This window comes from Carcharodon carcharias, chromosome 21, assembly GCF_017639515.1.
Source record: "Carcharodon carcharias isolate sCarCar2 chromosome 21, sCarCar2.pri, whole genome shotgun sequence".
Classification (NCBI taxonomy): Eukaryota; Metazoa; Chordata; class Chondrichthyes; order Lamniformes; family Lamnidae; genus Carcharodon; species Carcharodon carcharias.
In genome coordinates, this window is record NC_054487.1 from 55,847,320 (window position 1) to 55,991,498 (window position 144,179).

General features: G+C 42.3%; 1 protein-coding gene across 3 annotated transcripts; it reads right to left on the minus strand.

Annotated features, from left to right (window-relative positions):
- Positions 1–1,278: 1,278 nt before the first annotated feature.
- LOC121293346 (transcription factor EC-like) lies at positions 1,279–110,531 on the minus strand. 3 transcript variants are annotated; one of them, XM_041216315.1, is made up of 8 exons: positions 110,345–110,531; positions 46,546–46,794; positions 35,411–35,509; positions 13,612–13,744; positions 11,020–11,076; positions 10,794–10,869; positions 9,766–9,946; positions 1,279–4,186 (listed from the first exon to the last, which is right to left on the minus strand). In XM_041216315.1, the coding sequence occupies exons 2-8, from the start codon at positions 46,636–46,638 to the stop codon at positions 3,809–3,811; spliced, it is 1,017 nt and encodes a 338-aa protein (XP_041072249.1). In that variant the 5' UTR covers positions 46,639–46,794; positions 110,345–110,531; the 3' UTR covers positions 1,279–3,808. The 3 variants fall into 3 exon arrangements, with proteins under 3 accessions (XP_041072249.1, XP_041072248.1, XP_041072247.1); XM_041216314.1 differs by lacking the exon at positions 110,345–110,531 and adding an exon at positions 48,308–48,411 and having other exon boundaries at positions 9,766–9,913; XM_041216313.1 differs by lacking the exon at positions 110,345–110,531 and adding an exon at positions 48,308–48,411.
- Between the last annotated feature and the right edge of the window lie 33,648 nt (positions 110,532–144,179).

Consider the following 144,179-nt stretch of genomic DNA (forward strand, 5'->3'; position numbering starts at 1 on the left):
ATCAAATGATAGGACTTCTTCCACAGAGGCCTAGTGCAGCTCTCTCTCTTCCTCCCAGATGTGTTGTGCTGGCCAGATAGCAGTTCTTGGGGTATCTGAAAACAAAATCAGAAGGGGGTTTGGAGTAAGGGGAAAAGCAAAGGTTTCATGATCAGACAATCTGCAGCTTGCACTTCATGCCACATAGCAAGATGAGGGAGAGGTGAGAGTTAGAAAGGGGCATAAGGCAGTAAAATACCATCAACCTGAATGCCCTCAAGTGATGCCAGGTGCCAAGGGCTCAGTCACAGCTGGTCCCATAATGCAGAGCACTAGCTCCTCCACATGGCTCAGGGGATGAAGGGGTACCAGGGCACCTCCCCTCCCTCCCATTTCAGTTTTGCTCCCTTCTTTGGCAGGTATCCTAGGCCCACAAGAAAGGGGGCACTGTTTGGGTGATGGTGCCTCCTACAGGTCAATAACTGGGGGATATGGAAGCATTGGGAGGTGGCAGCATTTAGGTGCTTGGGGGCAAGGTGGTGTATCAGAATGCTAGGCACAAATTCCAAGTGTTAGGGACGGGTGTTGGTGAATGAATATGACAATGCAGTGAGAGGTTGCATGTGTGGTGGCTGAGTATGAAATATCACGTGAAGATACACTTTACTACCCATTTAAGGCATTTATATTTCTTGTGGCACTGCTACCAGGCCCTTGGAGATGGACTCCAAGAATTAATCTCCTTTGCCTCCTGCTCCCATTCCCACCCAAGGGTTTGCCTTGAGGGCCTCCTGGTTCCCTGCAAGGAGCAGGATAGGTGGTGGACTGTGGTCTAGAAAATAAGGATGATGTGGCATGCCCATCACCTTCCTGCCACCATGACATTTTACCAGAGATGGCAGGGGGGAAGTTGCAGGATGGTCCTCCTGCCCAGAGGCCCATTGTGCAATTTAAGTGATGAACCATCATGGCTTCCTTGCATGTTTGGTGGCATCCTTTCTAATAAAGCACCCCTGGCAATGGCTACCCCACCCCCCCAACACCCCACAGCACCATGTCCCCTCACCCTCACCTTGCCAGGGCCCACAATTGATGAATCTCAGCTGGGCAGTCCCAGCCATGGCCATCACTCCCTCTGAATGACAGCAGAGGTGAGCATCCCATTTCCTTTTAATGAGGAGCTTACTTTAGTGGTTGTCGTGTAACTTTTTTTTTGTTGCAAGTTTTCAAGCTATATTGAGTAACCTTAAGTGAGGGCATATGATGACATTCGGCTGAATATGAAGGTCACAAGTTTCAATGTTTTATGGTGAGTTTACTGGTTTTAGTAATGTCCAGAAAAAAAAACACTATGTACATAAAAGAATTTAGCACTTGAATCTTTTACATAAGATTAAAAATCTATACAAATTTTACAAAGGGTTATTGCATACAAAAATTGTAAATGACAGTACATTTCAGTAGTTTATAACCTTGAATATAGATGTGCATCTCAATCATTAGTGCTCAAGCACAGAAATCGTTGCACAAGTACTTAGTAACTGCTGTCATTGAGCTGTCAAAATCTTCATCTCTTCCCTCATTTCAAAACTAGCATGTTGTCTGTGCACTGTTGCAAATTGTAAACCCATTTATACAGAACAGGGTAAACATTGTTAAAACATTTTCTCCCATCGAAAATTAGCCTTCAGTGATGATATTAATTTTCTTTCATCTTTCTAAGGCAAAGACTGGCTAAATACTTCCAAGTTCAGATCAGTTTTTCCTTCCCAATTCTATTTTACTGTGTTAAATGATTCAAACACAGCCAAATTTTGCATTACTTCCAAGAAGTTTAGATTGCTTGAAGGACAGCCTTCCAAAACAACATTCTAATTTAAGCTATATGTAGAAAAATGTTACTAAGATATCACAAGTGCTCATGTAACATTATGGCTAATCAATTAAGGGAATTTCTGGACTTTGTATATTCCAGCAGGTACAAAATTTTATTCAAAAATGCTAATGCAATACCAAACCATCACCATCAGTAAAAGGTCACAGGTTTCAGCATTTTATACTGCCTGAATCCCATCCTGCATCAAGTCCTGCTTCCCCATTACCTCTATCGTCGCCATCCTACATTGGTACCTGATTCCCCTAAGCACTAATTTAAAACGCTTATCCTTGTGCTTAAACCCCTTCATGACCTCACCCCTACCTTCCTATGGCACCCCTCTCCAGGTCAACAACTTGATCTGAACTTTCCATTCGACTCTGGGCCTCTTCTGCATTTACACTTGGCAGCAATGACTTCAACCCCGTACACTCTGGAATTCCCTCAATTTCCCCTGCTTTTTCACCTCCCTTTTAAGACCTTTCCTAAAACCCAGCTCTGACCAAGCTTTTTGGCCACCCTCCTTTTCTCCCCCCAATTCTTTGGCTTAGTGTCCCATGTTTTATTTTCTGATTCTTTAAAGCACCTTGAAATAGTTCGCTATATTAAAGATGCAGTATACATGAATACTGTTATTGAAATATGGGAAACTAAGACCTATTGTAATGCCCCTTTTGCCAATTGCAACATATCTTTAATTATGCTGTTCTTGTTCACCGATCAAATGGATCCAACAATTAATACATAGTGGGAAAGACAGCTCTAACGCCAAGGAAGATAGGTTACTTTCTTTTAAAAAGAAAAACAGCTGATGTACATGAAATATTATTTCAAAAGGAAGATCACTAAAGCACATTATGAAACAAAATCAGTGTAAATTCCAAGACCATTACTTCTGTATTTTGCAGCAAGAAGTAATGTAACACATTAGAAACTAAATTTTCTCTTAAAACTCCTTGACATTGTGGGAGCTTTCTTTCAATATTAAAAAAATTATTCAAGAATGTATTAAGTATTTTCTATAATATGCATTTGCTTAATACATTACTAACAAACTAATATACACCTTAATTATACTTTAAACAAAGGCTCTTGCATGTAATACTGCAACATAATTCTCCCATATGTCCAGGAAGAGTCAGTATTACAATAGCTTAAAAAAAGGTTTTTTGCATCACATGGGTGCTTATTTCTCAAAATGAACTCGCCATCTCCCTTTTGCTCAATTGCTGTTTAAAAAACAGAAATGGTAAGTTATGCATGATTCTAGACCACACCCAGTCAGCTGAGCTGAGAATCTCTCTTCCCCTTGAAGCATAAGAATGCAGTTGGACTCAATTATACTTGGCAAGGGGTCTGGGGGAGAAGGGGAGGAAACACAGTCATATCTTAAATTCCTAAAGAATACACATTGCATTCAGAAAAATGCAATTCCAGCTGACTCTTCAATAAACCATCTAGTGTCTGTAACTATTCAAACTGTGCAGGACATAATGCTGTATTTACATAAAATAGACTAATGTGCATTTGTCTGCCTCTCAGTTTTGGCAGATTTGTGTTTCCATATTTCTGTCTTATTTCTCCTCCACAAAAAAAAGGCAAATTGATTTTCGGTATACAGATCAGATTCAAATCTACTTAGGGAAAAGGGATGTTGGAGTTTTGCATTCCCTATTAATTGTGCATATGATTATATACTTCTGAAAATATGCAAGTTTTATTTTGTTCACGTGAGTTCTAGGTCTCAATTTCCCTCAAAGGATTATTAATAGCAGCAGCAAAGGTGAAATAATAATCAAACATGTGGAGAGGATTCTAACCTTCAGAGTAAAGGTCTAACAGCTTGATGTGCAAATGGCTCAAAGGGCATCAAGCAGTAAGCAAATCATCTGTGTTTAATCATTTTTAAGTGAAATGATCATAGTCCCTCACTGCATCACAGAATAACATTTCTCACAATTCCTCATCATCTGTGCTGAAACTACTTCTCCTACTGCTTCCTTTAGATGCATCAGGTGATGTTGCAGATAACAGAGGATCAGCAGCCAATGGTGAAATTGTGTTATCTATTAGAATGTTATCAAGCCTGTTTTCCTGTTTCAAAGCAGCACTGAAGGACAAGTCTGTGAAATGGGACAAAGGATCCAAGAAGCTACAAGGCCCTTCATTGAGTTCACTCAACATCTGAGGCAAGGTTGGCTGCTGTAAGTAATCAGGGCTATTGTCTGCTTGGTAGGACTCATGCTTGACAAGGTGAGTAACCAGCTCTGTTGGACTAAGGGCAGAGGACATCGTGGGCAGCCCATGGACTCGGGCCTGCATTTCCAGTTCCTGAAAATGAGAGAAAGCCATCTTAGATGCATCAAGTCATTTATAAATGCAAAATATAACCATAGCTTACATTAAAATATGGAGAAGGATATAATCCTTGGTTCATACTGAATGTAGGATGTTTCCAGAATGTGGGTGTTGGACAAAGTTACAAGAGTATCAAGCAAAACTCCTACAGCACAAAACCAAATATAACTTTTTTTTGAGGTGTTAGAGGGAAGGGGAAAATTACAACACTTCTTATCCCAATACATGAGGTTCAATTCAATAAATGTCAAAATTGTATTTTAGGGTTTTGAGATCTTTTGTTTGCAATCACATCGGTAGACATTTCCACCAATGTGGTGGGTGGGGTGAGGGGTGGGGGGGGCTTTGGAAAAAAAACTAGCACAAGAACTCTTCAAATCTCAATTGCATATCTGCAAAACTCATTTATTTTGATTAGATTTTTATTAGTTTCATCATTGAAGAGAATATACATTTCAAAAAACCCACTGATGTCCTGCAACACTAAGGCTGGTTTGATGTTTAACTTGATGCCATTCTCATATGAGCAGTTCTAGGGAGTGAATCAATCCTAGGGTAAAAGGGGTTGAAGAAAATAGAATTTTAAAAATGTTAAAATTCCAAGAGAAACTGTTTACTAGCACTGCAGATGCATCAAGTCAGCTTCAGACCTCATTACAGCCTTGGTCCAAACATAGCATGAAAGATCTGATTTCCAGAGGTGAAGCAAGAGTGTCTGTGCTTTTGACTGAGTGTAGCATCAAGATGCCCAAGTAGAATTGAAGGTAATGGGAATCAGGGAAAATTTTTTACTAGCTCGATTCATGTTTAGCACAGGAAAATGGCCACAAGGGTGTGTTAGTGAGAGTGCAGTGGTTAGTTGCATGATGACTCATCAAATAATGAAGCAATTCTATGCCTACATGCAATGAGTCCTTGACAACATTCAGGCTTGAGCTGAAAAATGGCAAGTGTAGAGTTCAGTTGTTCTGTGTTTGATTGCGTAAGTCTGTTTGCTATTGATGCTCATTGTGCTCGATTGGTTGAGATTGGGTGTGGACTCAGAGGGGTGAACAAAGCTTGAGACCAGAATTGTAAGCATGGAACAGACATTTCAAAACTCTGAATAAAATCTGTTACACAGAGGAACTCGTGTCATCTCTGCATAGTTCTGAGATATTGAATATACAACAGCATATAACATTCACATCACCCAAGTGCTAGGCAATAACTATAAGACAGTCTAATCACCTCTCCTTGACATTCAACAACATCTCCATTGTCAAATCATCAACATCCTAGGATGCAAAAAAGCAGAGTGGGGAGAAGACACCATTGTGACTTCCCTTGGCATCAAGGCAGCATTTGACCGAGTGTAGCATCAAGAAGCCCAACAAAACTGGAGTCAATAGGAATCAGAGGGAAAACTCTTCGCTGGCTGGAGTCATGCCAGCACAAAGAAAGATGGTTGTTGGAGGTCAATCATCTCAGTCTCAGGACATCACTGCAGGAATTCCTCAGGATTGTGTCCTAGGCCCAAACATCTTCAGCTGCTTCAATGACTTTTCCTCCATCATAAGATCAGAAGTGGGATGTTCACTGACGATTGCACAATTTTCAGTCCCATTCATAATTCCTCAAATACTGAAGCAGTCAGTGTTCATATGCAGCAAGACTTGAACAACATTCAATTTTGGGTTAAGTGGCATTTAACATTCCCACTACACAAGTGTCAGGCAATGTTCAACTTCAACAACAGAATCCAATCATTTCCACTTGACATTGAATGGCATTACCATTGCTGAATACCCCTCTATCAATATCCTGAAGGTTACCATTGACCAGAAACTGAACCGGAGCAGCTATAAAAATACTTTGACCTACAAGAGCAGGTCAGAGGCTAGGAATTCTGCAATGAATACTTCACCTCATGAATCCCTAAAACCTGTCCATCATCTACAAAACAGCACCATTCAAACCCACAGCCTCTATCAGCTCAAAGGCCAAGGGCAACAGCTGCATGGGCACACCCACCACCTACAAATTCCCCTCCAAGCCACACACCATCCTGACTTGGAACTATATCACTGTTCCTTCACTGTCGCTGGGCCAAAATCCTGGAACTCCTTCCTTACAGCACTGGGGGTGTACCTACAGCACATGCCTCCAGCAGTTCAAGGCAGTGGCTCACCACCACCTTCCCAAGGGCAGTTAGGATGGGCAATAAATGTTGGCCTTGTCAGCACCACCCAGGTTGCTTGAATGAATAAAAACAGTGATGTCTGCTTTTTCAGAAGTTTTTCACATTTTTAGATATCCAATTCAGGCTGTCTTAGTTGGGAGATTTCTTTCATTTTCACAATTAGAAAATCAGGATGCAAAAATGTTACATGAATACTAGCCATCCCAAGAAGTGTTTATAACTTCTAACTTGACCATCTATTTCATTTTAGCCTTTGATCTGGATAAATTCTGGGAGTTGTAATCTGGAGTGATTTGAGTTATGGTTAGCTTGCAGGACATGAACAGTGTAATTGTTGTATTTTGATAGTCAACCTCTTGACTGAGATTCTTTATTCAGTTTAGGCACAAAAGAATCTGGCAATAGGCTCTAGAAGAGGAAAGACTTAAGGGTAAAGCTATATGGAAACAAGTAAGGAATTACATTTTAATGTTTATTGTTTACACAACTATATATTTTCAGCTGGACCAGAAATAAACAAAGTACCAAAAATTGAGAAGTTTAAATTTTGGAAAAATGAGGGAGACTGTATAAACTGAATGGTACTATTTTTTTTAAAAAAGTTGTAGGAACAGAGACACCTGCTGGGTGTATAAATAGAAATCTTTGCAGAAGACAGAACAAGTTTGAAAGCTTTTTCAAAAAAGTTATAGAATCCCAGACTTTATTGGAAGACAAAATTCTTCTTGTCAGCTGGAGAATTCTGTTCAATTCTGGACACCACACTTTAGGAAGTCTATCAAAGTCTTAGAGGGTGAAAAGGTATACCAGGATGGTGCCAGGGATGAGGGATTCAGTTCAGTTACATAACTTCATGACCTGGCATATCCCTCATATTATCATTATCAAGCCACATGATCAACTTTGATTCAGCAAAGGGTGTAGAAGAGCATGCCAGGAGCCGCACCAGGCATTCCTTAAAATGATATGCCAACCAGAGGAGGCTACAACATAGGAATGTGCATGTGTTAAAACAGGAGCAACATATTATAGACAGAGCCAGAATCAAGAGGTCCATTGAAAGTTCTGCAAACTTGTCACATTCAGTCATGAATTGGACAATTAATGGAAGGCAAAAAGGCAAGGTTGAAGCACCATCAGTCCCCTTCAGCCAGAAATGCCAACTGAACGATCCATTTTGTCCTGCTACTGAAGTCTTCGGCCAATTTGTTTCACTCAATTTAGTTGTTTCTTTATCAAGTGTACTGCCTATAGCAAAGCCTATAGCCCCTGACAACATTCAGGCTGTAGTATTGGAAACCTGTGCTCCAGAAATAGCCACTCCCCTAGCCAAGTTGTTCCAGTACAGCTGCTACAACTTGGCATCTATCAGAAAATGTGGAAAATTGACTCGAATTGGCAGTCAAACCACAGGACAAAACTAATTCCTCCTTACCCAGTTAGTACACTTTAAGTGATGGAAAAAAAGTGTTGCTCGCAATGCTAACAAGCAGCACTCCAACCTACCCATGTATTCAGTTTGGATTCTTCCTGGATCACATTGCTCCAGACCTCAATGCAGCCTTGGTTCAAACATGATCAAAAGAGCTGAATTCCAAGGGCAAGGTGACTGCCCTTGACTTTAAGGCAGGATTTTACTGAGCATGGCATCAAGAAGCCCTAATAAAAGGCCCAATCTTCAATTGCTTCAATGACCTACCCCTCATCATAAGGTCAGAAGTCATTATGTTTGAAAATATTTGCTCTTGAGTGCAGTGTTCAATTCCATTTATAACCCCTTAGCTAATGAAGCAGTCTATGCCCACATGCAGGCTGAGCGGGTACGGGCGGCAATTAGCTGCGTGCTGCCATTTTATGTGGGCAGGCCAATTAAGGCCTGCCCAGTGTGACACACACCTGGAAGCGCTGAACACTCCCTGTGCAGGCAGGTGGAGGAGAGTGTTGGGGCCTGCGCTCTTTCGCGCATCTGTGTGAAAGAGCACAGAAATCTCCGAGGCACGGAGCTGCCTCAGGGAGGTAAAGGAAGTCATAAAAATAAAAAAAAATTATTCAGATATGTCCCCTCATGTGACATGAGGTGGGACATGTTTATGAATTTGCATGAAACATTTTAAATTAATAAACCCTTCATGAAAACTTATCCAGCCTATGGAAGTGGTTCCATGAAAAATGCAAAGGCCACCTGTGCTCTTCACCTGCCCACCATCCTTAAGGTTGGACGGGCAGGGCAGCCCTGACAAGTGCCTCAATTAGTTGATTAATGGCCTAAATAGGCCTTTGACAGTTTGCCGGGCGCACAGCCAACTTGGTTGTGCGCCAGCCAAACTGAAGATCAGAATGACACGCGGTGATGTCAGGACGCACGCCTGACGTCCCCGCACGTCATTTTATGCATCAGCGTGCGGGGCGAACAGAAGATTGAGTCCCTGGACAACATCCAGAATTGGATTGATAAATAGCAAATAATATGCCTGGTGCGTTTGTGGCACAAAATGGCCAGCTCCAGAAAGAGTTCAAACCTCTTTCTCCCCTCCACCCCCAACCTTGATGTTCAACAGCACAATCCTAGATCTGCTGGGTGTGGATGAGGGAGATATTAGCAGGAGCTTGCCATTGACCAGAAACTTAACTGGACTAGCCACATGTAGTGCAGCTACAAGAGCCAATCAGAAGCTGGGTATTCTGAGAGTGCCCCACCTGATTCACCAAATCCTTTCTACCATCTACAAAAAGATAGAAATGAAGACTATAGTAGAATACCCTCAATTTGCCTAGATGTGTGTTGATCCAGCAAAACGCAACAATCCTGACATCTTCCAGGTCAAAACAGCCAACTTGATCAACACCCCATCCACCGCCTTAAAATATTCACTTCCTCCATGACAGGTGCAATGCAGCTGTAGTGTTCACCATCTATAAGATGCACTGCAGCAACTGGCCAAACTTTCAACAGGACCTCCAAAACCGCAATTATCACCACCTAGAAGGCCAAAGGCAACATATGTATAGGAACACCATCACCTGCAAGTTCCCCTTCAAGTCATATACCATTTTGACTTGCAAATATCACACCATTCCTTTACTGCCACTGGGTCAAAGTCCTGGAGCACCCAGTCAGCACTGCAGGAACACCTTCACCACATGGACTGCAGCTCTCAAGAAGGCAGCTGATGAAGAGCAATAAGGCTGGGCAGCAAATGCCATTCTTGCCATTGACTCCCACATCCTTCACGCAAATAAAGTAAGTGAAGAAAAAGCAACTCTTGCCTTCACCAAGGGTAGAGGTGTAGATTTTCACTGGCAGCACTCTTCTTTCCAAGTAATTGCATAGCACAACTAACACACTTTGGCCTTCAGCCTCCTTACCAACCTGAATCCGCAGCAGTAGTCTCCGGTTAGCTTGTTCCAGCTTCTTTTGCCTGTTTTCTAATTCTCGGACACGGTGTTGTTCTTTCTGGAGCCACTTGATATATTCCACAGATGCTTTCAAAATGGTACCTTTGTTCCAACGTACATCACTGCAGAGTAAAAGGTCATCTTTTAATAAAAGTCTGCCTCAGCAGAATTTTATCAAAAAAAGGAAAAATTTATTCAAATTAATATTAAAAGCTATGAAATTGAACAGTTACTTTAAAGCAAAATTACAATGTAAAAAGGGTTGGATTCTTGGTTAAAGTTTGTGTACTGGGGAGATAATGGGATACTATCTAATTTAAAATTTACATCTAATCAAGTGTTCACAGATCAATGAAAAACTTTCCTAACAACTGGTCTTAACATCAACCTCAGACGCTCTCTTATCTAATTTCAGACTGGATGCTAATTCGTAAGGATTAGGAAGACAGTCCATCAAATTCATTAACAGATTGGAGATCAGTATCCTATCCAATCTAGTTTCAAACTTATTATTTCACATGGTAAAGAAAGTATTTGAATGTACTACCAAACATTTGCCTCACTACTTTTGTACCCAATTTTAATTACCTGGGTTATTTAAACTCAATAATTCACATGAATTCCCATCATTTACCATTACATCAATCCTATTCTTAATACCAGCATTAATAGTTTCCAGAAAGAGAATCTGGAGTCTTACACATAACAGGTAATTTCAATAGGCTGATACAGTTTAGCTATTAGTTTATAATTAAACATCAGGTTTTAAAAACATTTAAATCCAGAAGGATAATTTATTTAAAGCAATTACAAAGCCAGGCTACAGAGCACTATTTGAGATGAGGCCATAACGCTGAAGATATTCTAAAGCATAGTTTTAGGTTATTTTTCACTGCACAAGTAATTGATCCAGTTTTCTGCAGGAATGCTACTGAAACCCAAGTGTTAGGAGTTTTAAAACAGAAAAACTTTGTAAACGCATCAATACACTTCTATACTTACGGATCATTTGACTTTGGGATTAAGGTGCCAAGCTCTTTGATACGATAATTGATGTTGAATCTTCGTCTTCGTTCAACTGTTAAGTTACAAAGTGTTAAATTAGTCACATAAGGTGATTAAATTGCATGTGCTGTAGGTAAATACAATTAAACCTAAAAATAGCTTGATGGAATAAACACTTAACACAAGGACAATTGACCATACTCAATTATCTTTCCATACTTACTCAAATTGTGATTATCTTTCTTTTGTCTTTCTTTAACAAGTGCACGTGTTTCAGCATCTGTAGCAGTTAATAAGGATTTGGTTAGTTTCGAATAACCATGAGTTCAATTTCCATTTTAAATGAAACACAATCATATGCATTGATAGACCTCTGCCTGTCATTCTAACAGCCTTCAATCGTCATTTAGAAACATATCCCAGTAAACCATCTTTGCAAGCAATTTCCAAATAAGTCCCCATCCCTGAATTATTTAATTTATTTCACTAGAACTTCTAAATGAAATTAGATTTTTTTTTAATACAAGCCCCCACCCACAAGAATATCCAGAGAAAAGTACTAGTATTTATCACCACAGCAACCAATCTTAATCCAGTTAACCAGCAAAATCTACCCTCAAGTGCACAATTGTGAATTTTCATAATAAGCCAGTGTTCTAAATAAATCACAATCTGAAAGACTGTTATATTGATTTAAATATTGAAGGGAGGCGTTCACCCAGCTTCCTAAATTCATTAGGCTTTAACAGAGCATGATATTAATTAAAATGTCAGACAGAGGGTCTTATTCTTGGTTACGGAAAGTGGTTATAAAACCAGCTGAAACCATCTTTTCATGTTGAATTGGTGGAATGTGATAGAAGTCTTTTGTTCTTTAATAGATTAAACTTTCTTGCTTTCTCCACTGTTTCTTTTGAGAGCCAGCAAAAAAGGGAATCTAAAATGGACAGGATTCCCTCTGCCTGTAATTTGAGTAATAGAATTGCACAAACTTATGGTACAAGCCAGAAAAAAAATCTATCCTTTTTTATAGCACAAATATTGGAGTGCTCATTTTTAGAAAAGGAAATAGAAATGACATAGGTCCATTGTACAGGACACAGAATAAAGAGATGCAATAAACTCATGATAAAGTTGGTGTAAAACTCTTCAATGACTGAAAAGTGTAGGAAGGAAAGGAACAATGGGAGGCAAAAAAGATCCTTAGCTTTGGAGGTGCTGAGGCAAAAATGCGAGCACAAGACTATAGCAAACTTACTTACAATGCTGTCAGACACTATGAATGAGGAAGGATTTGATGTTCTATTTGTAGCTGAAAAATTGAAGTTCAAAGAAGCAAAAATCATTGTGATACTGAAAATGGAGACAAGACAGACAGAGAAAAAGAGCACAGAACATTAGAAACTAGGGGCCAGAGAAGGGTTATCTATTAGAGGTCAAGCTTTTGTTTTCATTATATCCAGAAGTATGAGTATTGTGAGAAATTCCCAGTTGTGGAATGATATACAAGCCATCAGGTGCTTTTATACCACAACTGTCATCAATGCAAAAGCATTGTCTGCTTTCCATCAACACAAGTTCTGGTGGAAATTCTGACCTAATTCTGGACAGTGTATGGAAGCCCCTGAAGATTGTAGTCTGACATCCAAGTTCACAGCTGCATCAAACCAGATGTAAAAAGACCTGGAGATACAAGTGGGGAGGGGCACTGTCCCTTGGTAATACCTAATAATTTTTATGTTTACCTGCAGTTAATGAATTTTTTTTTAAAAGAGCATTAGGAATCTAACATATATAAATGTTGAGAAGGGAAGCTCCGCATCCATGCATATGGAGAACTCTATTAACAGAGGTAATCACCAGGTAACTCAAACAGGACAAGACTCGGCTGAAAGCTAAACAGTAGCTATTGGACTCTGATAAATGCATCGTTTAAAGGGCTTGAACTTCAGAGAATTTAGAGTTGTTGGGGGAAAGAAGAGATTGTCATGAAAGATGCTTCTTGGAGTCAACTTTCCCAAAGGTAAAGGAATTCCATTTCTAATCATTGGAAATAGAGAGGATATTAATGTCAGTAAAAGGGTGAAGCTACATGTTTAAAAATGTAGCAGCTAGAGACAGGAAACTGTGTCTTTAAAGAAAACTTTGCAATGTCCTATTCAAAAGCATGAATGGAGGGATGGATCTCTGCCCGTAAACTAATTATTTAAAGATAATATATACTTTAAATATGCAGAAAGTAGACCAATTATCATGATGGTGCTATTGCCCTAAAGCCCAGCATTAAGGCTGTTAAAAAAGACTTTCATATCTCATGTATTGAGATCCTAACTCAAAATGAGAAATAATTGGAGTGTCCTTTACAGATATGATCTCATTGTGTCAAATGGATTTACTACCTTTTGAAGAATCAATCAAAAAATAACCCTCATGTTCATTGTTGCTGGCAACCAGAAAGCATGTTAGCTGCTCATAACAAGAATTGATTCAGTCTGTATAGATATTATAGATAGGACACTACTTTTGAAAATAGTGCAGCTAATTTATTTCCCTCAGATATACTAGCACAATTGGGTCTACTGACACCTAATACTGAGAGCCATGTGTTTCCTACCAAAGCAAATATTTAGAATACACTTTCAGAAACAGAAAAAAGACTTCATTTAATTTAATCTAATCAGATTGCTATAAAAATTATCCTTTGTCCCATTATAGGTTTTCTAGAAGGACCCTTAAACAATCTGAAAGTCAGAAGACTTTACCACTGTGATCTCACAAGGATTTCCAATGTACTATTGATTAATACACCACTTACTTCCAGGTTGAGTAGCTGTAATTTCCCTTTTCACTGGAAGGTTAACAGAGCAAGAAGTACCAGTGAGTCCAATAGTAGTAGTCATTCCCTGATCTCCACCAAAAACATCTAGAATATTGTTGGACAATGGCATCTGGTAAAGCAACAGAAAAGGAACTCAAAACTTCCAAAATAGAGTGTCAATGAGTAGCCATCTGATAGTATATGTGCTACATTTATGTATTATTGCTAGGAAAACACACAAGATTTTCTTGAGTGTGAGAACACTAGAATCCTGAAAACCAGTAAATATAAACTTATCATGCTGAAAGCAATTACCTCAATTACCACCTATTAATAGTTTTTGACAGCTTTATTTAAAAAAAAATCACCTGCACCTTACTTTAATTGAAAACAATCAGCTTAATACAGGTCACAGCTGGAACCAACTATTTAAAATCCATGTATTTTCTGCCTGCAATTCATGAAGTAAGCATTTCTTATGCATTAATCAATCAATTAACCATTATGAAGGATCTATGGCAATTATTCCACATAGAAAGAATGAGTTGTGCTTACATGGCAGAACCACTCAGCAGGCAAAATGAATACTAAAGAACATATCGGAAAAGAATAGTTCCTTCCCGCTAACCATTCAAATGCACATATAAATGTGTATTTCAATTAAATATTAAAAAAAATTATGGCACAGAAGGAAACCATTTGAAAAAGAGTTATTCAGTCTAACCTCACCTTCCAGCTTTGGTATGTAGTCCTGTAGGTTACTACACTGCAGTAGATACCTCCTCACATCTAGTTTATTGTTGTACCTAAAGTTTTGATTTTATTCATTGCCAAATTATAACACTAATCTTGAGTAGATTTACAATTTAAACAGCTATAGTTAGTTTGTTATAATTGCTGGAACTGAGTTTAAAAAGTTGACAGAGAACATTTGCAAACATATACATTAAGGTCTGGAATAAGCAATTATTTAATGCTTGACTCCATGAAATGGTGTTCTTAGCTTAATCTGTAATGAGTAGACAAAGTCAATATTTATGCTGTTATGTGATGTCAGGCAAGTTGCTATATGCAGCTGCTAGATATTTGTAAGATGCTCTGTGTATCCAACATTGTCCCTTCTGATAAATTTTGTTCACTTTTTGTTTGTGTTGCTTGTATTCAGTTGCACTGAATGTTCACAGTTTTGTCATGAACCATTTCTCTCTTAAACAGGTTAAGAGTGAGTGGAAGTCCGTAAGCAGGTCACGCACTAATACAAACCATCTGTTGGTGAAATGAATGACAGCACTTATGTTCATTTGCTGAACATTGTTGGAAGTAAATAGTTAAAAACCAATATCAGCTATGTACTATGAACGATGATGCATTTTGGAATACAACAACTTATGACTTTAAAGATGCTAAATGAATAAAAGATCCCAAGATGCTTCAAAGTTCAAGGAAGGCCATCCAATGGTACAGTTCCCTCTTTCCCCAGTAGTGGTGCCAGTATCCCATGAATCAAAAGCCATTTCTCCCACACCAATCTCTGAACCACACTTTCAACTCTCTGATCTTATATACCCTATGCCAATTTGTTTGTGGGTCTGGTAGCAATCCAGAAATTATTACCTTTGTGATTCTGCTTTTTAATTTAGTTCCTAGCTCTTCATACTGCTGCAGCAGAACCTCTTTTGTATTCCTACCTATGTAGGTTAGAACCCATCTGGACTTCTCCTACCCCAAGGTCCTCTCCAGCCCTGAGAAGATGTCCTTAACCCTGGTGCCAGGTAGAAAAAAATAGCCTTCATGCTTCATGCTCTTGGCTGCAGAGAACAGTGCCTTTCCTCCTAAATATAGTGTCCCCTACTGCAACTACATTCCTTTTTGCTCCCCTGACTTGGATGGCCCTTGCACCCAGGGTATCATGGTCAGTTTGCTCATCCTCCCTGTAGTCCTTCTCTCATCCACGCAATTTGAAAGAACCTGGAACCTGTCGGACAATTACAAGGGCTGAGGCTCCTCCTTTGCCAACTTTTGGATCCCCATACTTGCCTCTCTTATCCCTGACCATGAATGAAATCTAGGGGTGTTGCTGCCTTCTGGAATAAAGTGTCCAGATAACTTTCCCCCACCCTAATTTATCACAGTGTCCGAAGCTCAGACTCCAGCTCATCAACTCTGAACCAAAGCTCCTCGAGCTGCTGACACTTACTACAGATGTGCTTTCTGTGGATCACACAGACATCCACCATCTCCCCAATGCTACAGTTGCAACATATCACCTGCCCTGTCATTTTGATCTTGTTTGTATTTAACTAATTAAGTTTAAGTTTAGAATATCACTTGATGATTATTCATAGTTCTATTATATATATGTATGTGGAAAATTTGTTCAAAACTTGTTGTAGCAATTTGCCCAGCCATTTGGCTGATTTATGTTGTGCAGAACCAGTCATAGATATGATGGGGGTAGAGGTACATCACTTTTATGTGCCTTGGGCAACCCATACATACGCAGACACAGTGAGCCATGAGGACAAATCCTATTATATATCACCCAGCAGCTTGTTGCACTTAACATGTAACACGGTGAAGGATTCCTTCACATTTGCGAAGACCATACATGACTTGCATATCAATAGCAATGCCATGTCCATGTGCTCATTTGACATTGCTAGCCTCTTCACCAATGTACCACTCAAGGAAGTCATAGACATTTGCACTGCAGCACTATATCATGGCAATCTAGATCCACCGCCCTTGTGTGAATCAGCATTTATTGAACTTATGAACTCAGCAACTTGTGCAGTTTAGTTCAGTTTTAATGACACCATGTATGCCCAAATAGATAGTGTTGCCATGGAACCCGCTCTAGGCATAGCTCTTGCAAATATCTTTGTTGGGTTCCACGAGAAACGCATCTTTGATGGAATCACACCTAACCTGCTACCCTTTGCATATTTCCAATATGTAGATGATATATTTGCTATATTTGAATCTGCAGCTGCATGTAAGAATTTCCTTATACACCTTAATGGGCTTCATCCTGTGCTCAAATTCACTTTTGAAATGAAGCAGTCAAATGAACTCCCTTGCTTTGATGTGCTAGTTGAGAAATCTGCCGGGAGTTCTCTACTCCCATCAATGCAAGCCTACTTTCACTGGTCAATACATGTGTTGGGTTTCATACCGTTCCATGCGCTATACAATTGGCCTTATTGACACCCTGAACCATTTGCTGACCTTGAAAGCTTGATGCTGAAATAGGGTGCAACAAAGCCATTCTGCGAGATAATGACTACCCTGATCAGATCATATCACGCTGTATATCACACAAACTCATGAATGGGCCTAAGGTTGCCACTTTCAGTCCTGAAAATTGCACAGTCTCCTTCAGATTACTCTGGAAGGGTAAGGTCTCTCAAAAATTTGAGCAACAGGAAAAGCTAGCCATTTCATGCTGCTATTGAGCAGTAGCAGCACGAGTAGTATTCCCCACTAACAGGATGCTGCCATCAAGCCAAAAAGACGTTCTGCCTATCAGACAAATGAGTAATGTGGTATATGAATTTCAGTGCCAGTGTGATGCTAGGTGTGTAGGCCGTACATCCCAAAGACGGGCGGATTGTATCTAACAGCATGTCCCAGCCGCTGTTCACAACGGGCAAGGTACAGGCCGTACCCAACCAACCCGTGTTGGCAAAACTCAAAACACAGTGTTGAACATTGGATGTGAGTCCACGATTAGACAACATTTGCTAAACAATCCTGAGTGTTCTGCAAGTTATACTGATAACCAATTTAAGATTACCAGTCAGGCCTGCAGTGTGGTGGCTACATATGTTAATACAATGGGCACTTTTCTTTGCAGACAGAAAGAACATGCACACACTTTATGCCTGTTTCATCTGAACAAAACAGGTGACAGCCATACTCTGGTTCATCCCCCCAGGGCAATGCCTTGGCCAATCAGAGTCAACCTGCCTGGCTTGAATTTAAACAAAACTTGGCAGTTAATTGGCAGTCATCAGTTAACTGGTGCATTTTCCCTGGCAATGTCTCTACCAATCAGAGTCCACTTGCCAACCAATCAGCACTCTCTTCTCATCAATAAACTGTCACTCCCTTTACAACTGGTAATCTTGCAAATGTTCTGGTGAATACAAGATGAAAAACTTTGACATATCTCTTTCTTTCAGCGATACTTATTCATTTTGGTTGGTCATAAGTCAGGGCCTCATGAGTCGACGGGGATTTTTAACCTCTTGAAGGATGCTTTGAGGATCCCTAAAGTGTTTTGTTGCAGCCCTTGGAGTCTTCTGCCAAGGTCAAGTTTGGAGTAGAGTAGTTGCTTTGGGAATCTGGTGTCAAGCATACAAATGCCATGTCCTGCCTAGTGGAGCTGGTTTTGAGTGATTCGCACCTTGATGCTGGATTGTTGGCTTGGGGAAGGGTGCTCCTGCTGTACCGCCTTTCCTGCCACCAGGCTTGGAGGATCTGGCAAAGGTAGCACTGGTCATAATTCTCCTTCGGTGCTTTGCAGTGCCTCCTGCAAGTTGTCCAAGTCTCCAAAACATGTAGGAGTGTAGGGATCACTTCTGCACAGTAAACCATGACCTTAGTTTTGGGTTTGAGATCCTAGTCATCAAATATTCTTTTCCTCAGTCAGCTGAAAGCTGAGCTGGCACATTGGAGGTGATGATGAAATACATCGTCTGTGCCTGCCTTCCTCATGAGGAGGCTCCAAAGATATGGAAAATGGCTCCCATTTTCCAGGACCTCGCCGTTGATCTTAATCATTGGGGGATATGATTTTGGGAGTTGGTTGGAAGAGGGCCGTCATATTCTGGGTGTTTAGTGAAAAGCCCATAGCCTCCAGAGAAGGAGTCAACAATGATCTGGAACTCAGTTTCTGAATGAGCGCACACACAAATGTTATCTGAATACTGAAGCTCTATGACTGAGGTTGGAGTAGTTTTTGGTTTGGATTGAAGGTGGTGTCGGTTGAACAGTTTCCTGTCCATTCTGTAGATTATCTCCATGCCTGTGGGGGGTTTGCTAGAGGAGAGGTGCAGACTTGCAGGGAGGAAAATGGAGAAGGGTTGTTACAGTCACGCAGCCTTGTTTGACCCCGGGTAGATAGTGATCAGGAAAGGAAACCCTAACTTTTCTCTCCTGTGTAGCATCTGAGTTAAGGTCAGCTGATTCTGTACAAACCATGAACAAAGCTGGGAGTTTCCAGGTATCTATGGATGAGTACAATGCTATGCACTGCAAATGCTTTCAAGATTTTCATTTATGCCATAGGCAAATTATGTCATCACCATGACTTTTCCTACAAGATATAAATAGGACTTGGAGGAATTTTGAGGAGGTAACAAGCAGGATAGATAAGTGAGAACCAATGGATGTAGCATATTTGGATTTCCAAAAGGCATTCGACAAGGTACTGCGCATAAAGCTACTTAATAAGATAAGAGCCCACGGGTGTTGCGGATAGTATGTTAGCATGGATAGAGGATTGGCTAACTGATAGAAGACAGAGAGTTGGGATAAGAGGAGCATTTTCAGGATGGCAACCTTTAACTAGTGGAGTGCCAAGGGGATCAGTGCTGGAGCTACAATTATTTACAACATATTATGACTTGGATGAGGGAAGTGAATGTACTACCGCCAAGTTTGTGGATGGCACAAAAATAGGTGGGAAAGCAAGTGTTGAGGATGACACAAAGAGTCTACAGGGGAATGTAGACAGGTTAAGTGAGTGGGCAAAAACTTGGCAGATGGAATATAATGTGGGAAAATGTGAGGTTATTCACATTGACAGGAAGAATAGAGGAGCTGAATATTATTTAAATGGAGAAGGACTGCAGAAAGCTGCAGCAGAGGGATTTGGGGGTCCTCATAAGTGAATCTCAAAAATCTAGCTAACAAGTTCAGCAGGTAATAGAGAAGGCAAATGGAATGTTGGCCTTTATTTCAAAGGCAATGGAATATAAAAATAGGGCAGTCTTACTAAACCATACAAGGCACTAATTAGACCACACCTAGAATACTTTGGACAGTTTTGGTCACCTTATTTAGGGAAAGATATACTGACATTGGAGGCTGTCCAGAGAATGTTCACTAGGTTGATCCTGGGTATAGAGGGATTTTCTTGAGGAGAGCTTGAGTCGGTTGGGCCTGCACTCATTGGAGTTTAGAAGAATGAGAGGCGACCTTATTGAAATATATAAGATTCTTAGGAGACTTGACAGGGTAGATGTTGAGAGGTTGTTTCCTCTTGTGGGAGATTCTAGGACCAGAGGGCATAATTTCAGAGTAAGGGGTCACCCACTGAAGACAGAGATGAGGAGGAATTTCTTCTCTCAGAGGGTAGTCAATCTTTGTGGAATTCTTTACCACAAATGGCTGTAGAGGCTGAATCGTTAATTATATCCAAGACTGAGATAGACAGATTTTTGATCAGTAAGGGAATCAAGGGTTATGGGGAAAATGTAGGAAAGTGGAATTGAGGATTATCAGATCAGCCATGATCTCATTGAATGGCAGAGCAGACTTAATGGGCTGAATGGCCTGCTTCTGCTCCAACATCTTATGGTCTTAATGGACACAATGTTTCGCCATCTTCTCTTCATGTACAAACCAAAGACTGATTCGTATTTCTTTTTTAACTTTTACTTTTGGACTCAACTTCTCATTTCTAATCTGTGTGTATGTGTGTTGCTTTTTTATTATTTTTTTCTCGGAGTTTTAGTAACTAATAAACTTCCTCTTTGTCTCAAGAAGGCCTGGTTAAATTGGCTCCTTCCAAAACATTTGCACTAGGAAAAGGTAAACATGAGGGAAGGGATCCCTTTTAAATTAAATCTTGTTGCGACCAACTGAGAGGGTTGAATAAAGAAGGGGAGCCAGTTCATTCCTCCTCACCCAGGAGCATAACAAAATTGGGGTCCCATTCGGGAAGTTAACTTTTTGGGTTATCTTGTCTGGAATCATAACAAATTGGGGGGCCTCACCCGGGAACTGGTCGTAATGATATACTAAATGAATCATCAAATGAGGCCATATGGCTTAAGCTTAGGAATAAAAAGGGAGCAGCCACAATACCAGGAGTGTACTATAGACCCCAAAGAGTGAGAGGGAAATAGAAGAGCAAATATGTAGGCAGATTTTTGAATGCAAAAACAATAGGGCAATAATAGTTGGGGACGTCAACTACCCTAATATCAACTGGAGTACCAACCGTGTAATAGGCACAGAGGGCCCAAAATTCTTAGAGAACTTTTTTCAGGCAGCACATAACCAGCCCAATGAGAGGCAGTGGAATTCTAGATTTAGTATTAGGAAATGAAGCTGCGTAAGTGAAAGAAGTAGCTGTGGGTGACCATTTTGGAGATAGTGATCATAATAGTTAGATTTAATATAATTATGGAAAAGGATAGAGATAGAGCAGGAGTAAAAGTTCTAAATTGGGGAAAGATAAATTTTGTGAAGATGAGAAGTGGCCTGGTTACAGCTACTTGAGGGGAAATCAGTAACAGATCAGTGGGAGGCATTTAAAAGCGAGATTCTACAGGCACAGTCTATACATGTCCCCACAAAGAAAAAGGGTGGTACTGCCAAATCTAGAGCCCCCTGGTTATATAGAAGTATACAAGGTAAGATAAAGCAGAAAAAGAAAACTTATGATAGTCACAAAATCTTAATACTGTAGAAAGAGTAAAGAAGTGTAGAAAGTACAGAGGTGAAGTAAAAAAGGTAATTAGGAGAGCAAAAAGAAAATATGAAAAAATATTGGCAGATAAAATCAAAGAAAACCAAAAGACATTTACCAGTACATTAAGTGCAAGAGAATAACTAAGGAAAGGGTAGGGCCTATCAGAAATGTACATGGTAGCTTGTGCTCTGATGCAGAAGATGTGGGCAGTATTCTTCACTAAGGAGAAGGATGATGCAGAGATTCTAGTTAAGGAAGAGTGTGAAATATTAGATACAATAAGCATAGTGAGAGAGAATATACTGGAGGGACTGACATCCTTGAAGGTGGATAAATAACCAGGGCCAGATGGATTATCTCCCAGGTTGTTAAAGGAAGCCCAGGAGGAAATAGTGAAAGCTCTGAGAATCATTTGTCTAATCCTCACTAGATATAGGCAAGGTACCAGAGGATTGGAGGTCTGCAAACATTGTACCACTATTTAAAAAGGGTGTGAGGGAAAGACCAATTAACTATAGGCCAGTCAGTCTGACTTCTGTGGTGGGGAAATTATTAGAATTAATTCTGAGAGACAGGATAAACTGTCACTTAGAAAAGAACAGATTAATCAGGGATAGTCAGTATGGTATTGTTAGGGAAAGTTTGTGCCTTACTAATGTAATTGAATTTTGTGAGGAAGTAACCAAGAGGATTAATGAGGGTAATGATGTTGTCTGCATGTATTTCAATAAGGCATTTGAAAAGGTCCCACATGGCAGACTGATCAGGAAAGTGAGATCCCATGGGATACAAGGGAAGATGGCGAGTTGGATTCAAAATTGGCTCAGTGACAGGAAACAAAGGCTAATGGTCGATGGATGTTTTTGCAAATGGAAAACGGTTTCCAGTGGCATTACGCAGGGCTCAGTGTTGGGTCCCTTGCTGTTTGATGTACATATTAATGATTTGGACTTAAATATGGGTGGCATGAATGGGAAATTTGCAGATGGCACAAAAATTGGCCATGTAGTTGATAGTGAAAATGAGAGCTATTGTCTCCAGAATGGTTTGGTTGAGTGGATGGAAAAGTGGCAAATGGAATTCAATCCGGAGAAGTGTGGGCTAATGCATTTGGGGAGGGCAACCAAATCTAGGGAATACACAATAAATGGGAGGACATTGGGAGGGGTAGAGGAAATGAGAGGCCTTGGAGTACTTGTTCACAGGTCCCTGAAGGTGGCAGGACAGATGGATAAGGTGTAAAGAACACATATGGAATGCTTTCTTTTATTGGATGAGATATAGAATACAAAAGCAGGGATGTAATGATAGAACTGTATAAAACACTAATTAGGCCAAAGCTGGAATTTTGTGTACAGTTCTGGTCGCCACATTACAGGAAGGGCATACTTACTCCGGAAAGACTACAGAGGAGATTTACAGGAATGGTGCCAGGACTTGAAAATTGCAGCTATGAAGAAAGATTGGATAGGCTGGGGTTGTTTTCCTTGAAACTCAGGAGGCTGAAGGGTGACCTGATTGAGGTGTACAAGATTGAGTGATGGGTGTTTGGAATTCGCTGCCTGGTTTGGTGGTGGAGGCAGAAACCCTTAACTCATTTAAAAGGTACCTGGATCTGCACCTAAAGTGCTGTAACCTTGCAAGGCTATGGACTGGGTGCTAGAAGGTGGGATTAAAATGGGCAGCTAGTTTTTAAATTTTTTTTACATTTTGGCCGGCAGACACAATGTGCTGAATGGCCTCTCTCTGTGCGGTAACTTTTCTATAGTTATGCTGGCTGGCTGAACAATAAATATTGGCCAGCAGTGGGGAGAACTCCCCAGCTCTTCTTTGAGCAGTGACATGGGATGCTTTTAAATATGCGCTTTCTCTCATGTACTTTGATTTATGCAGCTTCTAATGTTTATCTTTAACTTGTGAAACCTCTCTAGAAATGCTGCAATGCCTGTCCATTATTTCCACATTGAGTAATTGAGGAGATTGTTTTGCCATTTCCAGTAAGCATGGCTGGCATTATACAGGGAATTTGCTGAGAAAGAAACATTGGTTTAAAGTGTAAAACCCCACTCAACATTAAACTCTGCACTTAACCCCATGTAAACTAATCAAATCACAAAAAATAATGGATGACTTTAGAACCTATACCAAATTCAATTTGTAGCAATACAGCAGGCTGACTAATGCAGTTTCGGAAGATAGTCTCCCCTATAAACAATGTCACATTACAGTATTAGAGACAGCTATCCTACGTGGGAAAAATAATGTTAAATTTTAGCTAATACTTTAAGAAATCTGCACAGAAGGCAACATATTGCAGTGACACATTTAAATATGAGTGCTTATTTTTGAAAGATTAATTAATCGCTCTTGCTGTCAATCCTTTTTACTTTGGGCAGGATTTTCCCTTCGTCGAGCGGGCACAGCAGGTAGGCCCGTTAACGGCTGCAAAACGGACCGCCGCCCGCGATCAGGCTCTGACCGCCATTTCATGCTGGCTGACCAATTAACAGCCAGCCAGCGCTAAACGCGTGCCGAGAGCCTCGGTGCTGCTGGGGTGGGGGTAGGGGAGGAGCACGAGCACTGAAGTCTGCGCATGCACGGGGGAGTACGCACTGAAAGCTCCCTGAAGGCACAGAACTGCCTCAGGGAGCTGAGGAATTTTAAAATGAAAAGTAAATATTTCACAAATGTTACTAACATGTCCCCACTTGTGACTCAGTCACATGCAGAGGGACATGTTAAAAATTAAGTTAAAATATTTTTTTCTATTTACTGTTGGAAACCCTGTCCCGTCCGTGGATGAGGTTTCGTCAAAAATGCAAAGGCTGCCTGGCCTATTCGCCCACCCACCAACCGTAAGGTTGGACTGGCAGTGAAAAACATATTTTAATTAATTGATTAAGAGCCTTAATAGGCCTCTTAATTGTTGATGGGCATGCAGCCAACTCTCGCACGCGCCCACCGACCGAAATATCGCACGATGACATCGGGATACTCGCCCAATGTCATCGCACACTATTTTACTCCCAATCAGGTCGGGTGCGTGCCTGCTCAAGGGACGAAGAATTCTGCCCTTTGTCTTTAGAGAATGCTCAAATTTGGATTGCTTTGTAAAATATCAAAAAAGAATGAGAATTCAAACAATTATAACCACTTAGTCATTTTATGTTATAGTCAGTGAAAAAAATCATTGCAAAGCTGTTAATAATTACATCACAAAAGGCCTGACACTGTGTTCTCCCATTTGTACTTGGTTACTTTATAATCCATTGATGATAACCTTTGAAGTTGAAAGGTCTCACAGGAGACAAAAACATCTAAACTGCATTTGAAACACTGCAAGGTGCTTACATATTGACTCAAAATATCACATTGTTATTGTTGCGATACCCTGCACTTCATTACCCTTAATATTATAGAAATTCTCTTCCCTGAAGACCTATTAAAAAAGCAATAATATTCTTCATGCATGCCTCATCTTAGACCCATTTTCAATATAGCTTTTGAAAATAGCATACGATAGTAAATCTATTGCAGTAGGCTTAGGAAAAATAATCAGTAAATTCTTACTACTGAATAGTAAAGGAGAATTATGGAAGGCTGCACAGTTCCAAGAATGTTCCAAGTTTGAACTGTTATTTGAATAAGCAAAGCCATTGCAAGTTTGCTACTCTTTTACTTCTGATGCGGAAATGCTGAAGCTGCTACCCTTGTAGGCCTCTATATTCAGTACAGAACTGTGCTACTGAGGTAATGTATTCCATTACAGTTATCTCAGATAAGATATTTTAATTTTGCAATTATTCCTCAATAAAATGTCTCCAAAATCTACTGACTATTATAAATATAGTCCAAACAATAATAAGCAAACCTATTTCTTACCAGTTTTATTTTCTGTGACTCTATAAACTCCACAATAGTAATTGCTTTGTTTTTCTCCTTCATTTTGACTTTCCTTCTTTCTTGGAGCTGCGATGTGAGCAGGAGTTAGAGCACATGTGCTAAACATCATTTCACATAAACAAGTGAACTCTGACTCCTTGGACTTTAACACTAGTCTGATATAGAATTTATTAAGAGCAAAATTTTCTCCTGCAGGCTGTTCAGCTCTTTGATGTTATGTCGAGCAGTGCAATTGTTAATGTTTGCTGACTTACAAGAAGCTATTTAAACAGAAGTTAAACAGCAGGATGAAAAATCAACAAAGCTGTGTTTCACCATCTGATATTTGAAAGGAATAACCTGTTGGATATCAGAGATTTTACTTTTCAGCACTTGCCATGAATAATAAAAAGTTGTCTTTATCTTTAATTTTCTTGTTGCTTCTGGAAATATTCTTTACAAGTTACATTCAGCATAGTGGGTACCAGCAGTAATTTTGGTTGTAATACTCATAATGCCTAGAAACAATGCATCAACACCTTGCAATCTTGAATAGCAGGAGGTGATTGCAAAGTGCTTGCACGTTAGCTAATAACTATTTGAGTACCATGCTTCATGGATAAGCACCAAAATAATGGTAACATTTGCCTATCCTAATGAGAATATTCAAGTTCAGATCACTTTTAACACTTTGCTTTTGTCATTCATTGCTACTAACAAAGTAATAATTGTTTCACAATCTCTGGAATTATGTTTTATTTGATAAGCGATAGATTAATTGCACAATTTAAAACCATCAATCTGTTCAATATGAAAAACATAATGGTGAAAATTGGTACTTGTGCCCATTTTTCGGGCATAAAATGAGTGCACAATATGACTGAGGTTATGATTATACTGAAACATTAGTTCTGTATATTGGGGAACCTTGCACATGGGATACAGGGTAATTTGATAAGGTGGATTCAAAATTGGCTTAGTTGTAGGAGACAGAGGGTGATGACAGAAGGATACTTCAGTGACTGGAAGCCAGTGTCCAGTGGCGTACCACAGGGATCTGTGCTGAGTCCCCTATTATCCGTCATTTATATAAACGAGATAGCTGGCTATCTGGGGGGGTAGGATTAGTAAGTTTGTGGATGACACAAAGATTAGCCGGGTGGTTAACAGTGAGATTGAGTGTCTTGGGCTACTGGAAGATATAGACGGGACGGTCAAATGGGCAGATAAGTGGCAGATGGAATTTAAACCTGAAAAGTGTGAGGTGATACACTTTGGAAGAAGTAATTTGACAAGGAAGTATTCAATGAACAGCATGACACCAGGAATTTCTGAGGAACAAAGGGACCTTGGTGTGTGTGTTCATAGATCTCTGAAGGTGGAGGGGCATGTTAGTGGTGTGGTGAAAAAAACATATGGGACTCTTGCCTTTTATCAATCGAAGCATAGATTACAAAAGTAGGGAGGTCATGTTGGAGTTGTATAGAACCTTGGTGAGGCCACAGCTAGAGTATTGTGTGCAGTTCTGGTTGCCATGTTAAAGGAAGGGTGTGATTGCACTGGAGGGGGTGCAGAGGAGATTCATCAGGATGTTGCCTGAGATGAAACATTTAAGTTATGAAGAGAGGTTGGATAGACTTGGGTTGTTTTCGTTGGAGCAGAGAAGACTGAGGGACAACCTGATCGAGGCGTACAAGATTATGAGGGGCATGGACAGGGCAGATAGGGAGCAGCTGTTCCCCTTAGTTGAAGGGTCAGTCACTAGGGGATATAAGTTCAAGGTGAGGGGCAGGAGGTTTAGGGGGGATGTGAGGAAAAATCGTTTTTTACCCAGAGGGTGGTGACTGTCTGAAATGTACTGCCTAGGAGGGTGGTGGAGGCGGGTTGCCTCACATCCTTTAAAAGTACCTGGATGAGAACTTGGCACGTTATAACATTCAAGGCTATGGGCCAAGTGCTGGTAACTGGGATTAGGTAGGTCAGGTGTTTCTCACGTGTCGGTGCAGACTCGATGGGCCGAAGGAACTCTTTTGCACTCTGTTATTCTGTGATCCTGTTTCTCTCTCCACAGAGGCTGCTAAGTATTTCCAGCATTTTCAGTTTTTATCTATTGTTATACAGATAGATTTACTCCTGGCAACAGATTCCATATACTAAATTAAATGGAAGGAAGACTAATGGATCTGCTTTCACTCTGCTCATACTTTTCCAGTGTCCCTGTTCCTCAATGTGGCACAAGTTTCCTTCCTATTCTCTCTGCACTCTGAGAGAAATAACATTTATTCCTGAGGATTTATTTGTTTTGAACTATTCCAGCCATAGACAGGCTTCCATTTCATTTCTATCAAAGGCATTAATTTGCTTAAATGGTCTATTTGGGGAAAGCATTTTATTCAATCAAGGATGTCCCAATCAAGGAGGGAGGGATGATTTCTGAGGCTGAAGGGCCAATAGAAGACCATGTAGTGATGACACTTTGGGAGCCCCACCATTTGAGTTGGGAGCTGTTGATGCCTGCAGAAAGAGAGAGAGAATGCATCACAGTGGATGTGCCCTCTGTGGACCAGTTTTTTAAACATTGATTTCTAAACTGCCACAGCAATTGTCCATGAGACAACCCCTTCATTAGACAGCCAGCAGCCACAGCTGTGGCCCGACAGCCATGGTGGATGTGGGATGGGTCACTCACAGAGTGAAGCACTGCCCTCCCCCCACCCCTGTCTCTCACCTGTAGGCCATCTCCTCTCATTGGCTGTGTTTTGACTGCCATGAGGCCTGCTAGTCAACTGAAAACTCCACTTGGCGCATGAGAGAGGCCTTTAACAGATCCCTCAATTATCTCAATTGGCTACCCACTGCTTACGGAGGAAGACATAGCTGTTCTGCCCTCAATCCAACTTTTTGGAAAATGGCTCTAGAGTGGGATGGTGCCAGCAAGCTCTCATGCCAGCTGGTGGTGCGAAATTCTGGGCCTACCCGCCTCCAGTTCCCATCCCCATCAGCCTCCATATGCAGTTGTGCTTTCTCTCTTGTTTCCTTTTTACCCCACTGATAACCCTGAGTTTTCTGCCAGTGAGCTCTTCCCTATTTTTCTGTATGGGTTTTGTAGAGCTCTTCTTTCAATTCTTTTTTCACCTTAATTTTGTTTGTTCATCCATTTGTAGGCAAATTCATTTAATCTGTGTTTGTTGGTTTTAAGAATGTTATCCAGAATATTCAGAATTATTTCTCTCCAGCCCTCTGTGGTTAAAGGTGTTTTTAGGCATACACCAGACACATGTACATTTGATTACTAAACATGAGAGGAAAATTGAGCCTAGGAAATTAATAAACTCCTAATTTAAAATTACAGTACCACTCCTGACACAGCAGACTTCTTTTTAATATTCTTTCATGGGATGTGGGCATTGACTGCCCACCCCTAATTGCCCTTCAGAAGGTGGTGGTGAGCCACCAACTTGAAATGCTGAAGACCGTGTGGTGTAGGTACACCCACAGTGCTGTTAGGGAGGGAGGTGAAAGAATGGTGATATAGTTCCAAGCAAGGATGGTATGTGGCTTGGAGGGCAATCCGCTTGGTGGTGTTACCATACATCTGCTGCCCTTGCCCTTCGAGGTGGTAGAAGTCATGGGTTTGGAAGCTGCTATTGAAGGAGCCTTGGTGAATTGCTGCAGCACATCTAATGGATGTTTCACACTGCTGTTACTTTGCATCAGTGGTGAGGGGAATGAATGTTTAAGGTGGTGGATGGGGTGCCAGTTAAGTGGGCTGCTTTGTCGACGATGGTGACAAACCTCTTGAGGGTGTTGGAGCTGCACTCATCCAGGCAAGTGGAGAGTATTCCATCACACTCCTGACTTGTACCTTGTAGATGGAGGACAGTTTTGGGGAGTCAGGAGGTGAATTTATCGCCACAGGATTCCCAGCCTCTGACCTGCTCTTGTAGCCATAGTATTTATATGTCTGGTCCAGTTCAGTTTCTGGTCAATGGTAACCCCAGGAGTTGATAGTAGGGGATTTAGCAATGGTAATGCCATTGATTGTTAATGGGGGATGGTTAGATCCTTTCTTGTTGGAGTTGGTCATTGCCTGGCACTTGTGTGGTGCAAATGTTACTTGCTACTTATCAGCCCAAGTCTGAATATAGCGCAGTTCTTGCTGCATACTGCTTCGTTATCTGAGGAGTGGCGAATTGTGCTGAACATTGTGCAATCATCAGCGAACATCCCCACTTCTGAGATTATGATAGAGGGAAATTATTGATGAAGTAGCTGAAAATAATTGGGTCTAGAGATGATCCGGAGGAACTACTGCATCAATGACCTGAGACTGAGATGATTGACCTCCAATAGCCACAAACATCTTCCTTTGTGCTAGGTATGACTCCAACCAGTGGAGAATTTCCCCCCCCCTGATTTCCATTGACTCTAGTTTTGCTAGGGCTTCTTGATGTCACACTCAGTCAAGTACTGCCTTGATATTAAGGACAGTCATTCTCACCTCACTGCTGGAGTTCAGCTCTTTTATCCATGTTTGGACCATGGCTGTAATGAGATCAGGAGTTGAGTGGCCCTGGCAGAACACAAACTGAGCATCAGTGAGCAGGTTATTGCTAAGTAAGTGCTGCTTGATACGAATATACATGTGAATTAGGAGCAGGAGGAGGCCACTCAGCCCCTAGAGCCTGATCTGCGATTTCATAAGATTGTGGCTGATCTGATTGTAACCTCAACTTCATATTCCCAACTACCCCTGACACCCTTTCACCTCTTGTTTATCAAGAATCTATCTAACTCTGCCTTAAAAAATATTCAAAGACTGCTTCCGCCTCCTTTTGAGGAAAAGAGTTCCAAAGACTCACTCTCCTCAGAGAAAATTTCTCCTCACCTCTGTCTTAAACAGGCAACCCTGTATTTTTAAACAGTGACCCCTAGTTCTAGAATCTCCCGCAAGAGGAAACACTCTTTTCACATCCACCCTCTCAAGACCCCTCAGGATCGTATACATTTCAATCAAGTCACCTCTTACTCTTCTAAACTCCAGTGGATACAATCAGAGCGTGTCCAACCTTTCATCATAAGGCAACCCTCCCATTCCAGTTATTAGTTTAGTAAACCTTCTTTGAACTGTTTCAAAATTTTTTTTATTTATTCATGGGATGTGGGCTACACTGGCTAAGCCAGTATTTATTGCCCATCAGAGGGCATTTAAGAGTAAACCCCATGCTGTGGGTCTGGAGTCACATGTAGGCAAGACCAGGTAAGGACAGCAGATTTCCTTCCCTAAAGGGTATTAGTGAACCAGATGGGTTTTTACAACAATCACCAGCAGTTTCATGGTCATCAGCAGACTTTAAATTCCAGCTATTTATTGAATTCAAATGGGATTCAAACCCTGGGTCGCTGGAACACTAGTCAGTGACAATACTACTATTCCACAGTCTCCCCCTAAATACATTTTTCCCTTAAATAAGGAGACAATGGCACTGTCGACAACCCCTTCCATCAATTAATGATAGAGAGTAGACTGGTCGGGCAATAATTGGCTTGGTTGCATTTGTCCTGTTTTTAGTTGAGAGAACATACCTGGGAAATTTTCTACTTTGCCAGGTAGATGCCAGTGTTGTAGCTGTACTGGAAAAAGTGGGGCTTGGGACACGGCTAGTTCTGGAGCAAAAGTCTTCAATACTATTACTGGAATATTGTCAGGACCCATTGCCCTTGCAGTAACCAGTACTTTCAGCCATTTCTTGATATCACATGGAGTGAATCAATTGGCTGAAGACTGGTATCTGATGCTAGGCACCTCAGGAGGAGACTGAGATGGATTATCCACTTCGCACTTCTGACTGAAGATTGTTGCAAATGCCTCAGCCTTGTCTTTTGCACTGATGTGCTGGGCTCCCCCATCATTGAGGATGGAGATATTTGTGGAGCCACCTCCTCCAGTGAGTCGTTTCATTGTCCACCATCATTTATGACTGGATGTGGCAGGATGGTTGAGCTTAGATCTGATCCGTTGGTTGTGGGAGCGCATAGCTCTGTCAATCGCATGCTGCTTCCGCTGTTTGGCATACAAATAGTCATGTGTTGCAGCTTCACCAGGCTGACACCTCATTTTTAGGTATGTATGTTGCTCTCCTGGCCTGCCCTCCTGTACTCTTCCTTGAATCAGGATTGATGCCCCACCTTGATGGTTATGGTGAAGTGGGGGATATGCCAAGCCATGAGGTTACAGATTAAGGTTGAATACAATTCTGCTGCTACTAATGACCATGGATGCCCAGTTTTGAGTCGCTAGGTCTGTTCCAAATTTAACACAGTGGCAGTGCCACACAACATGATGGAGGGTATGCTCAATGTGAAGACGAGGCTTCATCTTCACAAGGACTGTGGGGTGATTACTCCAACAGATATTGCCATGGAAAGATGCATCTGCAACAGGTAGGTTGGCGAGGACTAGGTCAAGTTTTCTTTCCCCCCTATTGTTGGTTCCCTTACTACCTGTCACAGACCCAGCATAGCAGTTAGGTCCTTTAGGAATCGGCCAGCTTAGTCAGGGGTGGTGCCACCGGGCCACTGTTAGTGATGGACATTGAAGTCCCCCACCCAAAGTATATTCTGCTCCTTTGCCACCCTCACTGCTTCCTCTAAGTGGTGTTCAACGTGGAAGAATTCTGATTCTGATCAGCTGAGGGAGGGCAGTCGGTGGAAATCGTTCTGTTGTGATATAAAGGCACCAACTACTCATAAGGAATTCTGTAAACGCATTATGGGTTCATTTATTTTGACTAGCCAAATGGGAACATATATGCATGAATATAAAGATTAAAGACTGCAGAGCTGAGAGTACTTGAAAAGCAGAAGTGAGATTAAACTGAATCACATGACACATTTCTCCCCTAGTGATGCCATGCTCCTATCCCTTAAAGACATATTACAATCAGCAGGAGGTTTCCTTGCCCATGTTTGAGCTGATGCCATGAGACTTCATGGGATTTAGAATCAATGTTGAGGACTCCCAAGGCAATCCCCTCCCAACTGTATATCACTCAGCCGCTATCTTTGGTGGGTCACTACTGTGGTGGGACAGCGTATACCCAGGGGATGGTGATGGTGGTGTCTGGGTTGTTATCTGTAAGGTATGATTCCTTGAGTATGACCATGTCAGGCTGTTGCTGGACTAGTGTGTGAGACAGTTCCCCCAATTTTGGCACAAGGGTCCAGATGTTAAATCAATAAAAACAGAAAATGCTGGAAGAACTCAGCAGGTCTGGCAGCATCTGTGGAGAGAGAAACAGCGTTAATGTTTTCAGTTCATATGACTCTTCTTCAGGGCTCCAGATGTTAGTCAGGAGAACTTTGCTTGATCGACGGGGCTGGGTATGCCATTGTCATTTCCTCTACGGTGGCGTAGTGGTACTGTCATCTAGAGACCCAGGGTATTGCTCGGGGAACCTGGATTCGAATCCCACCACGGCAGATTGTGGAATTTGAATTCAATTTAAAAATCTGGAATTAAAAGTCTAATGATGACCATGAAATCATTGTCGATTGTCGTAAAAACCCGATCTGGTTCACTAATGCCCTTTAGGGAAGGAAATCTACCGTCCTTCCCTGGTCTGGCCTATATGTGACTCCAGACCCACAGTAATGTAGTTGACTCTTAACTGCCCTCTGAAATGGCCTAGCAAGCCACTCAGTTGTATCAAACCGCTAAAAAGTCAATAAAAAGGAATGGCACTGGACAGACCACCTGGCATCGACCTAGGACAATGGTAAACTCAGCCCTGTTGACCCTGCAAAGCCTCCTCGCTAACAGGTGTTGGCTTGTGCCAAAATTGGGAGACCTGTCTCATAGGTTGGTCAAGCTACAGCCTGATATTGTCATCCTCATGGAATCATACCTTATAGATAATGTCCCAGACACCACCATCACTATTCCTGGGTATGTCCAGTCCCACCAGCAGGACAGACTCAGCAGAGGTGGTGGCACTGTGGGAAACAGTCAGGAGGGAGTTGCCCTGGGAGTCCTCAACATTGACTCTGGCCCCCATGAAGTCTCATGGCATCAGGTCAAACATGGCAAGGAAACCTCCTGCTGATTACCATGTACCGCACCCCGCCACCCAACCCCTCAGCTGATGAATCAATGCTCCTCCATATTGAACACCACTTGGAGGAAGCACTGAGGGTGGCAAGGGTGAAGAATGTACTCTGAGGGGGGAACTTCAATGTCCATCACCAAGAGTGGCTCAGTAGCACCCCACAGACCAAGCTGGCTGAGTCCTAATGGACATAGCTGCTAGACTGGGTCTGTGGCAGGTGGTGAGGAAACCAACAAGAGGGATAAACATACTTGACCTCATCCTCACCAACCTGCCTGCTGCCATGACAGTATTGGTAGAAGTGACTACTGCACAGTCATTGTGAAGACAAAGTCCCGTCTTCAGGTTGAAGATACCCTCCATCGTGTTGCGTGGCACTACCACTGTGCTAAATGGGATAGATTTTGGACAGATCTAGCAACTTAAGACTGGCATCCATAAGGTGCTGCGGGCTATCAGCAACAGCAGAATTGTACTCAACCATAACCTGTATCCTCCCCCAATCTACCATTACCACCAAGCTGAAGGATCATCCCTGGTTCAATGAAGAGTGCAGGAGGGGATGCCAGGGGCAGCACCAGGCATACCTAAAATGAGTTGGCAACCTGGTGAAGCTACAACACAGGACTACTTGTGTGCCAAATGGCACAAGCAGCAAGTAATAGACAGAGCTAAGTGATTCCAAAACCAATCTATTGAGTAAGAACTAACTCCAATGAATATAGGCCTAGCCCGTTCAACCTTTCTTCATAAGTCATCACCTTCATACCAGTGAACCTTCCCTGAACTGCTTCTAAAGCAATTATATCTTTTTTAAATAAGGAGACCAAAATTGCACACAGTAATGGTCACATAACCCATTGATTCTTTATGCTGCAGAACACTCATGAACAATAGACTGTGGCAACAGTCTCATGAGCAGTCAGAATTCTTCAACACCTACAGCTGAGGTAGAGTAAAAATTAATAGTGACAAAAAAAAATAAAATGCCTGTCTGGACTCATCAAATTAGAGGAAAAACATGCTATTCAGGCCAAGTGATATTTTTCTTGAATTTATATCATACTTTAACATTTTCACTATAAAATCTCCTATGTGGCTTTAGCAGCACTGTTAGGTTGAAATCTGTAACCTGAACTTTTGAATAAAAGGTGATGTTGATAACATGCAAACAGCATGTTTAATTCAACTCTCTCCTTTCCCTGCTCCCCGTGGAACATCAAGCGTAGGCCTGCCCACCACATAGAAATGGAATCAAGTACTCAATTTGCATTAAGGTGGACAAGGGTTAGGTGGCATGGACAGCTCTGCAAACACTTCTTATGACATTACAGAAGAAGTTGAATCCTCCTCTCAAAATAACATTAACATTAAAATTACAGTTGCCTTTTTGCTGTGTTTTTTTAAAAACTTCGTCTGCACATTTAGAAACAGGCACAGTGCCATTGTGATTTTAGTCTTCTCCAACAGAAGATTACAATAATATAACATGATATGGTTTTGGTGCATTTAGAGTATTCTGCAACAAAATATGCAAATGCTTGAAAATAAAGCAAAATACTGTGAATGCTGGAAATCTGAAATAACAAAGTGCTGGAAAAACTCGGCAGGATGGCAGCATCTGTGGAGAGAGAAACAGAGTTAACGTTTCAAGTCCATATGACCCTTCTTCAGAGTTAAAGAGAAGTAGAAATGTGATGAATATTATACTGTTATAAAGGGGGTGGAGCAGTTGGAGCAAAATAGAAGGTCATGGATAGGTGGGAGCTAAGGAGAGATTGACAAAAGTGTATAATATATTGCATAAACATGCTTTATTCTGAACATTGAACAATAAATTCAAGACCTATGTAAGTGGAATTGCTTTTCCACCTGTTCATAATTCCTTGAACCATTTTCTAGTTTACCGGTTGTCATGAAAGAAATGCCACAGCAAATGGCTAGGATTAAATATTTTCTCTCATTTTAAGTAATATAGAAGAAAGAACAAAACATTTGGAGTAGACCAAAGTTGGATCTTTAGCCCTCCCCACCCTGCTCTCCAATGCCCTTAAATCTACTGGTTGCTAAAGATGTCTCTCTTTCCTCTATCAGTACTTACTGTGTTATGGATGAGGGGAGGTGGCTCCAAACAACCGAGAGAATCTTCGTTGAAGCAACTTGATTCCAAACTGATTATATCATCGATAACATCATCCATCTAAAAACAATATGTGGTTTGCAGGTGAAAATGACATCTTCAGAATAAAGTGCCCTCAATTTTATTTTTAATGACAATCAAAAGGGATTGGGCTAAGCACTGCAATACAGCACAAACCCTGAGCAAAGTCATTGTATTTCCCATGTCTTCATTCATAGTGATAAACAAGTGCAGACAAGAAACCCATGTTGGCATGACTGTTATGTGTTATACATGTATATGGCTTTCATTTGAAAACATAGCTTTTAGAACAGGGAACAAAACACAGAGATAAAAACAAAAAAACTGCGGATGCTGGAAATCCAAAACAAAAACAAAAACAGAATTACCTGGAAAAACTCAGCAGGTCTGGCAGCATCGGCGGAGAAGAAAAGAGTTGACGTTTTGAGTCCTCATGACCCTTCGACAGAACTTGAGTTCGAGTCCAAGAAAGAGTTGAAATATAAGCTGGTTTAAGGTGTGTGTGTGGGGGGTGGAGAGAGAGAGAGAGGTGGAGGGGGTTGGTGTGGTTGTAGGGACAAACAAGCAGTGATAGAAGCAGATCATCAAAAGATGTCAACAACAATAGTACAAAAGAACACATAGGTGTTAAAGTTGGTGATATTATCTAAATGAATGTGCTAATTAAGAATGGATGGTAGGGCACTCAAGGTATAGCTCTAGTGGGGTGTTTTTTTTATATAAAAATAATGGAAATAGGTGGGAAAAGGAAAATCTTTATAATTTATTGGAAAAAAAAGGAAGGGGGAAACAGAAAGGGGGTGGGGATGGGGGAGGGAGCTCACGACCTAAAGTTGTTGAATTCAATATTCAGTCCTGAAGGCTGTAAAGTGCCTAATCGGAAGATGAGGTGTTGTTCCTCCAGTTTGCGTTGGGCTTCACTGGAACAATGCAGCAAGCCACACAAAACACAGCTCTCTCAAGCCCTATCCCATCCATGGTTGTGTGTGGTTTTGGGTATTAACTCAAAACAATTGCATAGTTGATCTGTTTTGATTTTTGTATTTCTGACATGGCTGCAACAAAAATCAATGAGAAATAAAAAAATATTGCTCTGTGGTCGCTGAGGCATTGCCATTGAATGACTGGGTAGCCTTGGTTTCCACATTACTATCAAGTAACTTTATAGGGATGCTATGTCAATGTTCAGCCTATTGAGTTGCACGTTGATCACAGCTGTCTTGCTATCGACTAATGGCAAGTTATCTGTCAGGCCCGTGCACATTGTCCTAATGTCCCAGCTTGCCAACTGAAGACTTGGCATCTTCATTCTTTTTGTTTGTTTGCCTGGTGCGATGGAAGCTGTCCACTTATTAAGCAGAGACTATAAACTCCAAGCACCCATTGAAGATGATGGACCAAGGCAGGTCAGCACCATACTAATCGAAAGCTGTCCGAATTGAGGTGGGTGGTGGGTGATGGCTGAGCAGTGGGACACAATGGTCTTCCCACTGTTGGAGATGGCCTGTAGGATCTGTTCTCTACACCAATCGAGTGGGGTTTATCACTCACAACTGCTGTCTCCCCTGTTGCACTAACACTGTGATACTGGAGTCTTCTCTCTGGGGCACAAGCCTGGGAAAAATTTATGAAGACCCTGACATCAGGGCCCCCTCACCCCCTTGACCTCCCCAGTTGCGTCCAAAGGAACGCAAGACAAAATGTTTAGCATTGGCTTGGTTGCAGGAGTTGCTGGAAAGATTATCTATTTATATATCAGTCCACCTTTGGGCTCCGCTTCAGAGTTTTTCATCAGGGGGGTTTACTCCCTTAACCTTCAACTCTCCCGATGTATCTAAAATGTACTGGAGCTATTTGCATATAGCTGGGAGTTTGGTTCATATGTGCCAGGGTGTGTCCACATGCCAGTGGGCCTGCAATCTACATGTCTGGGGGCCAATCTTTCTCTGAGTTCCTCTGAAGCTCTAGCCTAGGACTGTGAGAAGCTCAGCAAAGCTATTGACTCGCTTGCCGTGGGAAATGTTCCAGATACAATGCAATGCCGCCTGGACTCATCAAGTGTGGGAAACCAGCACTCTTGCAGTATCTGCTGGAGGGAGGAGATAGTGTGCCAGGATATGCGTAATGCAATGATTGTGACCTGGACAAGAACAAGGGCAACTGCAGTGATTGCAACAATTATTGAGGTACCCCCCCCCCCACCCTGCTGAGCATCATAGGAAATGTATTTGCCTTGTTGCCTTTGGCAGATGGCAGGTTTTGATTGAATGCATCAATCTTGAATCCCAGTGAAAGATCTAAAGTTCTCAGTCCAGTACCTGCAAGGGACATGCCATGAACAAAACAGACCACTATATTTTACCTTCACTGATCTCACCAAGTGAGTAGAGACATTCTATTTAAGCTGCTGGAGAAAATTGGCTGGCTGCCAAAGCTGCTCAATGTGATCCATGACACGTGATGGGTAAGATAAGCTATAACAAAGCACTATCAGAACCCTTTGAGATCCACAGTGGGGTTAATCAGGGTTGTGTTCTGGCACCAACACTCATTGGCATATTCTTCTCTCTGTTGTTCCAGGTCATCTACAGAGGGTGTCTACTTACATATCAGAACAAAAGGAGAGCTACTTGATGCTGAAATCAACACATACATTGCAAAAGCTATAGCTGTTATGTCCAAGCTCAGTAAGAGAGTGTGGAAAAACAGCAACCTGACCGTGAACACCGAACAGCTGACCTCATTACAACTTTGGTTCAATCATGGACAATAGAGCTAAACTCCCAAGGTGAGGTGAGGGTGACTGCCCTTGACATCAAGGCCACATTTGACTGAGTGTGGTATCAAGGAGCTCGAGCAAAACTGGAATCAATGGGAATCAGGGGAAAAACTCACCACTGGTTGGAGTCCTACCTAGCACAAACATGGTTGTGGTTGTTGGAGGTCCATCAACTCAACTCCAGTACATCGTTGCAGAAGTTCCTCAAGGCCATGTCCTCAGCCCAACCATCTTCAGCTGCTTCATAAATGACCTTCCTTCCATCATAAGGTCTGAAGTGGAGATTTTTGCTGATGATTGCACAATGTTCAGCACCATTCGCGACTCCTCAGATAGTGAAGCAGTCCATGTCCAAATGCAAAAAAGACATGGACGATAACCAGGTTCAGGCTGACAAATGGCAAGTAACATTCATGCCACACAAGTGCCAGGCAATGATCATCTCCAACAAAAGAGTATCTAACCATTGCCCCTTGATGTTCAATGGCATTACCATCACCTAATCCCCCACTCTTAACATCCTGGGTGTTACCATTGACTATAAACTGAACTGAACTAGCCATATAAATTTTGTGGCTACAAGAACAGGTCAGAGGCTAGGAATCCTGCAATGAGTAGCTCACCTCCCAACTCCCCAAAGGCTGTCCACTGTCTACAAGGCACAAGTGCGATAGAATACTCCCCACTTGCCTGGGTGAGTGCAGCTCCCACAACACTCAAGAAGCTTGACACCATCCATGACATAGCAGCTCACTTGATTGGCACCACATCCAAAAACATTCACTCACTTCACCGCCCATGCACAGCAGCAGTGTGTACCATCTACAAGATGCACTGCAGGAATTCACCAAGGCTCCTTAGGCAGTACCTTCCAAACCCACAACCACCACCATCTAGAAGAAGGGCAGCAGACACATCGGAACACCACCACCTGGAAGTTCCCCTCCAAGTCACTCATCATCCTGAATTCACTGTCACTGGGTGAAAATCCTGGAGCTCCCTTCCTAACAGCACTGTAGGTGTACCCACACCACATGGACTGCAGTAGTTCAAGAAAGCAGCTCACCACCACATTTTCAAGGGCAACCAGGGATGGGCAATAATTGCTGGCCCAGCCAGCGAAGCCCACATCCCATGAATGAATAAAAGAAATGTGAGTCTACCAAGCCTATCCCCTCAGCACACTCCTAGTACAGCAGTGAGCCTTGGACAACATATACTAGACAGGGGAAAAGGCTGAACAGTTTCCATTTTTGCTGTCTCCAATGTATCCTCAGCATCTCTTGGTAGGACATGGTCACCAACTCAGAGGCTCTGGAACATGCTAATTCCATCAGCATACAATTATTGTTCAATCAACAATGTCTATGCTGGCTCATACAGATTCATCAGATGGATAATGCCAAATACTCAAAAAACTTCTGTACAGTGAATTGGCCGCTGGGTCACAACCACCTGGATGTCCATACCTCCATTACATGGACATCTACAAGCCAGATATGAAGATAACAGGTATTAACACTGACCTCTGGACACCTACTGTTTGCTTGGATGGGCTTGGAAGAGGTAAGCAGAAATGAAAAGCTCAGCTGGCTGAGAACGGCCCAGAGAAAAGAGGCCAGTGAATTATACACCTTCTCAGGCCACTGCCTCAGCAAATGCAGCAGAAACTACCATGCCAGTGTGGGGCTCCTGATCCATACCAGGTGTTGCTTAACACAGTTGGCCATCACAGCGCAAACCTTCATTTTACAAGACAGGAGGCTTGTTACAGCGCCGAATGTCTGCACCAACTCTCCTTATGAGCATTATGACTTAGTACCATCTTCCTGCCCTTTCCCTGTATCCTTGCACATAATTTCTAGTTAAGTAATTATCTAATGCCCTCGTGAATGCCTCGATTGAACCTGCCTCCACTACACTTCCAGGCAGTGCATTCCAGACTTGAAACAATCTCTGTGTGAAAATGTTTTTTCTCACATCACATTTTCTTCTTTTGCAAATCTGTGCCCTCTTCTTCTCAAAGCTTTTATGAGCGGAAACAGTTTCTCCCTATCTACTCTATCCATTCCCCTCATGATTTTGAACACCTCTATCAAATCTCCTCTTAGCCTTCTCTGAAGTTTCTCATCCCTGGAACGATTCTTGTAAACCTCTTCTGCACTCTCTCCAATGCATTAACATCCTTCCTAGTGTGGCACCCAAAATTGTAAACGTTACTTCACCTGAGGTCTAACTAGTGCTAACTAGTGTTTTACATAAGCTCAGCATAACCTCCTTGCTCTTGTACTCCATGTCCCTGTTAATAAAGCTCAGGATACTGTATTCTTCATTAACTGCTCTCTCCACCTGTCCTGCTACTTTCAATGATCTATGCATATATACACCCAAGTCCCTCTGGTCCTGCACTCCATTAAGAATTGTACCACTTATTTTATGTTGTCTCTCCATGTTCTTCTTACCAAAATGCATTGCCTCACACTTCTCCACATTCAACTTAAACTGCCATCTATCTGCCCACTCTACTGACTTGCCTATGTCCTTTTGAAGTTCTACACTGTCCTCCTCACAGTTTACAATGGTTCCAAGATTTGTAATATCTGCAACCAACTAACCTGTCATTTTATTTTATCCACCAAACAGCTTCATGAGTGCAGATAAGTTACAGAATTCTGCATGCTGTTGTTTAGCAGGGATTGTTATTTTCAATGAGTGGCATACAGTATATGTTGTGTAAATGGAGCACCAGTACACACTTCATGCATGTCAACGGGAGGCTGTATAGCATTGCATGGGACACATATTGGCCAGAATTTTGCTTTTGGCGAGCGGGACACAGTGGTGGTGGGTGGGGGTGGTTGGGAAACCAATCATCACCTGCGTTCGGGCCCGGAAGGCAATTTCATGCTGGCGAGGCAATTAAGGCCCACTCAGAGTGAAATGCAAGTGGCAGCGCTGAGCGCTGAGCACTGCCTGTGCTGCGGAATGCAGAGAGAGGAGTGTGAGCCAGGTGAGCATGACCTTCGCGCATGCGCATAAGTGCGTGCTACATAATCTCCCTGAGGCAGCTCTCTGCCTCAGGGAGATGAACTGATTTCAGATTAAAAAATTAAAGATCTTATAAATCTTATGAAACATGTCCCCTCATGTGACTCTGTCACATGAGCGGGGACATGTTTTTAATTCAAGTGTAAAATTTTTGTGATTTTTATTTGCTTTAGGAAACCTCATCCCGCCTGTGGATGTAGCCGGCAGTGTGCCTGCCGTACAAGATATCACGGGACTGCGTGATGAAGTCAGGATGCTCACCCGACATCATCACGTGTCATTTTACACTCAGCTGGGTCATGCGTGCACGCACCCGCCGAGTGTAATTTTCTGCCCATTGTGTATACACACAGGATGTTGTCACTTACACAGAAACCAAATCTATCTTTCGGTGCTTTACAAATGAACATCAGTGTTGTAATGTGCCTTTAAGGGATAGCAGCGTGCCATCACCAGATGGGAAGTGTGTCAAGTGATACAGCCTCAGTTTCACTTTGGCCTGTGAGCAGAACAACACACAGCACTGCTACTAACGTTTTCAAGCTTTCTATCCATGTATATCTGTTCTCATGTGCCTAGTCTTAATGAATTAACCCACAACGTCTTTACACAATCCCTACTGAATGATTGTATAATTTATAGAATTATAAAAACATGACATGGTGTTCAGCGGTGGTCAAGCAGTGTGACAGCAAGATTAAGTACAGGTATGACATGGTGAACAGCTGAACAGCCATATATCATACTATATATGGCATAAGAAGACCTTTGACATTTTGGTTTGTGTCAGGGAGGGTTGAAAACGCAGTGGGTGCCTGCGAAGAAAAGCTTTGAAGACACAACACTGAGTTAGGCTCCAATAAAGAGCTAGTAAGCAGACAGGTCCCTCATGGTGAGATTGCAGCACAAAGCCTGTCAGTCAGTGAATGGGACAGTGCATCGAGAGGACCAGCACCAGGTTAGCTCAGCTGGGAAAGGCGAGTGACCAGGGTGTGGGTCGGATTAATAATGAATGAGCGAGAGTCAAACAAACAAAGCCATCATAAAATCGAGCCAGTGAACATTGCAATTATAATGGGCAGACTTTCAGAAAAGCGTGCAAAAGTGGCACTCATCCCAGGTACTATTGGAGAGGGAAGGTCAAAGGGATATTGTCAAAATGTCCACAAAATTCGCCAGTTTGAATAGGGATGCAACTGACCTACTGTCCGAATTCAAGATGTTTAAGCAGCATACAAAGCTATGGTTTCTTGATTTGGTGTGTTAGAACCATACAAGGAAGCTTAGCAATTTGAACGAAGGTCTGCACATGCTGAAAATGTCAGAATTAACTGCAGAAAAGCTATCGGGTCCCCAAAAGATATGGACTACATTGAATACCAGTTCAGAATCAGGTTAAATTTTCTGTATTCATCAACTAGAGTTCTTGTCATTTTGACAACAGCCTACAGAATCCATTGACCACTTTGAGGGCAGATGCAGAGAAAAGGGTACATACTGTGAATTTTCAAACACAGAACTTGCAGTTGAGTTGGTGATCACATCCACTCCCATGGAAGCATTACAGAAATATCTGCTAGGTAAGTCCAAAATGTATACCATTGAAGAGCTACTCAATGATCAACATAAGTACAAAGCAATCCTTGCAGGTTGACTAAGTTAACAGGTCCTAAATACCACCCCAATTGTTGATGAACTTAAGTAGAACATCCAAACCTAGCAAAACATGTGGAAGGTGTGGCCTTCTGCATCCACCAAGAAAATTCCCAGCTCTCCAGTAATTCTGCAAAGCATGTGGCAGAAATAGCCATTGGCAGCAGCAGTGCACTCGATCAATGGCTGATGCAGTTACAGAAAGCGGTGCACTGATCCAAACAAGCTGTACATAACGGGTACCTTCAAGCACTAAGAAGATCTGACATCCCGTCAGAAACATATACATGAGATGATTGACAAACCAGAAAATGACAATGATGTACACGAAGAGACTAAGGGTGGTGAACACCAGTTTTCACACTGTCAATCTCGTGGAAAACAAAGACACCATCATGCAACCTGAGGTGTTTGCCAAGATTCAAATTATCTGCTCTACGAAAGTTTGCAACTTTTTGTTATTGGCTAAAATTGACACAGGGGCAAGTACCAACATACTACCCCTGAAAATTCTAAAAGACATATATCCACAAAGGTAAAAGGCCAAAAGTGAAATTCGCAGTGTACAACAGTTCATTAATTCCACATGCAGGATCCAAAGTCCTGGAGTGCAAGGACAAACAATCGTCCTGGATGTCACAGATGTTCTACATCGTGGTGACTAAAGGCCCAACAATTGCGGGTTTACCCACATGCCGTGACCTTGCACTAGTGACAATCCATGGATTAAGTCATATATCACAAGGCAGATCAACCTCAGAAAAAAATCCTTTCACTTCAGTTCACGATCTAACATCGAAATACCCAGAATGTTTTGACAAAAGGCTGCAACATTACCTTTGCAGGAGAACGCAAATTTGCACAACACAAATTCCAGCAGTTACAAGAAGAAATGGTGGAAGATTCCACACTACAGAAACCATGGAAGACCATCAGTGAAGGACGGCCGGATTCCATTCAGCATGTTCACGACCGTGTGAGACCAATTTGGCCTTGCCAAGATAAGCTAGGCACCTCCCAGAGAGTCACTTTTAAAGGGAGTCCTGGGTCTGAGTGAATTGGGAGTTCAGCATTTTGGTGCTTCCACACAATGTAATACAAAATGCAGGTTTTTACCTATAATTCTCCATATTGTGACTGTACCATCAAAAGAAGCGGCAATAAGAAATTCTGCACTTCCTAACAGAGAGCTAGGACATGGGATGCTTCAGCCTGGCCATTCTCCTGTGCTGCCTCTTACCCAAAGCTCATGTGTACTTTGCCATAGTCTCACAGTAAGACAGTGGCCTGCCTTCTCAGCTGGAATATTGTGCATGACACTAACTCCAAAGAAGACATTTTAAAATTACATTTAAAAATGTACTTATAAATTGTTGTAAGTCGAGCAATAATTGAACATAACTTAAAAACAGATCTGATGTATTGATGATATAACAGGAAACTATTGGTGTAGCAGAATGAAAATTCAACAAGCTATGCCATGGGTAAGGTATTCTCAAATGGAGAGAGCACACCACCTCACAAGTCGCTGAACACTGGCACTCGTGGACAACTTGGAGAAAGTCTCCAAACTGTCCTCTGAACCATAAGAAGTTTTTTTTCATTCATAGGATGTAGGCATCATTGGCTAGGCCAGCATTTATTATCCATCCCTAATTGCCCTTGTTCTAAGGGCATTTAAGAGTCAGCCACATTGCTGTGGCTCTGGAGTCACATGTAGGCCAGACCAGGTAAGGACAGCAGATTTCCTCCCCTAAAGGACACTAATGAACAGATGGGTTTTTTACAACAATCAACAATGGTTTCATGGTCATCATTAGACTTTTAATTCCAGATTTTTATTGAATTCAAATTCAATGGTGGGATTTGAACCCCCAAAGCATTACCCTGGGTTTCTGGATTACTAGCCATGATAATGCATGATAAAACAGTGAAGAAATAAATTTAATTGAAAAAAATTAAGAATTTGTTTTAATAAATTCTATACTTCAGCAAAGCTTGTTTTGTCCTTCACCAGTGGCACAGAGGACTTATTTTTTAATTAAAATCAAAATAATGCAATTGTAACAAACTTTTACGTCTGCATTTAGAAGGTAAAATACCAGCTAACTTGAAGTAGTTAAAATAAAATGACTGACTCTTCAAAAGGAAATCATAAATTCCCAAGCATTTAACTTTGGTAAATTGCACTAGCCCTCCTTTCCTCAACTTGCTAACTTGGATGTGTTTCGTCCTCTCCAGTGTTACAGTGGCTTGGCAGCCTGCGTATGTTGGAAACCATATCTTAACCTAATTTAATTACAACTTAAAAGCACATTTGCAAATACATTCCACATTTTTTTTCTTTACATTTGAAATGGGAATATAATGGAAAGGGTTATGTTTGTCATAATAATTCAGGTAAGATATGTGCCGTGCAACTTTCACTTTGCCTCTTCCTCGAAGTGAAAAGAATCCAATGCTATGCATAGACATTTCTTACAATCAATGCAACAATGTCTTTCTGCAAATTATTTAGCTCCAATGACTATGTGAAGATTCTGTTCCCCTGTGGAAAAGCTGCAATCCGAAAAATGCAGAGCTAAGTAACACAATTATATACTTTAGATGGATTGACATGATTGTATTTTTCAACAAACAAAAAAATTTGACCATTTGTAAATGAAGACCATGCTACTTAAAAAGTTGGCTTCTCAGAATATATACAAACTAAATTATTACCATAACGGGTTCATTGATAACACTTTTAAAACAAATTCATATGCATCGGGGGAAAATAAACAAAGCATCACTAAGACAACCTCTGTAATATTGCCTGACCTCACCCCCGTCACGGTTCATCAGCTGCACTTACCTCATCCATGCCTTTGTCACCACGAGACTCGACTATTCCAACACACTCCTGGCTGGTCTTCCAAGTTCTATTCTCCGAAAATTGAGTTCATCCAAAATTTTGCTGCTTGTGTCTTAACTTGCAGCAAGTCCTGCTCCCCTATCAACCCTGTGCTTGCTGACCTACATTGGCTCCCAGTCAAGCAATGTCTTGATCTTAAAATGATCATCTTTGTTTTCAAATCCTTCCATGGCCCCTCCCCTCCCTATCACTATAATCTCCTCCAACCCACGGCCCTCCGATATATCTGCACTCCCTATAATTCTGGCCTCTTGCAAACTCCCCAATTTTAATTGCTCTACCATTGGCAGCCGTGCCTTCAGTTCTCTAGGCCTCAAGCACTGGAATACGCTCCCTATACCTCTCCACCTCTATATCTCACTTTCCTTCTCTAAGATTCTCCTTAAAACCTATCTCTTTGCTCAAGTTTTCAATCATCTGCCCTAATATCTCCTTATGTGGCTCTGTTTTTTAATGTTCCTGTGAAGTGCCTTGTGACTCTTCATTACATTAAAAGGGTTATAAATAAACGTTGTTGCCATTCAGATCAGTGATGAAGTAGTTTATTACATGACCCAGAATTGGCACATTAGAAATACATACAAAAGCAATCAGAAGTTGAACAAAGATTGTAGAAACACATATGTACTGTAGCTAATCAATTGCAAGAAAGAGAAGCAAAAATACGAAAAGAAAGATTACCTCATTTTCGTGATTTGGTCCTAGAGATAGCAGTGTGATTGGACTTTCAGGCGTATTACTTTCATTGCCAGGGAGAATGTGGGCATTTCTCATAATAGGAGTTGCTCTAACAGATTCTCCTGGGTGCGAGTGAGAAATGGAGAGTGCCTGATTGGAAAGCTTGGTGCCCAGTGCGAGGTACTGTTTCACCTGTTGCCTCTGTGTCTGGTGAAGATGGTACTTTGTTGGGTTTTCCAGGTGTGTTTGAACCTGTTGAAAATAATGTGAAAATCTTGGTCCTTAATGCCTTATTGTAAAAGTGATAACCGGTAGTTATAGAACACATGTATTTTCACTGTGCATGGCAAAAAAAGGTACATTTCTGATCTAGGTTATTGCACCTAACAGAAACAGCAAACTTTCAACTACTCCAAAGTCTTTATTTTTGATGTTGCTGTGCCTGTGCAATTATAGAGAGCCATTATTAGTCTTTGGAATTCACTTCCACAGAGAACAGTGGAGATTGAATCATTTGATATATTCAAGGCTGAGTTAGACAGATTTCTGATCAACAAAGGTGTTAAGGGTTATGTGGGAGAGGCAGGAAAGTGGCGTTAAGGACACAATTGGATCAGCCATGGTCTTATTGAATGGTAGAACAGGTTCAATGGGCTGAATGGCCTACTCCCCCATTTCTTAAGATTTTATGACCTTATAAAACTGAAATAGTAGAGAAAGGAAAATGGTAATATCAATCATTTGATTGCAGTTATGTTACAAGAATCATAAATTCTGCTTTTGCTTTGTTCTATAAGAAGTTTCAAGCTGCATTTAGTACACAACAAAACAAAGATTTCCATGACCTTGCATGTGTCAGAAAATATTATCATCCGAATGATCCCTCATGACATTTATTAACTTTGTGGTGCATAAAGAGATTCATGCAAGATGCCTTTTAAAAAATGACTCAATAAGCTTAATTTTATCTGAAGGTTTTAACTTTTACTCGTTAAACTGACAATAAGCTAGTCAGTTATTGCTTTCGTAATCTTATATAATTTTATACCAAGGTTCTCTAGAGTCCAAACTAACCATACTTTTCTGAAAGGTTATTCTCTTCACAACCCTGCAGAAAGAGATTGAAACAGAATAATATTTTTTAAATCCCCCTTAATAAGATAAAGGATTTCCATGTACACTATGTGTAACAAAAATCTAAACCTGTTCAAAAAGCACAGGGTTTGTTGCACAGCACCAGAGGAAATCTTCCACCCCAGTGTAACTAGACGTTGTCTACATATTTCAGAATCTGTGACACAAGTTAAATTTTTGAGATTGTTGATCTCTTTGTAGAATTTATTATAAAGGATATTTAAACTTCTGACATTTTTGAAGTAATAAAATCTATTGAATCCATTAATCTAGCTACCTTTAAATATGGCAAAGATATCGCCTCTAATTTCGCAAAGAAATAATGTCCTGAAACTTTGAGTAATTTAACTCTTAACAAAATACTTTAATAATAACTGAATTCAGTTATAACTAAATTAAATTGAGGTCAACTGTAATTGCACTTAGTCTTATTATATACAAACACACACACAAAATAAACAAACAAAACATCTTCAGGTTCTCCTCAGAAGTCGATTGTGCCATTGGGAACATAGAGGGACATGTGTGCTTCAGTCAGCGCAATAAAGTACTAAATATTTGAATTTCTCAGTTTACTGCTACAAGCAACCACAAAGGCTAAACTGTTCATCATAAAGAATCTGATTCTCACCTTGCAATATGCATATTCTGATATGTGTGGCATTGTGGATCACAGAAGAGTATGTAATTCACTTTGTGAAGACTACAATTCCACGGTCGTTTCCAGAATTATCTTTCTGCAACCAATCTTCAGAAGAGTGCTACTGCCGGAGCCAAGCAGAAGACTTTATAAACTGACAATGAATGCTAAAAGATCTAATTGGTGCAGATAGGACCATTCTTCCATTACACAGTGTGTCAATTACTTCGGAGAGCTACTGATTTGGAATGACATCACTTTCCCCCAATTTGATCAGAACAGAAATTCTGCATAGTCTTGTTATTGAGAATTCCACAGACCAGTACTACTCTGCCTGTTATTAAGTGGCAACTATTTATTCAACTGTCTTCTGCCATATTTTCCTCCAGGGTCTCTATGGATAATACACTGTTTGTTCTTCCTCTTCCAAAACATGCTGCAGTCATTTTTATTGCTTTTTTTTTCTATAGCTCATTGTGTTGCTCGTATTTACATACAGAAGGGCAGACTTTCATTAGTACTGTTTCTGAAATGATAAGGGCACAATCCCACTGTAAGCAAAAATATCGCATTATGCTTTTTCAATTTGCTCATTAGATTTGAAGAGAGGGTTGCTTTCACCTTGTTAAAAAGCCCCAGGAGGCACAGTTTGTATTCTTGCTACAAAACTACATCAGAACTGAAGTGTTATTTTTAAACTATATACAGATTTTTTTTTACAGGACTATTAATGGATGCCCTTCTGGATTTATGAGATTAAATGAATAATGATTTTCTTCTTTTACTTTCAGAACCAGGCAAAGCCTTTGTATCAAAATATAAAAATTTCGCATTTCAAGGTAATTTTTATGATGTCCAATGAAGAATACTATACAAATGTATTTTCTATGATTTAACAATTTTATTATGTTCAGCAATACAAGTCACAATCTCATGTTTATCATACAAGAATAAAGTACACATATTTCAAAAATTATAAAAACAAGTTCTGAAGAACAATGGCATTTGCAGAACTGCTAAGGTACGGCCTCAAAAGGTCTGGTTTGAATCAAAAGGGTTAAATTAAACTTGCTTTTAAATACCTATCAATTCTGATTTTCCTGATTAAACTCCAAGAACATGAAATCTGTGGTCAGTTCTTCTCTTCATAACAGAGAAATGATATAGAAGCACTGGAAAAAGTGCAAAGGAGATTAATAAGGCTGTTACCGGAACACAGAGGATACAATTGTCAAGAAAAGGCTGCACAGGCTGGGGGTCTTTTCTCCAGAAAAGAGGAGAGTAAGAGGTGACTTGATAGAAGTCTTTAAAATTACCAAGGGGGTTGACAGGGTAGATGTAGATAAGACGTTTTCACTTGTAGTGGAAACCAATCTAGGGATCATAAATATAAGATAGTCATTAATAAACCTAGTCAGAAATTCAAGAGAAACTTCTATGATTCTTGAAACATAGAAACTCAGGGAGTGGTAAGAATCTAGAAATCACTACTACATGGGAGAGGTTGAGGTGAATAGTGTAGATGCATTTAAGAGAATGCAAGATAAATACATGTGGGAGAAAGGAATGGAAGCATATGTTGGTGGAAATAATGTTGGAGGAGGGTCATGTGAGCCTTAAACACTAGCATAGACCTGTTGAACCAAATGACATGTTTCTGTGATGTAATTCCATGTAAAAATCAATAAAAAGTGACCCTACATTTACAAGAATTTACCATTGTGAAAAGCTGAATTATTTGTTTATTCTCATGGTTTATTCTCAAGATACTTGCTTTGGTTAGACTGCAAACCTAGAATAAGTACTGTACTGTTTAATGAAGACCAAAGTGTGATATCCTGCTCTTTGTCATCTCTATGCTACCACTCAGTAATATCAGCTGGTCAATTTCCACATATATACCGATGACACCCAACTATACCTCACCAACTCCTTCAATTCCAAAGCAGTTTCTATATGCGCCAATCACATGTCTGACCTTTAGAGATAGATGATTTGAATTTAATCTTAGTAAAATTGAAAGTTGGAATGAAGGCTTGTCGGTAATGCCATCAACCTCCCACAGTATCACTACAGACTAAGCCCAAAGGTTTGTAACCTCAGAGTACTACAGTACTTGATCCTGAGTTGATTTTTTCTCACCTGCACTGATTCCATTCTCAGTGCTGGCTTCATCCATCTTCATGTCAGCTGCCTTTGTCTTTACCTCTCTTCACTGCAGAGAAAACCTATGCCTTTATAAAATTGGAGAATGATACAGAACAGAAGGAGGCCATTCCCTTCAACATACCTTTGTTGGCTCTTTCAAGGAACTATCCAGTTAGCCCAATTCCCCTGCTCTTCGCACCCCCCCCCCCCCCCCCCACCCCCCACCCCCCCAACCTCCCATAGCTCTTCAGGTTTTCCCTTCCCCTTCAATTATTTATCCAATTTCTTTTTGAAAGTTACTTTTGAATCTTTTCGCACACCCTTTCAGGAAGTGCATTCCAGATCACAACAATTCACCCATTAGGACAAATGCACCTCATAGAAGTACTCAATGGAGAACGATTGTAGAATTTAAAGAATATATGTATTGTAAATGCATGGACAGCATTCAGTAGGCCCGTGGAAAGACAAATCTTTGGTGAGGGAGGGCTGAAAGATGAAAGCATTATTTGATTGGAGGAAATACACCAAACATTCTTGGGGCTGCAATGTCTGGATGTTCACATTGTAAACCAAAGTCGAGCAACAGCAGAAGTTTCCATGACCAGACATAGCTGTTGACAACAAAGGCTGGGATTTTATGAGGCTTCAGGTAGTGGGCTGGGAGGTGGGAGACTCCAAAAAACTGGGTGGCTTAACAGATCTGGTGTGCCCAATGCTTTCCTGTGCATTTTACCAGCAGCAGGCGAGGTGGCAGACCACCCTTCTGCCCAGAGGCCAATTGAAGCCCTTACATAGTGAAGTTTTTTAATTCATTCATGGGATGTGGGCATTGCTGGCTAGGCCAGCATTTATTGCCCATCCCTAATTGTCCTTGAGAAGGTGGTGGTGAGCTGCCTTCCTCAACCTCTGCAGTCCATGTGGTGTAGGTACACCCACAGTGCTGTTCAGGAGGGAGTTCCAGGATTTTGACCCAGCAACAGTGAAGGGACAGGGATATATTTCCAAGTCGGGATGATGAGTGCTTGGAGGGGAACTTCCAGGTGGTGATGTTCCAACGTGTCTGCTGCTCTTGTCCTTCTAGATGTAGTGGTTGTGGGTTTGGAAGGTGCTGCCAAAGGAGGCTTGGTGAGTCCCTGCAGCGCGTCTGGTACTAGTACTGTGCATCAGTGGTGGAGGAAGTGAATGTTTGTTCAAGGGGGTGTCAATCAAGCGAGCTGCTTTGTTCTTGCTGGTGTCAAGCTTCTTGAGCATTGTTGGAGCTGAACTCATCCAGGCATGTGGAGAGTATTCCATTACACTGCTGACTTGTGCCTTGTAGATGGTGGACAGACTTTGGAGAGTCAGGAGTTACTCGCTGCAGTATTCTTAGCCTCTGACCTCCTCTTCTAGTCATAGTATTTATATGGCTAGTCCATTTCAGTTTTGATCAGTGGTAACCCCCCAGGATGTTTATAGTGGGGGATTCAGCAATGGTAATGCCATTGAATGTCAAGGGGCAATGGTTATATTCTCACTTGTTGGAGATGGTCAATGCCTGGCACTGGTGTGGCACAAATGTTACTTGCCACTTATCAGCCCAAGCCTGGATATTGTCAAGGTTTTTCTGCATTTTGACATGGACTTTTCAGTATCTGAAGAATCGTGAATGGTGCTGAACATTGTGCAATCATCAGTGAACATCCCCACTTCTGACTTTATGATCTCAATAGTACCTCAGGTGATCACAATGATCTCATTGTATTTGGACTTGGCTATGATGTGATGTTTCTCCTTGCAAGGAGTAACCCAGGTCTTCCATTTTCTCGGAACTGTCAAAGAGTTCAGGGATCATGGGCTGTTACAGACTGAAAACCTCAGTGCTGTTCCTATGATAATGGTACTACCATGTAAGATTGCATTATGTAGTGGTGCAAAAGAAATGTAGTGCAGGTCCTGGAAATCTGAAATAAAAACAGAAAATGCTGTCTTTGGAGGAGGGATAGCCCTGATAGTAAAGGGATGACATAAGGATATTAGTGAGAAAGGATCTGGCCTCAGATCTTTAAGTAGAATCATGAAGTGGAATCAGAATGGGTAGACATTAGGAATAGTAAGAGTAAGAAAGTGGTTTACAGGCCCCCTAACAGTACTTATATCATTGGACAGAACATTAAACAAAAATTATTGCAGTTTGTAACAAAGGCATTATAATAATTGTGGGAGACTTTAATCTTCATATAAACTCAGACAATCAAATTGGCAGGAGGGTTCTAGGATATGAGTTTGTAGAATGTTTTCATGACACTTTCCTGGGGCAATACATTATGGAACTGACTAGGGATAAAGTTATCTTAGATCTAGTACTGTCTAATGAGGCAGGATTAATTAATAATTCCATAGTGAAAGGTCTACAGGGAAATAGTGATCATAATATTATTGAATGTTATGTTAAGTTTAAAAGTGACATACTGCAATCACAAACAATCTTAAACTTAAACAAAGCTGATTAGATAGGTATGAGGGGAGAACTGGCTAAGGTTGATTGGGTAAAAACATTATAAAATATGGCAGTAATTAAACAGTAGGAAACACTTAATGAAACAATTCAAAATGTTCAACAAAAGTGCCTTCCATTGAAAAACAAAAATTTAGCATGAAAGACCCATCATGGCTCACTCAGGAAGTTAAGGATAATATTAGATTAAAAGAAGAGGCGTATAATATTGCAAAGAGCAGCAGCAAGTCTGAGGATTGGGATTGTTTTAGAAACACTCGCAAATCCCACCAAAATACTGATTAAAAGGGGAAAAATAGAATATGTGAATAAACAAGGCAGAAATATAAGAACAGGTTGTAAGAGCTTTTATCAGTATATAAAATGGAAGAGAGCTGCTAAAGTAAGCATTGGTCCCTGAGAAACGGAGACAGGAAAAATTATCATGGGAAATAAGGAAATGGCAGAGGCATTGAACAAATAATTTTGTCTGTCTTTACAGTAGGCTCAAGTTGAATACGAGGAAAAGACAGTAACCTAAAAAGAGTGAGAAAATTAAGGCGATTAACATCAGCAGAGAAAAAGTGTTATAGAAACTTAAGGAGCTAAAATCCAACAAATCCCCAGGGCCTGATGACCTACACCCTAGGGTTCTAAAAGAGATAGCTGCAGAGATAGTGGATGTGCTAGCTATGATTTTCAAAAATTCCTTAGATTCGGGAATGGTCCCATCAGATCAGAAGTTGATGAATGCAACACTGCTTTTCAAGATAGGGACTAGAGAGAAAACATAGAACTACAGGCCAGTTAGCCTAACATCAGTCATTGGGAAACTGCTGGAATCTGTTATTAAGGAAGCCTTAACAATGTATTTAGACAAGTATAGTACGATTAGAACAAGTCAACATAATTTATAAAAGAAAAATCCTATTTGACAAAATTTATTAGAGTTTTTTGAAGATATATTTAGGAGAGTAAATAAAAGGGAACCAGTATATATAGTAAACCTGGATCTCCAAAAGGCATTCAGTAAGGTGCCTTACAAAATATTGATGGGCCAGATAACAGCTCATGGGGTTGGGAGTAATATATTAGCATGTCTAGGGGATTGGTGAATAGACAAGAAGCAGAGAGTGGGCGTAAAAGGGCATTTTCAAGTTGCCAGGTTGCAACTTGTGAAGTGCCACAAGGATCAGTGTTGAGTCCTCAGCTATTTGCAACTTATATTAATGACTTAGATGCAGAGACAGAGAGTAATATATTATGACACTGTAGTAATTATAGTTCTGATAAACGTAGGACTGCAGCTTTAAGAATAATCCTGTGTTGTAAGATCACATGATCTGTGTAAACCAATGGTTAGCAACACGAGGAACCTCTAGGAGAGAGTTCTTCTTTAGTTATATAGTTAAGTGCACTCTTGTAGCTCCTGCTGTTGTTTTGTAAATAAGATTCAATGTTTCTGCAAAGTAAAGTTGCCTGGAAAGTCAACTCTATAACAAACTGGCAATGAGGATGGGATCAGAGCCAGTGCTGTTCTTCGCCCAGTGATTGTGAGTATCTAAGATAATTAAAAAGAAAGGAAGATGTACTCATCCAAGATGCCACAATTTGGCAGAATTGGTCCCTATGAAGCAGCCACAGATGACTGGCAAGACGCCTTGCATTCTATTTTCAAGCCAGTGAAAGCATGGGGGAGGAAAATAAGAGAGCAATTCTCCTGAGTATTTGTGGGAGCAAAACCTACAAATTATTTCAAATCTTGACAGCCCCCAGTGTCCCAGATTCGAAGACCTTCAGTGAATTAGTAGACCTCATTAAGCAACATTTTTAACCCAAGCCCTCCGTCATAATGCTGAGAATCAGCTTCAATTCACAGAATAGAGCCCTGGGAGAAACCATTGCTACCTACATGGTGGAATTAAAACAACTAATGGAATATTGTGATTTCAGTGAAACCCTGAATGATATGCTCAGGGATCATTTGGTCTGTGGCGTGCAAGAGGATGCTATTCAGTAAAAATTGCTGACTGAAGTAGATCTTGATTTTAAGAAAGCGTTAGAAATAGTGCTTGCGATGGAAATGCTGTAAGGGATGCACAAGCGATTCAAGGTGTGCAAAATGGTGCTGTTTTTCTAGTTGGGTGGGAATGGTCAGCCAAAAGTGGCGCGAAAAGCTGGGGCTCTGCCGCAAAGCGGGAAACAGCCCCCGCTAAGCAAAAATTTACAGGAAACAGCTTAGAGCAAATTCGAAAATTATTTTTTATTGACATAGAAACAATTATGCTCCTAATGTTTGGCAATTTAAAAAGGTGGAATGTTATTTTTGTCACAAAAGTGGACACAAATTGAAACATTGCAAAGCGAGATTGAAACAGGCTACCAGGCAACAGACGAAGTCCAATGAAGGATATGGTGTGGAAGAGCCAGAAACAACCAATTCTGACATTTTTTCCTTATTAACCTGAAAGTTGAGAAGACAGAGCCAATTACTGTCACATTGCAAGTGAATGGTCTGCCTTTAAAAATGGAAGTAGGCACTGGTGCTTCTACCATTGTAGTAAGAGAAAACACTTACAGATATTTAAATAAAGGTGTGCCACAATTAAATTTGGAACTTGAAAATGTACACAGGTGAAGAAATCCAGGTACAAGATATCACTAGAGTATTTGTTTATTATAGACACCAAACAGCACAACTACCAGCGATGGTGTTAGAAGGTGAAGGACCAAGCCTTCTAGGTTGTGATTGGTTGAAAGAGATTAAATTAAACTGGTCTGAAATCTTCCAGTTGCAGAAGCAACTCCTTGCTTCTTGAAAGCAAGACTGGTGCCATACACCCTGAGACAGAAGATTGATGCTGAGTTGAACCGGCTAGAGAGGCTGGGCATTATAAAAGTCATTCCATTCTCAGAATGGGCAGCACCCATAGTTCCTGTCCTAAAACTGGATCAGACTGCCCTGATCTGTGGGAACTATAAATTAATGGTCAACAAAGCAGCCAAACTGGAAGGTACCCTATTCCCAAGACTGAAGACCTCTATGCCAAACTACCAGGAGGGACAACGTATACAAAGCTTGACATGAGTCATGCATATCAGCAACTGGAGCTGGATAATGCATCCCGAGAAGTCATAACCATAAACACCCATAAAGGGTTATATCAGTACACAAGCCTGCCCTTCGGTGTTCCCTCGGTCTGTCCCATTTTCCAGAGGACGATAGAGAACTTGCTACAAGGACTACCTCAAGTTGTGATCTACCTGGACAATGTACTGATAATTGGATTCAAGGAAAAGGAACACTTGGCTAATCTGAAGGAGGTCCTGAAATTATCTTTAGAAGCAGGAATGTGCCTAAAGAAGGAAAAATGCACTTTTCAGGCAAATAAAGCCATTTATTTGGGCCACCGGGTAGATGGCCAAGGGTTACACCCTGTTGAAGAGAAGGTTTAAGCAATCAGAGAGGCACCTGCACCTAAGAAAGTCTCTGAACTTAAATAATTTTTAGGGATGGTAAATTATTATGGCTGATTTCTACCTATTCTATCAACAATTCTAGCCCCTCTACACACACTGCTAAAGAAAAACCAGTGTTGAGTTTGGAAGTCACCCCAAAAGAAGCTCTCATGAAAGTAAAACAGCGCTTGCACTCTTAAGATTTGATAGTGCATTATGACCCAACAAAATAATTGGTTCTAACCTGCGATGCATACCCCTTTGGAGTGGAGGCGCTACTATCTCACAGGGTGGGTGGCGGTACAGACAGGCCGATAGGCTATGTATCCAGGACACTTACCACAGCTGAGAAAGGATATTCTCAGATCGAAAAGGAAGGTCTGTTGATTATTTTTCATGTAAAAAAAATTCCACCAATACATGCATGGGTGATATTTCACGATAGTATCAGATCACAAACCAGTTTTGGATCTGTCTAGCGAGGAAAAGGCTATCCCTCACATAGCTTCTGCATGCATTCAAAGATGGGTCCTAGCTTTGGTGGTATATGAATACTTTCTGCATAGTCCAGGGATTCATACAGCAAATGCCAATGCCCTAAGTCACCTTCCTTTGCAAGAGAATAATGACCATGTCCCAATTCCCCAAGTGTTCGTATTAGTGATAATTTCCTGGATGCCTCACCAGTCTGTGCCAGGCAGATAAGAAACTGGATGAATTGTGATCCAGTCCTGTCTCGAGTGAAAGACCAAGTGTTACATGGATGGTCCCAGGAACCAGTCTCTGATGAATTAAAGCCATTTTTCAACCAAAGACACAAAACAAGCTATCAAGATGGTATTCTATTATGTGGTGCATGAATAATAGTTCCTTCACAAGGAAGGGAACCACTTTTAGTAGAGCTACACAGTGTCCATCCAGGAATCTCATGAATGAAGACAATAGTGTGAATTTACCTTTGGTGGCCAGGAATTGACAGTGATATTGAAAAGGTGGTAAAACACTGTTATGTGCAAGGTCAACAGCTACAAAAGTTGCCACTGGCAGCCCCATTACACCCATGGGAGTGGCCTGGTAGACCCAGGGCGAGATTGCGCTTAGATTACGTCAGTCCTTTTCATTGACCCAAGTTTCTACTGATTATAGATGCTCATTCCAAGTAGTGAGACATTTATGAGGTTAAGTTACCAGCTGCAATAGCAAAACTACACCAAAGCTTTACTATTTATGGATTGCCAGAAGTAATCACCTCAGATAATGGTACTGCATTTACAAGCACTGAATTTCAAAGGTTAGTCAGCATCAATGGTATCAATCATGTGAAGATTGCATCATACCATCCATCAACTAATGGACTGGTGGACAAAGCAGTACAAACATTTAAGGCTTGAATGAAAAAATTAACAGATGAATCAATAGAATTTAAACATGCTCATTTCCCATTTCACTACAGAACAACCCCCCCACACTTTGACAGTTGCAACACCTGCAGAATTAGGTGCCATCTTCGAACAAGACTAAGCCTGATACTTCCCAATTTGGAGGGAAAGGTGGAGAAAAGTCAAGGAAACCAAAAAGCGACTAATGATTTGCATAGTTGTGAGAGACTATTTACTGTTGGAGAAGCAGTAAGGAATTTCGGTGGAGGACTGAAGTGGCTACCGGGTAAAATAATTTCTGTGACCAGATCATTGTCGTGGAGGCCCGGATCACCCGTAAGCACATGGATCATTTACAAAGAAGAGAGATATCCCAACAAAATAATGTTCCACCTGTAACCATTGCTGAACCTGTGGCTCCTGTTGAAGTTGCTAACCAAGGATAGACATGCCCAATGTCTCTGTCGGAGTGGAAGACACTGAACTGCCTGTGCCTAATGAGATACCTGAGGGTAATGTGGTTCCAGAGAATCTGATTTCTGTCAAAGAATCGGATGTCATGGAGCTACAACATTCCACACGGATCAGAAAACTCCCTGAAAGACTGAACTTGTAATTTCATGACCTGTGTAAATATTGTAATGTCCTGAGATAAATATCATTGTAAATTCAAAATGTACAGAAAAGTAAAAAGGGGAGGAATGTAGTAATTATAGTTCTGATAAATGTAGGACTGTAGCTTTAAGAATAATCCTGTATTATAAGATCACATGACCTATGTAAACCAATGGTTAGCAGCATAGAGAACCTCTAGGATAGAGTTCTTCTTTAGTTATGGTGATAGATGCATACATGTAGCTGCTGCTGCTGTCTTACAAATAAAGTTCAATGTTTCCAACAAGAAAAGTTGCCTGGAAAATCAACTCTATAACAAACATAAAGCTAGGGAGAAAGATAAACTATCGGGGGGGACACAGAGGGGCTGCAAAGAGATATAGACATGTTAAGTGAGTGGGCAAAAAAATAGCAGATTTGAGTACAATGTGGGAAGTGTGAAGTTATTGACTAAGGTCATAAAAGTGGAAAAACAGGATATTTTTTAAAGGTTGCCTATTTTGTAAGTGTTGATGTTTAAAGAGACTTGGGTGTGTTCATACAAAGGACACAAAGTTAACATGCAGGTACAGCAAGCAATTAGGAAGGCAAATGACATGTTGGCCTTTATTGCAAGGGGATTGCAGTACAGCAATAAAGAAGTCTTGCTACAGTTATACAGGGTGAGATCACACCTGGAATACTGTGTGCAGTTTTGGTCTCCATAATTAAGGAAGAATATGCTTGCATTGCAGGCGGTACAATGACCGTTCACCAGATTGGTCCCTGGGAGGAGGAGATTAACCTGTGATGAGAGGCTGAGTAAATTGGTCCTATATTCTCTGAAGTTTAGAAGATTGGGAGGTGATCTCATTGAAACGTACATGTTTCTAAGGGCTCTTGATAGGGTAGACGCTGAGAGATTGTTTCCGCTGGTTGGGGAATCTAAAAGATGGGGCCACAGTGTCAGGATAAGGGGCCAATCATTTAGGACTGAGATGAGGAGAAATTACTTCACTCAAAGTGTTGTGGATCTTTGGCATTCTCTACCTCTGATAATTGTGGATATTCCTTTGTTAAATACATTTAATGCTGGGTTAGACAGATTTTTAGTCTCTCAGGGAGTCAAGGGATATAGGGTGGTTGGGAAAGTGGTGTTGAAGCCCAAGAGCAGCAATGATCATATTGAATGATGGAGCAGGCTTGACAGGTCTACTCCTGCTCCTATTTCTTGTGCTGCTGTTGGTGTTGCTGCTCCTCTCACTACTCATTAGAAATCCTAAGTGGGGTTGCATAAGCTGCTCCCATGCTGCAATGAAGATTGACGGCAGGGAAGATCAGATTAAGGTGAATGAAGTACAAGAAAGGTGAACTGACTTTCAAAAAGTTAGAAATCACCTGTAAGCATAAATGCACACTCTCAGAAGAAGACCTGTGAGTACAGGCCTTTCAGTTAGGCAGAAAAGCAGGTCTGTACTTTCTCCCTTTAAAGGGTTTCCAGCCTGTTACTTTCAAAAAACCCTCAATGCCTGCTGCATTCTCACCTTGCTGATCCCAGCAGGTTTCACATAACTCAAGAAACCCACTTGCTGGCTGTTAAAGGATTAAAGTCTCCGTTAATTACTTTTTCACATATTTAATGGACAGACCTGAAAGTTCCACAGGATTTCCTGCATGTCTTCAAACACAGCGTGGAAGTGAATAGGACTATGTCCGGTTTCTGGACATAAGCATTTTTTGGGACTTAGCATCCCCACCTCTCACCCCCTTGCCGCTTGTCCCCAAACCCATCTCCACTGCCAATCAAAATTCTGCCCCATAAATAGAGAAAATTGATAAATGCACGCTGCTAAAAATCTACACCTCAAAAACTGTCCAAAACTGTCCAACTCTTCAAGGAGCACTCCAAAGCAAGCTCAGCCCTTTTCTCTGTCATGCACCCTTATTGTAAGCATGGCATATGGGGGGGTGGAATCTTGCCCAAACTTGTAAAATACAGTGTGAAACCTAATTTCTATTACTTAGCTTGCACAATAGGCAATTTATTTACCTGCATTGTCTCTTTGTTCCAGTCAGAGTTAAACACATTCCAAATTAGTCAGCAACTAGTGTATCAGCCATGGTTCAGTTGGTCGCACTCTTGCCTCAGAGTCAAAAGATTGTGGATTCAAGCCCCTCTCCTGGACTTGAGCACATAAATCCAAGCTGAGGGCTTGCTGCACTGTCAGAGTTGTCACTTTTCAGATGACATGTTAAACCAAGGCTCCTTCTGCCCTCTCACATAAAGGATCACATGACATTATTGCAAAGAAGAGTGGGGGAGTTAACCCTGCCATCCCAGCCAATAATTATTCCTCAATCAATATCACAAAAAGAAATGATCTTGTCATTATTATATTGGTGGAAACTTGCTGTGTGTAAATTGACTGCCGCCCTTCCTATAGCAACTGCACTTCAAAAGTACTTCATTGGCTGTAAAGCATTTTGGAATGTCCTAATGTTGTGAAATGCACTATGTAAATGCAACTCTATCTTTCTCACAATTAAATAATGTCTTTAATATTAGAAAACATTCCAAGGTCAGTCACAGGAGAATAATCCAACTAAATTGACACCAAGTAATAGTAATGGATATTAGGTGTTACCAGAATCATGGCCAAACAGAAATGTTCTAAGGTGGGGTGTAAAAGAGAAGGAAGAGGTAGAGAAATGCAAAGTTCTTAGAGGGTTGTAAACCTGGAGGATATCACAGAGATAAGGAGGGACAAGATTATAAAGGGATTTAAACACAAGGCTGCAAATTATAAAACCCAGGCATTGGTGAACTGGGAGCCAATATAGGTCAGCAAGTATAGAGGGGATGGATGACAAACATGTTATGGCTTAGGGTACCAGCGACAGAGTTTTGGATGAGTTTAAAGCTTATGGAGGGTGAAAGATGGGAGGTCAGCCAGGAAAGCATTGGAATAGTCAAGCCTAGAGATAACAAAAACAGACTTCAGCTTCAGATAAGCTGAGGCAAGGATGGAGACAGGTGACGTAATGGAGATGGAAGGCCTTTGTGACAGAAAAAATATAGGTCACACAAGGTCAGAACCAATTTTTTGATACTTGCTCATCATGAAGACAGCCTTTTAAATTGAAGCTTCAGAATTTTATGCATAACATGCTTCCTGTTTACAGCTTGAGAGAAAAAAAATTTATTACAATAGTCCCAGTTGTATGATGTCATACAGTTTGGTTGATATGTCCTTTCACTTGCTTTAGTTCACCACTTAAAGATTTACACTTCTAATGCAATACTTTATAAGTAAAAATTAAGGATACAAAACAATGACAATATTAGATGCGAAAACATTATTTTGATGACCAATTGCATGCTGGCAAGCTATGTTTTAAAATTGTCCCTTCAATCCAATATTGTAGACGTCAGCATATAATCACTCCAAAAACAGGGGTTGACTTAAACACTGGGCAGAATTTCGCCCTTGGCAGCAGGCTTGGCTGAGGCAGGCCTTTAGGTTAATTTAGGTTAATTGATTTAACAGGCCTTTTAATTGTCGGCAGGTGCGCTGCCGACTCCGGTGCGCACCTACCGACCGAACTATTGCGCAACTGCATGTAGACGTCGGCAAGCTCGGCTGACATCAACACGCGTCATTTCACCGAGCGAAAACTTCTGCCCACTGAGTATTAAAGTGAACCACCGAAGTGGTGTGGATGGTCGCCATCTTTGTCATTCATCACACAGGATTTGCTCTATGTAGGCAATCTACGCCTCTTCACAACACAGTCCACATCGCCTGCTTGAGCCTTTGCGTGCAGTTATAAGGTACCAATCAGTAAAACATTCATTTATGGGGTGAAAATTGAGGCTGACTACTCATGCGAGTATAGCATGTCATGTGTAAACAAAGTTGGGGGAGCGGTCAGCTTCTACGCCGAGTATATGTAAAAGTATGACCTTTGGGCCTAAAAAATGGGACCATATCCTACACCAGGTCAACTTATACGCCGCGGCAGATGGTACATTACACAGTTTATGGAGTACAGAACTTTTAGATTGCTTGGATTGTACGATGAACTCCAGTTCAGATTGAAAGTCACAAACCTTTTCCTGTTGGACAAGTAAAATGCACTCCTAATTGATCAACCCCCTTCTCAATGCTGGGTCTCTCGATTGGACACAGATTGCTTTTGAACGAGGGTCTCCCTAGTAGAAAGGGTTTGTTAGGCAGTCTCTCCACATGGTGAGTCACCCGCCTTCCACTGGTTGAATACCAGTGGAAGAAGGATGAGGCCCTTAAGGGACCATTAAATGGCTACTTAAGGGCCTCAATTGGTCTCTGGGTGGGATGGTTGCCTGCAAGCTTTCCCCAGACTTAATTGGGGGGAGGTGGGAAGGTGGTGGGGTTTCTACCTATCAGTCTCCTGCACAATCACTCAGCCCCCAACCTCCAAACTCGCCTCGGGAGGCATTAAATTCTGCCCCACATTTCAAGGTTTTGACCTTTCATCATGAGTATTTCCAGCATTTTCTGTTTTTATTGCAAGTTTTGTAGTTGCCTATATCAAGGATTGGCCCTGCTTACTAATTATTCCAAGTGGTTTAGGAAAAGCCAAAGGTAAACATCTGCCTACCTCTTGGTCAAGAGTTGTATATAGTCTGGGAAGGTCAAAATTACTAAATACCAATGGAAAGGATATAGAGAGCTTCGTATCATCTCTTATTAAAGCAAAAAGCTACATGTGCTGTAACATTGAATGTTTTATGATTTCAATACTACCTCAGAAAAATTGATGTGGTGACAGCTTGTCAGTAGCCAAGCAGTCTCTTTTCACTTCATGTAAATATCCCTGTATTCTAACCTTTAGGAATCTGTTAGGGCAACAGGAAAACTTTACCTGCTCCAAAATATTCACTTGAACTTTCCTGTATACATACATACAACCTTCAATATGAGATAGAGTCCAAATTTATATTTCAAATTATAAATGATTATGTTATGCTGGTCACAGTAAATTCCATTCATTAACAGATGCTGCCTGATCTGCTGAGTATTTCCAGCATTTTCTGTTTTTATTTCAGATTTCCAGCATCTGCAGCATTTTGCTTTTGTACAAAACTTGCGCCTTTCAGTTGTGCAGGGTGGAAGGGGGAGTGGGGTGGGGAGAGGATCAACAATCTAGTAGACCATTGAAGATGAAAGTAAACTTAAAACAAAATGTCATTGAAGAATCGACTTTGATTAGTGGTAAGGAAGATCCAAACATCCTTAATATTAGCCCTTCAAAATCTATGACACAAAATATTAACTGAAACTAGAGAAACTAATTTTATCTTCTGGCCCATGACCCAACTTCACTGGCATTGTAAACCCCAAGCTGTGCTATAAATGCAAACAAGTTTCCCTGAGTAATCTTGAGACCATTGGTAGCACGGGGAATTGTGGGGAATAAGGGAACGTCTGAGGTCTGGGAGACTTGGAGCAGGACCATGACATTAAATACTTCTAGGTTTTAAAGGGAACACACAGAGGTTGCTCACAGCTACTGAATAACTTGGTGTTTTATGGAGAAAGTCATGTGCTGCTGTTCTTTGAGAAAGCAGTGCCAGACAGGACAACTCAACTTACCACCATTCTATTGGATTGGTGAGCACTTGGGTGAGTGGGAAGCTGATCTAATTCCCCAAAAGCCCTGAAAAACAATAGTATGCATTATAGATGCCATGGACTGGAAGCTGGTATGCAGGATAATGTCGACTCTCTCCCCAATTGCTACCTGAGTTGAAATCTGTACTTCCAATGAGATGGAGGCACTGACTAGTCCCTGGTTGCAACTTTGATGGGTGTCTGCTGCAGGTTCCAATGAAGCTGCCATTCACTCCATTTGGATACCTGAATGAAAGGAAAAAGCTTCACTGATATCACTACAAACACAACAACAACAATTTATATTTATATAGTATCTTTAACATAATAAAACATGCCAAGGTGCTTCACAGAGGGTTATAAAGCAAAATTGACACAAAACCATATAAGGTAACTGAAGGCTGAAACAAAGAGTCACATCTGTCAATTGTTACACATCCTTAGAGACAGGCCTCAGAGCTAACACAAAATGGGCAATGTTCCTCAAACATTTTTATTTTCAGGCAAGTTCCCATGTGTTCTGAGTCTAAATTCTCTGAAGCTAAAGATAGCCTTTTCCTCAGTTTCCAGTGGGAAGATGGCACATCCTCATCCATTTCAAACTCCCCCTCTTTCTTGGTGCTCTCTGAATCATCCAGTATCACATCCTCATGACCGCCAATCCATTTTCCGTGGGGGAAATTATCTGAGCTGTATAAGAATGAATAAGTTATGCAGGGGCAGAGTTTGGAGAAGTTGAGCAGAGGAACATGAAGCAGCTGGTCTGTACAGGAACTCTTGGGTGGGTTAGACCTCTCTGTCTCAATCATCATCCTCTTTGTTCTCCATTCCATCATCATAGTCCTAGTTCATAAAAGGCTGGTTCCATCTCTATTGTTTTTTATCATCATCATCATTGTCATCTTGCTTCTCTTGTTCTCTCTATTCTTCTGGTACATCTTCAAGGTAGGAGGTTAGGGGCTAAGAACGGATGAGCATTACTCTCTGCCCCCACCCTGGGGTTAAGGGGACAGAGAAAGTTTGTGTTGATGTGGATCACAGGGATGCCAGTGACAACAGTGTAGATGTAGTGACATGGTTCCAACCTCAACATCTCGCACGACAAAAGTAGAGTGCTCTCCAATGGCTTGATTCTTGTGAACATTGCAAGGCAATTTCTCCTGCAAGAAGACTGAGGTACTAAGGAAAGGAATAGTAGTTGAAAAACATGTACCAAATAACAGAGGAGAGTTGGAAAAAAATGTGGCATACCTGTCTGTTAAAAAGGAAAGAGGCTTTTAGAGTTGTGTATGTAATTGTTGTTAAGGGTTATGGATAGCCTTACTACAAAATGCAGTTACAATCACAGTACATTATGAAGGGTTAGTTAAGCAAGTGTCCCTTGTAGCGACTTAAGCGTGTACTGATGCCTAGAGTGCCTAAGAAAGTAAAGGGATATTGTCCACTGCATTACTTTCCTAGTCTAGTGAGGTCATTGAACTTTGTCTGCAATCCTGATGGAATGCCTCCACCCTCCATGTGGCATGAGTGACATTTCTGACAGGGTTGTTGCTACAGGGACCCAGCAGTCTGTCTCCTGGTCATAATTTTCCTGAGGATGTCTTGCAAGTCAAAATCTATGAAATTATGCCATCTTCCTCTGTGTCAGTGTGCTATGCTTTGCTTCTTCCTTTGACCACTTGTGCCAGCTGCTCTTGCAACAACTATTCTAGAAAAATCTCAAGTTAACTACACAATACATGCAGAAGGGAGCCTGCCCACAGCCTGTAATCTAATCTTACAATTGCAATCTAATTCCCCCACAATCCAACAAATAACAGTCTTATGTATTCCAATGGCCATACGAACGGCCTAATTCAGGAGACCCTAGTCTGACTATTTCTCAGTCTTCTATTAGCTTAAAAACAACACAATTCATTATGTGGAAATTCAGTATTTATGTGGCCACTACAAAATACTGCAGATGCTGGAAATCTGAAATAAAAATAGAAAATGCTGGAAATACTCAGCAGGTCAGGCAGCATCTGTTAATGGATGGAATTTAATGCAGTTGGCAGGAAGCCTGCTGCCAGGATCCCAGCTGCCCTGGGGACATTTATTACTGCACTTCCTACTGTGGGACGGATATTCCACCCCTGAGAGCTGCCAGCCAATCAGAAACAAGACGCTCGACAGTAGCATTATAAAACAAAATTTAACATCAAGTCACATAAGGCTATGTAGTAAAATATTAGGCCCCTTTCTTCCTGTTGCGTATTCAATGTTTTGAACTTGACTCTAGTAGGTATGATCAAGAAGTTTGCAGATGATGCAAAAATTGGCCATGTGGCTGATAATGAAGAAGGAAGCTGTAGACTGCTGGGAGATATCAATGGGCTAGTCAGATGGGTGGTACAGTGGAAATGGAGTTTAACGCAGAGAAGTATGAGGTAAGGCATTCAGAAGATAAACAAGGCAAGGGAATACACAATAACTGGCAAGATATCGAGAAGTGTAGATGAAAAGAGGGACCTTTGAGTGCATGTCCACAGATCCCTGAAGGTAGCTGGACATGTAGGGAAGGTGGCAGCATCTGTGCAGAGATCCAAATTTAACATTTCAGGTCAATGACCTGACCTGCTGAATATTTCCCAGCATTTTCTGTTTTTATGTCAGATTTCCAGCATCTGTAGTATTTTGCTTTTGTATTGGTCAAGAAGACATACAGGATACTTGCCTTTAGTAGCCAAGGCATAAAGTATAAGTGCTGGGAGGTTATGTTGAAACTGTATAAAACATTACCGAGGCCACAGCTGGAGTATTGCCTGCAGTTCTGGTCACTGCACTGTAGGAAAGATGTAATTGCACTCGAGAGGGTGCCAAGGAAATTACAAGGATATTGCGCGGGCTACAGAATTTTAGTTATGAGGAAGGATTGGGAAGGCTAGGGTTATATTCTTTGGAACAGAGGAAGATAGGAAGGCTCTATTCCAATTAATTGAGGGGTCCACAACCAAGGGCATAGACATAGGGTAAGAATGGGATGTGTAGAGAGGAATCAAGGGGAAATATATTCATCCAGAGAGTGGTGGGGATCTGGAACTCACTGCCTGAGACTGAAACCCTCATTATAATTTAAAAGTGTTCAGATATGCACTTAAGTAATGTATCTAACAAGGCTGCAGTCCAAAAGCTTGAAAGTGGAATTAGGCTGGATGGCTACTAGTCAGCAGCATGGACACAGTGGGCCAAATGGCCTCCTTCTGTGCTTTAGATTTCTATGATATCTATGAAGATGCTCTTAGGCCAAAAGTTTGGTCAAGGATGTAGGTTTTAAGGAGTATCTTAGAAGAAAAAAAGAAAAGTATAAGAGTTGGAGAGGTTTAAACAAGAGAATTTCATAGTTTAGGGCCTAGGCAACTGAAGGTACGACCACCAATGATGAAGTGATTAAAGTCAGGAATGCTCAAGAGACCAGAATTAGATGAGTGCCGATATCTCGGAGGGCTGCGGGGCTGCAGGACATGACAAAAATGAGGGTGGGTTGGATGATGGGTATGGGAGAGGCCTTGGGGCAGAATTTTGCCTTTGGCATGTGGAATCGGCGGGGACGGGCGGGGGCAGTCTGGATGCTGATCATTGCCCACGATTGGGCCCAGAAGGCAATTTCATGCTGGCAAGCCAATTAAGGCCTGCCCAGCGTGAAATGCGAGCGGCAGTGCTCAGCACTGCCTGTGCCAGCGAGGTGGTAGTGCGAGCTGGGCAAGCACAACCTTCCTGCATGCGCGCAAGTGCCCACAACATAATCTCCCTGAGGCAGCTCTCTGCCTCAGGGAGATGAAGATATATGAAAAAATATAAGTAAAAAAATTAAAATATTATGAAACATGTCCCCTCATTGACTCTGTCACATGAGCAGGGACATGTTATTAATGAAAAAATCAAGGTTTTATTTGATTTTTATTTGCTTTTGGAAACCTCACCCTGCCTGTGGATGAGGTTTCCAAAAAGGTGCAAGGGCTGCAAAGGTTGGACAAGCAGTGAAAAATTTCTTTTAATTACCTTTTTAATGACCTTAATAGGCCTTTTAGTTGTCAGCGGGTACACTGCCGACTCCGGCACGCGCCCAACAACCGAAATGTCGTGCGAGTGCGCAGTGACGCCAGGATGCACGCCCAATGTCATCGCACATCATTTTACACTCAGTTGGGTTGGGCACACGCCCACCCACCAAGCTAAAAATTTTACCCATTCTTTAAGTTGAGAATTTACACTTAAGCTTGAGTTATTCCTTTGGAATAGGGCTCCAGCGACAAACAATCCTCATTCCAGCAGGCAATAATATCTACATAGTTTTGTAAGAGTAAGTACTGGACCCCTGCTTTTCCCGATCTGTATTAATGATTTGACTTGGGTGTGCAGGGCACAATTTCAAAATTTGCAGATGACACAAAACTTGCATGTATTGTGAACAGTAAGGACAGTGATAAATTTGAAGGGGACATAGACATGCCATAGGATGGGTGGATAAGTGGCAGATGAATTTAATGCAGCAAGTGTGAAGTGATTCATTTTGGTAGGAAGAACAAGGTGAGGCAATATAAATAAAGGGTACAATTCTACAGGGGGTGCAGAAGCAGAGGGAGCTGGGGTTTATGTGCATGAATCATTGAAGGTGGCAGGCAGGCTGAGAAAGCAGTTAATAAAACAAATGGTATCCAGAGCTTTATAAGTGGGGGCATAGGATAAAAATGCAAGGAAGTTATGATAAACCTGTTTAAGACAAATATTCTGCCTCAGCTGAAGTACTGTGTCCAGCTCTGAGCACCACACTTTAGGGGGGATGTGAAGGCATTGGAGAGAGTGCAGAAAAGATTCACAAGAATGATTCCAGGAATGAGGAACTTCAGTTACTTGGATAGATTGGAGAAGCTGGGGCTGTTCTCATTGGAGAAAAAAGGATTAAAAGGAGATTTGATAGAGGTGTTCAAAATGATGAAGGTGAAGGGTCTGATAGCTTGAAACTGGGCCAGCATTTACTACCCACCCCTAATTGCCCTTGTTCGGAGGGCATTTCAGAGTCAACCACATTATTGTGGATCTGGAGTCACATATAGGCCAGATCAGGTATGGGCAGCAGATTTCCTTTCCTAAAGGACACTAGCAAACTAGGTGGGTTTACAACAATTGATTCAGGGTCATCATTAAATTTTAAATTCTAAATTCCAAATTCCACCAAAATCTGCCACGGTGGCATATGAACCCAGGTCCTCAGTGCATTATTCTGGGTCTCTAGATTACCAGGCCAGTGACAATACCACTATGCCACCACCTCCCCCTGATTGCCTAAAGAATCCATGGCAATATGAGAAAAAAACATTTTTATTCAGTGAATGGTTAGGTTCTGGAATGCATTTCCTGAGAATGTGATGGAAGCAGATTAAATTGTGTCTTTCGGAAGAGAATTGGACAATTATCTGAAAAGAAAAAAATTGCAGGGCTATGGAGAAAATGTGGGAGTAGGTCTAGGTGAGTTGCTATTGCAGAGAGCTGGTATGGGCACAATGGGCCAAATGGCTGCCTTCGGTGCTTTAGCCATTCTATAAGTATCTGTGAACTTCTTTAGACAACTGTCTTCTTGTCAAGTAAAGATTACACTGATGGGTTTCACAGCTGATATAGAAGGGTCTATTCATTGCCAGATTTCCCCAACTTTTGATCTAAAAACTAATCTCTTGACATTTGCCTATAATTACCATGCTAAAATTCATAGTCTAAAAAGGGATTTGTTGCTAAACGATAAATAGCCCAAATGTTTAATGCCACAGAACGTTATTATAAACTGCATAACTTATCGATTTTAGCAACTAAAAATAGCAGGTCAAATATATAAATTAACATCTGTGGTGCTCTGGCTGATCCAACATACCCCGAGCTCAAAATGAAGCAAATATTCAAAGCTGCCAAAGATCAGCAAGTTTATAAAATGCATGAACACATCTGTATAAAAATAGCATTGTGGCGGATAATAGACATTAGATTATTTATTTTTTAAAAATGCCATGTACTCAAAAGGTCGTTGGTTAATAATATACAGATAGTAGACAGTTGTTGACATTTGAATGTGTAACTTTTATTCTAGGAGCTCAAATGCAGCCCTTGTATTTACCCACGCACAGCTATCATAAGCTGGTGTTAAGTTCATTCAATGTGGAAATTGTAAATGTTACACTGAGCATTGAGCGTTCGTTAAGATCAAACCCAAATCTTTTCATGAATTAAAATTAATATTGCACTGGCAACCATTACTGAATGCACTATTCATCATTTGTGTGGATCGACTGAGCTGTGCGTACAACCCAAGTGCAAAGTTCTTACTTTCAGCTTATTGGCAGCGAGGCTGAGAACAGTGCAGGCTAATGACCCTACATTAGTGAAGTGAGCAACATGAGTGAGCACCACTTACATCAAGGAATGATAAAAATATAACACATGTCCCACAAGGAAACAAAAATTGGGGGTGCGGAATGCATGGTAAGCCTTTTGTTTTTTGGGGGGCAAGAAGAAAGTGTCCATCATTTTGATCAGAAGGATATTACATCAAATGGTACAGTGATTGTATTACAAACTTTGAAAGAAGACTGGATTTGACAGTCCTGAACCTGGTCATCTTTAGACCTTATCAATTCCTTTATGATCTGCTGCTCTATCATTAGCTGTAGAGTCATGCTAGTTCAGTGGCCAGGCTCATCTGTTTGTTTGTCGAACATGAAAAAATTACATGTGTTTAACTATTTTCGCAGACCATTCAGCATAGTGTAAGAATAACTTTGCAAGAGAATCATTTGCTGCATAATATTTTCTGCACTTTATAGTAAAGGCACCACGGGCTTTGAAAAGTTCTGCACCATTACCAATCACTTACCGTAGCTTTAAAAGGTCACTGTTAAAATGCATAGTGCAAATTTCCTTACAAAAGAGCTGTTGACATAGCATGTTAGTATTCCAGTATAAGTGAAAAGAAGTGCATTTACAACCATAATTACCACACTGAATGAATTGATGGGCTAAAATGGGGCACAATTTTCCCTCGTCAAAGCCTAAAGTTATGTTTTTTGTAAAGGAGAAAATATGTCCGAGTTTAAAGATATAGGGGTGAGACTGAAATTCAAAGTCAGCAGGTACACAAAACAGTCTGTAGTGGATCAGCCACCCTTTATGCACCCTGTCCAATTTTCCATTCTGTTGAGTTTTATGTCTTCTCCAAATAAACATTGCTGTTTTCTTCGCATATTGCCTTCTTAGTGGATTATTAGAAAGAAATCTTCCAATCCACAAATTGGAAAGTTTTGCAGCTGTTGTGTTAAAATGACAAATTTGCAAAGTTCATGTTTGGATGGACATGCTACTTTCCTGTGTGCTTTTTTTTTTACACAGACCTTAACGCTTAGCACATTAAATGTTTATTAGTAAACTTTGCTGTATGAAGGTTCAATCTTAATTTCCCAATTCAAATTTGAGTTATTGCCATACATATGAGGAGATTTTCCTCTTCACTGTAGCTGGGAGAACAATATTTTCCAAGCACAAAGAGGAAGAATACAGCAAGGTGGAGTTATAAAAGATGTCCTCTCCCACAGTTCTGCCCCGGATTTTCTCTGCAGCCATCAGTTGGCCTGAACCTGTAGGAGGGGCTGACCCACCAATCTCATGTTAATAAGACAGGAGAGGGCATACCTGGCCATTTGCCTCATCTAGCTATGCTTAGAACTGCTGGATGCTCTAGGGTAAAAAAAAACACCTGATGTAATTCAGTATAGAAGCTTGCCTTGGGATGGTTATAAGACCAGAAGATCTGCCAAGGTCATGAAGCAAGCCAAAGACTGAAGGCAGAAGGAAAGAATTTGATCTATCTAGAATATATTTTCAGCTCTCAAGCTGGCAGAAGATCAGAGTGTCAACAGCCACAGGTAGTTCTGAGATCCTGTGGCTTGAACTAATTTCCATCCTGATTCTCCAATGCAGGCTCCAGCTACAGGCAGATCTGGACATGGAGTGTGCCTGAAATGCCCTGCAGTAGGAAATGTGTATGCTCCCATTGAGAAATCTCTCCTCTAATGATATTTTTTATCCTATCTTATGAACTGTTACTACTGCTTGAAATATAGGTGTGTAATAGCACCCTCTTATGGCCATTTGAGTTTGTATGTACATCATTTAAAACTAGAATAAACTAATTCAGCTTGGTATTGGAACTCTAAGTGTATACACCAGTGTTTTTCTCCTGCCAAGCTATCAGTCTGGCAATGGGTGGCAATTGGTAAAGGTTATGTTATATGGGGAGCCAGAGTGGTAATTCCTGAAAGGTACAGATCGCAGTTGCTATGAAATCTTCATGATTAAGCTCAATTTAGGGATGAGCTTGACAAACAGTCTAGTGAAGAGCTGTCTTTTTGGTCAGGATTAGATAAGGACATAAAAGACACAGTGAAACAGTATTGGGTATGTCAAGCAGTAGAAAAGAAGCCACCATCAGTACCTTTGCAACCATGGAAATGGACAGCTAGAGTATGGCAGAGGTTACACACAGATTTTGCAGAACTTGAAGCGCAATGGCTATTCATTGTGATAGATAGTCCTTCAAAGTGGGTTGAGGGGTTTCCAATGAATCAAACAATAACTAGCAAAATTCTAGATATCTTGTATATTTTGTTTGCTGCTTATGGGTCCCCAGAGGAAATTGTGTCTGTCAACAGAACTCAGTTTTGTTTAGAAGAATTTTCAAATTTCATGAGAATGATTGGGTAAAACACAGTAGAGTTCCACCATACCATCCTGCTTCAAATGGAGCAACAGAGCGCACAGTAAAAATTGTTAGATATGCTCTTGTTAAACAAATGATAGATACAAATTGGAAGAAACATCAGTTGTCATTGAGTCAAAACTGACAATTTTTTGTTTATTTATCATAACACACCTCACACTACTACCAGAAGAATGCTAGCTGAATTGTTTCTTAGAAGAATGTCTAGAATGAGGATTTCATTGTTGAAGCCACATTTAACATAGTTTGTAGAAGAGAAACAATCCAGGCAGAAGGAAAATCATGACAAGGGTTAGTGTGAGAGAAAAAGCCTCTTCCAGTTAAACCAGAAAGTTAAGTGAAAGGTCATCATCATAAGCGGTTGAAATGGCTACCAAGAAGAGCCGTGAAAATATGTGGTCCTTGCACATATTTGGTCAAGATGTTTGATAGTGTAAAGGTTAGGTTTGTACACATAGATCATGTTTTACCTTCTGAGGTTCTTGAAGAAGGAGGGGGTTGGGAAGAATCAAATGAGTTTGATGAATTGGATAGTTGGTATAGAAGTAGAGTACCAATAGTTATTCTAACTCAAGTGGTGCCTGAAACCAGTTCAGATCTAAATCAGAGTCAGATAGACATGCCTGATGAAATGGAAAATTCAATAGAAAGTCGAGGGCAAAATCAGTCTTTGTTGGAGAGAACGTTTGCTCAGACTCAGGCCAAGACGAATCAAGGTCCTTCCCCAAATTCTGTAAGTTTGGGTCATGAAATACAGTATCCTCTTAGGAATAGGAAATCAGTGACTAAATTGAATTTGTAAATAAATGAAAAACAAGAAATGTGTAGAAGTTGTATGGAATTTTAACATTCTGCTGAATTTTCCCCTCAGTGAGTTGGGGGCTGTCTGCCCGCCAACCTGTCAATGGCCAATTAAGGCCATTGACAGGCTAATTAACCTGCCCGTCCAAGCTTAAGGCTGGCCAGCAGACCTGGAACCCCAATGGGCTCCAGGTTATTCATGAAACTTCATCCACTGGTGGGATGAAGTTTCATGTCTGTTTTTAAAAAATTTAATAACTTTGTGTGTTTCTTATTAACATGTCCCATCTCATGCAACATTGTCACATGAGGGGGACATGTTAATAATTTTAATATTTCTCTTTTTTCACTTTTCTTACCTGTCAGTAAACTCCCTGAGACAGCACTTTGCCTCAGGGAGCAGTGCGCTCTTTCACGCACATGCACGAAAGAGCGCATTTTGACAGTTGGGGATTCCCTCCCCCCCCCCTACGCACAGGAAGCGCATAGCGCTGCCTGTCGGGCAGGCCGTTGGGAGGGCCTTAATTGGCCTGCCCACTCAAAGTGGCGGTGGGCCCCCTTTCGGCAGTGGGGGTAAAAATTCTGCCCATTGTGTAATTTTTTCAGTAAGGAGGAATGAGTGTAATAGCACCTTCTAGTGGCCATTTGTGTATGTATGTATATAAACCGAAATCAGATAAATCAGTTTAATTGGATATGCATCAGCGTTTTTGTCCTGCCAAGATATCACAAGATGTAATGAAGAAAAATGTGCATTAGCATTTACTGTGAATATAACCATGTGTTTATTCACTGTTATTCATTTATAGTAATGAGGCAAACTTGAACACTGACCTATAGTTTCTCAACTGTGCTAAATAGGGAACTTCTCAAAACATGTTCATTATCCGAGATGAATATAAATTAAATTACATGGAGAATCATTTAAACAGATTCAAAACCCAGAGTTTATCAAAAGTATGATTAAAGAGCATTTCATCTGCTCAAGCTTATTGCATACACATTCCCTAATCGCTGTAATATCTATCATAGGCCTCCATCCATGATTCCTAGCTCGGCTGAAGCCTGGCCCATGATTGTGAAGGGCTAGCTTTCTAATTCATTAAATAGGCCTTACTACAATTTAAAGAAAAAAATTAATTGTTTTTCAAAAAACACAGTATTTAGCTGTGCTTATTGTTGTATATTTTATATCTCAGAGCTATGCAGAGATGACATACGTTTCTATGATTGTAACAGGTTTTATTCACAGCTTAAAAATGTCTGCTCCATGCTCGTACCTCTAGCTTCTAGCAAATTCTACTTTTATGAGTCCACATCCAGGCTTAGCTAATCAAGCACAGTGAGTATCAATAGTAATAATTAAACACAGAATAATTGAATTTATTAGAATGGGCAAAAGATCAGAGTAGACTTTCACTGGGGGATGGAAGAGAAGGGGTGGGGTGGATGACCTAGAGTAGGGAGAATAGCAGAATGTATTGACTTGGTGACAAGTTACAAGTTTTAACCTTTTTTTCTCCCAAATCAGAGTCCAATCATCTTGACTGTGGATCTGCAGGGATAATTTACTATTAATGTGAGATGAAGTGTTAAATCAAAAATGAAATTAAAACAAGTCCTTAAACACACAGAAATTTAGATAATACATACATATGTCTTTCTTATATCTTGGTTGGTAAAATTCAATGTATAATATAGCCAAGCAGACCTGGAAGAATGTATATTTAATTTGGAGTCTGTGCTGAGATAGCCAGGACAGGATTCACCCTATGAGCTTCTCAACCCCACATCAGTCTCAAATGGGGATCAGAAGCCCGCACTGTGTGGGGAAACAGTATTGTGATTTTCTCCAGAGCAGACAATCAGAGGCCAGTCTCAACAACCAAGTAATAACAGTAGGTGGGCTCTTGAAGCTAGAGGGCCAATCAGAGGGCTTCCAGTTTAGAAGCAGCAGAAGCAGAGTGCAATGCCAAGTAAGTGAGAAAGAGGGCACATCAAAATGGAGGTGCCCTCTCTCTAACTTTGTTAAACTTAAAGTAAAAAATACCTTTTGTCACAATTCTGGGGAGAGCTGCTTTACAGGATGGTCTGTGGCTGCTGTAGCACCCAGGTAAACAGAGAAAGCCTCTAACCTTAAGATAAAAACAAAAAAACTGCGGATGCTGGAAATCCAAAAAAAAAACAAAAACAGAATTACCTGGAAAAACTCAGCAGGTCTGGCAGCATAGGTGGAGAAGAAAAGAGTTGACGTTTCGAGTCCTCATGACCCTTCGACAGAACTTGAGTTCGAGTCCAAGAAAGAGTTGAAATATAAGCTGGTTTAAGGTGTGTGTGTGGGGGGCGGAGAGAGAGAGAGAGTGGGAGGTGGAGTGGGGGTGTGGTTGTAGGGACAAACAAGCAGTGATAGAAGCAGATCATCAAAAGATTTCAACAACAATAATACAAAAGAACACATAGGTGTTAAAGTTAAAGTTGGTGATATTACCTAAACGAATGTGCTAATTAAGAATGGATGGTAGGGCACTCAAGGTACAGCTCTAGTGGGGGTGGGGAGAGCATAAAAGATGTAAAATAAATAAATAAATAAATAAATATTTTTTTTTTCTCTTTTTATAATGGAAATAGGTGGGAAAAGGAAAATCTATATAATTTATTGGAAAAAAAAGAGAAAAGGAAGGGGGAAACAGAAAGGGGGTGGGGATGGGGGAGGGAGCTCACGACCTAAAGTTGTTGAATTCAGTATTCAGTCCGGATGGCTGTAAAGTGCCTAGTCGGAAGATGAGGTGTTGTTCCTCCAGTTTGCATTGGGCTTCACTGGAACAATGCATCAAGCCAAGGACAGACATGTGGGCAAGAGAGCAGGGTGGAGTGTTAAAATGGCAAGCGACAGGGAGGTTTGGGTCATTCTTGCGGACAGACCGCAGGTGTTCTGCAAAGCGGTCGCCCAGTTTACGTTTGGTCTCTCCAATGTAGAGGAAACCACATTGGGAGCAATGAATGCAGTAGACTAAGTTGGGGGAAATGCAAGTGAAATGCTACTTCACTTGAAAGGAGTGTTTGGGTCCTTGGACGGTGAGGAGAGAGGAAGTGAAGGGGCAGGTATTGCATCTTTTGCGTGGGCATGGGGTGGTGCCATAGGAGGGGGTTGAGGGGTAGGGGGTGATGGAGGAGTGGACCAGGGTGTCCCGGAGGGAGCGATCCCTATGGAATGCCGATAGGGGGAGTGAAGGGAAGATGTGTTTGGTGGTGGCATCATGCTGGAGTTGGAGGAAATGGCGGAGGATGATCCTTTGAATGAGGAGGCTGGTGGGGTGATAAGTGAGGACAAGGGGGACCCTATCATGTTTCTGGGAGGGAGGAGAAGGCGTGAGGGCGGATGCGCGGGAGATGGGCTGGACACGGTTGAGGGCCCTGTCAACGACCGTGGGTGGAAAACCTCGGTTAAGGAAGAAGGAGGACATGTCAGAGGAACTGTTTTTGAAGGTAGCATCATCGGAACAGATGCGATGGAGGCGAAGGAACTGAGAGAATGGGATGGAGTCCTTACAGGAAGCGAGGCGTGAGGAGCTGTAGTCGAGATAGCTGTGGGAGTCGGTGGGTTTGTAATGGATATTGGTGGACAGTCTATCACCAGAGATTGAGACAGAGAGGTCAAGGAAGGGAAGGGAAGTGTCAGAGATGGACCACGTGAAAATGATGGAGGGGTGGAGATTGGAAGCAAAATTAATGAATTTTTCCAAGTCCCGACGAGAGCATGAAGCGGCATCGAAGTAATCATCGATGTACCGGAGAAAGAGTTGTGGAAGGGGGCCGGAGTAGGACTGGAACAAGGAATGTTCCACATACCCCATAAAGAGACAGGCATAGCTGGGGCCCATGAGGGTACCCATAGCCACACCTTTTATTTGGAGGAAGTGAGAGGAGTTGAAGGAGAAATTGTTCAGCGTGAGAACAAGTTCAGCCAGACGGAGGAGAGTAGTGGTGGATGGGGATTGTTCGGGCCTCTGTTCGAGGAAGAAGCTAAGGGCCCTCAGACCATCCTGGTGGGGGATGGAGGTGTAGAGGGATTGGACGTCCATGGTGAAGAGGAAGCGGTTGGGGCCAGGGAACTGGAAATTGTTGATGTGACGTAAGGTGTCAGAGGAATCACGGATGTAGGTGGGAAGGGACTGGACAAGGGGAGAGAGAAGGGAATCAAGATAACGAGAAATGAGTTCTGTGGGGCAGGAGCAAGCTGAGACGATTGGTCTACCGGGGCAGTTCTGTTTGTGGATTTTGGGTAGGAGATAGAAGCGGGCCGTCCGAGGTTTGGCGACTATCAGGTTGGAAGCTGTGGGTGGGAGATCCCCAGAGGAGATGAGGTCAGTGACAGTCCTGGAAACAATGGCTTGATGTTCAGTGGTGGGGTCATGGTCCAGGGAGAGGTAGGAGGAAGTGTCTGCAAGTTGACGCTCAGCGTCCGTGAGGTAGAGGTCAGTGCGCCAGACAACAACAGCACCTAACCTTACCTGGACTGCTGACTCCCCTGGTCTGCCACTGAGAGGCCACCTCCAGGCAGCTCAACTGACCCCTGCTGCCTGTGGTTACCTGGATGCTGACTGGAAAATCTTAATCCGCCTCCTTTAATTGGCCTTAAGAGGTCCTTAATGAGCCAGATCAGCTACCCACCTTGTGCAGGCAGGTAGTAAAAATGCTTCACTGTCTATTCGTGTTTCACCATCAGTACTGTCTACTCCTATATTCCCTTTTTTCTAAACAACCCTAACATCTTGACCCATCAAAAATACTTAGCTTCTTGATGACTCAAAGACAAATTGTAAGGAATAAATGTTAAGTACAAGAAGGCTACTTTTCAGCATAGTATAAGCACTGCTTTATTTTGGAAACAGAGATTTTAAATATCCTGGGATCCATAACAGTATTTGTTGCTTTGAGAAGACCAGAAGAATCATAAGATGCCGGTTAATTTTTACTTTGGCCTTTTGGTTTTTACTTTTTTGATTACTTATTTACTCAGAGTAAAATATCAAAGTGATATCAAAGCAATATCAAAAACAGTAAATACTTCATTCAGTGTTTGGCACAAAATATTTTTTTTTATTTTGAGCTTCATTCATTAAATGCTAATAGAACAATGAGGGACTTTATTAGATATTATCCTTCCCAAAAAATGTCATTTTACACATACAGAATACTAAAATTAGATTGACCTCATGAGTAGCTTTGCACAATACAAAACTTTCATATCTCATTATTACTACAAGAAAGCTGGCCGGGACACAGACGTGACCATTTCATTTGCAATTCTACACTTCAATTTAAAATACCTGTTACTTTTGTTCCTATCCTGTGGTTTAGTTTCCAGTCAACATGTTCAGGATCTGAAGAATGTAGTCATATATCTTCCATGATCTCATTCGATAAGGCGTTTTTAATTCCTTGTTTTTTTTTTGCTGTTAGAATAATCATCAAGTTCTAAGCCGTATCTTACTGCCTTGGTTTAAAGAATAAGATGTTCCTCATTAATTCAACATGAGGTAGACCAGGACGTTATGCAATAGTGTAAAGTGACCTCTAGCAAAATGGCAGGCCCCTTTTTCTCCCAATGTTTATTTCTATCAAAGTCAGTGTAAAGAAAGATTGCGTGAGTGTGCAGTTGAGTTGCTGTTTTACATTATCACACAAGATTAAAATCTACCCCAACATGTTTCTCAAGCACCATGCTTTCAGCTGCACAAGATCAGTGAAGTGCAAAAGTGCTGCACCCTGCAAAGTTAATCATGCAGCTGATCTACTTATAGTATTCTGCACTGCTGAGAGGATATTTAGCAGAAAAGATATTTTTAATGACTAAAATGACGTTACAGTGAATCTTCTTAGTAGTAGCCTTTTCTTTTTTCAGAATATTGAATTGAAATTCGAATGAGTCATGCGGTGATGCATTTGGTCAGGACAAACAAGGCACAGGAATACATGATGAATGGTAGGACACTGGGAAGTGCCATGGATCAGAGGGACCTTGATTACATGTCCACCGGTCCCTTAACGTAGTGGGACAGGTAGATAAGGTAGTTAAGAAGGCGTATGAGATACTTGCCTTTATTAACTGAGGCATAGAATATAAGAGCAGGGAGGTTATGCTGGAACTGTATAAAATGCTGGTTAGGCCACAGCTACAATATTGCGTGCTGTTCTTGAATCTGCATCATAGGAAGGTTGTGATTGCACCAGAAAGAGTGCAGAGGAGATTTACCAGGATGTTGCCTGGGCTGGAGAGTTTTAGTTATGAGGAGAGATTGGATAGACTGGGATTGGTTTCCCTGGAACAGAGGAGATAGAGGGGGGACACGATTGAGGTGTATAAAATTATGAAGGGCCTAGCTAGGGTAGACAGGAAGGAACTTTTCCCCTTGGTGGAGGAATCAATAACCAGGAGGCATAGATTTAAGGTAAGGGGCAGGAGGTTTAGAGGGGATGTGAGGAAGAATTTTTTCACCCAGAGGGTGGTGGGAATCTGGAACTCTGCCTCAAAGGGTGGTAGAGGCAGAAACCCTCATAACATTTAAGAAGTATGCAATTGAGATGCCATGGCATACAAAGCTATGGCCCTAGAGCTGTAAAATGGGATTAGAATAGTTAGGTACTTGTTTGACCAGTGCAGACTCAATGGGCTGAAGGGCCTTTTTCTGTGCTGTAGACCTCTATGACTGTATGAGTCTAACCAGCAACTAGACAATAAGATTAGACAAGTTTTAATTACATGTGAAGACTAAAAACAAGTTCTCAGAGATGTATTGAACAGAATTCTCTTTATGACTGGAATGCAAACATTTTCTTACTCGAGACCCGAAACGCAGACCCTGATTAGTGACCTAGTCATTTAGACAAGTGTTATTAATTAAAGGTTTGGGTTGTGTGTCTAACTCAAGTAATTCAATTTTTTGCATATTTTGCAAAGTATGAAAAAAATGTCCATGAGATAGCTCTAGACTATTTATGGAATCCTAAGAAAACTGAATATTTATTTGATAGTCTTGTAAATTGCAATGGCTATTTGTAGTTCTCTATCTTACTGTTCCCTCCAAATCAGCCCCTCAAAATAGGCTTAGATAGAATCTTCATCCTATTCTAAACAGTTTTTCTAGCATAAAGTGTGACACATATACACAATAATTGTATAACACAACCAAGAGGCAGGTCATTCATTTTTGCTGTACAAATTCTTACAAGTCACACGAGAGCTATTTAAAGCTAGGTTGCTTTCCTTATTACCGCATAGAACAGCGTGGAGAGAATTGTGAATGCAACAGTGAGACTCGGGGGTCACCTCCAGGTTTCCAGATGCCTTTCCTGAGGCTCTCATGGAGGAAGTCAGCACAAGGAGGGAAGTACTGTTCCTCAGCATATATAACAGCATACCCATAGGAGGCTCTCCAGCAGGCTTACACAGAAGTGGATGACAGCATTAGAACCAGCAACATCATCCTAGGGCCAGGATGTAATGTAGAAAGAACTTCAATAACTGAACAAGAGCAGCAAATATGCGTGCAGCTCTTTTTCTCTCTCAACACCTCTTTCACCCTACCTCCCATCATTGTCAACCATTTGCTCCTCTCTATCACTTCCTTTAGTATACAATCACATGGGCACATTGAACACCTTCCATTTTTATTGCAAATACACTAAACTTTTCTTTTGCTCACTTCACACCACACACTAACAGCTTTCTTCTCCTACCTCCTAACATTTGCACACCCAGCATCCCTTTCACACTTTACTTTCCACATGGTTGGGCTTATATTCATCACTTCCCCAGTTACATTCCATGGTCCTTCTTCTTCAGCTCTCAACACATAGGGCAGCACTCACCACCCTCCCACCCCCCCCACCACCCTGCTCCCCGACCCCGTTGGGAGGGAAGTGCCGGAATGGACATGGGTGGGCGGGTTCGTGATCGGCCACCCCAGTCGGGGGCAGGCCGCCATTTTACGTGGGTGGGCCAATTAAGGCCCGCCCAGCGTGATGTCCGCTCGGAAATGCTGCGCGCCCCCTTTGCAGGCAGATGGGGGATTCCCTAAGCCGGGAGTGCACTCTTTCACACATGCGTGTGAAAGAGCGTACAGATGCCCCTGAGGCAAAGTGCTGCCTCAGGGAGATCAGCTCAAGTGTGAAAAGGCAGAAAAAAGTGTTCCTGACATGTCTCCTCATGTGACACTGTCACATGAGCAGGGACATGTCAATTACTTTTATTGAAAAATTTTACACACATTTTAAATCCCTCATGAAACCTCATCCCACCCATGGATGAGGTTTCATGTTTTTTCTGAAGGCCGCCTGGGCTCCCGGCCTGCCCGCCAACATTAAGGTTAGACGGGCTGGTCCATCAAATGGGTTAATTACATTTTTAAAGGCCTTAAGTGGCATAATGCAAGGCAGAGGTGAAAGATGAGGGGAGGACATAATAGGCTGCACCCAAATGGAGCAGGAAGCACTGAGATTAGTGGCAGGAAAAGCCATGCGCTAAAAAACCCAATTCCACCCAGAGTGGCTCTTACTCAGTCTCACACAGAGATGCATACTACTGGGCTCAATTTCTCCAATCAGGAAGCCTTCCATCATTGCCCCTGTAATCTACCCCTAACTGTTTCTTGGTCTTCCATTTGGTTGACTGTGTTGGAGCTGAAGTGGAGGCGGTGGTTGAGACAGGGAAATTATCTGGGTTTGCAGGGTCTGCCTCACTGCTGTCATTTACATGTAGCAAGATGGTCAAGATCAATCTACCTGATGGAGTGGAGATAAAAGATTTTTGGAAGTGCTATGAAAGTTGGAGATGCCTCCTTGGCTCATTTCCTCCAGCTATATTGTCCAATTTCAGTTGGAATGGGAAAGCAAATTCCAGTCATTGGAATGCAAAGCAAAAAAAAAAGTATTGATCATGTTCATGTTGAATAGAAGACAAAGAAAGGGCCATAATATAATTTTATATGGTTTAAATATTAAGGTAATATTTGCATGATGTCCTTTAACAGCATTGGTTAATATATTTCAGAATCAAGATACAGCCAATTCAACTAATACTGGTAGTTCGTAATGGAGTATATTGGGAAAATTACATCTTCCTTTATTATTGCTACTTTCCAGATTCTATTGGGACCAAAGCAGTAACGTTCAGACTGACATGAAAAGCATTAATCCAAGTGTATTCATTCTACTGCCTCCAACAAAGGAAATTGCATAAGAGCATCCCAATGCAAAGATATTACTACATCTTTGGCGCATTAACAATCCACGGAGTCTACTACTTCAGTAGTTCCTACCTGATGACAGCATCATGAAGGTCCTATTGCCACGGATACAAATATAGATAGACATGAGTGGGCAAAAATTTGACGAAGGCGCATGATGTGGGAAAATGCCAGGTTGTCCAATTTGGCAGGAACAATAGAGAAGCAGAAGACTATTTAAATCAAGAGACTGCACCACAAGGAAAGGTAACAAGTTCTGTCTTGTTCTTGTGGACAAATCCACAATGATGTGGAACCAGATGAATTACAGTAAGACCAAATTATGATTGTTTATCCCCCAAGATGTGGTGAGGGAACTGGAAAGGCATGCCCACCGCATGAATGAAATTCTGAAAGAGAATAAAAATATCTCTGTGGAAGCTGCAGAAAATGATGCTTGTACAACGTATGGTTCTTGTTTCGTGGAAAAGACCCATGAAAACCTGAAAAGGATTGTGGAAGGGAGATTGCCTTCTTGGTCGCTGATAAACACCTCAGGGTTATGTCCACTTATCAACTTACCACTGATATCTGTAAAATCAGCAGACTCATACAGGTATGCCCTGGTGAAACATGTGCCATCTGGGGAAGAGCAGCATGGGCATGCTAGGGTTGGTTCTGTATTCTCCTGTCCTAAATAAAGGGGTGAAACCTAATCCTCTTTTCAGAGTCAAAAGACATTAGAGATAGCAAGTAGGGTCGTGTGTTACGTTATGACCAACATGCTAGTTACGTGGCACAGGTGGACAGGATCACTTGGGTAAACCCAGATTTGTCTGCGTGCGCTGCAAGACAGGATTCTTTTGTTTGGCCAAACGATGTAACTGAAAAAGCAGCACCAATCTGTAGGTTCACTTAGAATCAGGAAGGGCCCAACTGCATGGTCATGGTGACCCAGGGAACAGAGTTCCCTACTGTAATGACTTGATGGGTGGACAGGTTTCAAACAGGAACTGAGAGCTTTTCCGATGCTACATGCTTGAACCAGGTCCTCAACAAAAAAGCTCCGTCCCACTGATTACCTGCGCTTAAGGCTCATTGGTCGGAGCCTCCAAGAATATTCACGTGACCCCTGATAGGCAGTAGGAGAGGCTATTATACCTTCAATTACTACATATCCTACCCATTTAATTTTTTCACACTTCCTACTTACAGGGAACTTTTGAATAATCCATAACATTTACATATATAAAACTCAGGCAATTCAAGAACAAGACTCTGAAGTGGTTTCCTCATTCGGTTAGAGCGGCGTAGCTCCACCACTTGAGGTTCTTCCAATGGATCGACATGATCGGGAACTGCAGCACCAGAAACAATATTAGGAAGTGACAGTTCAGGGTTGGGCAACTCTACAGAGACATCCGGCATGTCTATTCTAGGTTCGCTCTGTTACCTCAGTGATTGATGATTCAACATTAATCACAGGCAGAATGATTGGTTGTTGGAATGTCTCTCTATTCCTAAGATGATCCATATGTTTTTGAACAATTCGGTCTTCCACTTTCACCTGGGAGTTTCTGAGATAATTGTACCAGGAACCCAACAAGGTCCATTTCCAAAATTCTGCACGAAAACTATATCTCCTACACTGAATCTTTGAGCTTTGCTATGAATATCATGATCCAATTTTTGATTGCTCTGATTCTTCTCTACCTTCCCCTCTAAGTTTGGAAACACCAGACTTAACCTTGTATACAGGTAGCATTTCATTAATATTTCAGATGGTGTTGAACCCGTAGTTGAATCAGGTGTTGTACGATAATTGAGAAGAAAGCGGAAAGTCAAGTTCCTAGAGTACCTTCTGATAACCTCTTTGTTCCAGATTTGAAAGTTTGCACAGCTCTTTCAGCTAAACCATTTGAAGAGGGTTGATACATTGCTGTTTTAATATGTCTGATTCCATTTATACTTGTGAATCTCTGAAACTTTGTACTGGTAAAGACTGTACTGCATCAGAAACAATGACTTCCAGTAGGCTAAGTATACTAAAACATTGACGCAGCTTTTCAATAGTTGTGCTCAATGTCAGTGATCTGACTTCATACACATCCATCCACTTAAAATGCATATCTACAATCAATAAAAACATGGTACCTAAGAGTGGTCCTACATAATGAGTATGTGGTCTAACCCAGGGTCGACCAGGCCACTCCCATGGATGCAGTGGAGCTGAAACAGGCAACTTCTGTTGTTGCTGACAATGGAGACAGTGCTTGACCATGCTTTCAATATCACTGCCTATGTCTAGCCACCAGGCATAGCGTCGCACAAGCATTTTCATCTTTGATATGCCTGGATGCGCACTGTGAAGCTCTGTCAAGAGTGGTTCTCGTCCTTGCAAAGCGATGACAACTTTTGATCCCCATAATAAGATTCTATCTTGACAACTTAACTCTGTTTCTCGGACATGGAATGGTCTCATTTCTTCAGACACTGGTGAATTTGACCATCCTTGCAATACAAGGTCTTGGACTTCGGACAATATTGGATCTTTGATCATCCGATTTCTAATTTGCTTCACACACACAAGCGAAGAATCCAAGAAATTCAGCACAACTTCTTGCGACACTGGAACATGTACAATGCTATCAGGTAATAGGATAAGACTGAGTGCATTTGCAAGGGAAATATACAAGCCAGGATGGTGCATAAAGGTATAGCCCATATGCAGGTAATATCAAAGCCCAATGTTGAATTCTTGCTTATGCTATTGGAAGAATGGCCTTATCCTCACTGAATAAACCCATTAATGGTTTATGGTCCAACACAATGGTGAAATGTTGTCCTTGCAGCTAATGGTTGGAATGTCTACTCTCCAGATATCACCAATAAACCTTCCTTTTGTAGTTAAGAATAACCCTTCTCAGCTGTGGAGAGGGTTTTGAGACATAGCCAACTGGCCTTTCTAATCCATCCTCAATTCTTCGTGATAACACAGCTTTCACACCATGAGGAGACACATTACATATTAATACCAATTCTTTTAATGGGTCCTAGTGTATCAATACACATGATGAATGTAATAGCTTCTTCCTGTTGTGAGTTCCATGACCAACGATGATTCTTTTTAAGCAAGTGTAACGGTGCTAACACTGTTTACAAGTTTGGCAAGCAGCAGCTATAATAGTTGATTATGCCCACAAAACTTGACTTTGGTTACACTGGACAGAGAGGGCACCTCTTTGATTGCCCTGACTTTCTCTTCTACTGGATGCAAACCCATGGCATCCACCCTGAGACCAAGGTAAGTAGCTTCTGGTGCTTGAAATGTACATTTCTCTTTCTTTAATCGTACACTGGCTTCCAAGAATCTTCTTAGCACCTCTTTCAGGTTGACCAAATGTTCGGTTTCAGTTGACTCTGTGATCAGAGCATCATCTAGGTATACTACTACTTGGGGAAGTCCTTGCAAAAGACTCTCCCTTGTCCTTTGGAAGATTGCACATGCAGATGATACTCCAAAGGGTAGGCGCATATATTGATACAAACCCTTGTGCATGTTGATGGTTACAAACTCTCTAGACATGCTATTCAGTTCTAACTGTTGGTAAGCATGGCTCATGTCCAGTTTTGTATAGGATTTGCCTCCAGCTAGCTTTACATATAAGTCATCTCAGGAAAGTATATTTATCTAGTTTGGCTGCCTTCTTCATGGTCAATTTATAGTCCTCATAAATGCATATAGTTTGGTCAGGCTTCACCACTGGGACTATGGGCGCTGCCCATTCCGAAAATTGGACTGATTGGATGATGACTAGCTTTTCTAACCAGCACAGCTCTGAATCCACCTTCTCCTTTAAGGCATGAGGCACAGGTCTGGCCTTAAAGAAATAGGGTGTCGCCTGAGAATCAACATATATTTTTGCTCGCTGGCCTTTTAACTTCCCTAATTCATCGCGAAATACATTGTCATAGTTCCTTAGCAGTTCAGGAACTCCTCCTGTTCTCAAGTGAAATATTTTAGACCAGTTGAGCTTGTTTTTTTTGGTGTAACTAGGCACCACCCACAAGACTAGGTCCTTCACCTGACACTATGATCACTGGAAGCTGGGCTGTATGTTGCCTATAGGACATAGGTTTCTTTGGCAATACCTTTTACCTGTATGGATTCGCCAGTGTGTATGTCTTCAATTGAGCCATTGTTCGCTCCAGATTCATTGGCTGGGTACCTTCATTTAGGTACTTAAATGTGTGCTCTCCCACCACTGTGGTTGAGGCTCCCATCCCTACCTACATTATTAGTGGCTTCCCATTCACTTAGATTATGACAGTGATAGGTTCGATTTTTACCACAGTGATGCTGTACAGGGAATAGATGTCGGTACTGTCAGTTTCAAGTTCCGTTGTATTATTCAATTCAATCATATTGGTTTGCTGCCTTGTGGGATGTTTCAGTTTTGCCCTGCATTATTTTATTACATGACCTTTCTTATGGCAGTAATGGAATTCTGCCTCCTTAAATCTGCAGGTGTCTGGTACATGATCACCTCCACACCTATAACGGATTAACTTTGAAGTCACTGCTAAAATGTTTCTACCAGGCCTTTTTGATTTTCTAACAGTGGACATTGCCTCTTGCTTTGCTGCTGTGTCTCTGGTTTTCGCACCAAGCCCGACGGTAGGTTCCCGCTCCACATGAAGAACAGCACCATGTTGTATGTAAAAACAAAAAAAACTGCGGATGCTGAAATCCAAAACAAAAACAGAATTACCTGGAAACACTCAGCAGGTCTGGCAGCATTGGCAGAGAAGAAAAGAGTTGACGTTTCGAGTCCTCATGACCCTTCAACAGAACTAGGTGAATCCCTTCCTTGGATTCACCTAGTTCTGTTGAAGGGTCATGAGGACTCAAAACGTCAACTCTTTTCTTCTCCGCCAAAGCTGCCAGACCTGCTGAGTTTTTCCAGGTAATTCTGTTTTTGTTTTACCATGTTGTATGTGTTGCAAAGCCTTCGAGTTTCTCACAGCACTTTCCATGGCTAGTGCTATTTCCAGGGCGTGCTTCAAATCAATGATGACTTCTACGAGTAAACAGCACTGAATGGTGTCATTGTGAACTCCACAAACTAATTAGTCCCACAGCATCTCGTTGAGTGTGTCTCCGATGTCACAGGGGACAATATATAGGTTGTGATGGACTCTCTCAGAGCCCTTAGTCTGGAATTAAACTTAAACCTCTGTGTAGCAATTATGGTTTTTTAAGTTGTAATGTACTTTTAAGAATAATACTTGTTAAGGAAAATGACATGATCTGTAGCAACCAATAGGAGAGTAGCGTGGGCTACCTTTTCAGTCAGTGCAGAGATAGAGTTGGAGTTGAAAGCACACATGTAGTTGCTGCCGAGTATATTGTAAATAAACTTAAAGTTTCCAACCAAGCAGTGTCTGCTGGTCAACTCTATCATTATTAGTACAATTTGGCCACCCTACAACAAACTGGCAATGAGGATAAAATAGAATTGAACTGAAGAAATTAAGTTAGAAAGAAATTGGCACTGTACCTCGCCCAGTAATTGTAAGTAGCAAGCTCCATTAGAGCTCTCAAAATGCCACTATTTGGGAGAATTGATCCTTTTGAACCTGCCACAGATGATTGGTCTCAATACACAGAACGCCTCGCATTCTTTTTTTCGAGTGAATGAGATTACAGGGGAAGAGAAGCGGCGACCCGATAATCTTGAGTATTTGTGGGAGCAAAACCTCGAGCTTGATTCGAAGTTTGGTGGCACACATTGCCCTAGATTCTAAAAATGTTGATGCATTTGTGGACTTCACGAAGGTCACTTTCAACTCAAGCCCTCAGTTACAGTGCAGATGTTCAGGTTTAATTCACGAAATTAAGCCCCAGGCGAGACAATTGCATGCCACGTGGAAAATTTGAAGCAGCTAACAGAACACTGTGAGCTCGATGCAACTCTGAACAACATGCTCAGAGATCGTTTAGTGTGTGGTGTGAATAAGGACACTATTCAGAAAAGATTATTGTCAAAAGTGAATCCAGATTTCAAGAAGGCGCTAGAGATGGCGCTTGCCATGGAAAGCGCAGTAAAAGATTCAAAAGCAATACATGTGCAAAATGGTGCCATCCTCCACATCAGGCCAACCTCAGCCAAAAGTGACAAGAAAAAGCAAGACTCTGCCAAGAGGCAGGAAACAGCCCCCACTAGCTGAAGAATAAAGAAAAATAACTTAGTAGCGAAATCAAAGAATAATTTTAATAGTTGTGGAAACAATCAGTCTTTCAGTGATTGGCAGTTTTTTAAAAATCAAATGCCAGTATTGTCACAGAAATGGACATATGATGAGGCAACACAAGGAAAGATTCAAGCAAGCTTGTAGACAAAAGAAGTCCAATGAAATATACAATGTAGAAGAGCCTGAAACAACAAATTCAGACATTTGCTCGCTGTTTAATCTGAAAATTGGAAAGACAGAATCAACATTTGGCACAGTGAAAGTAAATAGCAAACCTGTTAGAATGGAAGTGGACACCGAAGTTTCTTTTTACTATGTATTATCTTTATACTTGTGTCAAAATGTAACCAGTTGTGAGATGGACCAACGTCCCAAGCTCAGAGCCGGGTGGTAAGGTTATAGAGTGCGGACGACATTGGATGAAAATTTTTGACTGAAGGAATCAATGCTGAGGCTTATATGGGTTTTTTTTTAAATAATGACTGGACAAGGATGTACACATAAACAGACACAGACGTGTCAGGACATGTCACTGAGGCAGTGGGTAAACACCAGACACCCTGATTATAGAAACTGACCCAGACAATGGTCCCTTGGGTATGTGTGAATGACTTTTTTCCTGCCTTACTAAGATTCAGAACTCATAAACATTGCTGGTAGGTACCTGGAGACACCCCCTGCTGAAAGCAGGAAATGCCATGTGCAGGTTGTCTTTGCACATGGGATTGATAATCCAATCAGATGACTCAATGTAAGACATTACTTTATATGCCAAGCGGCCAGGGTCAGAAAGAGGTATAAAGCCACAGCTCCGAAGGACATTGGGGCTGCAACCAAGAAGTGTGATTCGGTCAGTCACAGAAAGTTGTGTGGAGGAATTCATTCAGCAGACCGACAACCCAGGCATGAGCTCCTGCAAGCCGATCTTACTAAGCAACTGGTGTTGTAAGTATATACTATTGCTTAGTGGGTTAATAAAGATTTTCCACGTATAGTGGAAATTATATCCATAGTTTGTTTTGTGTCGTTGATGCCAAGTACGGGGTGAGGACCTTAGAGGGTAGTGAGACTCCCTAGTTAAGAGTCTTACAAAGCATAATATAGGAAAATGTCAGGTTGTCCAATTTGGCAGGAAGAATAGATAAGCAGACGACTATTTCAATAGATAGATTGTGGAATGCTGCAGAACAGAGAGATTTGGGTGTCCCTGTACATGAATTACAAAAAGTTAGTATACAAGTATAGCAAGTAATTAGGAAGGCAAATGAAATGTTGGCCTTTATTGCAAGGGGATGAAGTATAAAAGTAGGGAAGTGTTGTTACAATTGTACCACAACATTGGTGAGACCGTATCTAAAGTACTGTGTACAGTTCTGGTCTCCTTACTTAAGATGGGATATACTTGCATTGGAAGCAGCTCAGAAAAGGTTCACTAGATTGGTTCCTGGGATGAAGGGGTTGCCTTATAAGGAAAGGCTGAACAGGTTTGGGCCTATACTTATTGGAATTTAGGAAAATGAGACATGACCTTATTGAAACATGTAAGATTGTGAGGGGGCTTGGACAGGGCAGATTCTGATAGGATGTTTCCTCTTATGGAGGAACCTCAAACTAGGGGGCACAGTTTAAAGTAAAGGGTCTCCCATTTAAGACAGAGATGAGAAATTTCTTCTCTCAGAGGGTTGTTAGTGTTTGACATTCTCTTCCACAGAGAACAGTGGAGGCTGGGTCATCGAATATATTCAAGGCAGAGTTACTTAGATTTTTGATCGACAAGGGAGTAATTGGTTATGGGGTCAGCCAAGAAAGTGGAGTTAAAGTCACAATCAGGTCAGCCATGATTTTACTGAATGGCGGACTAGGTTTAATCCGTCCAATAGCATACTCCTGCCCTTATTTCTTATGAACAGTCAATATTCACCAAAACAATTTCAAAGTTTCTCCTTCAGACTTGCGTGGTCCCTTATGAATGAGTGGCAGTACTAAGGTAAAAGAATAATTTGCAATGGCCTCTCTTCCTGCACACATTCCATTAACTCTAGTGTCCCCCAAGGAGCTATCCTTTCGCCCTTCCTATTTCACATCTAAATGCTGCCCCTCGGCAATATTATGCAAAGCCACAGTGTTGGTTTTCATATGCACACTGATGACACCCAGCTCTACGTCACCACCACCTCCCTCAACTCCTCCACCATTGTTATTAGACAGCTTACTCGGCATCTAGTACTGTACGAGCAGAAATTTCCTCCCATTAAGTATTGTGAAGACTGAAATCATTGCTTTCAGCCCCCATTCCAAACTCTGTTCTCTAACTGCTGACTCCATTGCTCTCCATAGCAACAGTCTAAGATTACACCAGTCTGTTTGCAACTTTAATGTCACATTTGACCTGAGTTGAGCTTCCGACCTCATTCGTACCTTCACAAAAACCACTTACACTCAACTTCATCCCTGACTCAGCTCATTTACTGCTAAAACCCTCATTCCAACCTTCAATACCTCTAAACTTGACTATTCCAACACACTTGGCTGGTCTTCCACATCCTACGCTCCATAAACTTGATGTGATTCAAAACTCTGCTACCTGTGACTTAACTTGCAGCATGTCCCGTTCCCTCTATCAGCCCTGTGCTCACGGTCCACAATGGCAATGTCTTGATTTTAAAATTCTCCTTCTTAACCCTCCATGGCCTTGCCCCTCCAACCCCATAATCCTCCAAGATATCTGCGTTCTGGCCTCTTGTGCATTCCCAATTTTAATTGCTCCACCACTGGTGGCCATGCCTTCAGTTCTCTAGGCCCAAGCTCTGGAATTCCCTCCCTGCTTCTCTAGCTCACTTTCCTCCTTTAAAACACACCTCTTTGACCAAGCTTTTGGTCATTTGACTTATGAGTTGCTCAGTGGCATACTTTGTTTTATAATGTTCCCTGAAGCGCCTTGGGACATTTCATTATGTTAAAGGCACTATATAAATATAAGTTGTTGTTGTAAATTAATACAAATTAGGATTAAATATTTTCACTTCGAGGAAATAAGTCTGTTACTACATTGATCAAAACACTGGATTTTATTTGTCAAATCTAAATAAATTAGTTTTACTTTGTACCATATTTTTAAAGAAATTTATTGTGAATGTAACATACACTCTCACTCGCTTTTCCAGAACCACTTTATCCAATTCAGTGTCACAGGGAGTCAGAGCCTATCCCAACAGGCAATGGGCACTTGGCAAGGCACACCTAGGACAGGACACGCACACTCACCATAGCCAATCCACCTAACCAGCACATCTTTGGACAGTAGGAGTAAACCAGATCACCCAGCAGAAACCCACACAGACGTAGGGAGAACTTGCAAACTGCAAGCAGACAGACACCCGAAGTCAGGATCAAACCCAGGAGCCTGGAGCTGTGAGGCAGCAGTGCTAACCACTGCGCCAGCATGCTGCCCTTGTAACCTATGCTGCCATATCTGAAATATGATTTCATATAATCTTCACTGGTTTTGAGTTTGTCTCCACTATGCAGTTTAACACAATGTCAAAAGATGATTTAGCATCAAGAATTGAATTGATATTTATCACATTAACTTTTATTTTAAATGAACCATATGAATTGCATGCTTTATTAATCATTAGTTCCATTCCCAATATCAGTGACTAAATACTATGAAACTACACTTTTTTCTAAAAATAATTAAAACACTGTTAAGTATCTTCAGCCCTGCTTATGTATACTAGAAAGCTAAAAATGACTCATCAAAAGCATTGCCAAATTAATTTGATCATTACATTTTTAACCTTTTTTTTACTGCCTCAACCTATTTAATCAGGTTTTTTTCCTTCAGTAAATTTTAACCTGCACCCGGTCAAAGTGGAAATATCCTAACTGCAGCTCCTGCAAAAGGCAGAGCTCTCACTTTTTATAGCTCAATATGTCTTCATAAGTGAAACAGAATCCACAGATAAAGTCACTGGTAAATGTGCTACCTCCTGGCACTAATTGGATTTCTGTCAGAGTTATCAGCTCTACAACATAGCATTGACTCATGCTCACTGATGCATCGGGGAATGCAGCATGTACAACTCAATAATAAGACTCAACGGGTTTAATAAAGAACTGAATGCAGATCTTAGGATATTTCAGTCTAAAGTCCAGTTGCAAAGGAGAAGCAACATGCCTTTTCTTTCCCTTTCAACAGCACTTGAATTCCAGAAAAGGATGAGAAAGAAATGACACAGCACTTTCGAGTAAAAGGACTTCCTATGTGAAGTGTCAATGCACAACCATATCAAGAAGCAGCTGCGTTGCTTGCTTAAATCTATGGTATGATGCACGAACCACATTTTGATCTCACTGACCCCCTCTTGTCATCACCACTTCCTCTGAAAACAGGAGCTGAAAGCTCATGTATGCACAGATCCCCTTTTTCCCTGCGTTAAGCTTATCTTAGGTTACACCAACTTCCTCTCATCCATATTTTAGATTGTGCACACAAAATGGTCATTCTTCTGTTTTCATTTCAATATGAGCCAAACAAGTGGCTGGAAACTGTAATGTGGAGATTTATAAAGAGTATATATACATTTTAGGCTTTAAACAATTAAGTTTAGCTTTAAGTAGTGGAAGTTCTCCAGTATAAATCTCTACCTAATATATTCAAAGTCTTGCATTTTGCATCTAGTGTACATCCTCTATACCTGACACCTAGCTTATATGACGCTTTCCTATCACCTGGCACTCCAAGGCTGGAGGGGGAGGATATTGAGTGTAGTGACACGCAATGATTCAACCAGCTGCTCTATCCAGAATCATATTAAGCTTGAGTGTTGCTGCAGCTGCTCCCAAGCAGCCAAGTGGTGGGTACTGAACCACATACCTGACTTGAGCCTTGTGGATGCTGAAGATGATTTGAGTGGTGAGGAGCTGAGCCATTCATTGCAGTTTAACCAGACTATTGTCTGCTGTTGTAGCCACATTGACAACAAGGCTTGTCTAGTTAAGCTGCTGTTTAATGATGACTCTTCACATAGGGTGGTGCTTTTAAAATTCAGGAAGAGACGTCATTGTCTGCCACTTCAATGTTATCTGCGATTTGGCAGCTCAGGCCTAACGGTGTAATTGTCCCAGATTTGCACCAAGTGCCGTAGCGGGTTGGGAAAATGACGTTTAACCCACCGGTCGCAATGGTGGCTTGTCCCACCGTATCCCTAAACCCGCCACATTAGATATGCAATCATGGGAAACACGCCGTTTCCATGGTGGGCGGGCTCTCATTCAGCCAACGCGAAATCACCTCACCGCTTTTTCACGCTGGGCACCATATGTAAAGTGCAGCCGCGCGTGCACCTCTCAATGCTTCCAGCCCAGCACTGCCACATGGAAGACAGGATGGCCCCAAAAGGCAAAAAGACAGCAGACACCGGTTTAGTGAAGCAACCCTCAAGCACCTTTTGGATGCCGTGGAGGCATCTCTGTGTGTTCTCAGCACTTTTAAGGTGAGGCTGGTCCCCATCTCTTCAGCATCTGTGAACAGTGATGCTGTGCTCCTGAAGGGGTCAGGTGCTGAAGGCGGACAAAGGATCAGGTGCTTCAAAAGTTTCATGGCTGTGCCTCCATGATATGACCCTAATCACAGAGCACAAGTGAACTGCCCATACAGGAATCAGGCATTCTCAGAGGCTATGTAAAGATATATGGAGAGTCCTCACTGCATGTTGTCATCATCCTCCTGCAATCGACCCACTATTAGGGCCTCCACTGTATCTCCATGACAGGAGCATTTTCACAGAAGGTATGTGCACTCCCATAAGCCAGACTGGAGTCAAACATTCATAGATGCAATGTGAAAAGATTATGGTGTCTCCTCACTGCATGTCATCATCATCCTCCACAAATCTAGCAGCTATGAGGGCCTCTCAAGCAAGCCTACCTCATCTGGCCAGTGCGATGGCTTCATTGCCATCATCATCACTTTCGAGGACCTCATCACCCTCGTTCACCATTGACATCCTCCTCTTCAGAGGAGACCTCCAGCTCCTGCATCTCCTCCTCAGCCAGTTCCTCTCCCCGTTGCAGCGCCAGGTTGTAAAGGGTGCAGTAGATGACAACGATGCGTGATACCCTCTGTGAACTATATTACAGGGCTCCACCAGACCGGTCCAGGCACCGGAACCTCATTTTCAGCATCCCGATGGTTTGCTCCACCAAGTTGCGAGTTGCAGCATGAGCCTCATTATACCTTCTCGCTGCTGCAGTCTGAGGCCACCATATAGGTGTCATCAGCCATGTCCTCTGTGGGCAGCCCTTGTCCCTTAGGAGCCAACCTTGCAGCCTCTGTGGGCCCTGGAAGATTTCAGGGATTTGTGCCCGACTGAGAATGTAAAAGTCGTGGACACACCCTAGAAACCACGCGCAGACCTGCAGGATGTGTTTGTGGTGGTCACACACCAGCTGCACATTCAGCAAGTGGAAGCCCTTGCGGTTGACATAGTTGACCACGTGTTACGATGAGTGCCACGTGAGTGCCGTCGATGGCACGCTCCACCTGTGGGAAGCCAGAGATCTGGGCAAATCCAATCGCTCTTGCATCCTGGCTGTCTTGGTCCTGGGTGAAATGCACCAAGTTGTGTGCCCTTGGAAAGATGGCATTTCTGACCTCATGGATGCATTTGTGGGTAGAGCTCTTGCCCCCACCCCCAAGTCTCCTCAACCGCAGGGCAGTCTTTGCCTCCCCCCCCCCAACCCTCCCACCTTCCCTCGACCTTGAAGTCCAATAGGCGAACCTCGCGAGTACTGCGCAACATTACTGTGCACTCATTTCCGAGCTCCACTCAAAATGCAGACTGCCAAGTGCACGCCTTATATATGCTGTTGTGAAAAACATCGGTGTGCAATCACACCAACATGGGCGGACGATCCAGTGGTTGGTGGGTTGTTGGGGGGGGAGGGGGGGGTGTGGTGTCGGTGTATGATTCCGGCGGGCTGGCCTTATAATGATATGCAGATGTATTACAATGAGATTCCCGATGTCCAATGGCAGGAAATGCAGTCCGCCATCGACAGGCTGAGCGGATGATCGCAACCTAGTTTCACAACATCGTGAAACCGATTTCTGGCCTTCTCACTATATTGTCCGCTCATGCCATCGAACACACCCGATGCCAGAGGCCACCGAACATTCCACCCTAAATGTTGTCCAGGTCCAGCGATGGGCTGAGATGATCTGTTTTATTTTCAGAGAGGTCCTGACTTTGTGAAGAACCTACTCCTGGCTTTTGAAGCACCTGAAGATGAATGAGCTGAGGAAATTGCAGTGATATCCTAGGCTGTGATGATTGGCCCGTGAAATGGAAATGGCTTTTGTTTCTTGAATGCCTTCATTACTTTCTTTATTTAAATATCTTGGACTTTCCCAAATTCCCTAAAAAGGGGAAAGAGGTAGAGAATTGGATTGACACCTTTGCCCAGGAAGAACATATAAAATGTATTCAAGTTCTCAAGATGCAACAGTATCAGTCAGTTGTCTGGACAAATGGCACGTTTTTCTCTCGCTTTAGCAACACTTTTTAAGATTTGTTCATGAGATGTATGCATCACTGGCTAAGCCAGCATTTATTGCCCATCCCTAATTACCCTTGAGAAGGTAATGGTGAGCTGCCATCCTGCATCTGTTCAGTTATTTCTCCAAAGCTTGAAGAAGTTAGAAGAGAAAATTAAACAGCATTATTCATAGAAAGTATATGCTGAATGGATTTTTTGTGTGTAGCTGACCCCAGGTTTGTGTAAGCCATCCACCGCACTCCCTTTTTACATTCCAAATATAGCCTAATGTGTCAGAGTGGGTGTAGCCTGGGGAATCATAAAATCATAGAATAGTTACAGTACAGAAGGAGGCCATTCAGCCCATCATATTTGTGCTAATTCTCTGCAAGAGCAATGCTCCAAGTGGCACTCCCCCCAGCTTTCCTCATAACTCTGCAAATTTTTCCTCTTCAGATAATGATCTAAGCACCTTTTGAAAGCCACAACTGAATCTGCCTCCACTACACTCTCAGGCCATGAATTGCAGATCCTTATGACTCACTGTGTAAAGAAGTTTCTCCTAATTTTGTCATTGCTACTTTTGCCAATCACCTTAAATTGGTGCCCTCTGGTTCCCTTCAACCAAATGGGAACAGTTTCTGCCTATCAAATCTGTCCAAACTGGACTACTCCCTGGCTAGAAATGTCCTCAGATCAGTCTGGCATTCCGAGCAGTATGTGGGCATCTGTCAAAAGATCACAGAGCTGAAAGCTTAACTCTGTTTTCTCTCTCCATAGACTTTGCCTGACCTGCTGTGTATTTCCCACATTCTCTGTTTTATTTATTTCAGATTTTCACCATCCGTTGGATTTTGCTTTTGTGTTATTGTAGCACGTTGGTATGCTATGTGAGAAGTAATATATCAGCTTTCGAGACTATAGTTTCAGGACTGGGACTTGCTTGGACACTCATAGGCCTAGCATCATTTTGAGATTTATTAAGGAGATTAATGACCTATTCCAGTCCATTGGTACTGGCAATCCCACATTCAGTTTTCCATCACATAACCTGCCCCTTTTTCTAGAGGGTCACAAATACATGACTATACTGGTGCAAGCCAAATAGTAACATTTAAATTGGAGAACCTTCCAGGATCCTAAACACTCTTGCAATAAGTGCATCCAGGCGCTCACACCAAGATGTCAGCCTGATTGGCACACATATGTGTGAGAAATCTGCTAATTCAACACCTTTTTTTAAACTTTGGATTTGAATTCCAGTTTAATGGTTCTTACAAGGCAGCAAATGGGCGGCACTGGGTCAGCTGTCCATTTACACTTCTGATTGGAAAGCTTCAAAGATGCATTTTTTCGGAAAGATGGGCATGGATTTGGGAAGCACAAAATGATCAAGGACTTCAGAAATGAAGGGAAGGTGGGAGAAGACATGATAGCTTGCAAAGACAGAAGGAGTCAAGGGTGGGCTCTTTAACACTGGCTAATGACAACAGATTAGAAATGAAGAGAAACAACCATTTTTAGTATTGCCTCGCGTGAGGGTCAGAAAGAGAAGTTGGTTGGTCAGCAGTTTAGTGGGAGAAGCAGGATGTGCACCTCATCGAAGATGAAGTCAAATGGGAAAGAGAAAAATGAAGGAAATATATGAATTCAGGGCTGGGCAGGGGAAAACCTTGGGGAAAGCTTGGCTTGGTGGGTGAAGGGAAGGGTGTGGCAGAGCCAGCTGAACAGATTGTCTCATTCTTAGCGGCAAAGAAGTCCATGAGCTTCACATGCATACTGTTGGACAAGAGGGGAGGGAGTTTAAGGGGATGGTTGGTATTGGAGAAAAAAAATAGCCAGTAGTCACCTTTACATTCTTAGTTAATCATGGAGTAGCGAGCAGTTTTGAAGGAGGTAAACAAGGACGGCAGTGCATGATGTAGTGCAGCCATATCTACTGATGACCAGTTAAACCAGTTGCATGGTTTATTCATTCACGTCTGCACCATTGAAGTTAAGGGAGCAGGTCGAATTTTAATGGTCGGCTAAGCTTCTTTGAGGGAAACAGGAAGGGGAGGGAAACAGGTTGACAGAATAAGGCCTAGTACCACCTGCTTGCATGGAGTCAGTGAGAATGTGGGAAATGTAGTTGAAAGGTTAATGGTGAATTTAGTGACGGATCAAGAGGAATGTGGAAATACAGGGGTTCAGTGGATAGTTTCAAGGGGAAGAGATAGGGATAATGACTGGAGTGAGTAGGAATAATGCTAAAGAGAGGGGATAATAAGAAAGCAGTTTTTTTCTGATAGCTGGGTGGTGAAGTATAGAAATGGGTTCTCATGTTTATCATTTTTAAGCTTTTATTTACAAAGACACATGTGCATCTTCAAACACAACAGCCACAGCTTCAGTCTGGTCCTACATATAGGAGCATAAGTACATCCCCAGTTAATGCCCACCACCTGAATACAATTAAATACTCAATTAGTGCAAAGTACCAAGAAGAGAAGGTACTGATAAAATGTAGATGTATGAGGGGCAATGGAGTTTAAGTGATATGGAAAGGGGTAGGAATAGAATAGCTGAGGATCAAGTATTTCTCATAAGCCCCACTATAAAACGTAATGCCTTTCACACCATCCCACACAACTCACCACTTCCCATCAAGAAGGAAAGACAAGGGAAAAATCAGGAAGAAAAATAGAAAATGACACTTATGGAAGACGCACAGAGACAAACAGCAACACAAATACAACAGATACCATCAAGAAAGCCTCCAACTTAGAGTGTCCAATGCCATGAGAGATCCATGAGTAGATGGTAATGAAAGTTCAAGTTATAATCTTTCAGTTACGATAGATGGCTGGGTAGATATTGGATCTGATTGCACCTGTTTTATAGCCATAAAATGAATGTAACTTAAGGGCAATTTCAGGGACCAATTTCTCACATCCTCAAGATGACTGCAGAACGTCTGACCCAATATCATGTTGAACGACCTTTCAGTCGTACGAGGTGGCTACCCAAAACGGGAATTAGAAATCTTACATATGTAAATAAGGAGCCTAATTAATACGTGGTTTAGACCCTCTCTACTAAGCTCGACATCACAGAAACATCAAAGATGGGCCTACTTCTTATGCAGTCACTGAACAGCAAAAGGTAAGTTTAAAAAGGAAATCATTTCTGTGGAATCAGGAGGAGTAGGAGTTCTTACCCCAACTCCACACTATCCCATTCTGCACTTGCCCCTTCCCAGGATTTGCCTTCTGGCCACTGTTTGTGATGCAAGTGGTTTAACATTAATTTCTTTAAAGGGACTGACTGTTTGTGGAGGTGTCACAAGCACCAGAACCTCACCCGATTAATGTTATTGAGGTTGAAATGCATCACAACCTTTGTGCTCGAGTCTGTTGCCATCAAGTTTATACCCATCATTCTCTAACTTACAGTCCAATCCAATTTCTTCATACCATCCTGCAAATGTTTCCTAAGTTCTATTTTTAAAACCATAATTGTTCATTGCTATGAACTAATTCTTCACGGTTTATGTATTCTAAATACTCTCACTGTCCTTTGAATTTTTACTCATTATAGAACAGTACTTGAAACTCAGTGATAAGATTTAATAATATTCAATGGGAGTTCTGTAGACTTCATTTTCAATGGTTTGCATTTACATAATAGCCCATTGGCTGGAGATACCACTGCTACTGTTTTTAGTTCAATACTGTACTTTAATGCTGCTGCAACCTCCTTCTTAGTTGACCTTCAGTGTAACCCTTTCAAAAATCTAATTTACTCAACATCCTAAGAAAGATAATGTTTCCCTTTTAGCAAGTTCTATTAATTTTAATCCAATTTTATAATTGGGAAATTGCCTGCAAAAAATTTTGCCCTTGCATTGAAAGCTGTGCTGTTGCACACCAATTTTATGTATGTTATATTTGTATATTGCACCTGCCAAGAACATGCTTTTGCTGGCATTTGTTAACCTAATGTAATTCTATTGTTAGTTACTTTTATTAAAAGTGACATGAGTCTTTAAGGAAGATGGTGAAATAACAATCTGGATCACCCCTTGGTAGTCACCCTAAGTATTTGCTCCTAGCTGTAGAAGCTTCCATTTGAGCTTTTATAAAAATAACTCAAGGACAACAACTTACATTTATTTAGCACCTTTAATACAATGCAATGTTCCAAGATACTTCACTGGAGCATTGTACACCAAAACTTAATGCCAAAACGCATCAGGTAATACCAGGGCACATCACCAAAAGCTTGGTTAAAGAGCTAGGTTTTTTTTAAAGGAAGAAAGCAAGGAAGATAGGCCTTGGCAGCCAAAGGTGCAGCCACCAATGGTGAAGTGGTTAAAATCAGGGATGTTCAAGAAGCCAGAATTAGAGGAGTCCAGTTATCTCGCAGGGTTGAGTGGCTGAAGGAGATTACACAGATAGGGACAGGTGAGGCCATGGAAGGATTGGAAGATAAAGATGAAATTTTTAAACCAAGATGCTGCTTAACTGGTAGCAAATGTAAGCCAGCAAGCACAGGGATGATGGTGAATGGGACTTGGTGTGAATAAAGACATGGGCAGCAGAATCTTGGATGACTCAAGTTTACGGAAGGTAGGCTGTGGGAGGCCAACCTGGGATGCATTGAAATAGTCAAGTTGAGAGGTAACAAAAGCAGGAGTGAGGATTTCAGCAGCAGATGAGATGAGGCAGAGACTCTGTTGAGGAATCTATCTGTAATCAAGTTCATTTTGTCCATTATTTCAATTAAGAATTACTTTTTATCAGATTTGAAGTGTATTCAAGTGAATTTTCCTGATTAAGACACTTCCAGCCTAACGAGGAATGAGGCATTGCTGGAGCTGGTTCTAAGGAAACAGGTGGGTCATATAAATCAAGTATCAGTAAGGGAATGTTTAAGGAACAGTGATCATAAGGTATGGATTAGCTATGGATAAGGATAATGAGCAATTTAGAGTCAAAAATACTTAATTGAAGAAGGACTAATTTCAATGGGATGAGAAGAGATCTGGTCCAGGTAAATTAAACCAAAGTTTGGCTCCAGGCTTGAGGGACTTCAGTTACAAGGATAAGGAGCTGGACTTGTCTTCCTTAAAGAAAGGAAAGTTAAGAGTAGATTTGATGGAGGTGTTCAAAATCATAAAGGGTCAAGACAGATTAGGTAGAGAGGAACTATTCCTATTGGTGGAACAGTCAAGAATCAGGGGACACCGATTTAACATGATCGGCAATTGTGAAATGAGAAAAAACCTTTCTAAACAGTGAGTGGTCAAGGTCTGAAATACACTGCCTGAGAGTGTGGGAAGGCAGATTCAATCATGGCTTTCAGAAGAAAATTGGATAAGAACCTGAAGGGAAAAAAGTTGCCACGGCAATGGGAAAAAGGCGGGAAAAACTGAGTTGCTCTTGGTGAGACCCGACATGGAGATGATATTCTTTCTGTGTAATAACCATTTTCGGACTCCATAGTGAAATGTTAACCTGTTTCTCTACACAAATGCTGCCTGACCTGCTGAGTATTTCCAGCATTTTCTGCTTTAATTCAGATGTCCAACATACATAGTATATTGCTTTTGTATTTCCATTAGGAGTTTACAATTTACAAGCTGGAAATTCTTAATGGAAATAGTTCGTAAAGCTAGGTATTTCCTTTCATAAGTCTGACAAGGAAACACATTTATTCACACCATACATTTGCCATCTGTCTATCAATAGTTAAATGTCACAAAAGAATAATTTTCAGAATTTCTGATGGAATAAAATATCAAGTACAGTCAAGTTAGCATACTGTAAACCCAAGGATATATTTCCCAAACATAGTTATGGGCCAACATGTTATTTTCAACTACTCGAGTATACAATAAACATGCAAGTCAAAGAAAAAATCTATTCATTTATTAAGTGTCCACTTTCTCACATTCAAGTATTCCAACATTTTCAATTAATTGCTCCCATTGTAAATTCACAAGAAATACTTTGCTGTTTCTGTTAGTATGGTAAGAATTTCATCCAGAAATACAAACCTGTGTGAGGCCTCCAATGGCTTGAGTGATAATGTGATCCATATTCTGTCTCATCTATTGCATTACGTTTGGTATCTTAATTATACTACTGTGCTGGAGAGAAAGCTCCCAGGAGGATTGCGTGGCACAATAAACAAGAAATTCTGGTGGACCATAAGATATGATTCCTGCACTTGAATGATGAAGTCTGAGACACCAGATTGGACCTTGGGCTTCATTTCCCTATAGCTGGCGAGGTACTTGTTACTCTCCACAAAGCAAAGTTTATTTGAAGATTGGACATCGCAGTGGCCCTCAGGCAAATATAGGAGCTTGGGTGGGGGCAGGGGTCGGGTTGGGAGTGGGGGTGTGGGGCCAGTTGAGCAACTGTGTCAGAAGGCTAATGTAAATGAGGCCAAGGCCTCAAACTTGCAGTCACTTCTTCACTTTGAGTGTGGCAACTGGTCGGTAACCCAAAATTCAGAAGCATGGGCATATTTTTTGTATTGACAAAAGTTCTGACTTCATAATGATAAAATGAGACATAAATAATTCAGGGGCCACCGTTTGGTGGGAGGGTATTTTTGAGATCTGTGTTTTAGACATCCATGTTTCTGCTGTTACAAAGAATTCTAGCAGACTGGGAATACTTCCAATCTAAATTATGCTGGTTGCTCACAATCCATGTTGTTATTTGAACAGAATGAAGTTTAAAGTATGAAACAGAAGTTTATCCAATGTGCTTAAGTTGACTCTTTTGAAACTGTTGAGAACAGTTGTTTGGTTTGTGCTACTCAAAGCTGTAGGTTAAAGTAAGCCGTCCTGATTTTGAATTCCTACTTACTGTTACTTCATAATAGCTGTTGCTTGGAGGTTACAGAAATCCATTACTTGTGCTAATTTAGCATGGATTGTAATTAGAAAGGGAACTGCTTCATAAGACTTCATTCTGTAAATATGAACAACCTGAAGACTAAAGCTCATCATTTCTGAAGGATTTTTAATCCTTTGCTTTGCCCTTTAGCAAATGTCAGGAAAGGCAGGATATTTAGTAACAGTTAGAAATTTAATGGTCAATTTAGACTACAGCTGTAGCATCAATGTGAAGTGCTTTCTGGACTCAAACTTACTGCCAGAATCAAGTCAACCCACTCTGTAAATACACTGTAAAAGTAAACCACTGTGTAAGTACCGTGCCGAAACTATAAACTTAATTTAAAGGCATTCTTCCTAGTAGTTTAAAGTTCATTTGATAAATGTTGTAGTTAAAAAGCGAAAGATTAAAAATTGTCAAATGTGATACTGACTGGGTAACTCAAATGTTTCAGTTGTGTCTTAGTTATGATAATCATCAGGAGTTGGGGACATTTGCTGTATTCACTGCCGACTGAGACTGATTATATCATGTCTCAAATGTAATTTTTTTTAAAAATCAGTTATTTGTGCAAAATGAGAATCAAGAATTAGGAAATATGCCCTTGAATTACATGTACAGGATGTCACTAAAATGAAAGAACAGTGCATATTCGTTTTCACCTTGAATGTAATAGAACAAACAAGTCACTTCAGAGGTGCTTTATGAAACAAATATGACACCAAGCTAGACAGGAGATATTAGGTGAGATGTACAAAAGCTTGTTCAAAAAAGTAGGTTTTAAGGAACGCCTTAAAGGAGAATAGGGAGGAAATTCCAGATCTTAGGGTGCATGCAGTTGAAGACATGTACGTCACCAATGGTGGAGAGATGAAAATCAGGCATGCTTAAAAGGCCAGAATTATGTGAGGGTTGTGGGGCCGGAGTAGATTACAGACATGGGGTTGGGGGTGGTGAGGCCAAGGAGGGATTGGAAAATAAGGAAGAGAATTTTAAAATCAAGACATTGCTTAACCAGGAGCCCCTGTAGGTCAGTGAGCATAGGGATGAGAGGTAAATGCATCTTGCTGTGAGTTTAGACATAGGCAGCAGAGTTTTGGATAACGTCAAGCTTATGGAGGGTAGGATGTGGAAGGTCAGCCAGGAGTGCATTGGAATAGTCGAGTCTAGAGGTAACAAAAGCATGAATTAATGTTTCAGCAGCAGATGAGCTGAGACAGGGATGATGTTACGGAGGCGGACTTAGTGATGGCACTGATATGAGGTCGGAAGCTCATCACAGAGAAAGTTATGATGTCAGGGTTGAGAACAATCCAGTTTAGTTGCAGGAAGATGGATAGAGTTGGTAACTAGGGAATGGAGTTTGGAGCGGGGACCCAAAAAAATGGCTTAGTTCTTCCCAATTTTTAATTAGACAATATTTCTGCCCATACAGTACTGCAAGAGCAGGAAGAGAAGCCATTGCAAGTGATTCTCTGGCTATGATTAGGTAGGTAAGAACCAGGCAATGTGGTTCCATCCAGCTGGACCACAGTGGAGAGGTGTTAGGGAGGATTATGTGGTCAACCGTGTCAAAAGTTGCAGACAGATGAGGAAGGATAAGAACGGATAGTTTACCTCTGTCATAGTTACATAAAATGTCATTTGTGATTTTGATAAGAGCCATTTTGGCCTTGGGGCAGGGGCAGAGACCTGATTGGAGATATTCAAACATAGAGTTTCAGGAAAGATGGGTGTAACTTTGGCAAGTAACAAGTTCAAACTCTTTGGAGTAGAAAGAGCAGTTGGAGAAGGGATAGTAGTTTGCAAGCACATTGGGTCAAGGGGTGTTTTTTTGAGGAGAGGGTGTGATGGCAGATTTAAAGGAGATTGGGGCAACATCTCAACAATAAAAGGAAACACCATCTTTGAAAGCAGTAACATTAGGGTTGATATTAAACCCTTCACATGATGGCATAAAGAGTTGTGAGTGGGGGAGGGGTTTAAAATGAAAAACTACTTGTCAATCAAACCAGATGCTACATAGGAAGTGAAAGAAAAAAATGAAACTGAGGCAAGACCTCCATGTGACTGCAATTTCCAGGCTTCCCCCTGAAGACTGGCTTCTCTGCTATCTCCCCACCATTTGTGGATGTGTGGGGGGCCATTATCCTCTGTTAAGCAAAGCACTTGAATAAACTTTCATGAATTCATTTTTATAAGCCATTTTTAAAAGCAAAGAAAATAATAGGAGAAAAATTCAGATGTGAGGGTTACATCTTTGCCATGATTCCAATGGGGATAAGGAAGCTCCAGTTTACGATGAACCTCGGATTAATTGGGTTTCTTTCCCTTCCCTTTCCCCACTAAATTGTTCTTGCAGGATGTGGGCGAGGCACCAAAGGCATACTCCACATTATATTGCGGGCCAATTTGGAGGCATATGTGGAGTATTCCCAGACTACGCCCTATGAATTCCACACAGATTTTTTAAAAATTCATTTATGAGATGTGGGCATCGCTGGCTAGGCCAGCATTTATTGCTCATCCCTAATTGCCATTAAAAAGGTGGTGGTTAGCTACCTTCTTGAACCGCTGCAGTCCCTGTGGTGTAGGTACACCCACAGTGCTGTTAGGGAGTGAGTTCCAGGATTTTGACCCAGTGACAATGAAGGAACGATGATTATATTTCCAAGTCAGGATGGTGAGTGGCTTGGAGGGGAACTTCCATGTGATGGTGTTCCCAACTATCTGCTGCCCTTGTCCTTCTAGATGGTAGTGGTCGTAGGTTTGGAAGGTGCTGCCTAAGGAGCCTTGGTGAGTTTCTGCAGTGCATCTTATAGTTGGTACACACTGCTAACACTGTTCGTCAGTGGTGGAGGGAGTGAATGTTTGTGGAAGGGGTGCCAGTCAAGCTGGCTGCCTTGTCCTGGACAGTGTCAAGCTTCTTGAGTGTTGTTGGAGCTGCACTCATCCAGGCAAGTGGAGAGTATTCCATCACACTCCTGACATGTGCCTTGTAGACATGCAGACTATGGGGAGTCAGGGGGTGAGTTACTTGCCGCAGGATTCCTAGTCTCTGACCTGCTTTTGTAGTCACATTATTTATATAGCTAGCCCAGTTCAGTTTCTGATCAATGGTAACCCCCAGGATGTTGATAATGGAGGATTCAGCAATGTAATTCCATGAATGTCAAGGGGCGATGGTTGGATTCTCTCTTGTTGGAAATTGTGTGTGTCTGTGTGTGTGTGTGTGTGTCTGTGTGTGTGTGTCTGTGTGTGCGTATTGCCCAATAAACAAATTGGGACTGAAGTCTGCTGAGAATGTCCTGGCAGCTTATAGAACAGTAATCAATTCAAGAAGAATAAGTAATGTTGAAGAGATGACCGGAATGACTTGCTAGAAGATTTAAAAACAATTCTCCTTTCATTCCATTTCAGGTTTCTGATGTCTCTTTTCGGAGAGACATCATGGTTTTCTGACTTCATCCTCCTCCTCATGTGTGTCTCTTTATAATTATAGGTGTGGACTCCTATTCTGAGTAGTCTATACATTTAAGTTTCTGGTCAATGGTAACCCACAGGATGTTGATGGTGCAGGGTTCAGCGATGGTAATGCCATTGAATGTCAACAGGAGGTGGTTAGATTCTCTCTTGTTGGAGATGGCCATTGCCTTGCACTTATCTGGCGTGAATGCTACTTGTCACTTAATCAGCCTAAGTCCAGATGTTGTCCAGGTCTTGGTGTATGTGATTATGAAGTGTTTGATTGCTGGAGCTATTAAAAATGGGTCTGAACACTGGGCAATCCTCAGCTAACAGCCCCCTTTCTGAACTAATGATGGGGGAAAGCTTTTTGATGAAGCAGCTGAAGATAGTTGGGCCTAAGATATTACCCTGAGGAACTGCTGCAACGTTGCCCTGGGGCTGATGTGATTTGTCTGCCATCACCACAATCATCTTCCCTGATGCCCATTGACTTCAGTTATTAGAGAGAGGCCAATTATAGCAACTGAAATAAGTAAATCTGGTTTTAACCGTTTCTCTGTAAGTTCACATGCTTTGAAATAAAGTAGTTTAACAACTCATACCATGCATCACCTCACCAATTGTTGGAAAAACATAAGTGCTGAAGACACAAATATACCCTCAAAATCATAAAGGAATACTCTAATTATGGGATACTCCATCGAACAAGTGGATAAAAGTTATTTTGAGTTAACAGAAGTAAATCACTAAGACTAGTCCCACTGAAGCAGAGAAGGTATTTATGGCAGAACTAAATTTGTAACACTAGCACAAAGAGGAACTCTTCACCCAAATGTATTCATCAATAGCAGAATGTTTATCGCCATTTTACAGTGATCCTCTGATGCAAGATTTTTTTAAAAAATCAAATACACCGTGCCTTCTCTATTTCCAAAACATTGGATGCCCTTGTATATTCAGCATGAGAGCGTGTGTGTGTTAGACATTCTGCTTTGTTCCACGGTTGAAAAGATAAACATTTTGTGCTGGGTGTTAGCTGACAGTCAATGTATCTGGAGTACTTAGATCATAAGAACTGCCATAAAAAAGACAGAGCCAGAATCAGAGGTCCAAGTAGGTCAAGTCTACTCTTTGACTATAAAAAGATTTTCTTCATGGCATTTACACACAAAGGCAGGAATGTGGAGGCTTAAATAACAAGGTCAAGAGATACTTCATGGTCTACAATAAATGAGAGCATCCAAATTAATCTTACTTTCTCAATGCCTTGGAAAGATAATATGTCTTCATATATTTTGTAAAAGTACTGAGAGTACGGAACCAAGCTAAAGTCCAATTATAAATATTAAACAAGAGAGCCATTTAGTAAGGAACATCCCAACATGTTTTCACAGAATCACAAAATTGTTATAGCACAGAAAGAGAATTTCAGAAAAGCTGTTCCCATTAATTTATGGTACAAGGACGAGGGACACAGGTTTAAAGTTTTGTCTGAAAGATGCAGAGGGGAAATAGAGTAAGATCTTTTTTATACAGTGAGTAGTAATGATATGGAACTTGCTGACTACAAGGGTGAAGGAAGTGGAGACGATAAACAATTTCAAAAGGAAATTGGATGGGCACTTGAGGAACATAAACTTGCAGGACCATGGGCATGGAACAGGGTAATGGGATTGATTGGATTGCTCTATAGCAAGCCAACATGGACTCAATGGGCTGAATAGCTTCCTTCTGTACTGACTATGGCTCTAGATGAGCCACCAGAAAATTAGTCTGAGTACATATTGCAAAGAAGCAAGCCAGCAAAATAAGCACAGACAGACGATGATCATCATTGTACTGAGATAAAGAAATTACTCCAGCACCTAAACACCTGAATGCTTAGTCTTAGATTTCCAATCTCTGACCACCTATGTGGGCAATGTAACCAGCCAAATAACTGATTACTTTGAAAATCAAGTCAATCTTTCATTGTTCACAATTTCATTAGATATTAATAGTCATTTTTTCAATCAACAATAAAAATCCTAAAGAACTCACTTGTAATTTTAATACTTTAGAAATAGACAACAACTTGAACCAAGATGAACTACTTCAGAGTATTTCTCACCAATTATAATTACAGGATCGGAATTTGTAAATAAGATTACAGTTTAAAAGGCCAGTTTATATGATTTCTAGCCAGACTTACTAATTGAGGAATGCCTTTATTCCTTAATTAAAATGACCAATTATGCAATATAACTAAGTTTTATGTGGAATTCAGTCAATGCATGGCAGTCATAATTTGCAATGTTAGTTGTAAAATTAGATCAAGTGTGACCTAGTACAACTTTGTACTAATCAATATAAATGTAATAGGTGATTAATTGCACAATAGGTCAGCTTTTCACAGTAATAGATACTTAACTACAAACAGCCTTAATGAGGATACTCACTATTTAATTGTCTTAATTACCCCTTGATCCAGCTAACAAAGTGTAAGTCAAAGATGAGACAGAAGCTGATTAACTCACACATAATGGGGAGGGAGGGAAAAGTTCTCTCTTCCAATCTGAGCCATGAGCTTAAAGCTGCACTATACGGGAGCATTTATTTAGTCTAATATTTTCACAATATAACTTAAACAATCAACTTCTGATTCTCTTTTAATTACTGAGAAGGAAATGTTGCTAAAATTAGTTTCGATTAGAGCAACATGCTATGTAAAATGAGTAGGAAGTACATACTCTATGATAAAATCAAAAAAACTGCGGATGCTGGAAATCCAAAACAAAAACAGAATTACCTGGAAAAACTCAGCAGTCTGGCAGCATCGGTGAAGAAGAAAAGAGTTGACGTTTCGAGTCCTCATGACCCTTCAAGAGAACTGAATCAGGGTCATGAGGACTCGAAACGTCAACTCTTTTCTTCTCCGCCGATGCTGCCAGACCTGCTGAGTTTTTCCAGGTAATTCTGTTTTTGTTAAGTACATAATCTAGTTTGGTAAAAAGCTATCATTCCAGCTACTCTCACAGGGACACCAGCTCCCTTAAGACAAATAGGGTAAAGATTAGATAACTGTTGAGAAATATTATTCTGTGCGTTATAATGTTGGGGTGGGGTGCAAAGCCCCAAAGAACATAGGCATATCAATCTTTCCTCATTAAACCCCAGGAAATGGATACTGATATTCATCACTAGATCACCAGGACTGTCTAAGAGAATGCATACCATAGCAGGCAAATGCACATTCATACTGCAGGAGCCTACATTCCATTACAGCATTGGCTACAAGATACTAAAAATGCTCTGACCAGAAACCAGAACTTATTTCACTCAATTCCTACCTGAAATCACAGACAAGTGCAACAGTATTGGTACAAAGGCCCATAGTTCTCTAATCCCTGAACATCCGTGATCATTCTTGGTACAATCTTGGCCACGGAAGCACTTAAGGCACAAGAAAATACTGAGTAAGGTCCTCTGTTGACACTGAAAGAGGAAGAGACAGTACCCCAATCTACATGTTTACAGTACTATTGAAAATTGTGGTGCTTTGCTTCTTATATTGCTGAAATCATTTGTTTGACCCTTGTGCAATCAGCAATGATTATGTCATTGTGCTGAATATTATGACTGGGGGAGGGAAACACTAAGGAGATAAAAAAATGTGCATAGGAGACTTTTTTGAATGGTAATTGCTTTAAAACGACGTTGAATTTACTTTATGACAAAAGTTGTCAAGTCATGGAGCTTAAACATGTTAGTTCCAACTCAATCATTTTACTCTTGAAGCTGAGTAGTTTGAGCAATGCTAATGAACAATTTTTCAGATATTTTCATTTGAACAGTTTAACACAATATAAAAAGTATTACAAAATAATTGTATTGAAAGTTAGCAGCTTGGGAGTGGCTTCTCGCACATTTAGGAACTCAACTAAGTAACGCTTCTCCATTTAATTTCACTTCTGAAAGAAAAAACACTGCTCCGCTCACTCACTCAATCTTCCAGAACCACTTCATCCAATTCAGGGTCGTGGGGAGTCGGAGCCTATCCCGACAGGCAATGGGAGTTAGGGAGGGTACACCCACAACGGGATGCCAGTCCATCACAGAACACTGCTCCAAGTAAATGCAATTACTATTAAGCTAGAAGCTACATATATCATTGTGCCCCAGCCCAACACTAGATTTAATCTATACTCCTATAACACACAGAATAATATTTCTCAACAGTTCTCTAATCTTTATCCTATTTGTCTTAAGAAAGCTGGTGGCCCTGTGAGAGTAACTGGAACAACAGATTTTTGCCAAACTAGAATAGGTACTTCCTGCTCATTTTTATGCACATATCCCTGCGAGGACCTGTCCTCTGCAAGCAAAAGGAACATCTCCAGGCATTGCACCTTTTCTGAATTCAACAAAAGCAAGGGGACAACTAGTTCCCTGATGATTTTCCATGGCAATGCCTCAACTAGAGTCAACTTGCCAACTAATCAGCATCCTTTTCTCATGATGCATAAAATGTTGTTCCCTTTAAAATTTGGCATTCCTGCATCTGTCCTGATAAATGCAAATCAAAAAGCTCTGGCCGCAAGTCTTTTTCTCAGCAATACTATTAAAATTGTTACAATTAATAAGATGTGCTATGCAGAGGTCTGTAGTTCATAGCATCTGAAGATTTTTTGTGTCTTCCACCACCAGAAGATCATTCTCAGTGCACTTAAGCACATTAGCACTGAAGATGATCTTCCACTGATTGAGGGCACAAGAAATCTTCAGATGTTGTAAAGTACAGACCTCTGCATATGTCTATCCAAGTAAATACTAACAAGCCTCTACTGATAGGTGTGGAATGAAAGGATGTTTTGGAAATCACTAATAAATGCAACTAATTCAACGTGACACCATTCTTTCATCACAGCAGGCAACAACTCAGACAGAAAGAATTAATGCAGATTAAATCAATAATGGTCCAATACACCATTACTGGAGATGTGCTGACCTCTTGAAGGTCTATTCGCTGGAATGGTATTATGGAAAAAATAAACTTTGTTTAAATCAGTGGATAAGATAATTAATCCGGTATTTCAAATTCTGCCTCAGTATAGCTTTAACCCCTTAGCAGCCAGTATTGGAATTTAAGTTTATGCTATTCCAAGGAGCAGTTCATAGATTCATAGAAACTTTAGTGTCTATTTCATACACCACACCACTGAATACACTTCAGAATCATTTTATTGGCTTCAAGCTACTCCATAACATTGGGTCAGGGAGCTGGTGTAAAGCAAAGTTTGTACTTCTGTGTCCCTGTCATCAGACTGATAAGATGTTTTGGTAATCGATTGCTTTTTTCATTGTGTCCAATTTGCATCAAATGCATGCATGTCAAAATCACCATCATACTCTTCATTTATGAAACTAAATCATCTCTGCTCTCAAAACAAGCCCTCTTTTATACTAACAAGAAAATTCCATTTGGCCCTATAAACCAAATTACCAAATCTCTGTGTTAGTGCTTGGGAAGGATAGGGCATGTGATGATGCATCCTTAGAAGGAATGTCCTCCTAAGTCTCTTCTTGAGGAAGATCTTGCTGCTGAGAAGGACCTAGAGAAAGAGAAAAGAGGCAAAAGTTAAGACAGCACTTAAAAGCAGAAATTTAGTAGGTGACGGTCTTCAGAAAATACTTTAAAGTTGTGAAGCTTGCTGAATATTTGCTGGGGTGCATGATAGATTACAAATAGTATTTCGATATCATGCTCAGGTAAGCCCCCAGCTTTGCATTCACCTCACTTTGCCTGCATCATTAATATCAGGGCTTCCTGCATCATGAGGTGGAATGAGAATGAGGAGGTGATGAATGTAAAGCCAAGTTTATGGGATCCAAATTGAGGAAGGAGCATCAGGACCAAGAGTAGTTGTAGCTGCGCAAGTACTAGGATGTGGGAAAAGAATGCTTTTGTGGGTGAAGAGGGCAAAAGAAGAGGTTTGGAAGGTGTCAGGAATGAAAGAGAGGTATTCCAGTTTGCCCTTCTGATTGGATGCTGAAGAACGTGATGGAGAGGAGGGAATTGTTGAGAGAGGTGAGAAAGAGGAGTGAAAGGAATGTGAGCGAATTTTTTCATGATAAATGGAGAGACAAAGACCTTTACTCACCCCTGCTGTACTTGTAAAGTCATTTAACCTCTTTGTATAGTGAAACCAGGTCCGGCAGGTGATGCTGTTGGCACCTCTGGCCATGTTTGCTGGATAGTGGCTCTGAAAATGCAGCTGTGGATGTTTGATAACATTATGTCCCACCTTTCCCTCACCTCCCCCTTCAGAATCTCCAGGAAGGCAGTGGCACCTGCCATACTCATTAATCCTGCCATCTATTTTTCAGATCAGATGTTAAACCAAGACCCTATCTGCCCTCTTAGGTGTTTGCATTCCAAAGAGGAACAGGAGAGTTATATCCCTGGTGTCCTGGCCAATACTTACCCCTCAATCAACATCACAAAAGCAGACTATTTGTGTCATGATCATATTAATGTTTGTTCAAGCTTGCTGAGCACAAATTTGCTCTCATGTTTACTACATTATAATGGTGACTACATTTCAAAAGGTACATCATTGGCTGTAAGGCACTTTGGGATGTCTTGTGATCATAAAAGACACTATATAAATGCAAGTCTTTTCTTGTTGGAATCAAGTAGGGAATCCCATCTCACTTTAAGAGTTCCATTCACATTTAATTAGGCCTAGGGAAACCCACCTAAATTTTCATGGACAAAACGGGGAAGCTGCCTGTCCCTATCTCTATTAAATCAATTATACTAAAATGTAAATCAGGATATAAAAACACTCGGGCCTCACGCTAACATTATCCTGGGCGTTTCCTGTTCACCCCATCCCTGCCCAACTGATTCACGCGCCAAGATAAAATCAGGGTTTAATTTTTAAATTTAGACATAGTTTGTGTCTCACCTAACGTTTGTACTAATCATAGTTCACAAATACGGCTATTGTTGACAAAGGATACAAATGACCTTTCTCTAGGATTTTTGGAGTTCATATTTTCTAAATGCATTGCTGACATGATGCCAGATGTGGAGTTTTCCCAACTTAGTCCCTGGCCAAACAGTGGGAACATTTGTCAATTGGAAACTGAATGGTGAAGGAGCAAGCTTTGCTCACGTTTTTTAACTCAGCCACAGTATTAGTATCCCTCCTCAGGAGAGCATGTGGGGTGATGCACTGGAAGATCAAAGAAAGGATTTCTAATTAAAGAGATCACAACATGCGTTACAAGGGCTCATCAGTATTTAGATTTTTGAGGCTGCAGCAACCACAGGAATGGAAATGAGATCTGGGAAGATTGCTCCCTCGGTCTTTCACTTTCCCCTGGAGCATTTGTTGCTCATCCCTAATTGCCCTTGTGAAGGTGATGAATCACCTTGTGTTGGTACACCCATAATGCTGTTAGGAAGAGAGCTCCAGGATTTTGATCCAGCGACAGTGAAGGAACAGTGATGTAGTTCCAAGCCAGGGTGGTATGTGGCTTGGAGGGGAAGTTGCAGGTGGTGGTGTTCTCATGCATCTGTTTCCCTTGTCCTTCTGGGTGGTAGAGGTCCTGGGTTTTGAAGGCGCTGTCAAAGGAGCCTTTCTAAGTTGCTGCAGTGCATCTTGTGGATGGTATTCACTGCTGCCACTGTGGTGAATTTTTAAGGTGGTGGATGAGATACCAGTCAAGTGGGCTTCTTTGTTCTGAATGGTGTTGAGCTTGTTCAGTGTTGTTGAAGCTACACTCATCCAGGAAAGTGGGGAATTTTTCATCACTCTAACTTGTGCCTTGTAGATGGTGAACAGGCTTTGGGGGAGTGAGTTACTCACTCATTGGAGGTTGGCCCTCCAGTGACAGGCACCTTACCTTCCACAGGCAATGCATGCCCAACTGGTCCACTGGGAAGGAGATCTTGTTACAGCAGGCTGCCGATGTCAGCAGTAACCTGCTGAGAAAGCTCAAGTCTCCTGAGGCACTGGTGCTCGAACATGTTGAGAAAGATGATCCTGTAGACCCTGTTCAGCAAGTTTCACCTTGTTCCAGCAGGATTTCAGGGTCAATTCCACCTGCCCTGTGAAGGGAAACGCGGCAGAGGAGAAGGCAGCTGCTGGGACAGGCAGCAGAGGAGGAGGCAGCTGCTGGGACAGGCAGCAGAGGAGGAGGCAGCTGCTGGGACAGGCAGCAGAGGAGCAGGCAGCTGCTGGGACACGTGGCAGAGGAGGAGGCAGCTGCTGGGACAGGCGGCAGAGGAGGAGGCAGCTGCTGGGACAGGCAGCAGAGGAGGAGGCAGCTGCTGGGACAGGCAGCAGAGGAGCAGGCAGCTGCTGGGACACGTGGCAGAGGAGGAGGCAGCTGCTGGGACAGGCGGCAGAGGAGGAGGCAGCTGCTGGGACACACGGCAGAGGAGGAGGCAGCTGCTGGGACACGTGGTAGAGGAGGAGGCAGCTGCTGGGACACACGGCAGAGGAGGAGGCAGCTGCTGGGACACACGGCAGAGGAGGAGGCAGCTGCTGGGACACACGGCAGAGGAGGAGGCAGCTGCTGGGAAACAGGGCAGAGGAGGAGGCAGCTGCTGGGACAGGCAGCAGAGGAGGAGGCAGCTGCTGGGACACGTGGCAGAGGAGGAGGCAGCTGCTGGGACATGTGGCAGAGGAGGAGGCAGCTGCTGGGACACGCGGCAGGGGAGGAGGCAGCTGCTGGGACAGGCAGCAGAGGAGGAGGCAGCTGCTGGGAAACAAGGCAGAGGAGGAGGCAGCTGCTGGGACACGCGGCGAAGGAGAAGGCAGCTGCTGGGACACGTGGCAGAGGAGGAGGCAGCTGCTGGGAAACAGGGCAGAGGAGGAGGCAGCTGCTGGGACACGTGGCAGAGGAGGAGGCAGCTGCTGGGAAACGGCAGAGGAGGAGGCAGCTGCTGGGAAACAGGGCAGAGGAGGAGGCAGCTGCTGGGACACGTGGCAGAGGAGGAGGCAGCTGCTGGGACACGCGGCAGAGGAGGAGGCAGCTGCTGGGACACGTGGCAGAGGAGGAGGCAGCTGCTGGGACATGCGGCAGAGGAGGAGGCAGCTGCTGGGACACGTGGCAGAGGAGGAGGCAGCTGCTGGGAAACAGGGCAGAGGAGGAGGCAGCTGCTGGGACACGCGGCAGAGGAGGAGGCAGCTGCTGGGACACGCGGCAGAGGAGGAGGCAGCTGCTGGGACACGCGGCAGAGGAGGAGGCAGCTGCTGGGACACGCGGCAGAGGAGGAGGCAGCTGCTGGGAAACAGGGCAGAGGAGGAGGCAGCTGCTGGGACACACGGCAGAGGAGGAGGCAGCTGCTGGAAAGCAGGGCAGAGGAGGCAGCTGCTGGGACAGGCGGCAGAGGAGGAGGCAGCTGCTGGGAAACAGGGCAGAGGAGGAGGCAGCTGCTGGGACACACGGCAGAGGAGGAGGCAGCTGCTGGAACATGCGGCAGAGGAGGAGGCAGCTGCTGGGACACACGGCAGAGGAGGAGGCAGCTGCTGGAAAGCAGGGCAGAGGAGGAGGCAGCTGCTGGGACAGGCGGCAGAGGAGGAGGCAGCTGCTGGGAAACAGGGCAGAGGAGGAGGCAGCTGCTGGGACACACGGCAGAGGAGGAGGCAGCTGCTGGGACACGTGGCAGAGGAGGAGGCAGCTGCTGGGACACGTGGCAGAGGAGGAGGCAGCTGCTGGGACACGCGGCAGAGGAGGAGGCAGCTGCTGGGAAACAGGGCAGAGGAGGAGGCAGCTGCTGGGAAACAGGGCAGAGGAGGAGGCAGCTGCTGGGAAACAGGGCAGAGGAGGAGGCAGCTGCTGGGACAGGCGGCAGAGGAGGAGGCAGCTGCTGGGACACGCGGCAGAGGAGGAGGCAGCTGCTGGGACAGGCGGCGAAGGAGGAGGCAGCTGCTGGGACATGCGGCAGAGGAGGAGGCAGCTGCTGGGAAACAGGGCAGAGGAGGAGGCAGCTGCTGGGACACACGGCAGAGGAGGAGGCAGCTGCTGGGAAACAGGGCAGAGGAGGAGGCAGCTGCTGGGAAACAGGGCAGAGGAGGAGGCAGCTGCTGGGACACGCAGCAGAGGAGGAGGCAGCTGCTGGGACACGCAGCAGAGGAGAAGGCAGCTGCTGGGACACGCAGCAGAGGAGAAGACAGCTGCTGGGACACGCAGCAGAGGAGAAGGCAGCTGCTGGGACACGCGGCAGAGGAGAAGGCAGCTGCTGGGACACGTGGCAGAGGAGGAGGCAGCTGCTGGGAAACAGGGCAGAGGAGGAGGCAGCTGCTGGGACACGTGGCAGAGGAGGAGGCAGCTGCTGGGAAACGGCAGAGGAGGAGGCAGCTGCTGGGAAACAGGGCAGAGGAGGAGGCAGCTGCTGGGACACGTGGCAGAGGAGGAGGCAGCTGCTGGGACACGTGGCAGAGGAGGAGGCAGCTGCTGGGACACGTGGCAGAGGAGGAGGCAGCTGCTGGGACACGCGGCAGAGGAGGAGGCAGCTGCTGGGACACGTGGCAGAGGAGGAGGCAGCTGCTGGGACACGTGGCAGAGGAGGAGGCAGCTGCTGGGAAACAGGGCAGAGGAGGAGGCAGCTGCTGGGACACGCGGCAGAGGAGGAGGCAGCTGCTGGGACACGCGGCAGAGGAGGAGGCAGCTGCTGGGAAACAGGGCAGAGGAGGAGGCAGCTGCTGGGACACACGGCAGAGGAGGAGGCAGCTGCTGGAAAGCAGGGCAGAGGAGGAGGCAGCTGCTGGGACAGGCGGCAGAGGAGGAGGCAGCTGCTGGGAAACAGGGCAGAGGAGGAGGCAGCTGCTGGGACACACGGCAGAGGAGGAGGCAGCTGCTGGGACACGTGGCAGAGGAGGAGGCAGCTGCTGGGACACACGGCAGAGGAGGAGGCAGCTGCTGGAACATGCGGCAGAGGAGGAGGCAGCTGCTGGGACACAGGGCAGAGGAGGAGGCAGCTGCTGGAAAGCAGGGCAGAGGAGGAGGCAGCTGCTGGGACAGGCGGCAGAGGAGGAGGCAGCTGCTGGGAAACAGGGCAGAGGAGGAGGCAGCTGCTGGGACACACGGCAGAGGAGGAGGCAGCTGCTGGGACACGTGGCAGAGGAGGAGGCAGCTGCTGGGACACGTGGCAGAGGAGGAGGCAGCTGCTGGGACACGCGGCAGAGGAGGAGGCAGCTGCTGGGAAACAGGGCAGAGGAGGAGGCAGCTGCTGGGAAACAGGGCAGAGGAGGAGGCAGCTGCTGGGAAACAGGGCAGAGGAGGAGGCAGCTGCTGGGAAACAGGGCAGAGGAGGAGGCAGCTGCTGGGACAGGCGGCAGAGGAGGAGGCAGCTGCTGGGACACGCGGCAGAGGAGGAGGCAGCTGCTGGGACAGGCGGCGAAGGAGGAGGCAGCTGCTGGGACATGCGGCAGAGGAGGAGGCAGCTGCTGGGAAACAGGGCAGAGGAGGAGGCAGCTGCTGGGACACACGGCAGAGGAGGAGGCAGCTGCTGGGAAACAGGGCAGAGGAGGAGGCAGCTGCTGGGACACACGGCAGAGGAGGAGGCAGCTGCTGGGACACGCAGCAGAGGAGGAGGCAGCTGCTGGGACACGCAGCAGAGGAGAAGGCAGCTGCTGGGACACGCAGCAGAGGAGAAGACAGCTGCTGGGACACGCAGCAGAGGAGAAGGCAGCTGCTGGGACACGCGGCAGAGGAGAAGGCAGCTGCTGGGACACGTGGCAGAGGAGGAGGCAGCTGCTGGGAAACAGGGCAGAGGAGGAGGCAGCTGCTGGGACACGCGGCAGAGGAGAAGGCAGCTGCTGGGAAACAGGGCAGAGGAGGAGGCAGCTGCTGGGACACGCAGCAGAGGAGAAGGCAGCTGCTGGGACACACGGCAGAGGAGGAGGCAGCTGCTGGGACACACGGCAGAGGAGCAGGCAGCTGCTGGGACACACGGCAGAGGAGAAGGCAGCTGCTGGGACACACGGCAGAGGAGGAGGCAGCTGCTGGGACACACGGCAGAGGAGGAGGCAGCTGCTGGGAAACAGGGCAGAGGAGAAGGCAGCTGCTGGGACACGCGGCAGAGGAGGAGGCAGCTGCTGGGACAGGCGGCAGAGGAGAAGGCAGCTGCTGGGACACGCGGCAGAGGAGGAGGCAGCTGCTGGGACACGTGGCAGAGGAGGAGGCAGCTGCTGGGAAACAGGGCAGAGGAGGAGGCAGCTGCTGGGACACACGGCAGAGGAGGAGGCAGCTGCTGGGACAGGCGGCAGAGGAGGAGGCAGCTGCTGGGAAACAGGGCAGAGGAGGAGGCAGCTGCTGGGAAACAGGGCAGAGGAGCAGGCAGCTGCTGGGACACACGGCAGAGGAGCAGGCAGCTGCTGGGACACACGGCAGAGGAGGAGGCAGCTGCTGGGACAGGCGGCAGAGGAGGAGGCAGCTGCTGGGACACGTGGCAGAGGAGGAGGCAGCTGCTGGGACACGTGGCAGAGGAGGAGGCAGCTGCTGGGACAGGCGGCAGAGGAGGAGGCAGCTGCTGGGACACGTGGCAGAGGAGGAGGCAGCTGCTGGGACAGGCGGCAGAGGAGGAGGCAGCTGCTGGGACAGGCGGCAGAGGAGAAGGCAGCTGCTGGGAAACAGGGCAGAGGAGAAGGCAGCTGCTGGGACACGTGGCAGAGGAGGAGGCAGCTGCTGGGACACGCGGCAGAGGAGGAGGCAGCTGCTGGGACACGCGGCAGAGGAGGAGGCAGCTGCTGGGACACGCGGCAGAGGAGGAGGCAGCTGCTGCTGGTGTAGCTCGTGCTGCTGCTGTTGGTATTGTTTCTCCTCTTGTCCCTCATCAGAGGTGGGAGATGGAGCTATATAACCTGCTACCATGCTGTGATGTAGACTGGCGTGGGAAAATGCAGCTCAAGTTGAGTGAAGTGCTATAGAGGCCTTCCAAGAAGTTGGAATTCTCCTGTCTAGCAGTGATAGCACTCTCTGAGAGAAGAAGTGCTTTGAACAGCAACCTCTCACCTGGACAAGGCTGGAGCTCTTCAGTGTCACTGATCAAAGCCAGTTTGGAAGTTTCGCTGAAGCAGCTCCTCACTGTGGACTTGCCTCTGTGAGCTTGGCGAGTAGCTCTGAGATTAAGGAACAGGTTTCCTAGCTGTCACATCCTGAACTGAGGGTTAAAACCATATTTAATGAGCTATTTGAATATTTTAATTACTTACCAACTGCAGAGGGGCTCCAAGTGCTAGCCCAGGTGAAACTCGGAAGAGAGTGGGATGCTGTCGGGATCCTGATCCAACCTCATTTTAGGGGATTTAGCTTCCCGTACGCACCCAAGCCCACCTCGCCTTGTCTGGGAAAGCTCCACTCCCGATGTGGAGAATCAGAAATGAGCGCATAGCTGCTTTGAGGTCCTCACAGATACTGATTAAGCAGAAGTGAGCAGGTTTCTATTAATTCAATTTTATGCACATTTAAAGGGCAACTTTAGACAGTATCTTCTGCAGCCATATCTATTTTTACCTTTAATCTGTCTCCATAATTTCTGGCATATTGGGGAAAATACTGGCCAGAAGTTGTACATATAACTGGAGTAAAGGATGGACTGCAGCCAGTGGCAGCAGTCCTACTAACATTTTCAGATTGGATACTACAAAATGTGACACCCAGTGTGAATTTGTCTTGTAAATATTTGTGCTGTCTGAACATTTGAATCATGCAGGTATGCAGCCAGCTCCATCCATTCTACTCATTGAATCACAACTGTCAAGGGAGGGGTCATATAACGGTGGGTCTTTGTCACCACTTAAAGGCAGCCAGTACCCCCTTAAAAGGGAGGCTACAGAAAACAGGGAAAGACATAAAGGAAGAAAATGCTCAAACAAGTGCTGAAGGAGCACTAAGGTTTATGGAATCTGCCTTGGAGATACAGGCAATGGAAAGTGGGATGGCTCCTCTTTGTCCCTGATGGTAGGAAGCCCTTGCAGGTATCAACTCCTTTGACAATGGAAGGAGGTGGCAGCATATGTGAATGTCAGGTCTTTTACATGCAGAAATGCCAGAAGAGGTTCAATGATCTCAGCGGATGTGTCAAGGTAAGAATACTGCTCTCTTAGACTCTACTCACATCTCCAGCACCTCCAGCTTCATTAGTTACGAGACTCACATTACTCTCAAGACTACTGTTCCCTGATTCCCTTCAATTTCCTACAATCACTGCACTACACTCCACTGCACCCCCTCTTTACACTTGCACACTCACCATTATTACAACCCCCACCTACCCGCAACTCACATCTCACGCACTGTCTGCCTGCTCTTCTACCACAGACACAGTTTCAAATGCCTCATGCATATCTCACGAACACACTCCTGTCACCTGGGTCCTGGAAAGGGCCCATAGCTTAAAAACTATGAGTCACAGTGGCCTTGACAGCTACAGGGATGTAACCAAATTTCTAAGCCAGAATTTCTTCAGTAAATTAATCTATAACCATTTATCTAGATGCCATTTTATCTCCAGATTCCTCTGATATGGTTGTATTTTATAGCTTTACAACATTTCAAAGGGTGTGGTGAATTAAAATCTTGGCTTGGTGGGATGTGATGATGCCTCATCAGAGGACCAAACCCAGGCCAGCAGGTCTGTCTGAGAACTAACTGTATGCACAGAATGTGGCATCTGTATTCCCGAACTACCTTGTGTTAAACCACCTCACTATTATCTAAGTTAAAAGAGCTTTGAAAATCCTGCTGAAAGTTTCAACCACAATTAGCATTATGAAAGAACATTACACCACAATGCCAGAAATTGCAGATACATGAGTAACAAACAAGAGTGAAATTAGTACAAGTGCAGGGAGCTGAAATGGTGTTGGACACAATGGGCGGAATTGACCCAGATTCGCACCAAATGCAGTAACGGGCGTGAAAGAAGACATTTTACCTGCCAGCCGCAATGGTGGGTTTTCGCACCATATTGTCCCCTTCACACCTTATTAATTATGCAGCCACAGGAAACATGCCTTCTTGCTGGCGGGCGGCCTCCAATTTGCCCACCACGCCATTACTTCGCCACTTCCTCACGCCAGGCATCATATTTAAACTGCAGCAGCGCTGCACAGAAGACATGGACCCAAAAGCCAAGAAGAGTGCAGTCCCCCGATTCAATGACACATCCCTGGGATGCCTTCTGGGTGCCATGGACGGCTGCCGCAATGTCCTCTACTCCCATTCTGGCCGCAGGAGGCCCATCAGTCTCATCACTGGCTTAAATGGAGAGGTGGTCAGTGCTAATGCTGCACACGAGAGGTCAGCCATCCAGTGCAGAAAATGGATGAATGATCTCATCTGCGCTGCCAGGGTAAGGCAACCATCTCATCACTCTGAACTCACACACTCACAAGGCCATCACACATTCATTGGCATTTCACCCACTGCCAGCTCAAGGGACATCACCACTCACTCTCTCACAAGCATTCTCACATCTCCATCTGGCCTTATCTCCTCTGGAGACTCTCATCAGCTCTCACTACCTTGAGGCCACTTGTACAGTCCAGCATATGCCCCCACATACTCCCTGGTGTACCCTCCTTCCCCAGCACAGCCCTCACCCTGCAGCCTCTTCCCTTGCTGAGACCATTTCTCCCCTTCCCCAAGCAAGCCCTAACCCCGCAGCCACAGAAAAGCCTTATGGCTGGTCTGGTAGGTAGAGACCTGCCTGTGAGCCGCACTAAAAGTGATGTGGCGCTGTCTGTGAAGCCCAGTATTGATGACCGCAAGTGCTGTCCGAAGCAAGGTAGGCAACTCACCAGGTGCACGTCGCTTATGTACAATTGTGAAACACGTCAGGGTGCAACCACGCCAATGTGCCCAGATGGTCCATCATGGCTGGATGATTCCGGCAAGCTGGCCTTATAATAGGATGCTAAAGTATTGAAATTAGGTTCCCAACGTGCAGCATCGGGAAACACGGCCCATCATTGACGGGTCCAACAGACGATCGCAAACTGGTTTCACGACGGCATAAAACTGCTTTCTGGCCTTCTCGCCATATTGTCCACTCACGCCCGCCATGACACGCGCAGCCATCAGGACCAGGTAATTCCACCCAATGATGTAAAAAAATCTATGCAAGGAGCTAGGATAGGAAAAGTCTTATTTCTAATGCATAGTGTATTCAAGTTTTGCTAATATATCTACAATTAGAGGTATAATGTGATCATATTGGGAGGGATCAGTTTCCTATTGGAAGGTGGTGTCATTGGAGAACATATTCAATTTAAATGAGCGAAAAGATGACTTTCCACGAAATCTTTACAAGAGCTTAAATTGTTTTTAAACAATTTTAAACAATTATTTTGAATAGCCTTTATCTTCTCTTCCTACATTACAACAGTGAATAAACAAAAAAGTACTTCAAATGGCTGTAAAGTCCTTTGGGATATCCTAAGGTTAGGAAAGGCGATATATAAATGCAATTGTTGTCTTTCCTTTTAGCCAATAACTATAAATATAGGAAACCTAAAATTAAAATGATGGACTCACAACATACACCGTGACTAATATTCTGAACTTTTATTTCTGGAATCTATGCCTTTTCTCAGAGCTCTTATCCAAAACCTTCCTTTTTTCACCCATGATAATAAAAAGTGCAAATCTAATCAATTTGGTGACAATCAAAAACTCCTAAATGAGTTATAGTTTTTATTAAGATATTGCTTTCTAAGCTATGATTAACAGAAAAAGGGTCAATCATTATTAAACGGAAACCACTGGATAATGGCACCAATCTGTGTTACTTATCAGTATTAACATTTGTTTGAAAACTGCAATTGTTCAGATTTCTACATTCACATTCTGGTATGAAATAACCTCTCGCTATTGCACTTTACCACTAATCCACAAGAGGCATTTGCAAAATGAGCAACTACAAAGCAGTTCTCTGTCACACATCACACACAGCATTTTGTGCAAGACCAGCAAATTGATAAAATGCTGAGATCCACTTGAAATCCAAGCTCATCTGAAACGATGTACTTTTCTATTCAGAAATTAATTATAATTCTTTCTCTGATCGTCATACACACCATTCACACGATAACAAATGGTTTGTTAAAAAGCATCCAGATATCTCTGGAGACTTATAACCTCGTAAAGATTGGTTCACAGTGACTTTTAAAAATGGAAAGAAGCTCTTAAAACAGTACCTACCTGCCCATACCAGCTGTATTCCAACATCATTAAATTTAAGAAATCTTGACTAAGATAAATTGTTGAACTTTTGCGGTCTAACTTGCAGAGAGAGATGCAAAATCACTGTTACGCGACTGTGTTACCTTTCAAGCGTATGCACTCAGACCTACACCTACTACTTAGCCACAAGTACAGCCACAATCAGAGCTTTGTTGGAGTGTTGGAATCTTAGTACTTAAACCTGTTGATAATGAACCTGAACCCATTATTTTGAGTCAATGAATTGAAAGAAATAGGGCAAAGAATGAAAGCCACAGGGCCAATTACCAACATTCTTTGATGTATTACTTGCTAGGACTCACCAAATCACTTTGTGTCTTTGTCCTGATCCCCTCTGTTATTCATTAATTATTCTGAAAAGGTTAGAGTTCGAACAGCTAATTGCATGGACACTCGTACTTGGTAGGGATTCTTCCAAGGCTGACACTTTCCCCAACTGTGCCCAGCCACCTTATGCTATGCCAATTCATCCAATTCTTGGTGTTTTGTACACCATCCCAAGTTATTTTTAATCTCTGCTCTAAAGTTTCCTTTAGGTCTCCTGCCCACAATGTGGAGAGGAGGGATTTTGAGGAATTGCCTGGGTCTGGTTTACTATGGACGGAATTCTTCCCCACCAGTGGAGGCCATTGGCCACTGGCCCTGGACTGCTCATCCTCTGCACAATATTAAGTTAAGGTTACCACTGCTCAGCGTCCTCCTTGATCGTATGGATTGCTACAGTCATTGTCAATATTCTCTTACAATGGATTCAATTGTGCAGAACTCAATTTCTTGTCCACTATACTAACCCTTTCAAGTCTGAGTGGAAGAGCTCAATATCTGACACATATGATTTTTAATCTCATTCTTTTCCTGAAATGCTGTTATGCAAAAAAATGTTACTAATCCTGTGAAGCTTGGATATGGTTAAAGTACTTGACTGCAATCCTAGATCATCCCTGTACAAGAATACTTGAGACTTTCATCTACATTAAAAAATACAATCGTTACAAAATGGAAATTGTCTAATGTATTTTAACAAGGGTAGTTCACCTGTATCTTAAACAGATAGACTAACTTTATGGGCAGAATCTTCGGCTCAGCGAACGCGGGCAGGGCCTGCTTGCCGAAGCGTAAAATGACACGCCGTGCCATCACCCCGCGTCATTCAGATTTTCAGTTCGGCAGGCGCGCAGCCAACTCGGGTGTGCGCCCGCCGAACCATCAAAGGCCTATTAAGGTCAGTTAACTATCCATAAAAACAATAAACTGAGCTGCCCGTCCAACCTTAAGGTTGGCGGGCAAGCAAAGAGCCCAGGCGGCCTTCGCATTTTTCATGGAACCTCATCCACAGGCGGAATGAGGTTTCATGAGTGTTTTTAAAGGTTTTAAAAAAATTTTAATAAAATTCATAGACATGTCCCAGCTCATGTGACAGTTTCACATGAGGGGACATGTCCTTTTTTTTCCCTTTATTAAAATTTTTAAACTTAAACTAATCTCCAAGGCAGCTCTGTGCCTCAGATTTCTGCACTCTTTTGCGAGCATGCACGAAAGCACAGGCCCCAGCTCAGGCAATCCTATCCACCCCCCCACAACCTGCACAGGGAGCGCTCAGCGCTTCCAGGCTCACATCACACTGGGTGGGCCTTAATTGGCCTGCACACATAAAATGGCAGCGCCCAGCCACTCACGGGCAGCGATCAGCTGCGTGCACACCCGCACCCGCACAACCCCACCGAAGAGGAGAAAATTCTCCCACGTGAGCCAAATTGGATAAACTTGGCTTATGTTCCTTCCTGTTTTTGAAGTTTAGGGGGTGATCTAATAGAGGTGTTTAAAATGATAAAGGGATTCAATCAGGTAGATTTTCTCTGGTGGAGGAATCCAGAACGAGAGGTCATAATCACAGTACTAATCTTAGCATTAGGCCATTTAGGAGTAAAATCGGGAAGAACTTTTTCACACAAAGAGTAGTTGAAATCTAGAATTCACTCAAACAAAAGGCTGTGGGTTTTGGGTCAATTAAAATGTTCAGGACTGAGATTGGTAAATTATTGTTTGGAAAGTTTATCAGGGGATATGGAACATCTATGGGTAAATAGATTGAGATAATCAGTCAGGATCTAATTGAATGGCAAAATAAGCTTAAGGGATTGAATGGTATACTCCTGTTCTTATGTTCCTGTACACTTTTTCACTGATGGTACATTGCCTTTAATAACCCTAGTGATATATTTTATTTACACAATGTCATTAAATCAATTCTGAAACTGTCTTAAGAGGAATTATAAGTTAATGATATCAGAAAGGATTGTATTCAAACCTAAGCACAATTATCTTGACAAATCATCACAATCCTTGAGCATCTATTTCCTAAGGGTTTGTAACTTAATGTAAATAAAAGAATACGCATTATAATTTCCACAGAAGAGCTCTCAATGAATTATTGTACAACCATAATACTGATTTTACTCAAATTCCATAACCCATACCCACAAACTGATTTAAACTGCAATATTCATACTGTTGCTCATCATCTTTAACCTGATCTGAAAACTGCTTTTATTAATACAGACGATTATTCTTATTAAAAAAACCCTTTCATCTCATTTTTACTGAATTGATCAGAAAGAAACTTTTTCAAACTTTCATTCACAAATAATGCTGTTCCTATGCTGTCTGGAACCCTTATTGGATATTGAGATAAGTGGGAGGTTTTGAATTTGCATCACTCACAATATTGTGCAACTCCAGAAGGAGTACTTGGGATACATTTCCTCAGTTACACAGAATAACTAGAACTGTGTGACACTGATTGAAAGAGGAACCGTCTAACTCTTGCAGTTATTGCACACTCTGCAGTTTAGTCTTCAAAAGAAAATGCCAGTGAAACCACAAAATGCAATTCTGAAGAAAAGACAATGACCCTGACATACCATGCCGAGTGAGCTCATTTGTCCTGCATACCTCCCACAAATTGGCACCTGCCAGAACTAATTTGTAGTGACAGACTTCATTTCAGATAGGCAGATGTTTTGCAGTCAACGGAATAGAAAAGTTATAGCATAGTATTTGCAGTATAGCAACAGGCCATTCAAGCCAACAGTTCCATACTTGTTCACCACATGAGCCTTCTCCAATGCTTCTTCATCAAACCCAAATCACATATTCTCATACAACAAAAACAAAAATTGCTGGAAAAACTCAGCAGGTCTGACAGTATCTGTGGAGAGAAAGACAGAGTTAACATTTCGAGTCCATATGACTCTTCATCAGAGTTATAGGAACGCAAAACGTTAACTTTGTCTTCCTCTCCACAGATGCTGTCAGACCTGCTGAGTTTTTCCAGCAATTTTTGTTTTTGTTTCAGATTTCCAGCCTCCACAGTATTTTGCTTTTATCACATATTCTCATATTCCTTTCCCCCACATGTTTATCTAGCTCTGCTTTAAATGCATCTATACTAGTTGTCTCAACTGCTCCACTTTCTGAAGGCAAAACATTTCTGTAACATGGATGAGGAAAAACAGGCACAATCATTAGGGGCTCAATATCCACCATCTTTTTGCCAGGGTTATGTCCTTCTCTTCCCCACCCTTCTCCCCACTCTAATCATCCTCTAAAACTCTTCCTATGTGGTTCCAACTCTGTCAGAAGATATACTGCTGCCAACTAAATGGTACAACAGAGGGAATAAAGCTTTCCAGCCTAACAAACCATGAACAGATGGTTGTGGAGCTTCATGTGAATTAACTGCATACTAAAAGCCCTGAATAACTGGTGATGCAGACAATCCTTTCCACTAATCACCACAGCAGTTAGCAAGAATGAAGCATTCTAGCCAGTGTAAGGGTCATAAAGAACAGTTAGGTAACATATTGTAAGCCTGAAAAGAAAAGGAGAGGGAAGAGAAGAAACTGATTAAGATGGCTCCTATTACAATTGTAAGTTTTAGAATGGGTAGATTTTTAAGTGATAAATTTTGTTTGGGCTCCACAGTAGGGTTATGTCAACTTTACCGTGTGTTCAAAGGAAGATGAAGCATTTGTTTTCTAACAAATCATCCATGTATAATATAAGTTACACATTCACCAGGCAAGGAAATTCTTGAAATAAATCCCAGTGAAGCTGACAGATATTTGCAGTGCATCTTAGATCGATTGGAAAGATAAAGAAAGCAAGTGTTGAGTGGAGGAATCTGTAAAATGCAGTTGTCTCAATCGATATCACCATAATACTTATGTTCATTTGATTTATATATGGGTTTTCCTGTTCATAATTCAATTAAATAATCTTGTTTAAAACAGTCTTCAAGTTAGCCTCTCAAGCCAAAAATGTCATTAGGCATTAGCTTCCTGTCACAAATCTTTTGACCTCACATTCTTACAGTTATGGTATTTTAATGTTTTTAATCTTGCAATTTTGAAGTTTCAAAGGCATTTTTTCTCTGCAAATACACAGCATAGTAGTTGATCCAACACAGTATTTTTGAACTATAGTTTTTTAAATAGTTTGAAGCTTAATAGTTACACCACAGGGATGCACTGAACAGTCCTTGAATAGTATTGTGCATCAGTTATGCTTCGAGAATATTCTTGTTTGGGTATTACAGACAGTGTTCAAACATGCCAAAAGACCCGATAGATTGCGTTGACTGTACAAGCATTGCACCAACTTTCACTTGCCCCTACAGTACTACAAATCGAGCAACACTTGGGAGTTTGGCAAAGTAGGAAAATTGCTATAATCTCACAACCAAGATACTAAGAAACTTGAAGCTGTAGAATTTCTGTTTGCCCAATATAGAAAGCCCATTGGGGGTACAAACCACTTACCGAATCCAGGCTGCTTAGCTTCAATTTGCCAGAGCAAAGTCTAAGAGACCCTTGAATGTCTACAGAGATTTGGACTAGATAAAATTATGCGGTTTGCTCTGAACAGAGTAATTACTATTTCTGCACAAATGACTTTTACTTGTTTTCTCTGCACCCATGGTTGTTTTGACCAGTTCGATTTGTCTTTATTTGACTTCCTAATCAATGTTCCAACAACAACAAGTTGCATTTATATATCACTTCTAACATTATAAAACGTCCCAAGGTGCTTCACAGAGTCTATCTTTCTCAATTTCCAGCAATTTCTGCATTTTGGAAATGGTGTGCAAGCATTAGGACAAAGAAGGCGCATTCTCCTTTAGTACTACAGCAAAATATTAAAACATACACTATCATAAGTACAGTGAGACAATTGCAATATTCTAAGTAGCAGCATCATTTTCGGGAAAATTGTTGGACTTCATCCAACAATTTAGCTGAAATATTACAACCCAGGACGGATTGCAGTTACAACAAGGACAAATAGAGTAGGATCATTAAATATGAAAAGAATAAAAGGGAAGAGGAGGCTGTAAAGGAATGACTGTAGGGCTCAGTTAGGGAGGAACTCCATCCCTAACAGCACTGTGGGCGTACCTACACCACAGGGATTGCAGTGGTTCAAGAAAGCAGCTCACCACCAGCTTCTCGAGGGCAATTCGGGATGGGCAAGAAATGATGGCCTAGCCAGCAATGCCCACATCCCATCAATGAATATGAAAAAGTTGACAATGAGTAGCGATACAAGGTTGAGGGTGGAATCATCCCAGATTTGCACAAAGTGCGGTAGTCGGCAGGTGAAAATGTCGTCCTACCTGTCGGCCGAAATGGCAGGTTTTCATGTCGTATCATCCCTTCCCACCTCTTTAATTATGCAGCCACAGGAAACACGCCACCTCGCTGGCACGTGGCCTCCGATTTGCCTATCATGCTGTTCCCTCACCGCTTCCTCACACCAGGCACCATACTTAAACTGCAGCTGCGTGCAAACTTCTCAATACTTACAGCCCAGGACGGCACCGATGAAGACATTGCCCCAAAAGCCAAGAAGGGTGCAGCCCCCCGACTCAGTGACGCAGCCCTAGGACATCTTCTGGATGCTGTGGAAGCCCGCCGCCATGTTCTCTACTACCGCTCTGGTCACAGGAGGCCCATCAATCTCACCACGCTGGCTTGAGAGGCGGTGGCAAAGGTGGTCAGTCCCAATGCTGCACACAAGAGGTCGGCCATCCAGTGCAGAAAACCAAAGAATGATTCAAGGGACATCACCACTCAATCACACACCTCCATCTGGCCTCATCTCCTCTAGAGACTGCCTCCTCAGCACTCACCATCTTGAGGCCATTTGCACAAATCAACATATGCTCCCACACACACCTTGGAATACCCACCTTCTCCAATACAGCCCTCACCCTGCAGCCTCTTCCCTTGCCTGCGGCCTCTTATCCCCATTCCCCAAGCAAGCCTTAGCCCTGCAGCCACTGAGAAGCCACCCCCGCCTTATGGCTAATCTGGTAGGTAGAGACCTGCCCGATGAGCCCCCTTAAAAATGATGTGTTTCTGCCTGTGAAGAAAGAAAGTACAAAAATTGAGTCAAGAGGTAAGATAGGCATGGAATAGGTAGGAGGGGGAGATAGGAGGGGAGGAAAGTCAACCTCTATCTTCAGCCCAAACATTCAGTGAAGCACCTGTTTAATGAAAATATTTACCTGGGTCCTCCATGGCATTAGTGTATGCCACTGTCAATTCTTCATACAATTATAAAGCCCAATTCCACTTCATTTGCATCAGATTCCCATGTAGGCATGGATGTATTTGCTGCAGGATTAGGCACTCCACTGTGCTATTCCCATCCAGGGATCCACAGAAAATAGAGGGATTTCTCTTGAAAGCTTGACTAAATATGGATGATGCTGCTGCTATAATTTCTAAAACAACTGATTAAATGATAGATCACTGTTTAGTGGGATTTGGAATTAAGTAGGAGAATACATTTTTAAAAAGGTATATTGGAAGCAGCAGATGGATCAAACAATAGGAAATAATAATTCCTTGATGGGGAAAATTGAGCTGGGGAAGCTGTTTTTTCTACATTGCTTTAGTCTGTCAACTTCTCAAAGGGTGAGCAGAAGCCATCAGTTGTAAACAATGATGTCCCTGTGACATCAGGAGCCAATTTTAACCTTGTGCAAGTGGGCAGGTTTTGAATGATTTAAAATGTCAGGCATCTGAAGTACAAAGGAAACAGTAATCACCAGAAACAGGAACAGAATATTTTATACACCACAACAGGCTACCAATTAATTAATTAATTACTTGCGGAAAGAGAGGAGCATGATTAATTGAATAAGTCTTTGAAAGGGCAAACACAGGCTCAATGAGCTGAATGGCCTTCTTCTGTGCTGTATCATTCCATGATTCAAAAATTTGACACTGAACCTCACAATGATACGTGACCAAAATCTTGGTCAAAGAGTAGGTTTTAAAAAAACGTCTTAAATGAGGAGAAAGAAGTAAAGACAGAAAGGTTCATGTGAGGCAAAAACAAAAATACCTGGAAAAACTCAGCAGGTCTGGCAGAATCTGCGGAGAGGAACACAGTTAACGTTTCCAGGTATTTTTATTTTTGTTTTGGATTTCCAGCATCCAAAGTTTTTTGCTTTTATCTTAGGTTCATGAGAGAACTCCAGAGCTTAAAAACTTGGCAGCTGAAGGTGGACATGAATGCGAGGGGGACGAAAATTGGAGGTGCAAAAGAGGTCAGAGTTGAAGGAGCACATAGATTTCTACCAGCACAAAACGATACAAGAATTCTGCTGTTTGGCTTTCAGTTATCAGTGCCTGAATGGGAAGAATTACAGTCCTCAGTGGCAGGTTTTCCTTTCTAGATTTCATTACTGAGCCAGACTGGTTAGTCAATCATCAACACTGCCCTGCAGTTGACCTGGTTCAGGCAACAGATTACAGAGTCTGTTGGAAGTGAAATTAGTTCTAAACTATAATTCCTAGGCATGCTATCTTGGAAACATCTTGGGCCAGGTTATCCCATCTCGAATCGGGATGGAATGGAGGCAAAAACAAAATGGCAGCAGCATACCGCTTCCAAATCTGATGATCTTCCATGGGACAGGGGGACAGAGTGGGGCATGGGCGGGAAGGTGAAGTGGCCTGCCTTGATAATTGGGCATGTTGAAGTCGTTAGGGGGCTCGTTAAGATTTTGCCTTCTGACTTTCCGAGTTTTTTATGGGGGCGCGAGGCCATTTGGAGCTCTGTGAAGCTGATCAGCATCAGCCCAACGGGAATAGGGGCAGCAGCTGAAACTGTTTGATTTGATGGGAAAATGGTGTAACTTTTGACAAAACTGAGCAGCAATGAAGTTTCGATAAACAACCTTACCCTATCCTATCCTGGGTCCCAGCTCTCTATTTGCCCGGCACTTTGAAGGTGAAGATCCTCTCTTTTTCTTTAAGACCACACACAGAAAGCTGCCACTGATCCTACCAGAATGTGACCCACTTCCCTGTTGTCTCATCACCATTCCACCACCACCTCCCGGGTCACTAATTGGGCAGCAGACCAGTCTCTAGGTCATTAAGACCCTGATCTCATGAAAATCTTGCCTCCCAGCAGGCTAGCAACAAAGGCAGGAATGTGAGTCAGGACCAGTCCCGCCTCCCTTTTCTCACCTTGAACAGGAAAATCCAGTCCTTTGATTCCAAAGCGACACACTTATCTCCTTCCTCCTCACCAGTTAGGATAGTCACTAATTTGTTGACCAGGAAGATTGGATGAGATTCAATGATGCTCTGAAATCTGTCTATGGACCCCAGTCTACTGTTCATCAACAGCTGTCTTGATAACCCTCCCACGCTGTTAGAAACAACAAACACAATCAAACTCCTGCCTAGTGGCAAAGCTCCAGCGACTGATGCTTTCTCAACTGAGGTCTACGAGGTGGAATTCTACCACCCTATGTGGGACCAAGGAACCATCCAGCAAGAATACAAAGATGCCTCCATTGTCTACCTGTATAAGCAGAAAGGAACTCGCCAGCCTTGCAACACTCATAGCGGAATCTCACACCTCTCCATCACCAGTAAAATCTTCACCAGAATCTTTGAGCTTTATTGCAACATATTGACTAGGATCCATTGCCAGAGAGTCAGTGTGGCTTCATGAAAGGTCAAGGAGCCATGGACATAGTGTTTGCAGTTAGATAGCTCCAGGAGAAATGCCAAGAACAGAACATGGACCTCTACACCAGGTTTGTTAACCTGACCAAGGCCTTCAACACAAACAGCCATGAGGGCCTTTGGAAGATAATGGAGAAATTTGGCTGCCTTGAGAAATTCATCACAAGGTTGACCATTCCATGACAGTGTGCTCGTGCTTCTCCTGAACGATGGTGAATCTTCTGCCAATTCCCAGTCACTAATGGAGTTAAACAGGGCTACATCCTAGCACTGACCCTCTTCAGAATTTTTTTCTCTGCCATGATCTCCAATGCCTTCCATGAAGTGGGAGACGGTGGTGTCATGGTAATGTCACTAGGCTAGTAATCCGGAGGCCCAGGCTCATGCTCTGGGAAGACAGGTTCAAATAACACCATGACAGCTGGTGAAATGCAAATTCAATTAATAAACCTGGGATTAAAAGCTAGTCTGATGGTAACCACAAAACCACCATTGATTGTCGTAAACATAAACCCATCTCGTTCACAAATGTTGATTACGGAAGAAAATCTGGTCTGACCTGTATGTGACTCCAGACCCAGAGTAATGTGGTTGACTCTTCAATGCCATCTGAAATGGCCTAGAAAGCCAGTCAGTTGGATCAAACCACTACAAAGTCTAAAAGGAATGAAACCAAACGGACCACGCGGCATCAACTATGGCATCCAGCCCTGTCAACACTGAAAAGGCCTCCTTAATAACATCTGGGGATTTGAGTCAAAATTGGGAGAACTGTCTCACAGACTAGTCAAGCCAACAGTCTGACACAGTCATTCGCATAGAAGCATACCTTACAGACAATGTCCCAGTCAGCACCATCACCTTTCCACTGATAGGATAGACCCACCAGAGGTGGCAGGACTGTGGTATATAGTTGGGAGAGAGTTGCCTTGGGAGTCCCCATGACCGGGTATGTTCAGCACCATTTAGAACTCCTCAGATACAGAAGCAGTCCATGTCCAAATGCAGCAAGACCCAGACAATGTTCAGGCTTGGGCTGATAAGTGACAAGTAACATTCATGCCACACAAGTGCCAGGCCATGACCATCTCCAACAAAAGAGAATCTAACCATGTCTCCTTGACATTCAATGGTATTACCATCACTAAATACCCCACTACCAGCATCCTGAAGGTTACCATTGACCAGAAACTGAATGGACCAGACATTGACATACTGTGGCTAAATGAGCAGGTCAGAGGCTAGGAATTTTGCAGTGAGTAACTCACTTCCTGACTCCCCAGAGCCTGTCTACAATCTACAAGGCACAAGTCAAGAGTGTGATGGAACACCCTCCACTTGCTTGGATAAATGCCACTCCCACAACACTCAAGAAGCTTGGTACCATCTAGAACAAAGCAGCCTGCTTGATTGGAACCACATCCACAAACATTCACACCCTCCACCGCCAATGCACAAAGGTAGCAGTGTGTGTCATCTACAAGAGGCATTGCAGCAACTCACCAAGACTCCTTCAACAGCACCTTTCAAACCCACGACTTCTAGCACTCAGAAGGACAAGGGCAGCAGATGCATGGGAACACCTGCAAGTTCCCCTCTAAGTCACACACCACCCTGAATTGGAAATATATCGCCGTTCCTTCACTGTCGCTGGGTCAAAATCCTGTAACTTCCTTCCGAACAGCACTGTGGGAGTTCCAACAACACGTGGACTGCAGCGGTTCAAGAAGGTGGCTCACCACCACCTTCTCAAGGGCAATTCAGGATGGGCAATAAATGCTGACCTAGCCAGCAATGCCAACATCCCACAAAAGAAGTTTTTAAATGGTGATCCTGGCATTGATATCAATTTCACATTGATGGGAAGCTGCCTAATCTGACCTGACTCCAGGCCAAGACTAAGGCCTCCAAAGACATACTTCCTGTTTTCCAGTGACTGTGCACTTGCTGCCAGTTCAGAGTTGCACATGCAACGTAGCGTGGACTTGTTCTCCAAAGCATGCGACAGCTTCAGTCTTATGATCGGCATGAAGAAAACTGAAATAATGTACAAGCCTGCTCCAGGAAAGCCCTACCTCAAACCCAAGGATTCAGTCCATGACCACAGCCTGCCAGCAGTGGATTAGTTCACTTATCTCGGCAGCACCCTGTCTTGAGCTGTCTATATTGCTAACTACTCACATGAAAGAGCTGCCAAAGCAAACATAACCTTTGGCAGACTTCAAACATCAGTCTGGGAATGAAGACGAGTAAGTCTGCCGAGCAAAATGAAAGTCTATACAGCATTAGTCCTACCCACTCTGTTCTATGCATGTGAGACTTGGGACTGTGCACCAGTGTTGTGCAAGAAGCTCTACCAATTTCACTTGAGCTGCTTTCAGAAGCTTCTGAAGATCAGATGGCAGGACAAAATACCAGATACTCAGGTGCTCACCTGAGCTAGTATGTCAAGTTCCACACCATATTGAGACGGTCACAACTAAGTTGGGCTGGTCATGTAGCCAGAATGTCTATCACTTGCTTACCAATGGGAATCTTCTATGGAGAACTTGAGTTTGGGGTGTGCTCTCATGGTGGTCAAAGGTGGCACTACAAAGACACTATGAAGGCTTCACTTAGGAGTTTAATATCAACTATGAGTCCTGGGAGGAGCTCGCACAGGATGGCTGCATCTGGCGCAATCAAATCAAAAAACGGTGCAGCCTCCTTCGAAAGCAAGCACATATCAGAGGCAGGGAGCAAATGCAACAAGAGGAAATCCCGAGCCAGCAACTCATCCAAAACTCAACCATCTGTGGTTATCCAGTCCTCTTTGCAACAGAACCTTCCAGGAGCAGCCCAAATCCTACCAACACCCCAGAAGACGAACATGGTCATTTTCACTTCAAAGGACAAACAAACTGAACGGGTGGAGAGCAGGAACTTTCACCTCCTCATAAGCAAACAGATTGGGTGGGCAGTTAAATTTACCCAAGAATCTCAACAGCTAACCTTCCCATTGATCCCACAGACTGCAAGTTTAACCTGCTCTTCTGAGGAAGGAAATAAAACCTCTTTAACCTGCATCCAGTTGCTGGTCTTCTACGTAAATGACCAGTTTGAGGGGAAGGAGAAAGACCTGTGAAACTTACTTCATATATGGCTAGTTATTAAAATGTGCCTGATCCTGGGTGATCTGACATAACGGTATATATCTTTCAATAATTTAGGTAGGGTAGGTGTTCATCTGAACACTAACAGTTTACTTTGTAGGGAGGAGAAGAGTGGATGTTTGACAGAAGAAAGGTTGCAGCAAATATTGTAATTACACTTGTTTTGTCATCTTTTGTTGAATCAAATAAAAAATGCAATAAAAGTAACTTGAGCAGCTGGTTCTAAATAGCAGTTATACAGCTTGAAGAAAATCTACTCTCATATAAAACAACTCCTAAATTGACATTTCCTCAAGTTTTTGTAGATATAATATAGGTGTTATACACGCCTGTCTCTAACTATTCAGAAAGTTACCTAGTTCCTATGCCTCTGTAAACCATATTAATTATGCTGCAATTTGATTCCAGTCCTTGAGGTTTTCAATATGAGGAAACCTTCACTTTGTTTAAATAAAACACTTGCAAAATATTTTCAGTGCTTACTATTATAGAAGTTGTGTCAGGTTTTTAAAATTGAAGGAGAAATCATCCACTATATTTCAACGAGATTATGAAAATGAATTTACAGGATTTAAGATCATAATCACAGAATGGTTACAGCAAAGAAGAAGGCTATTTGGCCCATCATGTATATTCTGGCTTTCCCATGGAGCAATTCACCTAGTGTCACTCCCCAAAAGATAATGTTATATGTTTAAACTCAAGAGCTGAACCTTTGCTGCAAATGATTTCACTACCCAGAACTGTTCAAGGCATGATGATAGTGAACTCAGTGACAACATCAGGGCTGCCTATAAATTTGTTAAAGCATGTGGCAAATAAACGAAAGTGGGCACCTCAAAATTTAGACACCTACATAAATAAATTATTATATTTTGCTGCCTCCACCCACCACCACTCTCCCCCCACAACACTGTCAATCAGTGGGCCAAGTATTTACCAAGTTTTCATTCTTAGTGATCATGCCATCAATGCCAACACTTTCCAGGTTCTGCCTCTCATTTAATTATCTGATCACATCTTTAAAATAGCTGCTGATTATCCACTAACCTTTAAGATTTCATTTTACTTGTTTCTATTTTACTTGTTTATCATTAAACTTCCTGCTTGAACGGAGGGTGATAGAGTGTAGCAAACAAGCCTTTGACTGCTTAACATTATTGTAAACACTGTACTGTCATCACTGACAGACAGTCGCATCATCTCTTTTTCTGTCTCCGATTCAAATGAAACAAACCACTTCTAGAATAAGCTCCATCTTGTGGCCCAACAAAGAACTGACAAAACTCTGCCCGTTAAGTAAGACAAGCAAATCTGATTATGCATTTAATGTTATGTCGCAACATTAGAAAGCTGCTCTGACAGTCAAAGTAATTAACATTTCTGCACTAATGGCTTTTACCAAGTTTCTCCCCTCTCCTCATTACTTTGATCAATCCCATGAATTGGGTTTGCTTGCCCCCTGACCTAAGTTTCAAGTAAGACCCGCAAAAACTATTTCAAAAATGGAAGAACGAGCAAAAAAACATAATTGCAAATCACAGAATCCTGGAACTTTAACGGCACAGAAGGAGGCCATTCGACCCATCATGTCTGCACCAGCTCTCCAAATGAGCATTCTGGCCTAGTGCCATTGCCCTGCTTTTTCCTCCTACCCCTGCACATTGTTTCCATTTAAATAATCATCTAATGTCTTCTTGAATGCCTCAGTTGAAACTGCCTCCACCACACTTCCAGGCAGTGCATTCCAGACACAAACCACTCGGTGTGTGAAAAAGTTTTTTCTCACGTCACATTTGCTTCTTTGACAAATCACTTTAAATCTGTGCCCTCTCGTTCTTGGTCCTTTTATGAGTGGGAAAGCTTCTCCCTATCTATTCTGTCCAGCATCCGCATGATTTTGAACATCTCTACCAAATCTCCTCTTAGCCTTCTTCTCTCCAAGGAGAACAGTCCCAACCTCTCCAATCTATCCTCATAGCTGAAGTTTCTCATCCCTGGAACCGTTCTTGTAAACCTTTTCTGCACTGTCTCCAACGTGTTCACATCCTTCCTATAGTGTGGTACCCAGAACTGTACACAACACTCCAGCTGAGGTCTAACAAGTGTCTTATATAAATTTAGCATAACCGCCTTGCTCTTGTACCCTACGCCCCTATTAATAAAGTCCAGGATACCATATGCTTCATTAACTGCTCTTTCCACCTGTCCTGCCACCTTCAATGATCAATGCACATATACACCCAGGTCCTTCTGCTCTTGCACCCCCTTCAACATTTCACCCCTTATTTTATATTGTCTGTCCACGTTCTTCTACCAAAATGCATCACCTTATGCTTCTCTGCATTGAACATCATCTGCCACCTATCTGCCCATTCCACCAACTTGTCTATGTCCTCTTGATGTTCCACACCATCCTCCTCACATTTCACAACGCTCCCAAGCTTTGTATCATCCGTAATCTTTGAAATTGTCCGCTGCACACCAAGATCTAGATCATTAATATATATATTAATATTAATAAAGGCAGCTGAAACATCCAAAGCCTTTGTTCATCAGCTCTTTTTTAGATCCTACGTGTATCTGTGGCAGGCAGCCCTGATCAACTCACCACTGAAATCAATGCGTTGTGCATCATTGTACGTGACTGTGCGTGGGAAATATTTTAAATTCAGGGCTAGAAATTTGTAGGTTGCTTTCTCCAAAATTTGACAGTGCTAGGTGTGTTTCTAGGTAGGTTTTGCTTTAATCCTGAACAATAAATATCAACCTGGAAAAGCTTTGCAAAAATTAATTACCCCAAACATCACTTTTACAAGTTGCATCAGTTGTGAAGTAACATGAACAGAATCATGAAACATATATAAAACAGTCTGTAAATGTTCTTTACACAGTACCTCTAAGTCAGAAGCATAGGGCACATGTCTGACACCTAACATACAGGGGATGAAACAAAAGCAAAGTATTGCAGATGCTGGAAATCTGAAATAAAAACAAAAATGCAGGAAATGCTCAGCAGTTCAGGCAGCATCTGTGGAGAGAGTTAACATTTCAGGTCATGACCTGTCATCAATACAGGGGATGAAATTGATCAAGGGCAGTAGCATGAAACAAACTGTTTATAAATTGTCAGCTTGTTTTACTCCTCATTCAATGAAAAAGAAAATTGAACACAGTGCAAAACAGGCTGCTGATTTACTATCAACCTGATTTGTACCTCTGGGGCTGAATTTTCACTTTGTGGGGTGGGGAACAGGAACCGGGACTGTTTCCAGGACCCAAATCTACACCCTGCCACTCTTTGGGATTTTGATTGGGTTGACTTCTTCATTGGCATGGAAACATGTTCCCTGTCCAATTAAGGGTGGCAGGCAGGATCTCAAAGCTGGATGACCAATCAGAGACTTTCCAATTTCAGAGGAGCAGCCAGATGCAATGAGAGTCAAGTGAAGAGAAGGATTAAACCTGCATGAAAGCAAAACTGTTTTGATTTTGCACTGATGCAAACTGTCTAGCATAACTAGCCTAAAAATACATGTTAGGTCTTTGCCTTGGTACTTCAGTTCAATTCTTCTTGCAAACATTCAGATTGGTTGTTGACTTATCAAAAATAAATTAGATAAGTACTTGAAGGGAAAAAAAATTGCAGTGCTACAGGGAGAGGGGCCCATAGGTTTATACTCTTGCAGAAAGCCAACACAGACTTGAGGGGCTGAATACCCTCCATCTTTGCAGTAACCATTCTATGATTCTACGATTATTCCTTCTCTCACATATACAGATTGGTTTTTGATACATCTTAAAGCATATATTTAGATTGTTGCTTCTATTTCAATGTCAGAGATCTAACTATTAACTTTCACAAAATAAGATTATATTGAGTTTTATATTGCTTTGTTCCACTAGGTCTAAATTTTTCTGACAATCAAAACAAGTAATTTTTTGAACTAAGCTGACGAGAGCTAAGTACTGGTATTAACAAGGTTCTTTACTCCCCTTTGATTCTAATTATGACTTAAACTTTGCATAACCGAAAAGAACTGCAGGCTTCACTCAGTTAGCAGTAATAGGATTAAAACATTGGTAATGAACTGAAGACTTGGGGAGAAGAAGTATTTATGCTGCCACCTGCTATGCTGTACACAGTAATGCTGTTTTAGAAAGTTGCTGGGTTTAATAAGATCAGTAACATCAGGAGGTAAAATGTATTTGGAGTCTTAAAACTCCATGAAAATACAAGCAGTGCAGAAAGTTTTTAAATTATTTGAATACTTCAGATCATCTGGTAAAACAGGTAACTCTTTTTCTCTTCTGTTGCTCCCATATATAAAACAATATTTATTTTCTTTCTTACAAACATGCATAGAATAGCCAAGTTCAATGTGTAGCTGGTAATGTAATACAGTTTAACTCACAATTTCTCACATACTATTTTAAATAAATATGGCTTTTGTATTAATAGCCTTGCATTTACTATAATTGTAATATCAATTTTTCATGGTTAAAATACTATTTTGCTTATTGAGCATTCATAAATAGTATAAAAGTTATTGTGAGCATATGGCCCCGATTTTCCTCTGCCATCTTTGAGAGGTAGCTCAAAAGCTCTACGTTTGACCTAACCAGCACCAGCGCCTGCACCGCACCCCCCCGCCACCCCCCCCCCCCCCCCCCCCCCCCCCCCCCCCCCCACACCGCCCAGCTCGCACAACAAGCGCATAGCACATCCCGCTGGACGTCACACTGGGTGGGCCTTAATTGGCCCGCCCACGTAAAATGGCGGCGGGGCCCACTTCTCTGGTGGGGATCAGCTCCCTGCCTGCCGGAGATTGAGTCAGGCCCCGCCCACCGGAGATTGGATCGGGCCCACCCGCCCGGCAGGCAGAAAATTCTGCCCTCTGTGTCTCTTTCCACAGATGCTGTCAGACCTGCTGAGTTTTCCTAGCATTTTCTGCTTTTATATCTTATAAAACCTCTCATTTGTAACACTTTGCCAGTATTTATTTAATGGGAAATATCTTGCAGAGAGTTCTTATGACAACCTATCACTTCCAAGTTATATGATCTCCAATCCAAGTCATATTCGTAAGTGCATTAAATAGATATCATAGCTTTCATTTACTGAAACAAATCTGCTGGGAATCTCCTCAGGGGTTCTATCCTGTTCAACTGTCACAACTTCAGCATAAGATTGGTGGAAATCCTGGAGACATGCATAAACAGGGCTTCCAGTGACCTGCCAAAATTATGCCATTGATTGGGGAAACCCAGCTCATGCCCTCCTCCCTCCTCCAAGGAATTTTCCAGCAACTAACTTAAGGCGCATCATTGTTTTCTAAAAAATCCCTTCCCAGCAAACCTTGCAGCAGAGATATTTCCCTTACTCTTCAGGCTGCATTTTCCACCCTGAAAATGCCTAAATTTGATGAGTGCAATAAAACGTAATGGAGGTGATAAAGAACCTCTGAGCTGGCCAAGATTGGGTCTTATGATGAAATGCCAGTCTTAGCCCATGTTTAACACAAAGCGTCATCTTGGTAAAGGAGTTATAAATTACACTTCGAACAACCACCCTGAGGATAGTTAAGCAGCTGTTTGCCACTGTTTTGCTTATTGACCACTGTTATGCTCATTAACAAGGGTGAAGACATTTTGGCTGCTAGTGCTTAACCTAACACCTTCTGCTAACAGAAAATAGCTGATTGCGAGTAAATTAGAGGATCTAGAGCACCACGTACAGGTATCCTTTCACTGTTCACTTGCTGCTGGAGTTTTGAAGAGGGCTTTTGAGACTCATTGGGAGGTTATCTGGGACATTTCATCAAGGCTTCACCAGCATTCTACCAACTTTTATTCTGGAAATTCTCTGAAGATTTCATCTAAGAAGAGTGAGAATTTGAGTACAGATGAGAAAAAGAGACATACTGTCGAAGCTTTTCATCTTGCATTCATCATTGCAAGAATGTCAAATTTCAAAGGGAACAATAATTTACTCTGCATAAGAAAAGGGGTGCTGATTGGTTGGCAGGTCGGCTCCCATTGCTCGAGATATTGCCACAGCGAATGCATCAGGTTGCTATTGCCCCCAAGCTTTTGTTTATTCAAAAAAGTTGCAATGTCTATACAATTTCCTTTTGCCTGCAGAGTACAGGTCTCTGCATATGAATATACGAAGCTTCTAGCAAGCCTAAGTGAACTATATTGTGAGTCCGACTAAGAACCTTAAATTTTTCCTCCCTTTGAAATTTGGCATTCTTGCATCTATTCTGATGGGGGCAAGACAAAAAGCTTCAACATCATGTCTCTTTTTTCAGCAATACCCAAGACTGAGAATTGTGCCACTCCAACTTATCGGACATCTTATAGCAGTTGCCAAGAGAAAGGTATCAGCATCTTGTTGGGAGTCCCCTTTGGTCTACAGGAGAAAAGGGAGGAGGACATGAAGCCAGGCACTAGTTGCACCTGAAGAGACAGACGGGAGGGATAGGAGCACAAAGTGGATTCCTTCCCCTATGGGGGAACAGGACATTCTTTCTCCTCTGGTCCCCCTCTATCAGGACTTCTAGTGTTACATCTGAGAACCAGTGTGCTCTCTCACTCAATGCCCAAGCTATCCTGAAACCACTGTTCAGGACCAAAATCATATGCTAAAATGAGACTTTCAAACAGGCGTATTTTAATAGCGCAACACAGATTTCTGTTGTGTTTTCACCCTTCCAGTAAAATAACCTCCATGTTATGGAGCTGTTCCATTGACTCTCTAACACCCATGACTACTTCCAAGATATCCACAAACTGGGAAGGTTGCATTTAACTATTACATTAACAACAATAATACATCATCTTACATATTCCTGCTCATTAATGACCTCATAACACTGATAATCATGAGGAATATGCAGTGGGGAAGGGGGTAGGGACTACAAGAGGAAAAGGTTAAAAATTAAAGGGCCCTGACTAGCACTATCAATCACAGACCAATCGATCAATGTAAGGGAGGCTTGTTGTATTTTAATTTTTGGATGAGGTGCTGCAACCCTTTTCCATGCACCTCTACCTCCTATTTGAGACAGTTGACCTGACAGCTGTGGAAATACTGCCGCTGGTAAATATTAAATGGCCCAGACCCCAGATGATCTGCCAGGGTCAGTGCCCATGGAGATGGGCAAGGCCAACCCATCATCAATCCAGCGGGATCCAAACCAATAAGAAAATGTAGGATGAGCATGTCGCATGCTGCTTGTCACATAACCAAGTTACAACAAGGGTATGTCAACTTTGATAATGTCCTGCATGATTTACTTAAACCTCTTGCAGTTCCTAAAAGCACGGGAGAATAGATTGTTTGCTTCCCGTGACCATTAATTGACTTCACCTTAAAAATGATCACAGGATTTTTTAAAATTTCATTTGGCAACGTACCGACAAAGATCAATCAATGCCATGTTGTTAGGCATTATGGTTAAACTGGACTTCTACTGTGCTTCAAAAACATTTAAACCCATTTTAGTCAAAATCAGCTTAATATTCTCTGTTACCATGTTTATTCTATTGAAGCCACCTTTATTTTAGAAACTATAATTACTTCAGGCCCTATTAAAATAATTAGCATTAGTACACTTCATGTAAACTGTTCATTGTACTAGACCATTAGGTTAATTTTTTTAAAAGCCTTCTTCTATAAGAATATGTCTGGATGTTGAGAAATTATGATA

Bases quoted from the DNA above. Each gene is read 5' to 3' on its own strand.
- LOC121293346 (XM_041216313.1), bottom strand. From the start codon at position 48,340: ATGCCACACATATCAGAATATGCATATTGCAAG. The intron at 46,795-48,307 runs GTGAGAATCAGA...TATTTTCAACAG, and splicing joins CAGAATATGCATATTGCAAG to GTTCAAACACACCTGGAAAA. The intron at 4,187-9,765 runs GTTGGTAAGGAG...TCTCATTTTCAG, and splicing joins GACTACTGCTGCGGATTCAG to GAACTGGAAATGCAGGCCCG.